Here is a 144,179-nt window from a genome sequence, read left to right as displayed (position 1 = left end):
TCCATTCGACGCATCTTACGATATCTTCAAGGCGCCCTCTCCTACGGGCTGCACCTTTACGCCTCACCTACAACCGGCCTTATTTCTTACTCGGACGCGGACTGGGGTGGATGCCAGATACGCGCCGATCGACCTTCGGTTATTGCGTCTATCTCGGGGAAAATTTAATCTCATGGTCTGACAAATGGCAGCCCACTCTCTCCAAGTCAAGTGCGGAAGCCGAATACCGTGGTGTTGCTAATGTCGTTGCCGAATCTTGTTGGCTTCGCAATCTCCTTCTCGAGCTTCATTGTCCCATTAAGAAAGCCACGATTGTTTATTGTGACAATGTTAGTGCCGTTTATCTCTCATGCAACTCGGTTCAACATCAACGAACCAAGCACATCGAGATGGACATCCACTTTGTGCGTGAAAAGGTTGCTCTTGGTCAAGTTCGTGTTCTTCATGTTCCCTCTCGATATCAAATTGCGGACATCTTCACCAAAGGTCTTCCGCAACTCCTCTTTGAAGACTTTTGAAACAGTCTTAGCGTTCGTGAATCTCCCGCTTCGACTGCGGGGGTATATTAGACTATGTAAATACTTGTGTAATTTCTAGATGTATATTCTCTAGGTTCATTCCCCTTTAACCCTTTGTATTTATTATGTTTATGTTCACACCCCTTATTAATCATAGCTTAGTGCTTTGTGTAATCTTTGTATTTATACACTTTCTAATAATGGAATACGGAAGGGATTATTTCCTATAGAATCGCTCAACACTTCCCCCAATAATCCCCATGCCTATCACAATTCCTGCTGCTGGTTGAGATTACTGAATAACTAATCTTTAGATATATTACTTGCATCACATTTAAATAACTCCTAGTCCAAGTAGGGAATTTACTTACTTTAATCATTTTTAATAAAAACCATGTAAAAACAATTTTTTATTTTTTATTTTTTTAAAAAAAGCATGTAAATTTATTCATCATAATGTCTTCATTACTAAAAAAAACTAACAAAAAAATACAGCTCAATTATCAAAAATCCAAACAAAAACCCAATAATGATCACTACAAACCAAAGCTTCAAAATTCCCAACCTCTCCAATAATTTAATTTTCTAAAAATTTAATAACAAGACAATACAGAAGAAAATAAATTAACCAAGATAATCCTAATAATAGGCGAAAATCATCAAATTTAATGGTTGTACTAATTAATCAGCCATAATTAGGGTTTAAGCTACTTGTAAAACATCATAGATGACGAGAGCACCATGATTCCGCCGACTGCAACAGCTCCCTTTAATATCGCAAGATAATTGTAAGAGAACCAATTTGAGAGACTGGGAGTAAATTAAGGAAAAAGAAAAAAAAAAAAAGAGTGAAAATATATGGGCAATTTGGTAATTCCAATCTCCATAAGGAATGGTGTTTGGTAATTTTTTATTTTTTTTTAATAGTTATATACAAGTATATATAATTGTACTAGTTTTGTGCCCGTGCGATGCCCAGGTTGTTTATTGAATTTTAAGATATATTGTGAAGTATATTATTTTACTTGATTAGAATGTATTATAAACAATGGATGTAGTACATTTTGAACTAATTTCTTCGCTCATGAAAAATATTATGATACAAAATTAAATTTATACGAAGTATGATAATTTATGAGAGTTATATATAATCTAATTATTTTTTGAATAAATTATAATTCAATTTGCACATATTAAATAGAGGTACTTTAACAAAAATAAAACTCTAAATTAACAATTTTATTCTAAAATTCTATCCAAATTTGATTGAAAATAAAATTATAAACTAACTTTTTTATCCTACAAATTGAAATCTATATAACTCTATTCTACGTGGCACGACACTTGGCGAAAAGTTAGAACGCCAAGTGTCGCTGCCTCGTCGCCTGACTAAAAGTTTAACTTTATATATTAGTTACTAGTTTTGTGCCCTGTGCAATACCCGGGTTACTTATTGTATTTTAAGATAAATTTTTAATCTATATGTCAAAATTTAAAATATATCATTGATACAGAATTAGTTAGGAATTGATGTGTTTTTGTAAAAGGCATTTAATGACTAATAATAATGTTAGTGGAAATGTTTGAATTAATACATTAAAAAAAAATTGGGTTTTTCTAAGCTATACCCTTAAGGTATTCGAGTTTCTAAGGTGTACCCATGCTTTTTCAAGTTTCTAAGTAGTGTCCTTCAACTCCTTATCAATACTAAAATGTACTCTTATTAGTTATTTAAAAGTTAATTGAGAGTGTGATTTCGTGGCTTCAGTTTTCATTATTAAGGTTGCGGTGGCTAAGATTTCTTTCTCCTACCATTTCCTTACCTTTTATCATCTTTCTATTAAATTTATAGTTAACTTTAAGTGACGTGGAAGTCCCAAGGAGGGTACCATTCATTAATGGTAGTGAGTTGAGGGGCACAACTTAGAAACTTGAAACAGCATGGGTACACCTTAGAAACTCGAATACCTTAGGGGTATAGCTTAGAAAAACCCATTTAAAAAATTAGCAAAAAAAAATCTAAATAAAATAAATGTTCAAAACCCGTTGGGTTGACCCAAATCCAAAACTTTGGGAAATGGTTGAACATATTTTGACTCGTAACCTAAAGTGACCCAATCTGAGATGACTCATGACCCGACCCTAATTGACAGGTCTACACAGTTATAAAACTCTATTAGATTGTGAAGTATATTATTTTAATCGAGTAATATATATTATAAATTGATGATTTACGCTTTGAACTAAATCCTTCGCTCTAAAAAAAATTATGATATAAAAAATAAATTTATATGATAATTTTTTTAGAATTATAATCTAATATTTAAAAAAAAAAAAAAATTATAATTCAATTTGTACATCTGAAATATTGATATTTTATTGAAAATAAAACTTTAAACTAACAATTTTATCTTAAAATTTTATCCAAATATAATTCTAAAATAATTTCTTTTTTTTTTTTATCTTATGAATTCTATTTAAATCTATCTAGCGCGACACTTGGCAAAAAGTTGTAACGCCAAGTGTTGTTGTCTCGTAACCTGGATAAAAGTTTAGCTTTATATATTAGTTATAGCTTTATATATTAGTTATATGATATGATATGTATTCGTATTGTATGTATGTTATTGATTACTGTTTCCCAAATCCCTGAACCTTTTTCCTCTCTCTTCAAACTTTATCTGTCCGTCATCCGCGTTGATCCCGCAATCTCACCGTCCGTTTCTACTGACGGAGTCTCGCCGTTTCAGGTAATCTATAACTTGTTTGATGATCTTTGTTGAATTATTGATTCGTTGTTCAAATTTAGGATAGTTTGATTTGTAGTTTATTTATTTTGATTAGAAGCCTTTTCATTTAAAAATTGAAATTGATTTATAAATTGTTTCCGTGTTTAATTGTACGTTTGATTTGTATAATTGTTCCGAATACAAATTATTTGGAGATGGATTTGATAATTTGATGTTTAATAGTGAAATAAAAGATTGATGATTCTAGAAAACAAAGGTGAAGATGATTCAGCAGTTGGTTACCCATTGAAATGGTATTGGGACCACTACAACCATGACCACGAGAAGGGTAGCCGTAGCAACAACAGCGATGATAACAATAACTACTGCAACATCAACAACAATGACTACTGCAACAACGAGGACAACGATTACAACAACAGTGACCAAAATTATTGCAGCATACAAAATTGGTTATGTACAATATTATTGGGATTTTCCTTGTGTTTTTATGTGTATCTGTAGACACCCATTTGTGTCTCCCCAAAACCAAACCCAGTGATGAGTACCTTTCACGTTGAATCATAATCGAATGAAACGAAGTGTGGAAAGGTCTAGCGTTGCGGAAAGTTTTATTTCTTTTCTCTTCTCCCTGATTTTGAAAACTTTATTTTAAGAAAACAGCCAATCCAGTTTGGTTAGTCCATGATATGGGTCCAATAGTGGTGTAGTTGGATGGGGCTTGCAAAGACCTTTCCAACGATATATTATAAGCCCAATTCCGATAAATGTTGAGGAATTTATGGCCAATTTACTAAACTGGGCCCGGTTTGAGCTTTAAGTACGGCCCTATGATCTAGGGGAGGGCCTAATATAGTTTATCATTCCTAATGTAATTAGGAATGATTTTAGTATTCTAGAACATTCTAGAAGGTCTTATCATTCCTAATTCAATTAGGACTCTTCAGAGTTTTAATCAAGATCAAATAGCATTTTCGATGGAAATTATATTATTTTATCTTCCAGTACGGTAAACTGATCAGATTTTCGAAAACGCGTTGAAATCCAATTTGGCGTCCAACCCCAGGCCTTGGCGCCTGGAACCAGGTTTGGCGCCAGACGCCAGCCATTGGCGTCTGGCGCTAGCCACTGGTCCTGGCGCCAATTAGCCAGGGCTGGCGCCAAGATGGTTTTGTGATCTTCAGACTCTGTTTTGATAAATTATCTTTTTTGGATGATTTTCTCTATAAATATCGTATCAAAAACTCCGTTTTCATACACCAAGAATCTTCAATTCTCTTCTTCATTCATTCACAAATCATTCACAAATATTCATCTACAATCGAATTGTCCATCCATTCTTTTCATTCAATTTCTTTCATTCTTCTCTTTCATTCTTTATTTTTTAAAACTTTGCTTTTTAATACAAAATTCCGCATTCACAAGATCTTGATACACCTAGCCATATTCGAAGTTGCCTTCGCCCTATACGTGAAAGGTTTTAATTTCTAAGGGTTTGGTCCCAAATCTCTATTTCAATTATTTAATTTAATTGTTTGATTATTATTTTCCTTGAAGTTACTAATGTGTGTATTTTGTTATTAGAAAGAGGTACGAGGCATCCAAGTAAGTACTTTAATGGTTTAATTGATATTATGATGTAGAAATCATGCTTAGATTGTTATTTTGATTCCTAGTATTATGTTAGGATGTTTTCCTTAATTTGATGTTTAGGGTGACAACAATAAATTCCTAGTATCATGTCTAGGGTAACTTTAATATTAAGTATGATTAAAAGTACAATACTTCCTATATTCTTCCTAATATTTATTCATGTTAGTATCATGTTAGGGCTAAAGCTTTGATTTTTATTGTTTAGTGACATGCTAGGGTTTGTTATTAATCTTGTTAGTATCATGCCTAGGATCTTGCTATTATTATGCTTTAATATTAACATGAACATGATTATGATTATAATTGTTATAATTTATTATTATTTTGATGATTATTTTATTTATGATGATTATGATTATTATTATGATATGATTATTATTATGATCATTATTGATTATGTTGCTTGATACATTATTTATTCTTTATTGCTTGATCACACCTTTCATGCATGTTTAAAGGGAATTTGTACTTGCAATCACACTTAATAAGATAATTAATAATATTGTTAGGGTTAATTGTGATTATAATTCAAGTGATCGCCAATAATAGTTTATTTGTGCATTAAATTCAACCAACATAGATTAAACAGGTTTAGGGTTAATCCTATTGATTGCATGTTAGTCAGAAAGCGCACATGAATACGAGCAGAATAAAGTAGAGGCCTATTATTAGGGCAGGTTCAATCTCTTTTAGGTTGGATTTGTACCATCATCCCCGAACCCTTATTTGGTTCATGACCTTATGGAGTTGACGATCTCTTGGATCGTTAAGGGGTGTAACCTTCACCTCGTGAACGGTTTACAAGTTCCTTAAAAACTTGTTGGCGACTCTTTTGCTCTATCTTCTTCCCTTTTGGACGCCACCGTACTTTAGTGTATGATCACAGTGGGGTTCAAGCTAGTGGGATTTTTAAAGGCTTGAAACTATTCCCTACAGTTTTTGGCGACTCCACTGGGGAGGATTTCTATTTTAATTCCTGAATTTGTTTCGGCAATGATTTATAATGAGTGGATGAGACTCGAAAAGTTCTAAGTATTTCATGTGCGTAATTTTGATTAACATTATTGTCATATGCATAAAAAAAGGTTCTCATTGGAAAGACCATCCGTAATGAGTCAAAAACATAGGATTTTACACGTAGGAAATTTGAGAAATGTCTTTCACAACTAGGACTGAAATAACACCGCGCGAAACTTGATGATTTTATTGAGCACAGAAAGTTGCTGAGGCATGTGGGAAGTAGCGTCAGGGGCCAGAGCTTGGCGCCAAACTTTTAGCCGTAGCGCCAGACGCCAGTATTGGCGCCAGGCGCTACAGTTAAAAGTTGGCGCCAGTCTCTGTTTGCTGGCGCCAATTTCCCCCAATACCGAGCCAGAAATATGCGTTCTAATTTCGACCGGTTTTTCGTATTGTTTGCTCGATCCTACTTCCTGATTGAATTTTTTCTCACTTTTCTGAAACCCATATGTGTTCTACATATGGACATAACCCTCTGGGAATTCATGTTCTATCTACCCGATTGAACGCTCCTGGCAACAAAGGGTACATCTGAGAGGTTGAATTCACCAAACCATGGAAGTGAGTTTTTTTTCTAAAGACTCGCGGTGTCCTATCCACACGCGTTAACCCTTCACGGTTAGGCTTCTACGCGGTGCATCTGGACAATTAACCATGGACCCTATTTGACTAAACCATATCCCGAACTTTAGAGAACTAGAGCCATGGTTAGGTTGCGAACTCATTGCATCATATCGTGCCTATTTGACTAATTGTGCATTATTTGTTGTGCATATATATTCTATGCTCCTCTTAACCGTTTGTTGATTTGTGCTGAGATTATAAGTGATGACTTAAAAGAACTTTGCCTAATTAATTAATTAATTAATTAATTAATTTGAGTCAATAAAGTTTTTTCTTCTTTTAATCGGAATCGACCTAGTACGACTTTAGGCATGCCCCAATTGACTAATAATACCGAAAACAGTCCCAGACCGAGGCTCCAATGTTGGTGCCAAAATATGTGTTGTAGCGCCACTGTATGGTGTGTAGCGCCAGACATTTAATAAAAAGTCTGGCGCTAATCACCATATTGTGACGCCAGTCCTGTCGCTTGGCCGACAGTTCGGATTATTTGTCGAGTCATCACCTAATGTCTATTTAGTCAGTTTTATGTTTAACTCGATTTATAATGCTTAATTAAATTAATGTTCGAGTTTCGGCACTAAGTCCCATGGTCTTACACAAGAGTCCAAACATGTCACTTACACTCAATACACACACCAATACACATGTTTTGATCATGATTAAGAAAGTCTTGTGTGCGCGCGTCGTTTTCGTCATTTTTTTTTAGGGGGGTAATTCGGATATTAATCCTCCAATAAATAATAATACTTAAGTTCCCTAAACACATATACATTATTGCTCCCTAAGAACATGCATTCTTTTTACTTTTTTTTTTAAAAAAAACCATAAAGTCAAATTGATTCGAGTCAAGTAATTAAAACGCAAATTGGCTTTACAGCGCGTGGTCAAGAAAGGAAGGACGATTAATCAAAGATAACCTCTTCGTACAAGTCCAACTTTTCGACAAACCTATAGCCCGCAAGAGGAAAGCAAGAGTCATAATGGCAACTCAGGAAGAAGTTAACGATCTCAAGAACCAACTGGCTACTGTAACTGAGACACTGAAGCTTCTCGCACTTAAGATCGAGGATCCCGTGAAGCAACAACAAATGGACCTCATGCAAGAGAGCCTAAGCAAGTTGTCCAGCGACTACAAGTTTCAAGAACTCACATCCCAAGGAGTCTCGGTGGATAAAGATCTTCTTCCGCAGAAGTTCAGTGCCAACGACATCCCAAAGTTCAGGGCAATCGACAACCCATACTTCCATCTAAGAGCGTTTGAAACAATAATGAGTATCAAGGGTATCGATAAGAAAGTCTTCCCTTCTCTGTTCTTGCTATCTCTCGAGACCGTTTGCCAACAATGGTTCTTCTCTTGAAAAAGAAAAGACTTCTACCTGGGAATCCATAGCAAACGCTTTCGTTGATAGGTACAAGTGCAACATTCAAGTCGAAACTGACCATAGAGAACTTGAAATCCTCAAACAGAAGGAAAATGAAGGCTTCACATCTTTCTTTAACAAGTGGAGAGAAACCTCAGCTAAAATGATTGAGGTACCAAGTGAGAAAGAGTCCGTGAGACTGTTCATTAAAAATCTCCAAGAGAAATATTCAAAACATCTTAAATATCAAAATAACCTTCATACCTTTAAGGCTGTTTATGATATTGGGATTAATATTGAAGATGACTTGGCTAAATCCAAAGCTGCCAACAATAACTCCAACAGTGGCTGGAAAGGAAAGAAGAACGACAATCCTTCTTCTTCCAAAACCGCCCACTCAAATAATGTTAGCGCCTTTAACCTAGGAGAAGTCCTCGCCATGAAAAATCAAGGACAAAAGAAACCGTTTAGGAGAAACTTCACTCCTATTGGCATGAGTTATGACACCGCGTTTGATCGACTAAATGCAAAAGGTCTTATAACTCCCATTGGACCGTTTGGAGATCCACCAGTCGAGAAGAGGTCGCCTAATTGGAACCCCAATGCACATTGCAAATATCATCAAGGTAGGGGCCATTCTACTGAAAGCTGTTGGAAGCTTAAGGAAGCTATCCAAGACCTAATTGACAATAACAAGCTGTCGTTGCCCCCTGCCAGTAAGAAGCCAAGTATTGACAATGCACCTCTAGCTCATACTTTGGCTATCTCTGATGAAGAAAGCGAAGTTGACCCCTCATCTCTCATTAAGCCTGTCAAAGCAACCAATGTCGAAGAGGAAGAAGAAGAGATCTTCTTTGATGTCAAAGATAATCTTCCAGAACCAGCAAATGAGGTAGACACACGAGTGCTCACACTGTTTATGAGGGAGACATCGCAGCTGTTACGTGAAACTCTCAAAATTATGAATGAACTTCACAAGAAATATGATGAAGAATCTAAGAGAGAATTCACACCAGTAAAAACGACTCATGAGGCAAAATATTTTCCCTTACAAGTCACCGAAAGACCCAAGAAGAGCAATAAACTTTATACTCCAATTGGGATCCCGTATGCACAAATGTTTGAAATGCTCTCCGGGAGTGGCAAGGTCAAACCTCTCGAACCGAGACCATTTGAATCATTAAAGAGGACAGATAGATATTACTGTCAATACCATCAGTCAGGAGGACACACCCTAGAAAACTGCTTCAAGTTCAAGGATTTGGTGCAGAAAATGATTGATAGAAAAGAATTAGTCCAAGTCCAACAAGAAGAGGACATAAATGTTAATGGAGTATGGGACAGTGATGAAGAAGATGTCTATCTAAAAGACATAGTAGGACCTTCACCTTCTGTATCATACACCACGGACGACATTTGGGCTGAAGAAGATTCATCAATAGACGTCCTCACAAGATCTGGGAGAATGCAACCTCCCGTTTCAACACAACCTATGCCTACTGTACAACAAATTCCCATACCTATCATCGAAGACAATGACATCGTTAAAAAATTCAAGAAGACAAAAGTTGAGATGAACGTATGGAAGCTTCTAGCAACATCTCGAGAACATAGGTTGGCTGTGATGAATGCTTTGGATAAAATCGGGATAGATTCTGACACCACTCCTGAGGGACTAACTAACTTCCTCACGAGTGACCTTCCTAGTCCGATTAATCTAATCACCTTCTCTGATAAAGATTTACCCCCGGAAGGTGACAAACACTACAAGGCATTAAACCTCACGGTAGTCTGCAAAAGGATGAATGTTCCCATGACTCTTGTAGACAATGGATCGGCTATTAATGTCTGTCCACTTAGGACTGCAAGGATGCTTGGCATAAGGGATGAGGATTTAACTCCGTCCACACAAGGAATAAGAGCTTACGATAATACTCGACGTCAAGCTCTTGGCAAAATAACCCTAAATGTGACGGCAGGAGCAATAGAACATGCTACTACCTTTCAAGTGGTGGACATCAAAGCCTCATTCAATCTGTTGTTAGGACTCCCTTGGCTCCATGATCTAAAGGCCGTCCCTTCATCTCTCCACCAACAAGTGAAAGCCATAGTTGGAGGAATCCCCATCACCATTGATGCTTCGCCAATGAGGATCAAATCAATAGAGAATCCAATCATTAACGTAGAGCACGACGAAGATGATGAAGACCTATGGGGCTTTAACGAAGAAGTCTCCTTAATCCAAGAGGATGAAAGGACATCTCTTTGCCACGACCCCCATTCCAACATGATTATCAACACTATGCTGAAGAAACAAGGACACTTCCCTGGGATGACCTTAGGAAAGAAGAAGGGGCTAGCAAAATCGATAGAGTCACCTGGCCTCCCTAAACTAGATACTTTCGGACTTGGTTTCGAACCGACTCGGAAAGATCTCAAGCGAGCCCAGGACAAATTGAAAGCACGTAGGGACGCTCGCGTTCAAAAGAAAGCAATTCCAATGGATCAGTACCCTCTTACGCTTAATGGTCAGTTTATAAAAGAAGGAGAAGACTATCCATGCCACGAATTTCCCGAACCATTTGTTGTAAATGGCATACGACAACCAGGATTCGAGATTTTCTTGGATTGCTACTTCACTGACGAAATCCCAACTCCCGTCCATAAGGAGAAAGCACCCCCATGCTTTGACTTTAACGTCATGGGATCACTGTTTGGACGAGAAAAGAATGAGTCAACTTATGAGGAAGACAACTCCTCACTCATTCAAACGGTCCTACAAAGTGAAAACTTCGACCCCTCAAAGCTAATTACTCCAACTGAAGGATCACTGCAAGGGTGGCGCAAGACTATCAAGGTGACCACTCCGAGTGGGAGGAAGATATCAATCACGACAGGACAAGGGCCAATGTTTGAAGAATCGTCAGAGTCAGAGTCTTTCCCTGTAGAGTCTTCTAGGTCTTTAGCTATAATGCCTCCCCTTCCTATTTCTTCTCCTAGGATAGTTAGTGATCCAGTCCCTGAGGACATATCACTCTTTGATGTAATGATCTCAGAGTATAATAATATCGCTCATTCTTCTTACTTCTCGTGTTCTTCCCTAACCCAAGATGACGAACATCGCTTAGCTAACGATGAAAGAGATAAAGAATTTATTAAAGCAATGGAAACACTTGAAAAGAAAACACCGATAATTGAAGAGACCGAAACAGTTGACATCTCAAATGATTCAACTCATAAAAGAGAACTTAAAATCGGACTAACGTTGAATAAACAAGAAAGAACCGATTTAATTAACTTGCTTAAAGAATTTATCAATGTATTTGCTTGGTCATATGAAGATATGCCAGGAATTAACAGAGAAATAGCTCAACACACTATACCACTAATTCCAGGAATGAAATCTGTAAAACAAAAGTTGCGTCAAATGAAACCCGACGTAGCACTTAAAATAAAAGAAGAAGTTCAAAAACAAATAACTGCAGGTTTCATCAAGGTATCTAAATATCCCGAATGGGTCGCCAACGTCGTCCCAGTTCCAAAAAAAGACGGAAGGGTAAGGATGTGTGTCGACTATCGAGATCTAAACAAGGCAAGTCCAAAGGACAACTTCCCTTTGCCACACATCGACATTCTGGTAGACAATACAGCAAACCACGCGCTTCTCTCATTCATGGACGGATACGCAGGGTACAATCAGATTCTCATGGCGGAAGAAGACATGGAGAAGACAACTTTCATCACACCATGGGGCACTTACTGTTACACGGTAATGCCATTTAGGTTGAAAAACGCAGGTGCTACTTACCAACGTGCAGCAACTGCCTTACTCCATGACATGATGCACAAAGAAGTTGAAGTATATGTCGACAACATGATTGTGAAATCCAAGGATCGTCCAGGCCATCAAGTAGCCTTAAGGAAATTTTTCGAAAGGTTAAGAAAATACAGTATGAGGTTGAATCCATCAAAATGTGCTTTCGGAGTCACCTCAGGAAAGCTCTTGGGGTACGTCATAAACTCTAGAGGAATAGAGGTAGATCCAACCAAGATTAAAGCAATCATGTCGATGCCACCGCCCAAGACCGAGAAACAGATTCGAGGATTCATTGGCCAGTTGCAATACATAAGTAGGTTCATATCAAAACTGACAACGATATGTGAACCAATCTTCAAAAAGCTCAAGAAGAACGTACCAGTAATATGGGATGATGAGTGTCAAAAAGCCTTTGACCGGATCAAAGCCTATCTCGCAAATCCTCCCGTATTAGCGCCAGCACTTCCCGGAATACCCCTTAGGTTATATTTGACGGTTACCAAAGAGACAATGGGAGCCATGCTAGCACAAGAGGTAGAAAACAAAGAGAATGCAATCTATTACTTAAGTAAGAAGATGCTCGAATACGAAACACGCTATACACCACTCGAGAAATTGTGCCTCGCTTTGGTGTGGGCCACAACTAAGTTGAGACATTACATGTTGGTGCATACCGTTTTCGTGGTATCTCGATTGGATCCACTCAAATACTTGTTCGAGAAATCAACGCTCAATGGACGTATTTCAAGATGGATAGTCAACTTAGCCCAGTTCGATGTGCGGTTTATGCCACAAAAAGCTATTAAAGGATCTGTGGTGTCAGACTTTCTGGCAGATTTTCCAATAGAAGACTCGACACCAATACAGGGCAGTGAATTTCCAGATGAAGATTTGATGGTCACCGAAGATGATACTTGGACCTTGTATTTCGACGGAGCCTCAAACCAAAAGGGATGTGGTGTCGGAGTGCTATTAGTATCACCTAAAGAAGAACACGTCCCAATCTCAATAAAGCTTGATTTTGACGTTACCAACAATGCTGCTGAATATGAAGCATGTGTGGTAGGCCTTGAAACAGCTCTGGCATTGGGAGTAAAGAAATTAAGGATATTCGGAGATTCTTCTCTAATCATCAATCAAATATCTAAAAGATGGAAAGTAAGGAGCGAAAGCCTAGCCCCTTACCAAACTTATCTGGAAACTCTTACCGATCAGTTAGAGAAGGTGGAATACACATATCTACCTAGAGAAGAAAACCAATTTGCTGATGCCTTGGCAAGATTAGCCTCAATGGTTAGGATTCCCACGGATATCGAGCAAATGCCTCTAACTATTGAAAAAAGGCACAAACCAGCATATATACAGGCTATAGAAGACGACGACCCAGTCCGAGACGAAGATGAAGAACAAGAAGAAGAACCATGGTACAAAGACATTCTCAACTATGTCACCAATGGAGAATACCCTCCTCATGCTGACAAAAGAGCGAAACGAGCCTTGAGGCTTTTGGCTTCTCAATATGTACTCATAGACAACGAGCTACATAAAAGGGTACCTAAAGGTCGAGCTCTCCTATGTGTAGGGAAAGTGGATGCACAAAGAATAATGAGAATGGTCCACGAAGGAGTCTGTGGAACTCATGTAAATGGCAAAATGTTAGTCCAGAAAATAATGCGAGAAGGGTATTATTGGACTACCATGAATAGGGACTGCCATCAATATGTGAAAAGATGCCCTAAGTGTCAATTTACGCCAATTTACAACACGTTCCTCCATCTTTGCTCTACACCTACACATCACCTTGGCCATTCTCTACATGGGGAATTGACATAATTGGCAAGATCACTCCTCTAGGGACAGGAGGCCATGAATTTATTCTAGTAGCAATTGATTACTTTACAAAGTGGGTTGAAGCGCAATCATATGCTAAACTTACCGCAAAACATGTAGCACTCTTTATCGAGAGAAATATCATTTGTCGATATGGAGTCCCACATGAAATGATAAGTGACAATGGAACTCACTTTCAAGCCGAATGTGAAGAATTGCTACATAAATATGGTATCCAACATCATCATTCGTCCCCCTATAGACCTCAAGCAAACGGAGCAGTCGAGGCAGCTAATAAGAATTTAAAGACTATCATCGAGAAAATGACAGAAAATTATAAGGATTGGCCTGACAAGCTTCACTTTGCATTGTGGAGTTATCGCACGTCAATCCGTACGTCAACAGGAAATACACCATTTTCTTTGGTATATGGAATGGATGCCGTACAACCTGTCGAACTAGAAATACCATCTCTACGTATTGCGCTAGAGAGTAAACTCGATGAAGTCGAATGGACTAGGGCACGATATGAAGAATTGATCCTACTCGACGAAAAACGACTAGAAGCTCTACATCACACTCAGTGCTATCAAAATCGTATGGCTAGACATTTTAATAAGAAGGTCAAGACAAGAAATATCAAAATAGGAGATTTGGTATTAAAAGCGTTAAGGAAAAATGTTTTAGATCCAAGGGGAAAGTTTAGACCTAATTGGTCTGGCCCCTACATTGTCAAAACAATCCTGTCAGGTGGTGCAGCAAAATTAACTGATATGGATGGCAATGAATTCTCAAACATGACCAATCTTGACCAACTTAAAAAATACTACCCATAATTACTTGAGTAGGACACTCAAAAGAGCTACGTTCGGCCTGATTCCTTACGAAAGGATACGTAGGCAACCCATTACGGGTGCGGCCACTTTATTATTTCAACATCTCCGCTTCCAAAATTAACTAGAAGTCAACAAAAGTGGGAAAAGCAACTGGCGTCACAGAGCAGAACCTGGCGCCAACAATAGGCCGTTAGCGCCAGCCGATGGTATTGGCGCCTGGCGCTAGACCTTAATAGCTGGCGCCAATCTACAATTACTGGCGCCAGCTCGATAATAAATCTGGGCGAATTTCGGTGTTTTTCGGAAAATTTTCGACTTCCGTACTCGAAGAATTTCTGGAAAATTAATTTTTTCAGTTTTTCATTGCTTTAATAAAATAAATTTAAAGTAACAGTTTAATTGAAAGCTGAAATTTAATTAATAAAATAAAATTACATTGTTAATGGAATTCAAATAAGGCTGAAATAAATTAACTTTAAATAAAAATTAATAATCTAATGAATCTAAAGCTAAGCAATGTTCTAGTCTTTCTTTTCCTTCTTTGCCCTTTTCCAATTCTTTTCCGTTTCCTCCTCTTCATCCATTACTTTAGCTAGTAGGCATCCTTTAGAGGACCTACATTCAATTTTAGAATAGATTGTTTCTCCCTCAGCTAGCACCCCATGCTTCTTTTCCACCCAAACCTTCTTGTCTGTAGCTTTCCTTTTCCCCTTGTCTTTAGTAGTATTCTTTTTCTTAGGCATTGTAGGTGTTTTGAACTCAATTCTTGCACCTAAGCGTTCCTTGGCCGGTGTCACCCTGTCACCTAGACGATTCTTCACATCGGTTCTACCCTGATCAATTGAAGACTTCTTCAGCAACCACTTCTTTACATCATTAGGTAAAGAAGGGGGAACCTTTTGGGTAATCACTTCCCATAAAGGTCTAGCGCTCCAGTAAGTGTCAAATTTATCTACTTCTTGAGATATGGGATACTCATAGGGAGGACGAAGATCCCCGGAAGGAATATGTTGGAGCAAGCCATATTGTCTCTTTACCCTGCAGGGATAATAATATGTCACGCGAGACAAGCTTGGGAGACGGCAGAAAGGTTGCTTGTTAACACCAACCATCCTTTTTATTTTCCACCATGGGATGACCCACTTGATAGCAAAATCACGTGATTCAAAGACTTTTCTCCACCCATGGCGCCCAATTTTGGGAATGCGTTTCTTCCTTCTCACAAAGCAAGTGGGCGTATAATTTTCAATGTCGTCCGGAGGGCTAATTAATCCTAGCCTCTCCATTAACCACATCTGTAAAAAATTGCAATGCAAATAAATTAATATTACAATACAAAAATATATTTTTTGATTTCTGTAATTAAAAATATTATTTTTCTACCTGTAATAAAATTGGAGAGTCACGAAGAGGTGCTTTTGGGTCCCTTTTCAATTCATCTAGACTAAGCATAGTCTCTCCAACTATCAATGGCATTGGATTTCTCCCTGATTCAATTTGTTCTAGTACAGTGGTTATAATTGATTGTCCCTCATTAATTTTACCGCTACTAAGACAATATTGATTAAGCATACAGAATAAGAACGCCCTTCTTCTATATATGTGAAAAGATTCAGAAAGAGGTTTATCAAAGTAGCAGTGTGCGAATTCTTTAAAGTTCACTACATTGCCATCTACTATCTTTGATAAATCCCTTTCCTTCAAATTAAAAAAGCGCTCGAAATCCTTATAGTAATATGCATCTACTCTAGGGATTACTACCAGGTCTATTGCAGGGAAGCCTAAAATAGCACCAAATTCCTCTGGCAAAGGGCTAATTTCATCATACCCTATTCTAAAACAATGTGTATCAATGTTCCAATATTCTAAAGCGGTATGTATGAAGTCTATGTCTAGATCTACCCCTTTAATGCCATAAATTCCCCCCAAGTGAAATAAATCCAATTATTTTCTTTCTCTAGCATTAAGAGATCGACACCATTCATGAGAATATTGGGTGAAGGTTTTCGTGGCTAAGGACATGATAATTATTTTTTCTAAAAGAGAAGAATAATTTTTTCGCTGGAATTTTGTGAATACTCGGCTGAGCAGGGGGCTATTTATGCACAAATTACGAGGAATTTCAACCTGACTGGAATACGAAGTCAACGTCAATTGGCGTCACACACCCGAAATTGGCGTCACCCATCAGCTGTTGGCGCCACACGCTAGGTGTAGCGCCTGGCGCCACGCGCCACAGGCTGGCGCCACGCGCCACAGGCTGGCGCCAGCTGGCGCCACATTAGCAGAAAAGCCACGCGTGCTCAGTTGCGTTTTGATATTAAACTGGAGTCGGTTTAATGACTTTATGGCCCCGTTTTTATTTTTTCTAAATATTTTTCTATCTTTTTATTAATTAATTAAATATAGCAATTATTTTTAGTTAATTTTTATTTTTATTTCTTTTTTTTTGAATTTTATATTAATTTTCAAATATCAGCTTTTTTCTCCGTTTTATTTTTATTTTTATTTTTCTTTTTGGGGGAGAGAGTCGGATAATACCCTCCATCAATAATAAAAATGACGGAATTTTTGCGCAAAATGGTTATCACACTTGCACACACTAACATACACTAACATAATAATAGATAATAGATAAATTTAAATAACATAACATAAAGTACAAAGTGTCTAAGTAATAAGTCAAAGACAAAGTTCTATAAAAAGTCAAAATAAAAAAACATATACAGAAGCAAACTACGGCGCTGGAGGACGTAGGCCCATCATGCCATAAAATTGCGCCGTTAGAGGAGTCACCTCAGCACCAGCTCCGGCCTCAGCACCAGCTCCAGCCTCCGTAGGAGGAGGGAAACTCAAAACAAGACCGCTCCAGCCAAAGTCAACCTGAGGCTGAGACCGCGGAGGCTGCTGCGATGACGAGCCAACCTCGTACATCCCACCACCTCTGAAAGCCGAGGTAGCCTCTCCCACCGGTGCAGCAGGAGCACCCTCAGAAGAAGACCCTGAGCCCTCAGCAACGTCGGCTCGAGCAGCCTCAGAACGACCACCTCTACCTCCTGACGAAGTGCGACGACGTCTCGAGCTAGACCTCGCCGGATCTCTCCGCCCCTCAAGCCTCGTACGGGTATGAGAAGCAATCGGCTGACCCTGCAAAAAGAATTAAATCAGAAACAAGGTAAAAAACTGAAGCATAATGCAGAAATAAAGAAAAGTTACCTCTCGGACAGCGTCGTCTCAACGACAGGTAGCCGCGTTCCTCATCCGAACGAGTTGGCTCCGGAAGGCATCTATGCATCGTGCCATAGCCGAAACCACCTCGCGTGAGGACTGTCAAGGAAAATAAGTCAGTAAAAATGCATGATAACTGAATACAAGATTCTGAATTAGAACTAGACTTACCCTGGTCTGGTGGCGAGGAATCGACCGCTCCACGAAGCGCTCGCCCTCAGGAGCCGGAGAAATCATCTCCTCGATCGGCCCGTACGTCCCCTGGTAGTGGATGGACATACGGGGCGGCACAAACTCAGTAGGACCATCCTGATAAGACGAAAAGAAATCAGTAAGGTATTACTTGGGGGCTACTCAGCGAAAAACAAAAAGTTAAGGATCTTACCCTCACATCCTCGGTCGGTACAGGGGCTGGAGCCAACAAAGGAAGTAACTCCTCAGCATAACTCCGCTCGAAGATCACATGCGACCGCCAGAGGGAACTAGACTCCTCAGCCATGCTCGACAACTCTCTCTCGTCGAACATATGACGTGGAGGAGGAGCAGGAACAACGAAAGCATCGGAGGAGTGCTGTCTAGCAACTCTCTCTCCTAAGTATACAACCGCTCCATAGGTCCCCAGAAAGTAGCGGCGCTCAGCAGAGTACTGTGCGGCTAATCCAGGGACTGTCCAACCACCCCATGGTCGGTATACTACCTCAGGTCCCTATAAAAATACCAATCGGTTAAGAACATGTCTAAAACATTGCAGAAGAGCAAGATAAACACTAAAAGTCGTACCGAGATGATCCGACTCCGGACACGTGCAGTAGACAGGTCCACATGGCGGCCGCCCCAAGAGGCGCTCACCGGATACCCCCTCGGCGATGGTCTCGCCGGCGCAATGGAAGGAAAGTACTCGTAGAACCAAATCTACAAGAAGTTAAACGAGTGAGTAAATGCTAACTAACGTGTAGGGCTAAACTTTATAGGGAATAATATTTACCTCTACGACTTTCCAGAAAGCAGACAGAGCAACATTCGTCCTAAAGGACCGATGGCGACACGAGTCCCTCAACGCGCGAACGAAGTCAGTATAGGCCAAGCTGGCCCAGTCATAAGTCCCGATCCGCTGGAGATCGCGAACAACAGGGAGGTAGTAAAGCAATGCCCTACTACCCCTGTCAGGGGAGAGTGTCCCTGACAACAACATTAGCACAAATATGCGCACCCGCTGCTCTCGGGTGGTCGCATCGTCATCAAGAGCCGCTACCAGCGCCGAGCGGCGAATTCCCCTAGAACTGAACTGAGTCGTCTCGACCTCAGCTCGGGCCCGAACAGCAATCGGCCCCAACAACTCCTCGACCTCTGGAGAAAAGACATCGATACCGCCGTCGAATGGCAGCGGCACAGAAGTGAACTCCAGTCCTGTGATGAGACTGAAGTCTGTAGGAGTGACCATCATCTCACCCCATGGAAAATGAAAGGTGTTGGTGGTGTCCCAGAAGAACTCCACCAAAGCGCGTACTACGTGGTGACCCCCGCTGGAGGCGACCATAGCCTCGGAGGTCTCGAACAAGGCAACCAGTCCGCAGGACTCCCATAGGAGTCTCGTCTCTCGGTCTTTGGCGATATGCATCCTATACAAATCGCCTAGACCGTCACAGCCAGAGCCGTGATGCCGTGTCCTCCCAGGTTTGGTTCCCCGTCTCACTCTCTCGGAAATGTGGTAGACAGGGGCAAAGAACAAGGTCTGCTCATCCCACTCCGGGAACCGACCAAGCGAAGTGGACGGTGTGGTGTCGTCCTCCACGGGCTCATGCTCCCGTCTAGTGTTTCGGGACCGTGAACCTGAGCCTCTTTATCTAGCCATGCTACATTGTGTAAAATCATCATAAATTAAGGTTCTATAGTATCTAAGGGTTCGCCTAGCCGCATGATACTATGTTCGCAAAAAACAGAGTACGTAGTACTAAAACAGAGCACAAATTCAGATTGAGCATGACAACATTTTTTAAAGCAATCAAGCAATTTCTTGCAACACTATAGTGATTATTGTGACAAATTGAACAAGAATTGCTAGCAAAAATGTCAAGAACAAGCCACAATGTTCTTCACGACCTTAAGAGGTCCAACAATGGCGGATTGCTCATTTCTTCACCAAATTGAGTCAAACAAGTCTCAAATTACTCCCAAGGCAATATACAAACATAAACAAGCAATTTCATGGCATAAAACTTGATAAACAAAGCAAATTGAGCATTATAAGTTTCGAATTTTCATGAAATTCGTGAATAAACAAGCTAAGAATTCATAAAAACCGGTGTGAGTTTGAAGGAAACTTACATAGATCGGGAATATGGATGAGAAGAGCTTTGATTTGCAACAAATTTGAGCGAATTCGGTTGAGAAACGAGCAAGCAATGAGCAATTGAAGTTTCGGACTTCTTTGGAGCAATTTCGCGACGAACAGAGCAAGAAATAAAACGGAGAATTGAATTTAAAGAAGAGTCCGTGCTGGCGCCAGTCCCTAGGCATTGGCGTCACGTTCTGTGCTTGGCGCCAGACGCCAATGCCAGCGCATGGCGCCAATGCCTTTAGGCTGGCGCTGATTGTTTTTCAGCGACGCCAAAGCATCTAGCCACCTGTTGGGGTTGTGCTAGCCTTCTGCAACATATTTTGGGTTCCTTGGTACGCCAGTTAGCCCCTCTAAGCAATTTGACATGATTAGGTAATTGACTTGATTACGTAAAGTGATCGACCTGATAAAAAGATCGTCTCACTAAGCTTAAAGCGCCTAAGCATTGGCTCAAAAGCAAAGGGCACCGACATACAGGTTCAGAGCAAAAGAGCGCCGACGTACAGGCATAGCAAAAGCAAAGTTCAAGCAAACTTTTAAAGATCGACAGGCGTGGATCTTCGGTAATTTCCTTTGGGAAATTGTCGCATCAAATGAGGATGACTTCAAGAGAAGATGTCTTCGGCATCATTCCCTGGCTTGCGGAAGGTTGTCACAAACAACTGAAGGTAATTTCGGGCGAAGTTGTCTTCGATCATAGTTCCTGAGGCATGGAAGATGATCATAATGCAGATGAGAATTATTTCAAGAGAAATAATTTTCGATGATATTCCCTTGGACGTGGAATATTATCACAGCGGAGAAGGTAGTTTCAGGCGAAGCAATCTTCTAATTTGGAAGCAGTTACAAGGCGTAGCGGTTTTCAAGCGGGATGGCATTCTCTAGCTTGCAGGAGGTCGTCAAAAAAACAACAACAACAGCAACAGCAACATATGGTTACTTTCAGAGACGTGTGCTCGACGGTGCAAGATACGCGTTTCTTAACTCTTTTATCTGTTTAACTAATGCTAGTTTTGCAGGTATCGGTGTTACAAGAGTGATTTGGAATCGCATAACGTTCTGAATCATTCTCCGTCCCTATCGTTACTTTGACTTTCGTTTTCGAAACTTGCGTTTCTCCAAACTCAGTCAAAGTGGGGGCTTCTATAGACACCCATTTGTGTCTCCCCAAAACCAAACCCAGTGATGAGTACCTTTCACGTTGAATCATAATCGAATGAAACGAAGTGTGGAAAGGTCTAGCGTTGCGGAAAGTTTTATTTCTTTTCTCTTCTCCCTGATTTTGAAAACTTTATTTTAAGAAAACAGCCAATCCAGTTTGGTTGGTCCATGATATGGGTCCAATAGTGGTGTAGTTGGATGGGGCTTGCAAAGACCTTTCCAACGATATATTATAAGCCCAATTCCGATAAATGTTGAGGAATTTATGGCCAATTTACTAAACTGGGCCCGGTTTGAGCTTTAAGTACGGCCCTATGATCTAGGGGAGGGCCTAATATAGTTTATCATTCCTAATGTAATTAGGAATGGTTTTAGTCTTCTAGAACATTCTAGAAGGTCTTATCATTCCTAATTCAATTAGGACTCTTCAGAGTTTTAATCAAGATCAAATAGCATTTTCGATGGAAATTATATTATTTTATCTTCCAGTACGGTAAACTGATCAGATTTTCGAAAACGCGTTGAAATCCAATTTGGCGTCCAACCCCAGGCCTTGGCGCCTGGAACCAGGTTTGGCGCCAGACGCCAGCCATTGGCGCCTGGCGCTAGCCACTGGTCCTGGCGCCAATTAGCCAGGGCTGGCGCCAAGATGGTTTTGTGATCTTCAGACTCTGTTTTGATAAATTATCTTTTTTGGATGATTTTCTCTATAAATATCGTATCAAAAACTCCGTTTTCATACACCAAGAATCTTCAATTCTCTTCTTCATTCATTCACAAATATTCATCTACAATCGAATTGTCCATCCATTCTTTTCATTCAATTTCTTTCATTCTTCTCTTTCATTCTTTATTTTTTAAAACTTTGCTTTTTAATACAAAATTCCGCATTCACAAGATCTTGATACACCTAGCCATATTCGAAGTTGCCTTCGCCCTAGACGTGAAAGGTTTTAATTTATGAGGGTTTGGTCCCAAATCTCTATTTCAATTATTTAATTTAATTGTTTGATTATTATTTTCCTTGAAGTTACTAATGTGTGTATTTTGTTATTAGAAAGAGGTACGAGGCATCCAAGTAAGTACTTTAATGGTTTAATTGATATTATGATGTAGAAATCATGCTTAGATTGTTATTTTGATTCCTAGTATTATGTTAGGATGTTTTCCTTAATTTGATGTTTAGGGTGACAACAATAAATTCCTAGTATCATGTCTAGGGTAACTTTAATATTAAGTATGATTAAAAGTACGATGCTTCCTATATTCTTCCTAATATTTATTCATGTTAGTATCATGTTAGGGCTAAAGCTTTGATTTTTATTGTTTAGTGACATGCTAGGGTTTGTTATTAATCTTGTTAGTATCATGCCTAGGATCTTGCTATTATTATGCTTTAATATTAACATGAACATGATTATGATTATAATTGTTATAATGTATTATTATTTTGATGATTATTTTATTTATGATGATTATCATTATTATTGTGATATGATTATTATTATGATTATTATTGATTATGTTGCTTGATACATTATTTATTCTTTATTGCTTGATCACACCTTTCATGCATGTTTAAAGGGAATTTGTACTTGCAATCACGCTTAATAAGATAATTAATAATCTTGTTAGGGTTAATTGTGATTATAATTCAAGTGATCGCCAATAATAGTTTATTTGTGCATTAAATTCAACCAACATAGATTAAACAGGTTTAGGGTTAATCCTATTGATTGCATGTTAGTCAGAAAGCGCACATGAATACGAGCAGAATAAAGTAGAAGCCTATTATTAGGGCAGGTTCAATCTCTTTTAGGTTGGATTTGTACCATCATCCCCGAACCCTTATTTGGTTCATGACCTTATGGAGTTGACGATCTCTTGGATCGTTAAGGGGTGTAACCTTCACCTCGTGAACGGTTTACAAGTTCCTTAAAAACTTGTTGGCGACTCTTTTGCTCTATCTTCTTCCCTTTTGGACGCCACCGTACTTTAGTGTATGATCACAGTGGGGTTCAAGCTAGTGGGATTTTTAAAGGCTTGAAACTATTCCCTACAGTATCTCTTAGTCTTTTCCCCATATAATTTCGATCCAAAGTTGCGGGTGGATTCTTTAGAGGTGACTTCTATGAAATTAAGTAATCTCAGTGTTGGACTTGGAGGTGATAAACACATAACAGCCGACTTGGATGTTACCCTTAAATTGAATAACAATGTTGGAGCCTTAGTATATTTTAACATAATGCTAGTGTCACTGGAGTATCACCACGACCACGACGGGTTCCTCCCCTCAATGACACTCGAACCGTTTCTTTTAGATCAAGGCCAAGGACAATTGAAATTTCTTATGCAGATTAAAGAGGATGATTCTCGACTTTTAAACAAAACTGTGGATTCAATCTATCATGATCTATGGGGTCAAAATGTTATACACTTTGCCCTAAAGGCTCGGGGTCGCTATAATTTTATCAAGACTGTTACTGAAAGCTGCGACTTCAAAGTCATGTGTGACGACATTAGTGTTATGTTTTCACCTGCTAATAATTTCACCTCTGGGAGTATGATTGATGCTCCACTCTCATGCAAATGCAACTCTAAGTGTTTACATGTTAAGAATAATCAGCATGCATCTGTATAAGGTGTGTAGAGTCTGTAGACTAGTACTATGTATTTCAGCTTATTTATTTTGAATTAGAATTGCTATTTTAGTTTCTTTTAAAAGAAAAAAAAATGCTATAGTGGTAATTAATCATACTGTAGTTAATCATACACCCACAGACATTTCTCCTTTCTCTCTCCTCCTTTCTCTCACCAAAACCCTAGCCTCCATTGTTGAATTTTGAAGGGGCTTCCATCGATTTTAATCGGTGGAAAGCCCCAATCCTTGTTTCTTTATTGTTTTTATAGGTTTATAATAATGCTTCCTCCTTTTGGGAGGAACTTTTCTCCCTCGAAAGAAAGGGTTTCCGATCTCCTTCGAAAGACAAGGGTTTTTCGACCTCCTTCGAAAGACAAGGTTTATCTCCTCTTTTCGAGGGAGAAATTTCTTAGTTTTGAATCCATGGTAGCAAATCTAATGGATTGTCGTGAAATTATTTCGTTGGTGAAAAAGTTATCAAGTTTTCGAATACGAACAGATGAATCAGAAGGAAAACATCCTCACGGCTACAAAGGATCGTTAGATTGTCTCTCCAACAAGGCTGTAATTTTCAGCGATATAAGCGGGAGATGCTCCGCAGTGCAAGATCTACTCGACGATCGTAGTTTTTATGAAGGAAAATTCTATTTGATTCAATATCTTATGTATTTGTTAACGTCGAATCTCTATTGTAGATGTCGTATGACTTTTAATTAATGAAATATTTTTGCTATTCAAAAAAAAAAAATCATACTGTAGTTTTCAACTTAATTTCATACCAAGTAAATTACCATTATTACGAGTATTTAATTTTTCTTGTTTTACAATTTGAGTTCTTAGGCCCTATTCTCTTCCGTTTAATTTCACTTCAATTGAGTTCCTAATTTCCTTCTCTCATAACAACAAGCCCTTAGTTTTATTAATATTGATAATACTAGAGCAGCTAACGCGCGCGCGCACCATATATAGCTAGTCATATCCGAAATCTCTTTTAATTTGGCTTTACATCACATATTTACTTATTAGCAGCATAGTGAGATAAAATATATAAACAAATATATTTAGGGGTATAAATGTCCACGTACTATTGTTAAAAATTCCAAAAAAAAAAAAAAAACGTTATTATAATTAATAAGGGCAAATAAGTAAAAACATTTTGGATCTAATAATTGTTCACACACTATTCATTAAAAAACACTTGTACACATTCATGGAGGTATGTATGCTACTCATAAGAGTAATCTTGTACTTTTTATAAGGTAGGGATTTTCCTCACTTTCCTCTTTCTAGTTTATGGCAGTGTAATTTTTTTGTGCGGTCTCGTAATAGCTCACTGGTCTAGGCGTCTAGCTCCATTGTACCAAAATGTATCAGGCCCGAACCGTTCGGAAGATTCCCACGTGTTACGCATACGTTCGCCAGATGCTCGAGAATTGTAACCACAGGCGAAACTAATGTAGGACCTCACCCGGGAACAGGTTGTATCCTTTAAAACATTTTGACTACTTCCTTTCCTGGACTCTTCCTTTTCAGAGACCTTATTGTTCACCTCCGCTCGGTCAACCGTTTTTAGAATTGCTACCTTTTTCTGACTGATTATCCCTAAACCCAATGTGAGTTTTTCGAGGAATTGACTCTTGCAAGTTGACCTTCGACAACCTTTCTAGATGGAGGAGCCCTAATCCTTAGGCTGGGGTAAGGGGGACATCTCCATAGTTGTGACTAGGGGTGAGCAAAAATTCCGGGTATCCCAAATTGGAACCGGAACCGGTTAGAAACCGGCGGGTCCGAAGCCGGAATTAGACCCGGTGGTTCCAATTCCGGATAATAAATTAAGGGCCCGGTTATAACCAATTCCAATTTCAATTCTCAACCTTTTAGAACCGGAACCGGTTGGGTACTCGGTATATGCTAAACTAAATAAGTTTTAAATAATAAAAATAAGTTTTAGAACCGGAACCGGTTGGGTACCTCAACCACAAACCACTAAACACCCTTCAAAAAAATCTGCACCTAAAGACACTGCTGGACTTTCCTTATAAAGTACAGAATGCGAATTTTTTTTAAAAAAAAATAATTACAAAATACATAAATCTCAAAAAAAGTTCATAAATAATGTATCACTTGTTCAAAATTATAATTAAGATGTTCATAAATCCAAAAATATATGTTTGTAAAAATATATATTTATAGGAAACGTGTATTACGTTCATATTTTTAACAAAAAATGTTCAAAATACCAAAATATAACCAAAAACAGAATTGTTCATAATAGAATACACAAATTCACTAAAAAATCAAAATAATATGAAAACTACATATTTCGAAACTCAAACCTAGCCATAGTGATTTAGATAAAGGAATCTCATCGGAAAATAATCATCTCCGTCGTCTTAACCACCTCTTCCTCGTCAAATCCGCCATTTTTAACTTCTCTTCATTGGAAAAACTCCATTAGCAAAGCTTCAAATTGAAGGTTGAAGAAAACGAACTTTTTAATTAATGTATAGTGATTAACAATGGTGATGAAGGAGTTAAATCAAAAACAAAATACTGAATGAATTTAGGAAAAAAGAAAAATTGAGGAGAGAGAAATCAGAAATTAGGAATTGTCAGAGGAAAAGATGAAGGATCTCAATCTATGGTAAACAATAATGATGATGAAGAAATTAAATCAAAAACAAAATTATGAATGAATTTAAGAGAGAGAAAATTAGTTTAAAGAGAAGAAAGAGGAGAGAGAAATCAGAAATGTAGAAAGTGTGAGAGGAGAGGAAGAAAAGAGAGAGAGAAAATGATGGGGATAGAAAATAATGTTGGTATTGTGCTGACAAATTGTAAAACACGTGACCTCTTATTAATGGTGGTATGCATATTAAAATTTGTCAAAGATATTGGTAGTCAAAATAAATCACTCATGGGTTAATTATATAGGTGATCAAGTTGAGCCCGACCCGATTTTGGGCGGGCTTTGGACTACTTTTCACTAGGGGTGAGCATGGGACGGGTACCCGTACCGTTAGTACTAACGGTTCGGGTACCCGATAACCAAAATCACTAAAAGTGATACCCATAACCAGAATCGATAAGTTCGGGTACGCGAATTTTCGGATCGGTATCGGGCACCCAATAAGATATCCAATAATGATAATTAAACTTAATTATGTAGTTATTATGATATAATTTACAACTAATTAACAAAAATACCATATGATCTTGGCCAAATTATTAATAATATTACTAATCATTGATATTATAAAGTGATTATGAAGTAAAGTAAAAGTTTAGATTTATATTAATACTTGTAGATTTAAGTAGGGAAAAAAGCAAAAAAAAAATGCTTATCGGATCGGATTGGGTAACCGTTAATTTTAAAATTATACCCATAACCATACCCGATAACAAATTATCGGAACGGATACCCGAACCGTTATGATTATCGGATCGGGTACCCTAATTTTCGGAACGGTTACGGATCGGTTTTTCGGTTAGTTTTGCTCAGCCCTACTTTTCACGGCCCGAAATCGGGTCGGGCCCAACCCGACTCAATTTTTTAAAAATTTTGGGCGGGCTTGGAAAATCAATTTTATGCAATTTTAGTTGATTTTTTGACCCGGCCTAAGAAGCCCGTATGGCCCGCCTTATTTGGACGGATTTGGGCAGACATTTTTCGACCTGAAATTTGGCCCAGTCCGATCCGATAAATGGGCAAATTTTAGCCTGATCCGTCCATTGATCACCTTTAGTTAAATAAAAAATCCATGTTGTTAAACAAGGCCCTCAATTCTATAACAGTATAATAAAAATTATTTTTTGAACACCCTTATATAAACATCAATATTTTTTACCACCCTCTCCCCTAAACTACTACCACCACCACCACCTCCACCTCATCCTCCTCCTCCTCCCTTTTACATACAAACCACCACCATCCATACTACACAAACCACCACAGCAATTCTACCTGATTTCGTGTATCCGGCGACCGGCTAGGCTTCTCAAGGCTTCAATAATGGAGCGGCGACAAGGTTAGTTCTTCTCTTTGATTTCAGAAATTGTTTCAGTAAATTTGTGCGAATTTTGGTCTGGATTTCTAGGGTTAATTGTAGATGAAAGGTTCTTTGTGTTTGGTTTGCGAATTTCTGGTTTAGGGTTGTTAAATTGTTGCGGATTTAGGGATTTAGGGTTTTCAGTCGTTTCGATTATATTGCATGCAAGCTAATGGAGTTGCATTTGAATTAACTGAATTATACTTTAAATTAGTCGAATTAAGTTTATATAATTTGAGTATACTCGAATTTTGGTATTGTTGAAGTTTTCTTGAATTTTTGATGTATCAAAGGTTGAGGTTCGGGCAAAAGGAGGAGTTTAGGTTTGGGTGGCTGGCGTTTGGGAAGTCCGAAAATGATGATGCTCTGATTTTGATGGTGCGTAGGGACTGATTGGTGAGTGGAGAAGGAAGAAGAGGGAGATGCGGTGTATGATAATGAATTGTGGGGTGAAGGTTAAGGGGCTAGCATAGGTAATGCCATTTAGGTGTTGATATGAACTTCCCTCAACAATTTTTTTTAAGCAAGCCACTAAATCTTCAAAATTTGGCACTCATTTGCAGTTGGTTTTTGGCTGATTTACTGAGCTTGAAGCTCTTTTGTTTCGAATGAACTCATATGCAAACGCTAAGAGTTGAATTGGAATGTTGTTAGTGCTTCTCCTAGCTTGTTTACTGAGATATTTTTGTCCTAGTTATTTCATAATATGATCAGCTTTTATCATTTTAGGCTGAAAGAAAAAGCTGCTCTAAGCCTTTTTAAGTTTAGTAGCCATAAATTAGGTAAAAGGCAACGCAATGAACTCCAAATAGACGATAAACAATCTAATTAGATTAGACTAGATCTGATAAGTGAACTAAACAAGCTCTAAGTCATATAAGTAAAAGACTCTTGACATAGTTTGATTAAGTTAAGGTCATTTTTACATGTCCAAATTTTTTTTGTGTATATCAAGGGAAGAGAAGATTATTTGAATAAACCACTTTGGGATCATTAAAATACTATAGAATCATCCTTTATTTTGGAATAAAGTATACGTAAATGTAATAAACTTTTTTAATCAATCATAGGACTTTATCTCACTGGTAAATTTAAGGTCATGTAGTCATAATTTTTACAATATAGTCCAAAACTGACTAATTAGTCTCATTAATCTTAGCAAGCTTAGTTATACACGTATATAACTCAAGTTCAATTATTTTGAAGAATGTAGGTCCAACTTAGCATTAGTCAACCTGAATCATTTAATATTGTCTCATTAAGCTCACTAACCTTAGCCATACATGCGAAATTAAATGTTAATAGATATCTGATGTTAAGTCATCTTAATGTAGGTCTTCTAAATGTTAACCTTTTGTAGTTTTTAATAATATATAAATTTAAAATATTGAGCGTCAAAAGTATGCATTTGCTTTGACTAGAGTGTATGTTTAAAATGTTGTAAGATAGTGTTTTTTTTTTTTTTTTTTTTGTTAAAATGTTGCAAGATAGTATTATTAAAATACTCTTATGGTTTTTTTTATTAACTCTTTTTATTTTACATGTTGTAGATTTTTTTTCCCAAGGTCCCTCATATATTCTTTGTCAATCAGAACGGGCCCTAAGATTGATTGCCACACTTGGCCAACTCTTCAACAAAGAGTTTTTGAGCATGATCCGGGACAATGACATGGGTTGTATGCCCGTCATGTCAATGCCCAAAGAAGCAATCTTGTGTTTAGGCCTAGTTATTGGATTTGTTGGGTCATGATTGGTTCGCTTCGATTGTGGGTTGGTTAAAGAGTACAAATTTTTCACTACACTCTACAGTAGGTAGCTTCCCCTACACCCCCTCCCCACTAACTACGTCTAAATGCCATCTTTTTTTTTCTTTTCTTTTTTTTTTTTTAACTTTCCATTCAAGAAAACCAAATATATATTTTATAGATCTAATTTTTAATTTTCTCTCTCCTATTTTTCACTGATTTTATTTTCTCTCTCTTCTTCCATGGAGATCTCAAACTCAATTGCATTTGATCATGATTGTGAGTCAATTTTCCCTATTGGAGTTAGATTACTTGTTTCGTTTAAACATCAATGTAAGTAATTCGTATTTTAAATGATAATCAATAATCGATTTTGATAATGCTATGTTTTTCGATTGTAATTGTACGATTATAATGTTTTGATTTCATAGTTTTTGTTCTACTGATTTTAATTTTGATAATAATGCTCTGGTTTTGGTATTGTTATTGTTATTAGTAGGGTTTTTTTTTTTTTTTTTTTTTTTTTTTTTTTTTTTTTTTTTTTTTTTTGAAGACTATTGTTATTAGTAGTTAATCCATAGTTTTGGTTGTATTATTCTTCTAATTTGAATCTTATTTGTGTAATTGTTTTTATTTTGTAATTTTGATTATAATCTTATTATTTGATTGTTGCCTTTCCAATTTTGTGCGTCTAATATGAACATCTATAGTTGTTATAATTTTGCTAAACCGATTATTTTTATCACCTTGATGTGTCGTTTAAAAATAATCTTAGTTAAAAAAAATGATCACTTGTGTAATAGTAAATGTTCAATTATGTTTAATGAATGTTTCTGTAGTAAACTATAGGTTTATTGTAGTCGTATACGAAAATATATGTTGTACATGTGAATTTCAATGGTTTTCATTCTTTTAAAGACGCTCATATAAATTTTAACTAGTGAACATATATTAATATTTGTTCCCTCAAAAAAAAAAATAGTTTAACATTTGTTATTCTGTTTTGTTGTAATAATGTTCAATTATGCAATTATAAATGTTCATTTATATATACACTTGTGTTTATGGAATTATAAGTTTTACATGTAACTTTTAATGATTATCATTGTTTTGTAGTTTTATTAATAATGTTCAGTTATGTAACTATAGATGATCATTTAAATTTTTATATATGATAATTTTACTGTAATTGATCAAATGCATTATTGTAATTGACCATTATTGCTACTGTATTTGTTCATTTATTACATGTTTAATTATTGCAGTGGGACAAAGGATGTTGTTATTTTTAAAGAAGCAAGTCACTTTGATTTTAAGGGAAACAATTTCCTTCTGAAGATGATGCTTATGAAATATATAATGAGTATGCTTTTATGAAAGGTTTTGGGATCAGAGTTGGGAGGAGTAAGAGGCGAAGGGATGACTCATTTTTTATGAAAGGATTTATTTGTTCTAATAAGGGTTATAAAGATAATAAATGTAGAAATATTAGGTCCTATGAGAGACTTGATACAAGAACCGAATGTTTAACTTTTGTACAGTATGTGTTTATGAACATATAGTGCCAAATATTCTAATGTAGTTAGTGAATGATGGTTCAAAGTCGTCAAAAAATATTAGGATTATATATATATATATATATATATATATATATATATATATATATATATATATATATATATATATATATATATATATATATATATATATATACTATTTAAATGTTTGCTTTTGAAGGATGTGATTTGTAATAATACTTTGGGAAACAAAAAAGTTTATTTCCTTCTTATTAAAATCATGTATATCACCAAAAATTAAAATATTGAATATTAAATATACAACTCAATTCTACACATATTATTATACACAATGAATTCTCAATCCAAAATCGAAAAATTCAAGCTAGTGTTATTGGTTGATGTTGCGTGAATCCATGCATTCTTGATTTCCTTATTTTTGTCGTCTTCCTTTTTTTTTCCTTGCTATCGTATGGTGTATCTCACTATATCCATGATTCTTTGTTTAACTAATACACAAAAACAAGAATTTTTAGTTATATTTGAGCAAGAATAAGTGTTGAAATGAACCAATTTTCATATGAATATGAAAATATAACAATTGAAATGATCGATATGGAAATGAACATATATTAATATATAAATGAACATATATATGTGTAGAAATGATCATCTATTAATATGGAATGAACAACTATTAATACAATAATGAACATATTTACATAATTGAATATGAAAATGTACATCTATTAATATATAAATGAACATGCATTAGTTTAAAAATGCCTATGAAAGATATCAATCAATAAACATGAAATATATACGTGAATGATTCTTAAAGCTATCAATATGTGATTTATCATACATGCATCTGAAAAAAAGACATATATTGAAACTCAAAATTTAACCGAGCATGAAATATTTGAAGAAGATGACCAAAATATAAATATTTATTAAAATTCTAGTAATCGTATATTAATATGTGAAAACCATATACTTTTATACGATTAAACATCTACCAAAATACAAATGAATATTCATCCAAAATAACTTTCCACTCCAAAATATGAAAAAGAATGAACATTTATATATACAATGACTATGTAGTAATAATTTCCCACTCCAAACTATGAAAAAGAATGAACATTAATACAATGACTATGTAGTATTATATAAAATGTAGTAATATATTTATATTAATCGTCTATTAAAATATGAATGATTGTATACTAATATATAAATGAACATTTATTAAAAAGGAAATGAACATTCAATAAAAAAGAAACACTACGAACTAATTTAATTAATGCTTACTTTTCTCCAGATTCTTTGATGTTCTTCTTTGAAACTATTTCCTTCAACTGCAAAAAAAAAAAAAAAAAAAAAAAAAAGGAATATTACATAGTTCATACCCAAAAATCAATAGGTACTTGTTCAAATTACTAGTTTTTAAACGAAAATTAGTAAAAATTACTAAAATGCTATAGTTCATACTCTTTTTCTATGTTTTATACTTCAATGATGATCCTGTAACACAATTGCAACAAAAAATTACTAAAATTAGGGTTTATACTCTTTATCGAACTGAATATGAACAAAATCATCACTTACTCCTTTGAATTTCGACCTTGATTAGTTGTAATAACTGAACAATTTTTTTGATAATTTGTCATAAATTCATAGAAATTTTCAGATTTGAAAATACAAAAAATAGATTTAGAAAGAGAAAATGTAGAAAATGGGTGAGGAGAGAGAAAGTGAAATGATAATGGCTGTTTTTTTTTTATATATTATAAATATATGGGGTGGGGGAAACAGTACAATTATTACTATGTAGTTACTATAAGTATTTGGGGAAAGGGGTGTTAAACGATGAGTTTAGGGAGGGGTGTAAGGTAAGATGCCTAGACTAGAGTCTAGTCATATATAATTAGTTAAAGAGGGTTAAAATTTATAGGGTTAATAGCGGGTTGGGCTAATGCAGGTTGCAAGTCTATAACGAGTCGATAGTGGACATGCCAATAAACTGTCACTTAAAATAAATATTGGACAAAATTATTATTATTATATATATTAAACAAAAATATATATGTAATCTTTTTTACATCATTTATTTTTGTTATGTATTATTGTACTCCCTTCGTCTCTTTATTAGAGTTTTCTTTTTGACATTTATTACTCATATAATAAAGAGAAAGAGGATTCTACTAAAAGATGGTGGGAGTATTAAATTGGACAACATTTTGGCCTTATATGACTATATTGACCCTATTTAATAAGGGATTGTTTATTAAAGACTATGTTAATTAATAACCTTTTAAGCTTGTTCTGTTTTTATTATTATTGGTTGGCCTATCCTATAAACGGATCTATGTGTTGTAAATTCACTCTAACTGTGTCAGACATGATTTTTAGTCCTTGTCTCTATTTTTTGCCCCAGTTAACTTTTCACGGTCTTCATGTTGCGCTTAAAACGCATATATCACTAATAAAATATACAATGAAAGTTTAAAAAATAATGGTAATTTACAATCTAAGTTTATAAAATATAACCCAAAAAATGACAATGGCACAAAAATAGAAGGATAGAGGGAGTAAAAGACAAGGCCATTGATTCCACCTAGATAGTAGATATCCTTGATTTGTAGTTCTTTAGCCACTGTCATAACTTCTCTAACCGCAAGCAACTTATGTTTATCTTTTTTTGAGGAAAATAATAAACACTAGAGATTCGAGTATGATCTTAACTTTACCAAAAGAGACGGTCTATTGGTGTTTTTCTTAACTACTACTATTTTTGTAATGTTTTTTTTTTTTTTTTTTTTTTTTTTTGATGCAAACTATTTTTGTAATGTTTTAATTGGACGCCATGATAATACTTAATGATTCAAAGTCTTTTATCTTAAATTGTTTTTTTAATTATACTTTCTTTGTTTTTTTTACTTAACCTGTTTCTTTTATCACGCTTGCCAATGCAAAACTTTAACGATCAATAACTTTAATTTTTCATAAGTAAAAATTATAAAGTTATATATTATGATAATACTTATTGAGACGAATTTAGAAAGATCTCATATGAATATATTTTTCCTTACATATCATTCACAAAAGACGGTCAAAGGAAAGGTGGTGAATAGTGTAAAAGTCAAAGCGGGTCAAGTAAAAAAGAACGGAGGTCGTATTTGTTTTTCAGATGTTCAAGTTATCACCATACAATTAGTTAAGTTTCATATTGGTAAATAAATCAAACAAGAGGGGTCACTAAGGGTTCGATTGATGTTGCTGTGCTTTTCTATTTTTGTTTTTCAAGATCATATAATATATGTCATACTACATATAATCAATTTCAAATTAGTCAAATTTATTAAAATCATCATAATTTTGAAATTTGATAATTGATAAGTGGAAACTTTTTTTTTTTTTTTTTTTTAAGTGATAAACAAACCCTAATATAATGGTTGCGATTAAAAGACATATTTTCACTCCTATCCTTGCTTAGGCTTTTAACATTGAACTCATTTCATTACAAAAAGACTATTAGAGTAACAGAGCATTGATTATTTAAATGCATAAGAATCAGATTGGGCCATGCAATCATTATAAAATAGCACCTAATAATATATATATTCTCTCCGTTTTTAAATACTTGCTTCATTTCTATTGAGATATACGATGCTAATTTTTTTTTTATCAATAATACCTTTAATTATCAATAAGTATAAGTTCTAACAATTAAAAATTAACAATCTATTCATTAGGACGATCCCAACAAGTACCCACAAGACTATATTTTTTCTTATGTATATTTACAAACATTAGTTTAAGTAGGACAAATGAATATTTGCAAAAAAATAGAAATGTAGCAAGTATTTTAAAATAAGGGAGTATAATACAGTTTGTCAAAAAAAAAAAAGAAGGGAAATTCTCACTGGTAAACTCCAATTACTTAATTTTACAAGTGGTAAACATTCTTAAAATTTATTATCAATGGTAAACCTAAATTATTGGTTACCATTGATAAGTGTTATTTTACTAAAAATTCTAAATATAGTTAGTTTTTAATTTATGAATTTTATTAATTAAAAAAAAAAAAACCAAACCCCTCCCCCCCACCCAACCTAGCCACCCCAGCAACCCCTCCCCCCTGCCGGCGACAAGGCCACTGACGGCAACACAAGACCTCCCCCGGCCCACCACTGGCCACGACGTCAAGCCTTCCCCATCCCATCTTCTCTTTTTACCCCATCTCAACACCTCTCATTTCCCCACCTAACGCCTCACCGCCATTCGATCCCCTTTTCCGACGACTCCTATTTCCCCCATCTCGACCTCTTCCCCGACGACTCCCCTCCCCTCCCTCCCCTTTTTGCGCGGCCCTTAAACCCCACCCAAAATCACTTGAAAACCCAAACCCGTTTTCTGGGTTTGGTTTCAAAACCCGCAACTGGTTTGGGTGTTTTTGGTGTTTCGATTCAGCGGGAGATTCAACATGGGTAGGGCGTCGGCGGCAGGGGTGGAGTGTTGGGCGCCGGTCGGTCAGGGGGAAGGGGTCAGGTGGCTAGGTAGGTGTAGAAAAGGGGTTGATTTTTTTAAAAAAAACTAATTAATTCTAGCCGCTGGTAGCGTCGGTGCTGGCGTGGGGTCATGTGGCTAGGCAGGTGGTTCTGGTGGCTAGGTGGGTGGTGGGTGGCCAAGTGGCTAGGCGAGTGGGTCAGGTGGCTAGGCGGTTGGATGAGGTGGTTAGGTGGGTGGGTCAGGTGGCTAGTTGGGTGGGTCAGGTGGCTAGGTGGGTGGGGAAATAAATTAGGGCAAAATAGGAATTTCAGTTTTTTTTTTTTAAACAATTTTAAATGTTAACCATAGTTAAATAATTAAATTAAATCATTATTAAGGTTACTAATTGATTAGTCATTCTATTTGGGGTTTATCATTGAAAATAAATTTTAAGAATGTTTACCACTTGTAAAATTAAGTAATTGGAGTTCACCGGTGAGAATTTCCCAAAAAAAAAAAGGAGTATAATACAGCAGCTCCCTTTTTACTTTTGCATACGTTAGTTGTAAGTAGAATTGGTAAAAGCAGACATGAAATAAAATAGACACAAACAGAAAGGTTAATATCAAGAGTTTTAACACATTAATAAAACAAGTCAACACGAAGCAACACATTTTATATAACAAGACGGGTTAATACAAGGATTCCCAACACATCAATGTTAATATGACCCAACACACCCATTTTTTTTTTGGATTTTATATAAATACATTGAATGAGAAAAATATTTTTCCATATAGCACCATACGAACCAGACAGGGAAAAAACGGGTTAGTACTAAAGATTTCCAACATATTTAATTCAACGGGTTAACCCTACAAGACATGTTTATTAAATGGGTTAAACCTATTTATTTTCGGACTCAAACACGATACGATTGTCAGCTATAGTTGTAAGGTTTCCTTTTTATTTTATCCGGACAATGCTCTTTCTATCTCTCTTTTCATCATAGGTTCTCATCAAAGGTCACTAATTTTTATTTTATTTTTGCAAATTTATCTCATAAAATATCATACAAGTTCCTTATGATGCAATTAAAAAAGATATACCGAGAAAGTATTTAATTTCTTCCTTTAAATATCATCTTGTTTAAATCGTTTCAATGTATATTTTATTAATATCCACTTTTATAATTTACAATGTTGATGATTAGAGATATTAATTGTTAAAAATTTCTAGTAATATATAATTTTTGCTCAATTAAAATTATTTATTGATTGTAGATTTTATTTTAAAATTATTTTCTCTAAAACAATTTGGCTTTTTTCTTGGTAGTTAGTTCCAATTCTTTTGTTATTAAAATAAAAAGTTTTTAAAAAAATATAAAAGGTAATTAGTCATTTATTGGATGGTTGTTGGTTCTTATATATGGGTTGGTGGGGGTGGTTTTTGAGAGGGTCAGGCGTGATCTAGGGGAGTGTTGTGGCTGGTCGTAGGTGGTGGGGTTGACGGGTGGTGAGTATGGCTTTGTGGTGTCGTAGGGGGTGGCTTAAGAAAGGGTGGTAGGAATGAGTGAAGTGGGAAACAAGAGGGGAAAGGGAATGGAAAAAAGACCATTAACTAAGGGAATTATAAAGGCCCAAGTACTAACGACTTACGCAAATTATAATATGCACCATGGTGCACCTTAAATTGTGTGCACCACCAATGAGTTGATGCCACGTAATTAGTAGTTGCCAGCTGTAGCTTTCTTCTTTCAAATTCTCAACGTTCTTCCCTTTTCTATTTCATGTGTTCTTTCCTTTTTCAATTATTTTCTAATTTCTCAATTCCTTTTCTTCAATTTTCTTCTTAAACTTACCTGATTTTAAATCATCATACATAATTTCTCTCTCCTCTATCTTTCTCTCTTCGTATATTGAATGCGGTTATCACCATTGTTTATTCCTCTGTTTTGATTGAATTTGGCTGGAATTCTCCTGGAATTACCTTCATTATAAAAGTAAATTCGACTAATGAGATAGGATCGAGAGGAAAAACCTTGCATTTAATTTAATATTTGACTGGTTTTGTCCCGGAGAAGATGATGATGGTTCGACGGAGTAGTTGAGGCGAAATAGGTGGCGGTGGATTTTAGCTATATGAGGAGATTGATTTAGGAAGAAATTAATTAGGAAAAGTATATCTAACTTGCAGAGTATGTGGAGCTTCATTCATGGTGAATGTTGCCTAACTTGGAGAGAGAAAGTAATAAAGTTGTTAATGTATATCCTCATATAGTCATATCTGACTTACTTTGGTTAATTTGATCAGAAAAAAAAAAAAAAATCAACTTAGCTTGGTATCAATTAAACAATCCTCGGTGAAATATTCTTTCAAGTTTAATGGTCAAATCACTGGCTGCATTACTCCTTCCCGTGGGTTAAGGCAAGGCGATCCGATCTCGCCTTACCTCTTCCTCCTTTGCGCCGAAGCCTTCTCTTCCTTACTTGTGAAAGCTGCTAACGATAAGCTCATCCATGGGGATTTGGTGTGTAGGGGTGCGCCGAGGATTTCTCATTTATTTTTTGCCGACGATAGTATTCTTTTCTCTCGGGCTACTCTTGAAGAATGTTCCACAATTGCTAATATCATTAGTGTTTATGAAGGTGCTTCGGGACAAAAGATCAATTTTGATAAATCGAAAGTGTCTTTTAGCAAAAATGTGGATGCTAGCCGAAGAAGGGATATTATTGAGATCCTTGGGGTAAAACAAGTTGCTAGACATGAGAAATATTTGGGGCTCCCGACCATCATTGGAAGATCGAAGAAAGCGGCTTTTTCTTGTATTAAGGAGCGTGTGTGGAAAAAATTGCAAGGGTGGAAAGAAAAGTTTCTCTCTCAAGCCGGAAAGGAGGTGCTTATCAAAGCGGTTGTGCAAGCTATTCCAACTTAAATGATGGGGTTATTTCGTATCCCGGAGGGTATTATTGATGATATTAATAGGATGGTTGCTCGCTTTTGGTGGGGGGCGTCGGGGGAGGAGCGAAAATTACATTGGGTTAGTTGGGAGAAGTTGTGCCTTCCGAAGTCTCTTGGTGGTATGGGCTTTCGTGACTTGAGTACCTTTAATCAAGCTCTTTTAGCGAAGCAAGGGTGGCGGTTGCTTTGTAATTCTGACACATTGGTTCATCAGATTTTTAAGGCAAAATATTTTAAGCATGGGGATTTTTTGTCGGCTAACCGGGGTCATGATCCTAGCTATGTGTGGAGGAGTATTTGGGGTTCGAAGGCAATCTTGCTTGACGGTTTAAAGTGGAGGGTGGGGAATGGTAAGGACATTAATGTGTGGGATGATGCTTGGCTTCCGGGTGAGGGCGTTTGCCATGTTCCAACCCCAAATGTGGAGAGCCCCGCTGATTTATGTGTTGCTGATCTTATTGATGATGAGAGGGGCTCCTGGAATATCGATGGTTTGCACCATCACCTTACTCCGGAGGATGCTGCTCTTGTTCAAGGGCTGCCCCTGAGCATGCGTGTTACTAATGACATCAGATTTTGGGGAGCTGCAGACGATGGAATTTACACCACTAAATCGGGTTATTTAGTTGGAAGATTGAGTCATATTCGTAGTTGGGAGCTGCAGTTTGGTCAATCTGTCGTTGTGGCTTGGAAGAAAATTTGGAATATTAAGGGGCCTCCAAAATTAAGAAATTTTCTGTGGCGTGCTTGTCCGGGGTCTCTGGCTACTCTTGGGAGACTTCATCAGAGACATATTAGAGAAAGTGGGCTATGTGGTTGCTGTAATGGTGGGGATGAGAGTATTTTACATGCTCTTTTCCGCTGCTCCAATGTCAAGAGCATGTGGGATATGTCTCCTTTTGCGGTTTTGCTGGTGGATGCTCCTGTCTCTTCGTTTATGGATCTCTTGCTTTGGGTCATGTGTAAGGTTAGTGATGTGGAGCTTATGCTTTTTGTTTCAATGGTGTGGGCTGCCTGGGCTTATAGAAATTCTGTCGTTTTTGGTGAGCCATGGAAAAATAGAGATATAGGGGTGCTGGGTTTTATCAAACTTGTTGGAGATTACTCGAAATATATGGGCGCTGTGACGCCTTCTGTTAGGTCGGCTGCTGCTATGTCTAGGAGTGGCTGGAGTCCCCCTGCTGCTGGTTGGATACGCATCAATGTTGATGCTGCTGTGCGTGAGGGGTGGGGTGTGGGTCTTGGTGCTGTTATTAGAGACGACCATGGTGTCATTGTTGCTGTTATGGTGCGCAAAATGTCTTCCCTTGTTAGTGTGAAAATGGCTGAAGTATTGGCTGCCAGAATGGGGGTTTGGTTGGCAAGAGAGCTGGCCTACTGCAGGTGGATTTGGAGAGTGATTCGACCTTTGTAGTGGCTGCTATCAACAAGCATAGAGATGGTCGTGCTCCTGTGGATTTAATTCTTGATGACATTGCTCTGTTGCGTGAGTCTTTTCATGAGTTTTCTTGCAATCACATTAGAAGGGGAGGGAATTGTATTGCCCATATGGCTGCTAGAATTAGGCCTAATAATGATGTTGAACAATTGTTTGTTTCTGATTTTCCGCAAGGCCTTGCTGCCTTGGTTGCTGTTGATTTCATCTGATTATTTCTAATTGTGCTCGCTGAGCACTTCCCTTTCAAAAAAAAATTAAACAATCACGCATCCCGTCAAAAAAAAAAATTAAACAATCACGCACATTCATATAATTTTCAATACATGAACCCCTTTTATTTAGTTCATGTGTATAGAATCGATCATTTTCTCATTTTATTATGAACATTCCTGTATTCGTTTATATTTTGGTAATTTTGAACATTTTTGTTAAAAATTTGAACATATGATACGTATCCTATGTAAATAAATTTTTACCGGTATATATTTTGGAATTTTGAACATCTTAATTATAATTCTGAACATGCTATACATTTCTTATGAACATTTCTTTAGATTTATGAACATTATGAACTGTACATCTTAATTATAATTCTGAACATATATTTAGGAATTATGAACATCTTAATTATACAGATTGGTTATTAACATATATTTTTAATTATTTTTTTCAGTGAATAAAGAATAAATCTATTCTAACTCAATAAAGAAACAAGTCAGAACTGATAAAGAAGCCTTTTGAGCTATAATGGTTATGCTTTTTGATTTGAACTTCTAATGTAATTTCATGAACATATGTTATTTATGAACATACATATATATTTTGCATTTGCTTAAAAAAAATTTGTTTTTTTTAAATAAGTGGTTAAGAATTTGTTATATATTTTGTTATTAATTAGATATATGAACCTATATGTTACATTGGTTTTGAACATATATTCATTCTATAGAGTGCTAAGTAATTTTATACAAGTGGATACGAAGTATGGAGTATTAAGTTTGAAAATTCTACTTTCATAAATTGAACACTAATTTTTTTTTAAATGAACATAATAGACGTATTTTCTTATTAGTTGTTATTAAGAGAATATGATCAATGGACATAGTACTATACCTGTATTATAGCTTTTTTCTCACCAAGATAGTAATAACTCCTTGTATAATAGGCTAATAGCTTCAAATAAAGAACGAAAGTGGTAATACATTACTATATATGTTGATAGCTGGTTTGTATGAGGTGAAAGATTTATAAGCAAACTCATACGTTAAAATATGTAAAATAATAACATAGAATCTAGCATACAACATGTAAATGACAAATAAATATTAAGTACAAAATAATAAAAATCAACTAATAATAAGAAATTTAAAATGAATGAAGAACCATGATAATAAACCTATATTATAGGTATGTATTTATTATATTGAAAATGAATATGATAAATGAACAATTAGAGTACAATTAATGAACATATTTTGTCACATGCATATATAGTACATGAATGAACAATTAGAGTACAACTTATGAACATATTTTGTCACAATTCAACGCCCTTATTATGTTCTTATGTTATTTGGATTTGGATTTTTAGCTAGCAACACAGCTCATATTTCGTAACCTTGCCTCCTCTTTTCTCCAATTCATTTTATTCATTCATGTACCAATTTCTTCGCCCATACAAAAATGATAGGGTGAGTCTTTTTGGATGCAGAATATTTCTCTTTTGAGCACGAACTCATCAAAACAACTGTATAACATAAGCAACGAGCATAAGAATATGAACAATAAGTATTTAGAATGAACATATTAAACAATATTAATTAATATGAACAATAAGCATAAAAATATGAACAATAAGCATTAGAATATGAGCAATGTGCATTAGCATAAGAACAAACGACTTTGGTGGCTTTTCACTTGATTCTGATGCCTTATCAGAAGTTTCATAGGGCTAGTCTGTTTCTTCTAGTGGCATATCAGAAGTTTTAGGGGGGCTTTTTTGTTTCTTCTAGTGGCTTATCAGAAGTTTTGCTTCTCAGAAGTTTCAAAGGCTTTTTTAATTTCTTTTGGGGGCTTTTCTATGGCTTCTGGTTGCTATTAAGATGTTTTCGAGGGCTGAGCAGATGTTTGTTGTGGCAGTTCAAATGTTTGTGGTGGTAGTTCAGATGTTTGTGGGGGTAGTTCAGATGTCTTTGGACTGTTAATAAAAAATAAACAACATAATGAAAAACAATGAACACCCAAACAAATTTGAACTTCATTAAGCATAAGCTATATGACCATAAATAATAATTAATATGAACATGAAACATAAAATATATGAACACAAATATTGAAGTGGGGGTTGTTTAATGTTCTTTAGGGGGATGTTCAGTGGTTATATTGTGTTGTTTAAAAGTTTTTTGAGGGTGTGCAGTAGTTGGTCTGCTTATTATTAAATATTAAACAACAAAATAAGGAAACACACAACATCCAAATAAATTATTATTTCATCATACCAAAATACTTAATATAATTTATACACAAATTATTACTTCATAAATTAAAGTATATATATATATATATATATATATATATATATATATATATATATATATATATATATATATATATATATATATAGACAACGTATATGAACATCAAACATGAATTATATGGGCACAATTGCATTGTTAGCATTGCCTCCACTAAGTTCAGAAGTTTTTGAAGGTGGTATAGAACTTTATGGTGCTTGTACAGAACTTTATGGTGCTTGTACAAAAGTTTTTGGAGGTGGAACAGAAGTTTCTGGAGTGGGTGGTATAGAAGTTTGTGAAGGTTGTTCAGAATTTTCTAAAGGTAGTACAGAAGTTTCCGGTGGCTTCTCTTTCTTATGGGTTTTTTCTGTTTCAATGGGCATCTTTGGTTCAGAAGTTTTTGGATGTTGTTCAGAAGGTTTTGAAGTGGGTTCAGTGTTTTCTTGTTGTTTTTCTCTCGCAGGGGGTTCTTCTGTTTCAGGGAGAATCTTTTGTTCAGAAGTTTTTGGAGGTTGTGCAGAAGGTTTTGAAGAGGGTTTAGAAATTTGTGATTGTTCAGAAGTTTTTTGGTGGTTCAGAATTTTTAGGGGATTGTGAGGGTTGATCAGATTTTTCAGGGTGCTGTTTAGATGTAAGTGGGGGCATTTCAAATGTAAGTGGGTGCATTCCAGTAGTTGGACTATTAATAAAAAAAATAATAACAATATCATTAACATTTGAAACAAATATATGAATGTAAAGCAAATTGAATATCATAGTAAACAAAACATATATGAACATAAATTGAAGTGGAGGCTGTTTAATGTTTTTTGTTCAAAAGTTTCTTAAGGGTGTTCAACACAATATTAAATAGAACATATACCAATGTAAACTGAAGTGGGGGATGTTTAGTGGTTTTTTCTTGTTGTTCACAAGTTACTTAATGGTTGTTCAAACAAAAATAAAAACATAATTAAAATCAATGAACATGCAAACAAATATACAAACATAAACATGGAATTGTGGGTTGTTCAGTTGTTTATAAGCGATGTTCAGTGGTTTATTTTGTGTTGTACAAACATAAATTATATTTCAAACCAAACAACGTATATGAACATTAATCAAGAAATATATAAACCAAAATATACATGTTTGTTGGACTTTCTGAAATTTATTTGTCTAATTCTTCCAATATTTTTTGATCAAAAATTTGACTTGACTTAGATATATCTTCTAATTTCTTCTTTTTTGGTGTTTTGACTTTGAACATTTTGCTTAATGTCCTGTTCAAAAAGTTATGGTTCAAATTAGTATTCAATTTTAAAATTTTCAAATTGTGAATTTAAATAATAAATTACTTACATATCATCTTCATCCTCTTCAATAGGAGTAGATACTTCTGATTTTCTAGCCAAAAAAAAAAAAAAAAAAAAAAAAAAAAAAAAAAAAAAAAAAATTGAAAGAAAAAAATCAATACGACAATTATTTTAACAAATTTAACAAAATCGTATCAAAATTAAAGTAATTTAAGTGATGTTCACCTTTTTGAAGTTGTTTTTAGTTGTTCTTCATCGTTCGCCATGGAAGACTATCAGTTTTTAGAGAGAGAAAATTGAAGAGATGAGTGAGAAAATTGAAAAGAGGAGAGAGAAATGCAAATGAATTAATTGAAGTAAGTTTATAATTTATGAGAGGAGAGAGAATATTTTAAAATGATTAAAAAAATAAAATGGCTATTTAAAATTCAAAACAATTATTTTTTTTAAAAAAAAAAAAAAACGAATCACGTGTGTTGGGTGTGGTCAGCGTGTGGGTTTCAATAGTTGGGCGTGGATTGTTTGTCTGGGCTCCGTTTGTTGGACGCGTATTGGGCCTGGTGCACCTAATTCTAGCAATTGGTCTTGGCTGCACTCTAGTGCAGCTAAGATAGCTACAACAAGTGAAGCCCAAAACGCGCGGCCCAAATAAAAAATGAACATTTAGTTGAAAAATATGAACATGAAAAAAAATGAACATATAAAAACAAAAAATGAACACGTAAAAAAAATGAACATTTAATACTAAAAAGTGAACATGTTACAAGGAAATGATAATTTATTAAAAATGAATCTAATTATCATATAATCATAAATTTGCTAGACCACGACCTTAAAAATGAACATTTTGTTAGAAAAATGAACGCGTAAAAAAAAAAAAAGAGAATATTCAGTAATAAAAATGAACATTCAGTAATAAAAAGTGAACACGTCAAAAAAAAAATGAACATTTAGTATATTAGAAATGAACCTTTATCATACAACCATAAAATTGGGATCATATACATTGGAAATTCTCCAACTTAAAGACAAATTCATTGTACATATCATATACTTCTTCATCACTTCTTCGTTGTTTCTTCACTAATTCAGAGTCTTTGTCTTCTACAAATACAATTAATCTGTACTCACTAAAATATAACAAATAATCAGAATTTTCATAATCATCACAAAATATCTTCATAATAATTATTTAGAATGTTTATAATATATAATCATCAATACAAAACTTAAAAATATAAATAATATTCACTCTATATGTCATATGTGTTCATAATCAATAACAGATATGTTCGTAAAGAATAACGAAACATATATATTCATAATAAATTGTTCAGATTTTCAACATAAATGTTCAGATAATTTAACTTTCAACGTATTATATTTTACTTTCAACCTAATAAAAATGAACATTTAGTATTAAAAAATGAACACTTATAAAATGAATATGTAACAAAAAGTTATGAACATTTAGGATATTAAAATGAACATAATTTTCATAAAGGTTCAAATTCATTGTACATAATTATTAATGAAAAATAAAGATAAAATAAATTTTCGAAATATGTTCATTTTTTATGTATTTAATATTCATTTTCGGTGTACTAAATGCTCATTTTGTAAAAGATGTTCATTTTAAATTCCTACGTATTCAGTTTTTTTTACAGAAATTATATTCAAGATCGATTGTAATTATTGAAACTCTAAAAAATTGATTATAAACCTTAAATCTAATTTTGATTCATCATAGAGAAAATAATTATTGATTTGTAACATGATTAGAAATCAAAAGAAAAAAAAATCAAAAGAGAGAGAGAAAGATAGGGGAGAGAGAAAATAACTACAAATTAAGCAATACAATTGATATTCATTAACAATTAAGCAATTTAATTGATATTCATCATAAACTCATAATAATTTCAAATAATCAAACAATAAATCATCATGCATGATCAACGGAATCATACAAAATACAATTACAATTTGATAAAATCTAACCTCCATTGTTTTCTTTGACCTCAACTTTCTCTCTCCTCCATTTTTTTTCTTTCCTCTTTGATAAAGCCAAATGATTGAATCTGAAACTCATAGATTTAGAAAGAAAGGAGTATACCCATCAAAACACGAATTACTAACTCAAAATTTTATATAAAGAAGAAGAAAACTTTAAAGATTGAAGGGAAGTGAGGTAAAGAGGAAAGAGAAAATTTTAAATTGAGAAGAAAACTGAAGAGAGAGAAAAATAATAGAGCTAAAGAAGAAGAAGAAAGAAAATTAAGATATAGGGAAGAAAAAAAAACGTATGTTCATTTTAACGTACTATATGTTCATATTTATTGCTGTTGCAGCTAGCTTGGCTGCACTAGAATGCAACCAAGAATTTGTATAATTCTAGGTGCACCATGGTGTATATAATACCAATTGAACGACTTGTTCAAAAAGTTGTCATAAAATGAACAGTTTAAGATGTTTTGCTCTCATTATTCAAAATGTTTTGCAGATGACCTGACTGAGTTATTACTCTTATTAGTCAACCCTCGAGTCCGCAGGCCATTTCCGGCAACTGATTATGAGTTGGAGCTTTGAAGGTATTATTATTATTATTAAATCTCTTTTATTTAGGATTGCAGCAATTGCGACTATACTCCTTTTGAGTATGGCTTTGATAAGCTTTCTGTTACAGCTTTTCTCCTTTGAAACCCCAGAAGGATGTTTTCATTTTTGTTATTCAACGTTTTATTTACTGAGAAAAGAGCGTAACTGTGGATAATTGGATCTCTTTGTTACTTTTGCACAATAATTAAACCCTTGTGTATTTAGTGGTTTTAATGTTTTATAAAGCCCTGTTGTGCGTCCCTAAGCTTTAAGGGTATCTCACATTCACATACACTGTATAGTTCATCTGGCTTCTTTTCTAGTATTTACTTGTATAGTTCTAGAGAGTGGTAGAGGCTCTATACTCTGACTAAATGCAGTCTGAGTCTCTGAGAGACTGCTTGGACTTGAAACTAGAAATGAAAAGAAGTTTTTTACAGATACAGGTAATAAAAATCTGTCTCTCATTTTTACTTCTGAGATTCTAGTCTAGCTCAAGTGATCCTAGTGTCATTTTTATACTCAGTGGAGAGAACTTAGAATAAGAGATAGTCTACTGTGGTCTGTGGAATAAAGAGTCTAACCTAAGCTAAACTGCTGTTTTTATATTGATTAATTCAAACAAGCCTTGCCTTTAATGTCTCAACTTCACCCGATGAACATTTGGGATGCGATTCTATGGATTTGTTTCCAACTTTCAAATACATCTGTGTTTGCTGTGAGATGATCGATGTTCATGACATGGTTGCTGTGAGATTGTTGTCATATCTTGATTAAGAAAGTAAATTCTGATGAGGATATGGATGAACGAACACTTTAGAACATAGAGATATTTCATGTCATCATTACTTTTGGCTTTATTTTTTCTTCTTCTATGTCATATCTATATTTTTTGCATTTGTACAATTGAATCTTAGGCAAATACATACGAGTCTATATCTTAACTCTAAAGTATAAAAACAGGTTTTGAATTTTATTATTTTGTTAATTGATGTGTGTGTTAGGGTTGGACTTACAGAGTAGCCGTGTTTAGTCCCTGTTTCCTACTCGCAGCAGTCTGTTTCTTCCTTGCGAAGGTACACCTTGTTCACCTGTTGAGACCTCGGACAGGTAGATTTTGTATATATTAATTATCAAATTAATTAAGTAATAATCTCCTATTTTTATTATAATTAATCAACTTCTTTTTTTTTTTAGGATTAATGCTTTTTCACTGGTTGGTTTATGCATTATTGGCGTGGGACAATTACTTATTCAGATTTTGACCTTTGAAATCCTGGTAATTTTTTTTTTTTTTTAGAATTACTATTATTATTTTTATTATTAATAATATTGTTATTTGGTATTGTTCGACAACTGATACATTTTTTTGTGTGTGTGATAGGATTGGTATTATCGAGTTGGGGTATTGATTGTTTGCATGGCGCTTATGTTATACGGCGTCATGAAAATATACCAGTGTTTTTGAGGCTGATGATTAGTTTAGGATACTATTTTTTGTTACGGTTACACCATACTTTAGTGTTATGTGATAACAATATTACCGCGTACTCTTCATGAATCCATGTAGGGCATGTACACCTTTTCCATGCTCAGTCACGTATGTATCATGGCTTTTCTATTCTGAAATGCCAGAGGGACAAAATGCAAATGATGACAAAAGCTATAGTTCGAGTAGGCAAATGTGGTCTGTTCATTGAGTTGATACAGAGGCGTCTTCATTCTGATATGTTGTTTCAAAGAGTTAGGAGTGGTCCTGGTTCAACCTTAGGTTCGATCACAATAGCTGCTGATCTATAGGCTATAGCCAATACAGACATAAACAAGATGAAAAAGAAGAGTAGGAGACTACTATGTAAAGAAAGCAGTACACATGATTTTTTATTATATATGTTCAAAGGAGGAAGCATCGGTTACAAAAGTAAGCACACTTATATTTCATAAAACCATGTATACAAAAAAATACTATATTTTAATTTAAGAAAAAAAAAAACACCCTCCATTCCTATCTAATTGACGTATTAAAATGGGCACGGAGTTTAAAACTTGTTTGAGTGGCGGTGAGAATTATTATAATATAACACTTAAAATCGGTGGGTTTTTTTTTTTTTTTTTTTTTTTTTTTTTTTTTTTTTTTTTTATATAGTGTGTCAATTATTCAGCACAGACAAAAAAAAATATTTCAATAATTTGAGAACAGAGGGAGTAATAGAATGGCCAAATTCACACTCGGGCACGGACTCACATCCAACACAATAACTTGAGTTAGAATACAACAAATTCATAGAATGGCCAAATTCACACTCCCGGCCACGGACTCATGTCCAACACAAGCACTTGACTTAGAGTAACATATTACTGAACTTATTGATTGATCAATGCTCACAAATTTAATAAAATCAACAGTCTCAATACCATAGAGGGGATACCAAGGCAGGTGTATCAAACTGCCAAAGAGCAGCTTGAACAACTAAAGGTCAGAACAGCTAAACTGCATCAACAATTGCAAACACAATTTACAATTTTACATGCAAAATTGGCCAAATTGCATGATGAACTTCCAATCTAATGCTACTTGGAATGGATTATAGAGACAAATTAGATGAAATATTTCATGTCTCCAGTCCTACCAATGTTTAAAATGTCGGTACAAAGAATATACCTGTACACAATTTTACAGAATTATTCAAAAATAAAGTAAATCCTATGTACAAAAGATGAAGAAAAACCTAGTTTCTGTTGTGTGATAAACTGCTAACAGCTGAAAAGAGGGTATAAAAAAAATCCTCACCAAACTGCATCAGTGAATTTACAAGCTAGTCTATCACTCTATCCTACAAAGAAAAATGAGAAACTACAATTAATACGCATAAGACCAGCTCCAAGCGCAGGAAAGGCAGGTCAGACTAAAAGCCAAGAACCAGATTTCTTTACATGGGTAATGAAAAAATTAACCCATGCAAGCTACACTGCCTCTGGAGTATGCTGCTATCTCGAATTTGGTCATCAATGTGTACTGGTGTCACCCAAGTTTACAGAATTAAGAAGCACCAGTATACATCAGAAGGGTGGTTCATGAAAAACAGCCACCCTTGTTTACAGAAACAAGTTGCTAAGCCTTACAGGAATCATTTACAGCAAAAAGCTATGACTCTCCTAAGTTATATCTACAGATACAAAGTGACATGCACTAATAGCAGCCATACAAGAGTACATTAAAAGTTACAAGAAAATGATTACACTTCACAAATTTGATTGCAAATCTGTTGCATTTTAGTTATAAACAGTTAATAATATTTTCTCTTAAAAACACATTCTTCAAGCACTATCATAAAAGCTCCTCTGAAAACATGGAAGGCCATTATAGAGGAATTTACTGCAGGCAGCCATAAAACATCTTTCTCTGGATTATCAACATAGGCTGATTCAATCACGAAGCAAAGAGTGCTCCCTGAATAATATGACCAAAATTTTTAAGTCAAAACATGTCAAAGAAACACAGCATACTGTAATCTACCACCAACATTCAGCATGCTTAAGCATTGACCATTGCACCAAATAACTTTTAAGAAGAATTAGAATCATATCCATAAACCAACACTGAACTTGATACAGATCCATACAATAGGAATTATAAAGACCACACATAATTTCATCCACAACCACAAAATGGCAGAAGCACAAAAAAGTGGTATGCACAGATGTTGGACACATGTAGTGGAATTCAGACAACAGCTGAAACTGATGACAAGTTAGCCCACTCATAAGTCATCACAACACGTGATGACTCCCAGACAGTCATGAAGGATTCTGCAGTCTCGCTAAAAGATGTGATATCTTGAGCAAACTGAATGAGACAAAATCATAATAATTTGGCTGGTGAGTTTAGAGACCAACCAGCAAATAAGATTCACACTGCTACACTAATCAAGCTAAATGTTCAAATTCAAAAGTATATTAGACACAGGCATACGGCATCTAGTGATGTCCATTAGTGAGCAAAATGGGAAGGAATAATTTCTTTTCCCTTAATCTGCTTAAGTTAATACCATACTTACTTTTGGTAGTGAAAATCCAGAACCGCTGCAACAAGCAGGAACCTAGAAAGCTTGGCCAAAATCAGGAAACTGCAGTAAAGAGGAGACCATGTGATAGCAAACATGAAGATTGATGACGGCCACATTTGACAGTACATACATGTGAAGCTAACCAATTACTCTGATGGAGCACGTCTCCTCTTCCCATAATCAACATCCCTTGACCTGGACCTGTGACCATCTTCTGGAATAGCCCGGGACCTGCTCCTAGATCTTGAAGAAGACTGTCCCCTGTCCCAATCATCCTCATAACCCGAATCACGTTCCTTTCGACGATGATCTCTATAGCCATCCTTGTCTTCTCTATGTCTGCGTTCTCTATCAGATCTATCATAATCTTGCTCTCTCTCATCACGATATCTCCTCTCAGAGTTTCCAGACCAGTCACGCTCAGAAGCTCTTTCCTTTTCTCGAGGGGCAGCATTTGTCCTAGAACTCTTTTCAGGGTTTTCCTCCCCATATCTATAGTCAGAAGCACCATCATCACCACCATAACTTGACTCTCTTGTCTTCTGTCCATGTTCTTCCCCAGCCCATCCACCCATACCAGGATCAGCCCACATACCCCCGGGATGTCCTTCCATTCCAGTGCTACCCATCATCCCCATTCCATTTGGTGTCATACCACGGCCAAAAAAGGCAGGGTTAACATGAGGAGCCACACCAGACATACCCATAGGATTAACAGATGGAAAGGGAGGCATCATTCCAGGAAATGCAGGGCCAGAAAAACCTCCATACCCAGCTCCTCGGCCCAGATATGATGGATCAAATCCAGGACCCATCATGGCTTGAGGATGCATCATTCCTCCACCTGGACCCCCAAATCCAGGGTTTCCAAGACCTTGCCCAAAATTGCCCATAGCAGCACCACCCATTCCACCAACATTCCCAAGGCCATTCTTGGGGCCCATTGGTCCTCTTCCCCTTGGCCCTGAACCACCAGGACCCCTAGCAGAAGCACCCTGTCCTCCTCTTCCCCATCCACCTCTTCCAAAACCTCTTCCTCCCTCACCAGCTGATAAGTTCATCCCACCACCTCTTCCAGCGCCCTCAGTTACATTTCTTCTTCCCTGAGGCTGAGACTGAGGCTGCTGTGGGTTCTTGCTTGCATAGGCAGCTCCCATCTGCTTCAAAGTTTGGGGTGAAGCAAAAGCCACTACACATGCCCGTCCATTGAAATTGTGTCCATTCATCCCCTCTTTGCATGCAGCAGCAGCAGAAGCATCATAAAACTCAACTTGGCAGTAACCTTTTGATTTTCCACTTGCTCTTTCGTCAAAAAATTTTATGTCCTTGACCTTTCCATAATGAGACAGTACACTTTCAAGCTCTGCATCAGTAGTCCACCAATGTAACTCACCCACAAACAACATGGTTGGACCGTTATCCATTTGTGGCCGGATGATATTGTCATTGACCATCATATGGTCCATATTCATGTTTGCATTTGCCGACATCTGATTATATACAATCCCTTGGGAAGCACTTGGACCCCCACTTACATGATTATTAGCTTTACTAATGTCTGGAACACTACCTGTAGTATTTTGAGCAATAGGGGCCGAACCTTGGAACTCCATATTCCCAGAAGCAGTATCATGAATTCTCTTTTCTGGCCCTAGAGCCCCACTAATGTGATTAGAAGATCCCATTTCTAGTTCTTTAACACCAAGACTTGCATTTTGGAGTCTCCCATCAGAAGCAACCCCAGAGTTTCCCAGATTATGAGATACACCAGCTTCTTGTCTAGGTTGAGGGGTATTAAAGGTTTGAGTTTGGATACCACCATTTCCTACATTATTATTAGGAGGGTCTTGTGCCTCAGACCGATGAAATTGCAAGAAACCCTCTCCAACATTGACCCCATCATAAAGATCCTCATAATCATCATCTTCGCCTATCATCTCCTCGTCTGCTAGAGCTGGAATAGCTCCACTACCCTGATATTGTAGCTTTTGAGCACCTCCATATTCCTCATCACCATAATCTATCTGTTCTTCAGCAGCTGGATCCATCTAAGTCTATTTTATAGTGACAATGCTAAGATGGTATCCTCCCACCTAAATTTTCAAATAAAAATACAGTGAAGATTTAATTAACTATCACAATATTAACTTACTATCCACATAGAAAAGCAATATGTTCTCTCATACGTTCAACGTGACTGAAATCACACATGCGATGCTCTATCTATACCAAACCCATGAAGAACACAAATCACTTGCACTCGTTATACATTAAGGTGAGCTTAAATAAAAAACAAAAGCCACAAATCACTGCTTCACAAGATAAAGAACTAAAAGTCTGATATAGGGAAATGAGGCTCCATGTCAGCAAACTCCACTAGTATCAGCACAAGGTAAATCAGAAAAGTAAGTCATGCATTTCAATTCGGCATATATTCCTTTTCTAGCAATCATATGCTTTAAAGCAAATCAGAAAACCAATCGACCATTCATGGCCAGTTGAGTAATTCAATCCCACATATCATACAAACAAACAAGCATGTGTGATTGTGTGAAAATATCTTAATAAAGGAGCAAAATCAAGCAAATCCAACTCTTAAATCATCAACTAAACAGAAAATCATCGAGATCTAACTCAAATCCTCAACCAAAAAAAAAAAAATCAAAACTCATGAAACAAGTAGAAATAAAAACATCGATATAGCAAGACAAGCAAATTTCTTCATCTAAACCAAAACCCTCAAAGCAATAGCCAAAATCTGATCGACCCACCATAACATATAGCATCACAAACAAATCTAACAACTACCCACTTCTTCAGATCACAAATCATAAGTAACAACATCATACCCAGGTCACATAATCATCAAAATAACCTACCGCTCAACAAATCAAGTCATAATTTCAACCAATTTAAACACAGATCCAAAGAAATACACAAAACCCAATGATTAAAAATAAAAATAAAGAACAGGAAGCAACTTTATACATAATAGGAAAAACAAAATCGAAACTTTAATTAAAAATTAAGATGATTACTAACCAATTATGGTAAAGGATTATCAATATAAGAAATCAACAGAAAAGATTATACCTTTTGATTATTCAATTTATGTTCTCGTTTTCTGTATGTTATTGGGTGTCTCCGGTAGCCAGGCTCTGAGCAACACCCTGAGTCAGACAAATTAATTGGTGGGCTTTCTCTTTCGCTAGTTCCTTCCTAATTTTTACGGGTCTTTTTTATTTTTTCATTTTTTCTGGAAAATATCTACAGTCAAATCTCTTTTCAATTTGTCATTGTCTTTCTACGGGGCCTATTAAGATAAGATTAATCCGTACAAGGATACATAGATTCATACTTAGACCCTGTTTGATTCACCTTAATTTTGCTGAACTGAAATTATTTTTATTGAACTTAAATTATTTTTACTGAACTGAACTTAATTTTACGGAACTTAAATTATTTTTACTGAATTTAAATTATTTTTACTGATTTTCTATTATATTTTTTCTTTAATAAAACTAAATTTTACTGAGCTGAAATTATTTTTACTGAACTGAAATTAATTTTACTGAACTGAACTTATTTTTACTGAACTGAAATTATTTTTACTTAATATTATTTTTTTTAAGGTGAATCAAACAGGGCCTTACTCTGTAAATATACTTTTTCACTGGATATTTGGTACTCCCTCCGTTTTAAAATATTTGCTCTACTTGCCCTATTTCCTTATTTGAAAAGTTTTTACAATATTTAATTTATTTCTCTTAACTAATGGATCCAACAAAAAATCATATTTTATTAATTTCATATTCTCTCTCCTCTAAATCGCTCAACTACTTTTATTTTTTACAATTTTTTACTCTTCCATCAACCCTATTATCTCCATATTCTATTACTTTCTTCAATTTCTCCTAAAACTCTGCAAATAGAGAAATAAAACAAGTATTTAAAAATAGATTAAGTATAAAGATTATTCTCTCTGTCTCTTACAAAAATTTCATGTTTCTATTTTAATTCTATTAAGTTATGAATAAAGACATAAAATTATATTCATATGTATAGGTTGATGAAGTTATGCACATGAGGAGATAGAAAGAGACTAAGGGTCTGTTCTCATACGTTTATTTTCAGTTCAGTTCAATTCAACTCTAATAAGTTTAGTTCAACTCCTAATTTCCTTCTCTTATAAAATATTCATTTCAATTCAGTTCAGCTCTAATAAGTTTAGTGCCCATGCAATGCTCGGATTTTTTTATTGAATTTTAAGATAAATTTTTAATCTATATGTCAAATTTTAAAACATATCATTGATACAAAATTAGTTAGTAATTGATGTGTTTTTGTGATGATTTAAACTATATAGTAGGCATATAATGACTAATAATAATAACATTGGTAAAAAAACATTTCTTGACCCGTAACCTGAAATAATGACCCTGTCCGAAATGACTCGTGACCCGACCCGATTGACAGGTCTACACATAGTAATAAAATTATATTAGATTGTAAAGTATATTGTTTTAATTGATTACAATATATTATAAATAATGGATGTGGTGCATTTTGAGCTAATTCCTTCGCTCCAAAAATATACTACGATACAAAAAATAAATTTATATGATAATTTATGAGAGTTACAATTTTTTTTTAATAAAATTATAATTTAATTTGTACATATGAAATATTGGTGCTTTATCGAAAACAAAACTCTAAATTAACAATTTTATCCTAAAATTCTATCCAAATTTGATTGAAAATAGAATTCTAAATTAACTTTTTTAATCCTACAAATTGATTTCTATATAAATCTATCCTACGTGGCGCGACACTTGGCGAAAAGTTGGAACGCCAAGTGTCGATATCTCGTCGCCTGGCTAAAAGTTTAGCTTTATATATTGTTTATTGAATTTTAAGATAAATTGTTTTATCTATATGTCAAATTTTAAAACATATCATTGATACAAAATTAATAGGAATTGATGTGTTTTTGTACCGATTTAAACTATGTACTCCGTAGTAGATATGTAATTAATGACTAATAATAGTAATATTGGTGGAAAACCTTTCTTGACCCGTAACCTGAGATAATGATCTTGTCCGAAAGGACTCGTGACCTGACCCGATTGACAGGTCTACACAATAATAAAATTATATTAGATTGTGAAGTATATTATTTTAATTGATTAAATTATATTATAAATAATGGATGTGCTACATTTTGAACTAATTCCTTCTCTTCAAAAAAATATTATGATACAAAAAATAAATTTATATGATAATTTATGAGAGTTATAATCTAGTTACTTTTTGAATAAAATTATAATTCAATTTGTACATATGAAATATTGGTACTTTATCGAAAATAAAACTCTAAATTAACAATTGTATCCTAAAATTCTATCTAAATTTGATTGAAAATAGAATTCTAAACTAACTTTTTATCTTAAAAATTGAATTCTATATAATTCTATCCTATGTGGCGCGACACTTGGCGAAAAGTTGAAACGCCAAGTGTCGTTATCTCGTTGCCTGGCTAAAAGTTTAGCTTTATATATTAGTTACTAGTTTTGTGCCCGTGCGATGCCCGGGTTGTTTATTGTATTTTAAGATAAATTTTTAATCTATATGTCAAATTTTAAAACATATCATTGATACAAAATTAGTTAGGAATTGATGTGTTTTTGTGATGATTTAAACTATATATTAGGCATGTAATGACTAATAATAATATCATTGGTGAAAAACATTTCTTGACCCGTAACCTGAAATAATGACCCTGTCCGAAATGACTCGTGACCCGACCCGATTGACAGTAGTGTAGGGAATTATAGGTACTACGCAGTGGAAAAAAACATGAATCATATTCATACAGTACCTAATCCCAAGATATAATGCATAACACATAAAGAACATATAATCGTACCTTTGAAGCGTGATTCCACGTGCGATCGAGCAAGAACATTGGGAGATAAAGAACCTCAAGCGTGATTCCTCTACTTGGTCCACGGGCACAGATTAAGACCTCCACTAATGCTAGTTAGTTGCAATTGAACCCTTCAATTGACCTTCTATGGAGAAGTGCGAGCAACGAACCACCATAAACCATCACGAACCACCACACGCGCCACCAAGGGTGGCCGACCGTGAGTCCAAAGGGGAAGGAGAGGGAGCCGTGAATTAGAGAGGGAATAAGGGTTTTGGGATTGGTTGCCTTGATGTCAAAATTCACTCTGTGTGAATTATGACTACTTGCTTGCAACCCTAGGCATGGATCTTATTTATAGATCTCATCTCTAAATAAGAGCCCATGTCAAAAGCCCAAAACTTATTTCCAATCTAACTATGCTATCCCAATCCATTTCATGATTAGTTAATTGCTCATGAGGCTCATTAATGGGCCTCTAACTTGCTTAACCCAATACCCTTGTGTGTGACCTCATATGATCCATTCTAGCGGGCTTTGGACCATTCGACTAGCCCAAAGATCATCTCTCATAGTCTAGCAACAGATGATGACGCCCCAAGAGAACGAACTTATTATCTCCATAATAGTGATCCTTGATATATCTAGTAATTCCACTTATCGAAGACACGACTCCTTCAAGTAGGTCTATACACAGTAATAAAATTATATTAGATTTTAAAGTATATTGTTTAAATTGATTAGAATATATTATAAATAATGGATGTGGTGCATTTTGAGCTAATTCCTTCGCTCCAAAAAAATACTATGATACAAAAAATAAATTTATATGATAATTCATGTGTGTTATAATTTTTTTTAATAAAATTATAATTTAATTTGTACATATGAAAATATTGGTAATTTATCAAAAATAAAACTCTAAATTAACAATTTTATCCTAAATTTCTATCCAAATTTGATTGAAAATAGAATTCTAAATTAACTTTTTTTATACTACAAATTGAATTCTATATAACTCTACCCTACGTGGCGCGACACTTGGCGAAAAGTTAGAACGCCAAGTGTCGTTATCTCGTCGCTTGGCTAAAAGTTTATCTTTATATATTAGTTATATGATACGATTGATATATTCCCTCCGTCTTAAAATACTTGTTTCATTTCTCCATGCGTGGAGTTTTAGGAGAAATTGAAGAAATTAATAAAATATAGAGATAGTGGGGTTAGTGGAAAGTAAGTTAGAGGAGAGAGAATTTGAAAGTAATAAAATTGGGTCCCACTAGTTAAGAGAATTGAATTAAAGATTATAAAAACTTTCTAAATAAGGAAATAAAGCAAGTATTTAAAAATGGCCGCAAAAGATAAACGGAGCAAGTATTTAAAAACGGAGGGAGTATCTAGTTTATACTTCATTCGTTCTAATAATATTGAAATAACATACGCATTCCAAATCACATAGTGAAGGAGGGAATCTTAACAATATCAACTATTTATGATTTTATATTAATTGATAACTAAAGACAATACTCCGTATGAAGTATTCAAAATTGTGCAATATTAAGTGTAAAAGTCAAAATTCTTTCAAAAAAAAGTGTAAAAGTCAAAACATTGCAATATTGTAATTATTGAAAAAATAATACTAGTCGCAATGATAAATGGGAAGTCCGAGTGATGCACATCTACATGGAAGGAAACCGAGCGGCGGATTGGTTGGCCAACCGCGGTGTCTCTCAAGACTCACAATTAGAAATCATTAATTTTGTTCCGGAAGAGCTTGGGAGGATTTTACAGGGGGATGTTTGAGGGGCAGCTCTACCTCATCTAGTTCCCCCTAAGTTTGTTAGTGGTAGTAGTTTAGTTTAGTTTAGTTTAGTTTGTTTTTTTGCGTATTCTGGGTGTGTTTTTTTGGCTTTGTTTGTCTTTGTTTTTCCTTCTGGTTGTTTGCTTCTTCTTTTTGGAATTTCATTTCCTCAATTGAATAAATCTCTTTTTTTTTAAAAAAAAAGAGATTTCAAAAGTTCCAATTATTGGATCCTAGAAATTTCTTACTACCTCCGGATCGTATTATATGCAACTTTGGGGTATTATTTGTGAGATATAAAAAATTCCAAAGTTGCATATAATACGATCCGGAGGTAGTATTTAGATTTTACTGTCATTATAGATTAGACATACCAAAAAGTAGAGCCATATTGGGGAAAAAAAAAATCTAACAGTAGGAGATCGAAAAGCAATTTATTGCCACCAAAACGCATAGGTATAACCAATTGACAATCAATGGTAGCAAAAATTCTATAAAAAGCATCCAATGGCAGTGTAGATTATAGAGTTGCAATGTACAGCTTCCTAACAAAGAATTACTACAGGAGAATTCAAGCTTTCTTACTAAATAAATTTCTAATTTACACCACTTCCCAGTTGCTCTAAAACACATAAACCACCTAGATGAGTCATGAGCATGCATAAACTGGAGTCCTAATGTTGGAAGTGGAAATCCCTAAGCCAAAATTGCCATTTGATACAATGCAACTGAAGTATTTCGCTGCAGTGCTCATTGCATCAGTACATCCCCTTGAAAACGGGATTTGTGCGACAAATACTTGCCCCATATTCTTCGTACTCAGCTTTGGTATGGCAAGCCTGCACATCACAGAGTTTGCTTATACAGTTATTCATTTTGGTGAGTAAACAAGTAGACGACCATCTTGAGAGCATGAAATTAATCCAGAAACACTAATGGATAGCAATAGCAACATAGATCAATTTGTGTATGGATCTTTCAATATCTAGTACAGTTTAATTTGGGAGGTCAAAATCTATACAGTTTAATTTAAGAGGAAGCTGTTCTCCAAGCCCCAAGGACAAGCATTTATTTCTTGAAATGGAGTCATGAAGGACAAAGTAGCAGTAGAGTTACGCAAAAATTATTGTATGTAACATGATAACATTGGCAAATAGCAATAGGATCTGGCAGTCACATGATAATTAAGCTAAAAGCAACATCAAGTTGAATAGCAACTTCAAATTAAAAGGGAAGCAACATACTCCAAAAAACTCAGGAGTTGAAGCAAGTACGGATCCCCCAAACCATACTGCATATCTCTGGATAGGATGGCTCACTACGTTGACTTCCACCGGTTGTGACTGCCAACAAATTGAGAGATCAGGCACATAATGCTGAAGTTGCTAAGTACTGACATATATTATTGGTTTTCTTACCTTCATTCCTCCAGTAAGCCGTGCCTCAGATGCAAGAACTCGAGCATCAACAATCTTCTTTATATCCCTTTGCAACCTACGGTGAAAGTCCTTGAACATGGTTGAGCCACCAGACAACACTATATTCTGGCACATTCCACATAATTAGTTAGGCCCAAAAGTAGAATTCCAAGCTACAACAGTACAGCCTAATACACCTAAAGCAGAGTGACACATAAATATAGCCAAAAAGTGTTTTCTTTGAAGGAATGAATTAAAATCTTAAATACTTCATATCAACCTTTCAACCAGAGCATATAACACTCTACCTTGTACAGTGCTCGTCTGGTGTCAATTGGGGCAGACTGGATACACTTGTCAATCACAGCTGGTAAAGGAGTGGTATAATCACTGTTGTAGATCTCTGGGTTGAAAAAAACCTGTGAACCATACAGCCAATGATAAGCACATTGTAGCTTCAAAAGGCGTGAGGGTAAAAAGGCACACATGCATATTAGACACAATAATAAACAGAATCTCTGAGGCCATTAATCTTAAAACACATACTTGGATTTATTGTTTGCTTGCATGACTGATGCTATACATCAAGACCCAAAAAATAAAAATTTACAATGTTTCTTCTCAATGATACCAGGCAATCTTTGTCCACAGGATTTGGGGTTTCAACTACAGCCACTGATCCATCTCATATAACACTAAACATTAAATCAGCCTTAAGAAACTACATCAAACCAGATTGCTACCTTAAATCAAACTCCCTCTTTTCCCTAAATTGATTATCACCCGTCAGATAAGAAAATATAAAGGTAAGCACCTAAAAGGTCGCATAAATAAAGGGTATAAATTTAATAAATTGCAGAAGTCAAGTTTTCTGATCAAGGATAAGTCGATAACGAACTTGAAGGAACACAATTAGCAATATATGGCATAATCAGATCTAGTCCTATTTAAACTCAGTCTGTAGATCTAGTCCTATTTAAACTCAGTCTGTTTGAAGGAAAATATTTTCCTGCCTTTTGTTGTTTGGTTTGTGAAGGGTGGGAAAAAAATTCCCAAAGGTGGAAAATAGTTCTTCCAAGAAATTGAAAACCTTTTCCTTTCAAAAAGAAGGTATGTCACATTTTCCTCCCTACTCCTAACATTCTTTTCCTCTCCTCCCTTACACTCCCAATTTTCCTTTTCCTATTTCCCCATTATCTTTCTTGCAAGGAAACAAACAAAGGAAAACTGTTTTTACAATTATGTTATCCCTTTAAAATTGTTTTCTTTGAGAAATTATTTTTTCGAATAATATTTTCCATTGAATAAACAGAACCTTAAAGTTTAAAAAAGTCACCTTAGCAATAAATACAATTGAAGCCAATAAAGAAACAATTATAACACTGTGATGCGGACAAAGAAGACATGTATAAGCAAATTGAGATTTGAAATTTTGAGGCCATTGACAATCAAGAAAAGTCATAGATAAAACTGTTTCTCCAATCATTCTATATGCATCAGAAAGCCAACCAAACCAAACAGAAAGAAATTCAGTTGAAAAGTCCTTTGGACTAAAAAATTCCAGCTTCCAAGAATAAATATAGTAATTTTTTCACAGAACATTTGCTAGGAAGTAATGATGGTGGATTTGTGTGTAACTTTGTAATGTAAGGAAAGCATCACGATCACCAAATAGTTCCTCTGTTTGAGCAGCACCATTGTCTTTTCATAGTCAAACTTTATGAACTTTGAGAATATTTTTTTTCTACTACTATATACGAAGAGGATACAACCACGTTAGGTTTAGATGAGACACAATGTATATATTCAAAATATTAGCCTGTTGTGATTATTTACATTGCAAAACCAAAGTTATGCGCAGTCAAAGGTGTGTATTTCTTTTTACCTTACCTAATGAGTTATTCAAAAATCAACCGTTACATACCATTATAACTTTGACAGAGCAAAACTATATTAAAATCCAAAAAATCAATCCTTTATATCCGATTTTCTAGATAATCGATCCGAAAAATGAATTTGACTCAGATATCAGAGAATTCGGATAATGAATTCCAATTCAGATATGTAATTTAGCATTTTCGGGTATCCGATATCCGATATATAGGGCTCTTTTGTAAAACATGAAAAGATCAAGCTTGATTCCTAGTTGGATCACAATCCTTCCTCAATTTTCTCAAATCCTTTTCCCCACTTTCCAGCCATCTTCATTCCTCGTCAGTCATTACCCTTTCTCACTCTCCAAATTCCTAAAACCTACTTATATTCCTCCTAAAGTCCTCATCTATGCTATCATTTCTCATGTCATCTGCCTCCTTCCTGTCTTCTCATCATCCTCCTCTAATCCAAGCCAAGATTTACAAAGCCAAAGCAAAATTTCTAGTGAAGCAAAAAACCTAACCAATTCCAGAGTGATTAGATGTCAAACTAGGTAAGGTCATGCGCTCATGTCCGCCACAAGGCCAAAAACTTCAGTAAAACCATAATACCAAGAACTAGTGCCTTACATAGATTCATTGATCTAATGATTCATGCATGGTAATCTAATTGATAGATCAATTGTTTTTATTGTAAGGTAATAAATCAATTATTCACTCAATCGCTCTTATGTGTGTTTTTATTAGTTCTTCTTCTAATACTTTGTGTTTTATTGTCCCTAAAATCATCTTTAGCTTGTTCATGGTAAATTGATAATACAACAGTAGTATTCAGCACAGAAATTTTGTTGTGAATTTAATATATGTAAGTATGTAACAATGAAGACTAGGCAAGGCACTGAAAACAACAAAATTTGGGTATCAAATACCTATCCAATATTCAAAGTTTTGGATCAGATACAGAAATCATTTATATTGATTATCAGATTTGTGCTCAACCCTAATTATAACAAGATAACTCCAGTACTCCGCCATACACAAGGTCAATTTATAAAAGTAAATCGTTACTGTGAAATGACAAGGCATAAGAAAGAACCTCAGGACCAAGGAACCGCTCATAGCCAATGTCACAACTGTATGGAGCTCCAGTCTTTGGTTTTATTCCTCTCCATTGCTTGATATATTTAGAGGGCTCCTTATCATGTTTGTTGTACTCCTGACACACCAAAGTTAGGTGACAAGTATATCAACTCAGCAACTATGTACAATTAAACTGTACTAGATTCAGATCATTGAAGTAGTACCTTGACAATATCTGAAGAAGTGTAGCAATACATCTCCTTCACTTGTCGAGCAACTTCAAAGGAGTCTTCTGGGGGTACATTCTCTCCTCTTTCCTACAATAAATAACCAATAAAAAAAATAAAAAGAAAGAACACGGTTGAACTACTGCAGAAATTTAAACGGAAAGGGAAAAGCCCATATATAGCAAAGTGAGAGGAATTGGACATCCAAGCCATATATAAACACATTCCAACATCCATGATAATGAAGGGAGGTAAATTTCATTTTAAAGAAACGACAAGTTAAAGATAAGGAAACATAATCCTGCATGTACACAAGAGCAAAAAACACAAAGTACGCATTTGAGACCAAAACCAAGGATAAATAATGGCCACACCGCCACACATGATTAGAAATTGATCAAAGGTGGAAACATAAATGGTAGCTAGCATCATCTTTATAATCCATTCTAAGCTAAAAGCATCCAGGACAGATTATATGAGCATCAGACCATTGATGAATCCACATCGAGTGATTAGGAAGGAATTGTGTACCTTCTTTAAAAACAATTCATCACGTATGGGAAGCAAAAGTAAGGCTCTAACTTTGTAGGAATATACTTTGTATCAAATGCTTTGACATATTCCGCTGGTTCCCGGTTCAAAATGAATTCCTCTGCCTTATAAAATTCTTTTTAAAAAATAAAAATAAAAAATCATGGGTTCTAGGCTCTAGCTTGTTCAAACATTGTATTATGATTTTTTTTTTCTTTTTTCCATTCCACTAGTTTTATTTCTTCGACATAGTAATTCATCCATTTTCTCCTTAGTATTTTTTTTTTCCCTTTAATATTGCTTTCATATTATACCCAAGAATTAAGAATTGAAATTTGACTAAATAAATGTATTTCCTTCACTATTTATATATCACAACAATAGAAGTTTCATGCATCCCAATGCTTGACTTCAACCATAAATATCCTCAATTATCTACACGTAATATACTTTCTCCCTTATATATATATATATATATATATATATATATTGCACCACTTGCCCTTTAAGGAAGTTTCACAAATATTGCACCATATCCATTTAGGAAAAGAAATATTTATGTTCACAACTTCACACTACAAATACCCTATCTACCCTTACTTTTTAATACTTTACTCTTTAGTTTATATTTACAATCACAAGGGCAATTTTGTACATTTACCTTTCTCTCCCTTCCTTTTTCCCACTAACAAAAAATTTGTGCAAAACCCTTATGGTGCAACATTAAAAGAATGGAGGAAGATATACTAGTATTAAAAAAATAGTTTATATTCTGAAAGTTTACAGCAAGACAAACCTAATAAGACTCCACATAGCTATATTTTTCCTAGTGTAAAAATCAAGGTAGATGGTCAAGGGGTAGTGAGTGAATAGTGTGGAAACTCAAATTTCCAAAAAAAGGAATGAAAAAGCGGTCTTAAGGATGTGTATGAACTTACTGAAACATAATTGAATAATAATTTTTTTTATAGTTGTGCATACAAAATCTGAAATTTCTGGCAGATGGTGCTTTTAATCATTATAATTTATAAGTACATTTAAAAAAAAAAATGGGAAAAATTAATGGAAAATTACCCGCATAAGCTGTTGGACGAAAAGGGTAACATCTTTTCCAGAAATGGGAATTGACTTGATACTGCTCCCAATAACATAGCCTTCTGCAACAGGTACAACATGCGTACCCCCATCTCCAACATCTACTACAACCCCTGTCATCTCACACTAATGAAAAATATCATCAATAAAATCAACTTTATGCACTAAACACAAATCAAATGACGTGAAAGAAAGAAGACTTTGGAAATCCATATATATAACATGGCCACATGCATAAGTAACACTGAATCTTCTCTTCATATTAAACTTCCAAGTTTAATAGCAACTCTATATGAGTATTCTGCCTATGCACATCTTAAAATAACAGACAGAGCAGGAGCGAATAGGTGTCTTCCATGAGATGATACATGTGACTTCGAGAATCCCAAATTCTTAAAAGCAAATTTTCAGGAAAATTATAGTTGCTGATTTACATTCTTCTAAAATAAAATCTATTTGAACTAGCTTTTTCATGGATGAGCCCTCACATACTGGCCAAAATAAATGGACATATGAATTGGTGGTTCCTTTCAGTTAAGAGAATAGCCTAGTTTCAGTAATGAAGGAACTAACTATAGGAAAAATAAAGACCAAGCTTCCTGGAGCCAGAAGCATGTTTTGCTGGAAAGGCAGCAAATTAACAGAGAATTCAGACAGTTTTTTTACAATAGGTGGATGTCACTTACATATTTTTACAGAAATTACAAAAATCCTCAACACCATTACATCTACGGATCTACCACTCTCTGCAAATTCAACACTGTACTGATACATCCAACTGTCATCACCAATTCCCCAAACCTGGGGAGGCCATGAAAGGAAAATAAAAAGGACAGCCTCACCACTACATTTATCAAATTACAAAAATGTGGATGACCCAATCCCTAACATATGTCCCAGCACCACTGATAAATCAGATAAGGCTAATAGTTACATTATCATAGAAGCGAAGCCATCTAAATTTCTAAATAAATGAAGTAAATAGGGTATGTTATGTTATTTAAGTATAGAGTAAGGTTGCTTTTATAATTTATGATAAGGAAAACTGAATGTGGATAAAGATATCACCATGAAATAATTCTATTTAGTGCCAAACAAGTACAGCAGTAGCTAGTGTTTAAGTTCATAATGCATTGAACTGATTTGAAACACCATAAATAGTCCAAAGTCATATTAGGCTATTAAATGTGCTACAAATCCATTTTGATGGAATCCAAACATCAAAATCATAAAGCTAAACTGCAACAATCATTCAGTCACCCCATAACTGACTGGACTCAGGGTAAGCAGGTGTAAAGTTCATAATTCAATATACAAATGCAGAAAATATCACTCAATAGTCAATACTAAATTGAAACTCGTTGATGAAGAAATAACCAACCTTAGATGTAGTGTAACCAGCAGCTAAAGCTAGCACAGGCTGCACTGCTATGTAAAGCCCCGGAACATTGAAAGTCTCAAACATGATTTCACCTGTATATTCCCGGCTTTCAGGAGGTGTCAGAGGACTTTCTGTCAGCAGGAAGTGATGATCCTCAGGATCACAGCGTAGATAGTTAAAAATACAGTGTTGCCAAAACCTTTCCATAGCATCCCAGTTCTCTACCTGTCCATTCTTAATGGGATAGTTCAAACTATACGTACTACTAGACTTAGATCTCGCTAAAGCCTCGTCCCCGATGAAAAAATCCAAATCAGCCATAACACCAGCATTATATTGAGTCAACCAATTACTACTCTTATTCGATGTTCTCGGTTGGTTTACAAAAGAATCATTCACAGCAACAGTTGTTGGGACAATGAAGCAAGGCTCCACATTCCCAGAAAAACCCATTTTAGTATACCTGCAGTGATTGGCGGACAAGGTATTAAATTAAAAAACACATTGTTGCCGGGAAATCTCATTTACTCAAGATGTGAAGCTAGAATTCAATGACTTTTACATTCTGAAGCAGAACAAAAGAATTCAAAATTTACACGCATTTAAGCAGACCTCAGTCACCATACTCACACTATTATAGAAGTATTTCCATAGAGCACCTTGTGCACATTACTACTGAAACTAGAAGTTGTCAAAATGTCAAATTACCAACACCTCGTGTAACCAGAATGGCAGAACTACCTAGTGGCAATCCGCATTCAACACCTTCCTAACTTCTAATAAGCATTTACACTCAGTTTTAACACACACTCAAGAACTTAGACCACATTCATAATTAGCACAATTCATCAACTATTAGTTGCACTAGCTGAAATCCAATGTTCCCCAAAATCCCCATAGTACATAAAAACTTGTGATCAACCCAATTCCAAAACAACATTCAAGATGATGGCAAATGCCTGTTTGACCATTGACGCAATTCATCAATCACTTGGTCCTTAAAAAAATCATTTTTTTTTCATACAGCTACCCAATGCAAATAAACAACACCAGCTTTCTTTTATTAACACATTTCATCAAAACATTTGGTAGGATCGTCAACTTTCAAGATTTCCCACAGTCAAACGCAACGCACCATCAAACCCAATCCAAATCAAATATCAAATAACAATAAAAGGTCCATCTCATTATAATATTTCATCAAACAATTGGTGTGCAAGCTATGTTTCGACAGTTCCCAAACACCAACAAATCGTATGAAAAATCTACCATCGACCCAATTCATCATAGAGCTCAAATAACAATAAATCCCAGTTTTACACAACACCCAATCACATATATCAATATATACAGACTTATAGAAAGAGAAAAGGTGAGAGAGAGAGAGGGAGAGAGAAATACCCGGTGCCATTGTCGATCACGACAGCAGGGCGATAAGAAGAGGCATCCATGAGAGAGAAAGAAAGCAAAAGCAGAGAGAAAACGATGTTTTTGAAGAAGGACCTGCAACTGAGATCCGAGAGAAGGTTGATTGAAGGGAAATGATCATGGTCATTGAAAGCGCCACAAAAGGGGCACCAATGAATTCGATTCCACTGCTACTGTTATTGTATGATGATGATTAACACCTTCTCTTCTTGATGATGGGTTGACACCAGTATAGTAATCTCCAAACATTTCAATTGAATTATGATTTTCCCCCAATTTGGCTAATAAGGGTTTGAATTCAACATGATTTGGGAAAATTGATTGATTGATTGTTGAATGAGTGAATTTGTATTTGAAGGTTGGATGATTATTCTTACCTTAGCAGCTAAACAAAAACAGCAACAACTCAACGACTCTCTCTTTCTTCTCTTCTCTCTCTTCTTTGTCTGTTTCTTTCTTGTGTAATTAATTGAACAAACACAGTGAGATTCATAGTAACTTTATGGAATTATGGGCCTCTTCTTTATTTTCTTAGTGTTTTTAATTTAAAGATTTAAGGCTTTTAAGCCCAATTCTACCTCATCAAACATGAAGAAAAGGTGGGAAAAAATTGTGTCAACAAAGTGCAAATAAACACAAGTTTTTGTTGTTTCAAAAAAAAAAAAACACAAGTTTTTTTTTTTTTTGAATAATTTTTTATTACCACCATCTCGAGGTATGGAAATGTTTTTAAACGTAAGATTTCATACGAGTATAAGTAATGGGCATGTCAGTTAAGAATAAGTAGTGTTTTGAATCGACGTACGCTCGTTGAATAGGTATTATTTCATCCTAATTTGACGGAATTGAGCAACTATTACGACAAATATTACAGTCAATATGCACTTAACATTTAACAAGAGCCTCAAGCTAAGGAGATTTTTTTTTTTTTTTGGTGCTCTCATATTATATACAAAATATGAGAGCACCATTTAAAAAAAAAAGGAAAAAAAAAAGTACATGGTTTACAATTGAGTGAATGAAAGAGCAGTTACTTAAGTCCTTTTCATTAGGGGTTGTAATGTTAAATCGAGGGTCAAGTGATAAGGGTCTCCTCACTTCAGCTTAATTTCAGTTCAGTTCAACTTCAATCAATTCAATTTAGTTCAGTTTAGCTCCTAATTTTCTTCTCTCATAAAATATCCATTTCAAATTTATTTAGTTCAATTCAGCTCAGCTTATTTCAGTAAATGTGAATAGACCCTAAGTAGATGATATAGAAAGACATGTCCTCTAATCTATACTAATAATTTAATAACAGGAAAATTTAAAGGCCATATAGAGTGCCACGTAGATTTTTTTTTTCTTTTTTTTTACTTCCAATAATGCTTTCATATCATTTAATTTCCCAAACGACACTAACAATGTTTTTTATCATTATCATTTCCCAAATGACACTATTCCCCTAAAGTTTCTCTATTTAATGTTTACAAATAAATTAATTTTCAATTATACAATGTTACTTGATCAATCATCTTTATTTCTCCTATCTATAATCTCTATGCATTTTTAAAGGTTACTTACAAGTGTTCTTCACCTTATATTAATTTCATATTTTAAGTCAATTTTTACATTTTAATTTCTCTAAACTTTTTTTTATTCCTTTATGTGTTTTTTAAGTTTTAAATGATGATGGGGTTGATAGATGAGTCGATTTTCGTTTTTATGTAATAGTCTATTCAATATATTAGTTTTGTAGTGTTTGTGATAGCTTTCATGATTTTATCAAATAATTTTTTTTGACATACATTACCATTTAAATTACATAGAAACATCTGTAAAAAAAATTTTAAAAAAAAATACAGAGAAATATATCTTTAATTTCATGAATCTATCACAAAAATGGCAAAATTAATACTTTGTAAATTTATTTTTGATGAATATATTAATTAATTTTTTTGTTTAAATTATGTTGTAATTACCTAATGCAATTTGTGATGATATGTACACCTATTAATGCAAATAATAGTTTTTTTATAATGTGGTAGATTTCATGAAATTAAATGTATTTTTTTTTTAAAAAAAATGAAATTAAATGTAAGTTTTGTCTATATAAAAATAAAATAATAAAATAAAATAAAATAAAACATTTCACCAACAAATTTAAATCGTACGGGCTAAATACTAGTACTATTGATAATAGGCGAATATACTAGAGAAGCAAATGGCTCACTATCTCGACTCTTTAGATAAAATAGAGCACCAATATCTTTAGCTTGAGATTCTTGTTTAGTGCTTGTTGACTGTGAAATAATATGTCATATTCATTGCTTGCCTCCGTCACCGGTTTCCACACAAATATGTATGACTATAATAGAAAATAGTAACATAATTTGCGACATATGTTAAATTACCTCAAGAAATTTAATTCATAGTTTTCTCCTAAAAAAATGTTTTTATTTATTTATTTTATTATTGATTATAATTATAATTCACGTCAAAGTAGTGTGTATGTTTATTGACTTTGTTGAGATTTTTTTCAATTTTTGAAAAATAACTCATTATATTGAAATGTTGATATTAGTTTTTAAAAATTACTGTGCATGGCATGGTACTTAAACTAGTATACAGTAATTGATAAGTCTATAGCCACAAGCCATTATTAAACTTTCTTGATTTAATGGATAAATCTATAGCCACAAGCCATTATTCGGCAACTATTTCAAAATTTCCTTAAGAATAAAATGTTATTTGATTATAATTGATAATATATAGTATAACTAGTTAGGATGTAATGCACATTACAATTCCAATCAACAAAAGGAAAAAAAAAAAAAAAAGAACTTTCTTGATTCGGTAACTATTCTAAAGTCTCTTTAAAACAAAGCTTTTAATAACAATGCATATAGTATAACTAGTTAGATAGCATAATACACAACACACAAACTATATATTGAGTGGGTCTATTCACCATTAGTCTACCCACCAAATACATATAATTCCAAAAATTGATACGTCCAATAACTTATATGGAATTTTCAAAAACTTATACCTAAATCTCAAAAGTCAAGATGTTCAAAAACTAATATAAAGTGTTCACTAACTTATACAGTGACTAATTTAACTATGAGTCCAAACCCATACAATGCTTTTCATATGCAAAATAAATTACCAATAAAATAAAAAAATTAAAAAGGGGTATGAATGCTTGATTTATATATTCATGTAATGTATAATGGAAAAAACATTTTAATATGAGATGATATCAAAATAACTTATATGGTATAATACTACTGCATCGACTTTGACTACTTAGTAGTTAGTACTTCCTTTGTTTTATAATTTTAGTATCTATGCATTGTCAAGTATCAATGCACTGGTTTGCCATAGATACAAGTATAGACTTGAGTTATTTATGTTAGTTGAGGGAAATGACTCTTATATCCTAAATTTAATCAATTTTACTACATTGATACAACATGTAAAAACTAACCTCTCATTGTTGGATAGGGTCGATTATTATTATATTACACTTAGTAAAAACTACTCCATACCTTGTAGTTCAAAACAATAAGATTCCACGTTACTATATAAACTCGTGTATATAAATTAAAAATGAGACTGATAGTAAAATGGACTCAATAAATAACATAATAGTTTGGGTGATGACAAGGCCAGTCATCGCTGTTAATCAATATGTTGAAGGAGGCTACTCATCTTTGATGTCTGGGTTAAGCAAAATCCTCCATTTTCTTGCATTCTCTGTTAGTAGAGTTGCAAGAAGAGAACCTGCATTTTGATGCACGATTTCTCATAGAGTCGTTAACGAAAATGACTATAGGTTGTGTTCCCAGATTCCTAGGATACAGATGTGCTTTTCAACTCCTAGGAGTGGAATGGTGTTATAGGTCCGTTCTTTAGCAACGTGATGCATATTTCGGGTTCTTTCGTCTCCCATCTATTTCCACTATGAGTTTCCTTCGCTGTCACTACCAGTTCGGGTTCTCTTCAATGTCTATGATCTGCGTTTTTGGTCCATCTTAACTGTTTACGTTAATTTGGCTTCTCTTGGTCCATGGTAGGGATGTGGTTCGATTTTCTTGGTTGTCCGGGCTTAGCAGCTATTGGCTTGCTGCAAGACTCTTTCATTGTTTTGTTCTCTTCATTCTTCCTGTAATGGGTATGGTTATTAGGGCCTGTTCTCTTCCGTTGAAATTCAGTTCAGTTCAATTCAGTTCAGTTCAGTTCAGTTCAGTTCAGCTCAGCTCGGCTCAGCTCAGTTCAGTTCAGTTCAGTTCAGTTCAACTCTTAATTTACGTCTAATGATATTGCTAATGATATAAAGCCAAATTTCATTCTTTTAAGCTCTTATTACAACGACGACGATGACAACAACAACAACGACAACAACAACAACAACAACAACAACAACAACAACAACAACAATAATAATAATAATAATAATATTAACAACAACAACAATAATAATAATAATAATAATAACAACAGTTCGGATTAGGGTAGGTTTCCACGTTCTTTTCCGACAGATTTTCCGGCGCTTTCCGGCGATCAGGTTAGTGTTCTGGTCAGGAGTGGGTTCTCGGTTTTTTTGTTACAAATTCATCGTCATTTAGGTGCGATTTTGGAGCAGTTGCGGGTTGGTTTGGTGCAATTTCAGGCTGTTTGGGTGCAGTTCCGAGTCCTTTTTCCGACATCATATCTGGTGTAAGGTGTGATCAGGTGGGCGGTTTTCAGTCAGGGGTATTTCAGGCGGCTTTTGGGTGGATTTCAGGTGGTTTCCCGGGTGGTTTTCAGGCGGCTTTTGGGCGGATTTCAGGCGGCTTTTGTGGGTGGTTTCTTGATCGATTTTCTGGCGAATTCTCACGTTGTTTTCCTCGGGTTTTCGGGCTGTTTCAAGCGTCTTTAGGGTGCTTTTTTTTGGTATTTTTTGGGCTGTTTTGGTCAGTTTTCAGGCTGCGATTTTGGGTGCAATTCTGTTGTGTTTTCAAGCGTGGTTTTGCTCTTTTTTTTTGTTCGTTTTGGGTGCAATTTCAAGCTGTTATTGGGTCATTTTGAGGGTAGCTTTTCTCGCGAATATTGGTGTTGTTTTTGGGGCTGTTTTGGAGCAGTTTTGGGTGCTGTTTTTGCAGCAGTTTCTGGTGCAGTTTCTGGTCCAGTTTCGGCAGCTCTTGGGTGCAATTTTGGGTGCTGTTTTGCGACAGTTTCTGGTGCTCTTTCGGGCATATTTCAGTTTTGGGTGGTGCAAGTCAGCTATGTCGGCTGCCGTTGTGAAGTTTCATTGTCCCTTTGTGGGTCTTAGTGGTTGTCAAGATGGGAGTGGAAATGGCCTTACTCGACGTTCTCTAATCAAACATCTTAGTGATCGTCATTGTTGTATCGGTGCGCGAGATATCACCCGACATTCTCTTACTTCTAATTTGGCTGTTTATAATGAGGCAGAAGTTACTTTTAGGCGTATGGGGATTTGGTTATGTGGAGTTTGCTATAAAACGCACACAGTACGTATTAAGTGTCGTCATGGTTGGGATGAGGATGTGTCACCCCCTGATGAAGGAGATGGTGTTGTTCATTTTGTGCTTCATAATTTCACCAAGCCGCAATCTCCTTCTTCTCCTGCTCGAGTTGATCGTATGGATGGATTGGTGCGAGATCATAACGGTGGTTTTGATGTGGCCCTCCTTGATTGTTTATTCTCTAAGGGGTTTCGCTCTGTTAAGTCTATCCCTCCCAAGTGTCGTTTGGGGTTTTCTCGGGTTCTCAAAGGTGCTCTTGATAAGGTGATCTCTAAGCCTAATGACATTTCTAATTGGGTCTCTTTGTTGGTTTTACCTCTTTGCATCCTTAAAATCTTTCGCCCGCGGAGTAGTCGTGATTCTCGGTCTTCGGTAAGACGTCGGCATCAAGAAGAGAGTATTTCCCGTGCTATTTGTTCTTGGAGTGTAGCGGGTGGTAATTTGCAGCTTGTGAGGGAAATTTTGGCAGAGGATTCTCCTACTTTGTCGATGGTTGATGATGAGGACATTGATTTGGAAGAGCGTAATATTAAGCAGTGTCGTAGGAAGATTTGCGATGGCCATTACACTGCTGCAGTTCGGGTTCTTTCTTCTTCAGGCGTTACACCTTATAATGACGCCACTCTTGCAGATTTACAGTCAAAGCACCCTTCATCTCCAGCTCCTTCCTTGCCTGATATACCTATTGATCACCTTCATCTCGTTACAACTTCTGCTGTTGTTTTGGATCGGATTAGGAGTTTCCCTCGTGGCACATCATATGGTAGGGATGGTTTGCGTGCTCAACATCTTATGGATTGCTTGAGTGGTGCAGCTGTGGCAGTCTCAGATGAGTTGGTTGACTCTATTACTGGGGCGGTGGTTAATCTCTTTCTAGCTGGGAGATGTCCTATGGAATTAGGAGAGTACATTGCTAGTGCTCCTCTTACGCCACTTGTCAAGCCCGGTGGTGGTATCCGTCCTATTACTGTGGGTACGGTTTGGCGGCGTCTCGTTTCGAAGGTGGGTGCTATTATGGTTGGTCAGTCTTTAGGGAGTTACTTTGATGGCCTTCAATTTGGTGTTGGGGTTTCTTTAGGTGGTGAGGCAATTCTTCATGCGGTGAATCGGTTGATTGAGGACCGTGGTTCTGATGTTGGTCTATCTATGTTGTTGGTGGATTTTCAAAATGCCTTCAATCTGGTTGATCGTTCGGTCATGTTACGTGAGGTACGTCGTCGTTGTCCGGGCATTTCGCGATGGGTAGAATTATGCTATTCTAATCTAGCCAGGTTATAATATGGGGACCAAACCTTATGGTCATCTCAAGGGGTCAAGTAGGGTGATCCCCTTGGTCCTTTGCTTTTTTCTTTGGTTTTACAACCCCTGGTGTGTAAAATCAGAGAGACTTTTGATGTATGTCTTCAGGCTTGGTATTTAGATGACGGCACAATTATTGGTGACACTTTGGTGGTGGGGCAAGTTTTGCAGTTGATTATGGAGGAAGGACCTCGTTCTGGGTTATGTCTTAATGTGGAAAAAACTAAAGTTTTTTGGCCTACAGAAGACCCTCGAAGCAGGCTGGTGGGTGTCTTTCCACCTAATATTGCTCGACCTTTGCGTGGTGTTAGGTTGCTTGGAGGTCCCGCTAGTTCCGATTCTGGTTTTAGTGGTGAGCTTGTGATGCAGAGGGTGACCAAGACCATTGCCCTTATGGATAAGGTCGCTTGCTCGATGATCCTCAATGTGAGCTGTTGTTACTTAGGGCATGTACCGGAGTTTCAAAACTCTACTTTGCATTGCGTACTTGTCCTTCTAGTACTTTTGAGGTGGCTCAGCGCACTTTTGATGCAGCTCTTCGATCTTCCATGGAGCGTATTGTTACTGCTTCGGGGCCTAGGTTTGGTGATTGGCAGTGGCGACTTGCCACCTTACCATTTGCGTTTGGAGGGCTTGGTGTTTATTCTGCAGGTGATGTTCGTCACTATGCTTTTCTTGCTTCTCGGTTACAGTCTGCTGGGTTGCAGACACAACTTCTTCGGCATGCTGGCATTGTTGGTCTTGGACGAGCCTTTGAGGATGCGTTGAGTCTGTTTAATGGAACAGTGGAGTCTGACATTTTGAGTAATCCTAGTGAGGTCGCTTCCCCTAAACTCATGAAGAAATTGGCAGATATATATTTCACAAAGGTTACCGCTTCTGCAGAATCTGCTTATTCTTTAACTCCTCGACAATCAGCATTATGGAAATCATAGTAGGGTGATCACACCTCTGCTTGGCTTCGGGCGGTTCCTATTTCAGGGTTGGGTCAGACGATGAACGCCAAGACTTATCGCTGTGTGTTGTCCTATCGGTTGGGTGTTCCATTGTTCTCTATCTCGACGTTGTGCTCTGCTTGTTCGAGGATTTTTGCTGGAGATATTTTCGGTGATCACGCAGTGTCTTGTGCTGGTATTGTGGGTATTAAACATCGGCATAATGTTGTTCGGGATACCCTTGTTGATGTTTGCTATCGTTTTGGGATTTCAGCGAGAAAAGAGGTTGACATTGGGTTGGCCAGAGGGAACGACGAGGCCCTCAGACCCGCGGATGTGTTACTTTATTCATGGGATCGTGGTCGTGATGTCTGTGTTGATTTGACAGGGTCTTCTCCTTTGACACAGTCAGGGCTATCTGACTTCATTCCTGGGCGGGTTGTGGCTGATGCAGCTCATCGGAAGTGGGCTAAGTATGAAGCTCGATGTCAGGCGATTGTATATGGTTTCATTCCCTTCTCCTTTTCTTCGCTTGGGGAATTAGAGAAAGAGGCTGTTGCGTTACTGAAGCGGATTCAGAGGTTCTCGACGACGCAAGACATTGGGGCTCGTGTTGCAGCTCATATCTTCACTAGGGTAGGATTTGCAATAGCTAGAGGAGTGGGGGCCCAGATTGTATCTCGGCTTCCCACTAATTTATTGTAGGTTGTATGACTTTTGTTTTTGAGATAATAATAATAATAATAATAATAATAATAATAATAATAATAATAATAATAATCAATAAGTAATAAATAATAATAATAATAATCATCAATAAATAATAATAATAATAATAATAATAACAATAATAATAATTGAAATAATAATACTAATAATAATAATCAATAAATAATAATAATAATCATCAATAAATAATAATAATAATAATAATAATACTAATAATAATAATCAATAAATAATAATAATAATAATAATTAATAATAATAATAATAATATTAATAATAATATGTACATTTGTATATACACATATGTATAGTAATAAATAATCAATAAATAATCAAAGATCACTAATCCGTAGTTAAAAATCACTAATTAATAAGTTCAGTTCAGCTCAGTTCAGTTCAGTTCAGTTCAGTCAATCGGAACAGGCCCTTAGTGTATATCTTTTGTAAAAATAAATAAAAAAAAAAAAAAAAAGTTTAGTTGGTTGAAAAAATTAAGAATAGGCAAAGGTAGAGCCCACAAAAATGACTAATCACAAAAATGTAATGGGTTTAAGTTGAGGCCAAGATAGAAATGCCCAATTTATGCTCATGTTACCTGTCTCCCTCTCACAATCATTACCTGCCCCCTTTCTCTTTCTTTCTCACTCTCTACTTTCTTTCTTCTTCTTCTTCAACCCCAACAAATTTCAATTCAATTTCATACCCCTTTTCTTTTTCTGATTCTGATTCCCATTCATTTTCAATTTTCACCAAATTTCATTTATTATTCTTAATAATCTCTCTCCTTAATTTGATTTCATCTTCATTATTTTATTAATTAAAATTCTGATGCTCTGCTGCACTTCATCAGTGTCAATTTAATGGATCTGCAACCCACTATTTTCTCTCTCCTCAACCCACCATTTTCTCTCTCCTTCAATGTAGAACTAGCAGCACCATAAAATTACCCATTTTCTCTCTCCTCCAAAACCCCCCATGAATCCTCTCTGCTGCATTGCTCCTGTTTCCGTCGATCGTGAAAAACCACCCACCGGAAATGTCATCGGAAAACCGCCGGAAATCGGGTTTGAATCCCTTAAAAACCAGAATCAAACTCAAATCACCGGCAACAATGGCGGAATCAATCTGGGGTTTTCCCGGCATAGTTACTCTGCGCAAGTATCGTCGGTGAGTAGCAGTACTGCAGCGTTGGATCAGGTGCATCATCACGAAGCAGAAGATGTGATGGTGATGAGTGGTAGAGATTCGAGGGTGTATGGTAGTAATGGTGGGGGTGCGATTGCTGGGATTCTTTACAAATGGGTGAATTATGGAAAAGGGTGGAGGTCAAGGTGGTTTGTGTTGGAAGATGGGGTTTTATCATACTATAAATTGCATGGTCCGGATAAGATTGTGGTTTCGAGTTCGGGTTCGGGTTCGAGTCCAAGGAGGGAGAAGGTAGGGGTGAGAGTGATTGGGGAAGAATCTGTGAAGTATATGAAGAAGAATAATAGTTGGGGGAAGAATGGTACTAATAATGGTAGTGGAATTAGTACTAATAATAGTAATGGTTTTAGGATTAGTAATAGTTTTAGTAATTTGTCAACTTATAATAAGCAATGGAAGCCTTATGGGGAAGTACATTTGAAGGTGTGATTTTGATTTTGACTTTGTCTTTGCCTTTACATTTGTGGTAAAATTTTAGCTTTTCTTGTTGCTGTTGTTGTGTTGTTTTTGTTTGTATTTATGTGTTTGGTGTATTGAGAGTGATTGGTAATGTGTTTGGTTGTTTGATATCTTGTGTGTTTTTAAGGCCGGTTTCGGGTTAGGATGTAAGATTGCGTACATCTGGACCTTTCTGGACTAATTATGGAATCTTAGCTTTGTGGGGGGGGGGGGGGGGGGGGGGGATTGTAGTGTGATTGGATCTACTGGTTCAGCTGCTAAAACTTTGCATTGGATAAGAGTATAAAGAAGAAAACTATAAGAAATCGGGTGTGACCGATGTTGTGGATCCTAACAGACTGATTCCTTTGGTTAGAATTAGGCACTTTGGCTAGGGAAAAAAAATTAGTGTTTAGAATGAAATCACATTTGAATTTAAGTTAGTTTCAGAAATTTAGATTGGTTCAGTGTAAGATTAAGGTAGTTCTTTGTCTGGTTGGTTGAATCAAAACGTGTGGTGAGTGGTGACTTGTCTGTGCAAGTATTGTTGAAGCATTTCAATGCATGCAGGTTGGAGGGGAAGAGTTGGTTGCCTTTTGTGGTTGAAGTGAAAATTCAATATTTTGACATCACATTTTGGTGGGACGTTGTTGCATTGCAATTGCAGGAACTTTTTTTTTGTATGTTTTTGAATCCTTTTTAGCCCATCGATTTAGGAAGATTCTTCTATTGAGAGGTGTAGTGGATAATCTTGAGTATTTTTGCAATGCTCAAGATTATTCCTCTTTTTGATAAGTTTCCTGGGACCATTTGTTGGTCAAGAACTAAAGACTGTATTGTATAAAGAATGTTTGAGGGAAGGTCTGAACAAAACAATGTATATATGATTTTACGAGACTGTGTTATGTCTGAATTTTTTTTTTTTTTTTTTTCCCTTTCCTGAGGTCTACCTTATCTTTGATACTGCGGTAGTCCCTTTAATTACATTTTTCCTTTGGTAGAACTCTGATTTGCAGTGCCGCTGTTTAGTCTGAAGTTTAAGCATTCATTATCCTTCCACTCACATACTATGTGCTTTTCCAATTTTGATGAGACGTGCTTATTTATCATTATTAATTATTCCATATTGAGGGAAGGGTTCTGATGCTTGTATTATAGTTGACATCTGTCTGTTATTCGTTCTGTATTGGAACTGGCAGTTACAGAAATGAAGTTGCCATGACCTTCCTGTGTAGAAGCTTTAGTTTCCTGCAAATATGCTATTAGCTCGTGATAGTTGATTAGCTGTTATTCTCCCCAGAAATGGCTTGTTTATTGGTGTTGGTGCATTACAGGTTTCTTCCATTCGCGCAAGCAAGTCAGATGATAAAAGACTGAGTATATATACGGGTACCAAAACTCTTCACCTACGATGTGTCTCCAAAGAAGACAGAGCAGCATGGATTGAGGCACTCTTAGCTGCAAAAGATCTTTTCCCCCGGGTGTTGACAAGCAATGAATTTGCCACTGAAGACATTGTTGTGTCAACAGATAAGCTTCGACGTAGGATGTTGCAGGAAGGCATTGCTGAGCCAGTGATTGATGATTGTGAGTCTATTGTGCTCATAGAAGTCTCTGAGCTGAAAAATCAGTTTAAAGCTCTTCAACAAAAACATGTCTCATTGCTGGAGACTTTGAGACGGTTAGAGGTATCACCCAATTTTACGTGAATTCACACATTCTTTGACTATTATAAAGCAGTCTGACTGTCTGAGCATTGAAGTAGTAGAGTTAATTTTTTGCAATTCTATTGAAATAAATGGTGGTGCCTGGGTGCTATGACATGACCTGATAACTTATAATGTGGTACAAGTAAACTATAAGATTTATACTTTTCTTTGCTGCCTTTTGTTCTTTGCTATATTCTTGTAACAACTGCTACTATCTTCATATATACATTTTTTTTCTTCTTTTGTGGATCAACCTACCGAATATACTTTCCTTTGAGGTCCTCGTTTGACACTTAATTCACATATATATACTGGTTACATTAGTCGTTTGCATGATATCTTATTTTTGAGTTGTAGAGAGTTTAATTTGCGACTTCTGTTTCCTTGCTTGCCTTTAAAACGACGTGGATTCCATTTAGTGGGGTTTAATCTCCAAATTCATTTCTATAGCACATTGGACATCTAGGGTAAACGGGCAATTAAACTTATATTGTTGTTACTTTCTCAGTCATCACTAATCACCAATCCCTGAATATGATATTTGTGTTTCCTGTCAAAGATCATGGATCACCCAGGCATATAGGATATGTTTGTACTGATTGATGGATTCATATGGAATAGAAAATGCTCAGATTTGAACATAATCTTAATTTGTCTCCATTTTGATACAGTTAATCCATGTTAAAATTTGAAATATTTTGTTATATGGCATCTTATGGTGAGATCATTTGTGATTTCCCTGGATTTCAGAGTGAGAAGATAGAATTGGAGACTACTGTGGTAGATGAAACAAAGAGGAGAGATTCTTGTTGTGGGCAAGGAAATAGAAGATTCAGCGGTTAGTGGTGCATTTGTCTCATTACTTTATTCTACCCCCTTTGCCTTCATTATTCTTTTCCTTCAGTTTCATCTATGACACCTGCTGATGAGAGTTGGAACAGCCAGCAGTAATTGTATTGAAATTCTTATTAACCCTGTAACCATTGCTGTTATCTCTCGTTCTTGTGAAATATCTTACCAAACCATCTATTTTTGGAACTGTTGTCTGTTACACCTACAGTTTTATGCTCTGTACTTCACGCCTTTTTATGTTCTTATACTTCATCTCTTTCTAAACTTGTTTTTAATATTGCATAGACTTTCAAGTTCACTACATATTCTTATATATCTTCTAGAACTTGTTAATATTGTTGCATAGACTTTCAAGTTTCACTGCCTATTTAATAAAGGTTTTCTTTAAGAGGACCAGGAGTCTCCTCTTTCTTGAAATTTTGATGTAAAAAAAAATGACCTATTGAGACTTATTATTTGTACTTGTAAAAATATACAGAGTATTAATTTGACTCCCTTCCTCAAAACCCAAATTATTGAGCTATGCGTGCTTGAGTGTTTCTTACTCTGTTTTGTTGATGAAGTGTGATTACTATTCCAAATAATTCGAGCTCTTTCAAACCTTGCAGATTTTTATTCTGTCATGTCTGAGGGTAGTGGATCTGACTCTGATGTTGAGAATGAGAGTCAAGATGGGGGGGATGCTGAATCAGATGAAGAAGATGGTGCTTATTTTGATACAAATGATTACTTGGCTTCGGAGTTTTTAAGAAGTGCATCTTGTCGTGGAAGGGAATCCTTTGCAGATGCTTGCAGTTCACTGGGGCAGGATTGTTCACAGGAGCTTCAAATGGGCATTAGACCTGTGGAGTACCCTTACGTAAAGAGAAGGGATAGTTTTCCAGAGCCGAAGGAAAAGGAAAAACCCATGGGCTTGTGGTCAATTATCAAGGACAATATTGGGAAGGATCTTTCTGGAGTTTGTCTTCCTGTTTACTTCAATGAACCCTTATCTTCACTGCAGAAATGCTTTGAAGACTTGGAGTATTCAAACCTGGTGGATCGAGCTCTTGAATGGGGGAAGCTGGTAAGATTATCTACCAGTTTCTTGGTCTTCCTTAAAAGTTCCTTATGGTGATTATTATGTGATTAGATTTATTTTTTTCTTAAAACTAATGTAGCTATTCTGCTGTTTAAATTTTTTTCTCCTCCTCTTTCCCAACCTAGAGAATAATATGATTCATGTATAAATGTTTTAAAATGGTACCTTAATATTTTAAACTATTGAGTTTCGTATGGTTAGTGTTTTATACCTATATATCTGCATTCTTGTAAGAAGTGTGTATGCTCTTTATAATTTTCTAGATATAAGAATAATGGGGTAATAGGTACTCTCTTTTAATTTTTCTTAAAATTGTTGACTGTGGGATGGTCTTGTACATTAATTCTCTTCATTGACTTTGCTTTCACTTTCAGTCGTTCTTGATTTATTTATGATGCTCTCAAGTCCTCTACTTCTATAATTAAGTTCTAACTAAGAGAATGATTGCATTATTGTAGGGAAATGACTTGATGAGAATCTTGCATGTAGCTGCGTTTGCAGTATCTGGCTATGCTTCAACTGAAGGTCGCCAATGCAAACCTTTTAATCCCCTTCTTGGAGAGACTTATGAGGCTGACTACCCAGACAAAGGCCTTCGTTTCTTCTCTGAAAAGGTAACTGCTTTCTTATATGCTGAAACTTTATAGTTAGTGTGATTTAGAACCTGTTTCAAGTCCAGAATTTATAGTATTTGGATTGAATTTTTTTTTCTTTGTAAAGTTTTTCGCAAATGGTTATAGTGTTTTGCCTTTTTGGATTGGGATATAATTAGCTGCTACCGCCAAAAGCTGGTATAATTGGATCAGTTATTGTATCACTACCAGATGCTAACTGGAACTTGTGGAAGCTGCAGGTAAGCCACCATCCTATGGTTGTCGCTTGTCATTGTGAGGGCAAAGGCTGGAGATTCTGGGCTGACTCTAATCTCAAGGGTAAATTCTGGGGGCGCTCCATCCAACTGGATCCTGTTGGTGCCCTTACTCTTCAGTTTGAGGATGGTGAGACATTTCAGTGGAGCAAGGTGACAACTTCCATTTACAACATCATAATTGGTAAAATTTACTGTGATCATTATGGAACCATGCGCATCAAAGGCAGTGGAAATTATTCCTGCAAGCTGAAATTCAAAGAGCAATCTATTATAGAACGAAATCCACATCAGGTAACCCTTTTGAACCAGCTATGTAACTTGAATATGGATGTCAAGAAGCAGATTGATGTTCCTGTCAAAAAAAAAAAAAAAAAAAAAAAAGAGTATTGTATCAACGTTTCTGCACTTAGATAATTTGTTATGGCGCCCTTCTCTGTTGCTAGAATGTCATAATTTTTTAGGAACTTAAGCTATCGTTCTCTAAATCTCCTTACACAAAATTTAATTTAATGTGAATAAGAGATTAGTTACAAATTTATTTGTAATGACTTGTATCAATGTTAAGATTTAGCAAATCAATCCATGCCATGGGATGAGACCTGAGTTTTTTTTTTCCTCCCAAGAATAAACCTTTTTTGGTTTCAAATATCAGGAAAAAGGTTGGAAATATGAATCTCAATCATGCTTTTTTTTTTTTTTTTTTTTTTTTTTGGGTCTAGTCGGATACACTAAAAGTCTAAAACCCCAAAGTATCATGTTGTGAAACACTAGCTCCCCATTTTGTTCAAGTTTATTACATTAAAGGGGTTCAGTGATATTTCGCTTTACTTTGTTCCTCCATTTACTGGGGTTTGAGAGGGACCAAAAACCAATTTATTGGCTCAAACTGCCACGGTTGCCAATGTTCAATTTTTGTTGCTGGTTATCTTCTTGTTGCTTCAAGTTATGCATTTATGCTAGAGGAAGTATAGCATGAATTTGTTAATGCATAGTCTGAAGGAAAATAATGATCTTGTACCCCCAAATTTTTTGCTTTCATTTTCTAGATCTTTTCTTCAAATTATGCCAGCGAGTCATGTGTAATTCTACGAGCTTTGTTCATTTATTTTTATACTTGCTGATTTGTTTTACGTTTTCCTATACAGAATTATGTTATTTTTAGGCTTTGCTTTTGCTATGGAGTAACTTGAGTTGGATTTCAATCTGTAATGATTTTCTATTCTGAACGGTTTTGTTTATTTATGTTTACTTATTTTCCAATCCAAGAAATTTTATTTGGAAAGGGATGAATAATCTTTTTAACCTATTCATTCTTTATCTATACACGCAACTTGTGGAAATTGGAACCCATTTCTCAAATGAAGCTACAACTGCTTGATAACTGAACCCCAAACCCCTTTAACTTATAACTGATTTATTTTCATACCTCTTCTTGAACCAAATTGGATTTGAGTTGTTTCCCGGAGCTATTGTTAGGGCGGTCACAAATTGTCTTGCTTTAGTATCAAGCTATGTTGCTTATATACATGATCTTATGTCACCTGTTATTTTCTATGGCTTGCAGGTTCATGGTTTTGTCCAAGACAACAGAACTGGTGAGAAGGTTGCGATGTTGGTAGGAAAATGGGATGAGGCGATGTACTATGTGTTAGGGGATCCGACCACAAAGCCAAAGGGCTATGATCCGATGACGGAGGCTGTCTTGCTCTGGGAGAGAGAAAAAACTGCTACAAAGACTAGATACAACCTCACGCCTTTTGCAATATCTTTGAATGAGTTGACTCCTGGTTTGCAAGAGAAGCTACCACCAACTGACTCAAGGCTTAGGCCAGATCAGAGACACTTGGAAAATGGTGAATATGAGCTGGCAAATGCAGAGAAACTCAGACTTGAACAGTTGCAAAGACAGGTATGTGTTTGCCTGAGTAAAGCTCATTAATTAATACTCATTACCAAAGGATGTTCTACAGATTAAAAGCTAGTTATTCTAGTCCAGAGATGAATGAATGTCTCTTGGGTAATAATAATTGTACGAGTAATAGTAATAATTGTGCTAGAATTTATATATAGCGTTATTGTTCAAATAACATGAGGTCAATATGGTAATGTCTTGCCTCCTGGTTAAGCTCCCTGTATGCAGCACAAGTATTATGTGTTGCCTCTGAAATCATGTCCTCTTAGATTAAAGCTGGCTTTTTATTGAAATTTCTTTCTGCTGTCACTAGTCAGCAGTCACTTTTGCTCACATAAATTTGTCAGTTTAAAGGGTTTTGCACATGCCCTTACCTATGTCAGAAGTTATCTAAATAGACTTAGATTTCTGCTTCATTGGTATCAGTTTTGAGCATAATCTTCTTAGTTTGTCTGTCAACAAGGCACAAAGCAGATACAGATTCTTGAAAATTTGTGTTGACTTTTTAAAACCTGCTGCAGGCAAGGAGGATCCAAGAAAGTGGATGGCAACCAAGATGGTTCCAGAGAGATGAGGATGGATGTTATCGTTACGTTGGTGGTTACTGGGAAACAAGGGGAAAAGGTAGTTGGGAAGGAATTTCTGATATATTTGGACAGAGGAGCGATATACTCCAATCCTGTAATAGTATACCAGAAGAAGAATGAGTGATCTGAACTAAACCGAACTATCATTTTCTTCTCCAGAAAGTCTTTTTTTTTCTTCCTGTTCCACAGTTTCTTTATGTGGAATGGGATATCTTGGAATTCCTCAAGTAATTGTACCACCATGGTTGTTAGGTGTAGGTGTAGCTACTAGTTAGTGTAAGTTGCATTAGATCATTTGTTGTAGGTCCTCGGTTTCTTACCCCGCCTTAACTGAGTTCTACATGTTGGTGCTTCTGGCCTTCTCGCTGCTAGCCAATGCAGCAGATTGTATGGCCAATATTGAGGCTGGTATTCTATACTCGTATGAATATTTATCCCAAGAAAAAATTCAGAAAGAAAAAACATATAAAGTTGCAGCTGTAGTCATTTGTACACAAGTCTGAACAGTACTACCTGGCATTTATGTTTTCCTTCAGAGTTGAATGCAGATTTTGTATGATATGATAATAGAAGTGCTACATAAGATCCAGGTTCCATTCTTTGCTGGTCAAATACATGCTGAAAAAAAAAATACAGTGCTATTACTTCTATATTGTATGCAGTCTATGACTGTGGTTTGATTATCGACTGTTGCAAATACATGTTGAAAAAAAGAATTTAGCAGTGCTACATTGTTGTGGAATCTATTGCCCATTTACCCTGATTCGATTCTCAGCTGGTGCGTATGAAAAGATAAATGTAGTGCCATATTATGTATTTGTAAGCAGCCTATGTACTCCGAAAAAAAAAAAAAAAAAACGATCTGGAGAAAATTTCGAGTTCAAGTTTACTTGGTAGTGTTTGACTCAAACAAATCATACTTGTAATTAGTACTTTGTAATACCCTATTCATATAATTGTACAAGAAATTTATAATTAGGTAAAAGATATATTCAAAGATATGTATTACAATTGTCATATATACTCGTAATATCAAAGATATGTATGAGCTCACGAGTTCAACTCAAATCATAATTTAAGTTCAAACTCAAGTTGTTATGTACATAAACTAGTCGAGTCAAGTTTAGCCAAGCCCAAAATATTCAAAAGCTAGTGTACTATATGCACGACTCACGAGCTCCCCTAAGACTCCAGGTGCGTTAGAATCAAATTTCAAAACCCAGCTTGCCAAGACTCATCTTTGTGAACAGAACAGACAAGAGGGCTCTATCGGTCTATCCTTGAAATCCATCTGAAACTGAGTATATACTTCTTCATTCCATCAAGGTGATTAATCCTATCTTACATCTGTTGCTATAAACTCCTCATCTTTAACATTGATTTCAATTAGTTTTTTTTTTTTTTTTTTTCCAGTTTTTGACATTCATGATGTATAACTGTATAATAGTTTGCTGAATTATTACCCAGTTTATCGAATTTTGTTGGGTTTTTTTCCAGAATTTTGAATCTGGGTTTTGTTTATCTTTTGTCAATATTATAAGTTTTGATTGTTGTGTTTGAATTAATTTTGTTGCAGCCCCAAAATTATCAATTATAGAATGTTATTCATTTGCCGCATAATATGAAGCTGCATCATTGGCCAAAAAATTCAGTTATTGCAGCTAAAAGAAATGGGTTTCTCTCCCGTAATTTTGTAAACAGTTACCAGGTTTCTTCTTCATCTCTCTTAGTGTATGTTTTTTTTTTAGTTTTGTCATGTTGATACTATGTTTAATTTTCCTTGTGAATTTTTAAAATTTAGGGCCCATTTAGAACTAATTATAGACTTATAGTAGTTGTAAATTCAACTTGGATAACCCTTATTACAATTTATCGGAACTTGTTTTATTCAACTTGTCTCCAAGATGAGTAGAAATAAAGTGAACAGAACAAGGTCTTAATTACACTTCGATGAAAAATAAGGTAGTGCTCTAATGTATTGGCAATACCAATATGGGCAATGTAGTATTTCATTGACCAATAAAGTTAATACTACATCCATTTCATATTGTTATGTGCAACATTTACTAAAAACGGCTTCTACATATTACATGCAACAAATGTTTTCTTTTCTTTGTAAGTTGTCATTTCACTCTATCTCTCTCATCATCACATGTATCTCAATCTTTTCCCTCTGCATTTAACACTCACTTACAAATTTTGCGTAGGAGTCCATGCAAAATCATTTGTTGCAAATAATTTGAAACAAAGGTAGTAACTTTTTTTGGGGGGTGTTGTTTATGTGTTTATTGGCAAGTGAAACCATGAAATGTGATATTCTATGTCCTTTGAACCTTTAGAATGCTCCTCAACTGAAGCTATGTCCCGAGGAATCTGTGTCAAAATTGCTAGACAGAAGATGGGCATTAGAAAATCCAGATACCAAACTTCACCTGATCACAATTTCAATGAAGGAAACACCAGCAAAGGGTGGGGTTTTTTGGAATGTGAACTTTTCAATGGATGCAAATCCTAAATTGGGTGATGCTTTGATGGATGAAAGATGCAAAGATCCTTCGTTTTACGTCATAAGAGATGACCTTTTACACCCGTTTGTCAATGGAAACAAAGCAAGGAAACTAGATGCGTTACTTCCTATGATTGAAGATTGCTCAGGCACTGATGTGGTGAGTTGCTGTTTTTGCTCCCTGTATCCATCATAGCATTTTAGTAACTTGATACTATAAAAGCTATTCTAAACTGTCTTAATAGTCATTTGTTGCTGTACTCGCGAACAAGAATCAGTTTACGCTAAGATGATGCTACTGAATCTCTGTTAGGTTAGAAGAATGAATACCTCTATGCTTTGTGTTTATCTTTGCTCTATCCACAATTTAGATGTATGGCTATTACTGTCAAGCTCAACAATTCAACATTTGACTGCTTTCTTTATATTGTGTGTTTCATTCACTCTGTACGTTCTTTATCATATCTTTTCTTGTTGCATCATTGCTTTAGCATTAATGATCATTACAACATACTAGCTGTAGGTGCCATCTCTGCGTTTCAATGTTTGTGACCATGTAATACTCAACTGGTGTGCTTTCTAGGTTACCTGTGGAGGTTGTCAAAGTGCACATGCAGCTGCTGTGGGTAGGTCATGTGCATTGGTGCTCTCTCCCACATATTAAGATTCTGTTTATAATTAGGAATTGCTGATTTATGTAAGGGAATGAGATGCAATGATTGGCTTCATTTTTTGATTTATTCTCTGCAGCTGTATCATGTGCAGAAAGAGGTCTAAGGTCACATTTGCTTCTTCGAGGAGAAGAGCCAGAGATTTTGACTGGATTCAACATAATATCATCTATATACGGAAATGTAATATATGTGCCGAGATCCCTGTATGCCAAGAGAGAAGAAATGCTTCTTAGGCATGCAAATGTTATTGCAGGTCCCAGTGGTTCTGTGGTGTGGCTCACTGATATTCTTGATTATTTCACTGAATTAGCAAGTGGAAAGTACTGCACGCAAACAAAGGCAAATAGAAATACTGAGGATGGCATGAGGAAAGTTGTAATTGTTAAGGAGGGTGCAGGGGATGCTGTGGCATTGCTAGGTGAGAACAGGCATCTGTTAAGCATTGATTGGGTTCCCACATCATTGATAATCTGGTATATCATATTGTCCTGTTTCTTTAAATACATAAAGTTGCTGAATTTGATTTCTGAGATACTTTTTATATCTTCATGTAATGCATAATATTCTACACTAAGGACATGCTTCGATTGAAGGTAATGTATTAAGGAAATAAAAAAGGTCAAACCAAGAAAAATTAATGTAAATTAAAAGATGATGCTAAAGAGGATGGGGTATTGATAAATGAAAGATGTTAGTGCTGTGAGGAAAAGAGAGAGACGGGAAGATTATTACCCTCCTGATAAGGTTAATAGTTACCACTATGGCACTATCACAGTAGGATAACAAATACCCTCAAAATGAGGGTAATAAGTTCCCCTCCCTCTCTAATCATTACACCACCACTATATCTTGATCCTTGCAATCACACCATCACTACCTCATTTTTCCTTACAACTACCTAAATCCATGTTCAATTTCTTTACCTTTGACCTTTTTACTCCCTTAATATATTATCCTCATTCCAAGCATTCCTTAACTGTATAATTATTGTGCACAGCCTGAATGATCATATCCTTATTTGGCCTATTATAGTTGTTGCAGTTGATTAATACTATGTAATGAGTATGTTTGTATCTTCTCAATGCTTGAGATAATATGCTTCCAAGTGACCATGAACTTGTGATATATACGTCAGAGTATTTTTATTAGAACTATGTTGGAGTAATTAGGACTGAACCACAAGTGCTAGACAAACATCAAGCACTGTTTAGGAACCTTTACGCCACTCGTGTTTCTTAGTGTCAAACCCCGTTAATTGATGAAAAATATCCATACTCTTGGTCCAAAAATAAAGTGCTAAGTGTCCATATTCATGTCATAGGGCGATGATCCAACATGGGTAATTGAGGTTCAGTGAAAAATCTGGGTAATATAGATATTTTTTTAAAAAAAAAAAATTGTATAGTTGTAGCATGCACTCATTCGGGATGATTTATATTAATGTCATTTCAATGTTTCTTACCCCTCTAATTGAACCTTAATCTGTTTAAATTAAAATGTCAATTGTACTTTTTTTTTTCCCCGTTCTGATAATAGTGATATAGGGATTGCTTATATCTGTTTAACTTTTAATTCTTGCAGGGATCATTCGCCTACTGAGGTACTTGTCCCAAAGCCATATACTAGGGAAAAAGAGGCCATATAACTTTGTGATTGATGCGGGTACTGGGACAACAGCAATTGGTTTTGCCCTTGGAGCCTTAATTCTTGGGTATGGTTCAAATTTCTGTTTTAAAATACTGCGTTGTTTCTTGTAGAAACATGTGAATCATGCTGTTGATAATAATCAGGCTGCCGTGGAAGGTAACTGCTGTAATGCTGGCTGATTCCTATGATGGATACAAGAATCAGGAGAATCGTCTGATTTCAGATTTTAAAAGATATGCACCAGCCGATCTTAGGAATTATGAGTTGAAGGATGACCTTGTTCAGTGGGTCAATCGTGAAACTCCGAGAAAGTGAGTTACTCTAAATCTCTTATTGAGTAGTTGTTTCTTCACTATTTGATTTTTGCTTCTCTTTTTCTCTGTTCAGTAGTGTGTAAGCCATATCATTCTCATAATTCCCTCCATACTTTTGTCCCCTCTTTTTTACTTTCTCTTTCTTGTTGCGACTATCAACATTTGTTAGCTTGCTAAGCCAAGAGGCTCAATCATCGCAGATTTGGCAATGTCCTGGAGGGAGAAATAAAGGCATGTCAACAAGTAGCTAATCAAACAGGGGTACCTATTGATCCAATATACACATTGGCAGCATGGGAGCTAGCTGTTCAGTTAAGCCAGAAGCAACCAGACAAAGAAGAAAAGGTGGTGATGCTGCATACAGGGGGCACCCTTGGCATGTTTGGACTAGCACAAAGATACAAATCCTACTTTAGTACGCTGAAAGATGGGCCGCCCCAATAATTCTCTCGTCATGATACTTGCTAGATGCTCGTAGAATGACACGACAGTGCGACACTCTACTCTACCTGTGTTTGTTCATCTATGTGCTGCCTGTATGTACATTGTTTTATGCATATATATATCAAACACTCAGAAAAAAGGATCTTCATTGACAATTTGACAGTCATTCACTTTAAGAATGACACTTCAATTATGACCTGAATTGATTTCAAATTTTGCCAAGCAAAATACAGGTTTTTCTGTACAATGTAGTCCCCAGGTTGAAGTTTGAATGGTCAGAGATCTGCATGACAAATTTTTTTTTTAGAGGGGGAATCTATTTCACATTTTCAGCACCTCTATCTTGTTCCCGTTTCAACACCTCTACCTTGTTCTGAGGGAATGCATTTTACTATTTCAGCACCTCTATATTGAAATCGTTAGAGCTCGGTATAAGCGACTAAACGTGTAACCAAGGTGTTATTTCACTCATTTTTGAATGAGCGAAACTGATAAAATGAGTAGTACGTAAAAAAAAAAAAAAAAAAAAAAAAAACACTCATGGATACACAGTACACCTAGTTCCGGGGACAGTTAAAAATTTGTAGGCCAATTCAGTTCTCTTTTGTATTGAAGCTGTAGTTGATGGTGGATGACCACTGCTCAGTAATTTGGCAATACTAAAAAAAGAAAGGATTTTCAGTAAATAAGATGGGCCAGTTTCTTTTTACAGAAGATGTCAGGGGTGAGTGAGCTAATTAGTGAATTTGAATGAATAGTGGAAGCCAATCCTTTGAACCACTAAACCGACACTTGGACAAGACTTATGCCTGACGGCATTCAAAGGGCTTAACTGGGGTCTATGTCTATTGCTATTGCTATTGCATTGCTTAGCTACTCTTACTAGTTACTACTACTACTCTCTAGTCTCTACTTGTACTCCTGCATTTTCTTTCCACCACCAATCTTTTGCAGGTTGTTTTTAACAAAATTTATCATGCAAACTGCCACTAGGAATGTGGATCAAAATTTTTAGATTAATAAAATTGATTCCCTTTGTAGACGGTTTGCTGTAACTTAGGGCATGTTCTCTTCGGATAATTTTCAATTCAGTTCCAATAAGTTCAATTCATTTTAGTTCAGTTCTTAATTTCCTTCTCTCATAAAATATTCAGTTCAGCTACAATAAGTTCAGTTCAGTTCAATTCACATCAGCTCAGCTCAGTCAATCAGAACAGGCTCTTAGTGCTTGTTTGGTTAGGTGTAAGAAGTATTTATTCTAAGGAAATTTCAATGCCCTTGAAGTTTATTTCTAGGATTCGTCAAAAAATGTTTAATTGGATGTAGGAATTTCTAATTCATGGGAAGTTTTATAAGTAAATTTTATACTTCGTATTTTGTAGGAAATAGATATTACTAAAAAGTTTTTCTTCTCAAGTTAGTATCATGCAAATAAGATTTCATATCGTATATTCATGTAATGAGGAGAGAGACATAGAGAAATTATTTATCCAAAGGGATTCATTTTTAATTTGGCATTGACTAAATAAAAGTTAATGTCAAAGGGAGAAAAATTAAAAAAAGGGACAAAAATAACACGCTCGGTGGGACTCGAACCCACAATCCTTTGATTAGAAGTCAAATGCCTTATCCATTAGGCCACGAGCGCTTCTTATCCTTATGTTTCACTTTTTTTGTATATATCGGTATTTTGTGATTTGTTTATCCCCATTTTTAATGAGGTAGTTTTTCCTTGCAAGTCGTAAAGAGTAAAGACATATGACATGGGGCCTCTATTGTTATAATCATTATCATTTTTAATAACACATCTTCATCCTCAATCATTATTGCTTTATTGCACCCCTAATAATAAGCTTGTGAATGCTACTATGGATTATTATGAATCAGTCTGATCTGAGGTGATTATGTTTGAGGCTCATAATAAACAAGCTAGAAATTATTTAATTTCACCGTTTCTTTACACATTTTATAATATTTAGCTTGTATTTCTTGCACAATAATGATCACAAATATGACAAAAAAAATGTAAATAAATAAGAATGTTTCAAATTGTTCGATCTATAATTAAAGCGTTTTTGTTTACTATACAAGTTAAATCCACTTTTAAAATTCCAATGGATAGTAAAAACCTCAAAATGATGTAGAAAAGTTGTACACACAAATCCTAGTGAAAGAGAAGCAAAGTGGACGTGCACCAAGCTAGAAGTGGAGATGGAATATATAGGAAGTACAAAAGTGAAACAATAATCACTACATTGGGCTTAATAACCGCAACTAATTTTATAACATCAATTTTAAACATAATTCTTGGTCATAGAGTAGTTCTCGTACTTTTCTAACTGTCAAAACTAAACAAAAACCACAATTATTGCCATCCTTTTTAACATTATACTACCTTATTATATTTTATAATATATGCTACTATATCATAGTACTAAATATTTTTTAATATCTTTATAAATAATGAATATAATTTTATCAGAATTGAGGCAGTTCCCCAGTCCCAACACACAGTATAATGCAAGTAGAAGATGAAAAACGATTCGCCACAATGCTGGGAACATAGTATGGACCATATCAAATAATATATGATCACTTCATATTATTATAATTTTTATTACATAAAAACAATATTTAAAAAAAAAAAAAAAAAGAATATTACGTTTTGAAAAAAGAAAAAAAAAAAAAAAAAAAAAAAAAAAAAAAAAAAAAAAAAAAAAGGTAGGCAGATTTTATAACTTTTAAACAACAAATAAAAACGAAGAACAAAGAGTTGGCAATTAGCAACATTCCTGATAACAAGGGTGAGGCAATAAAGGATGGTCCCCCATTTATATTTTGTCCATGCTTGTATACATATTATGTTTGTATTATTGCTTTCTCCACCATCACCTTTTTATGCATGTATTAGCTTGCTAATCTAGTAGTTATCATATGTAAATAACTCTTAATCAAAGGTGACAAATAGCCAGACAAGTCGATTAGTCAATGATATCGGATAACCTTAGCTCACGTCATGTTTGGATATATAATAAAACTATACAGTCTGATTTAGGTCATATTTGAGTGATGAGTCATTCGATTTGGTTCATGTAGTATTTTCTGATTTGTGTTGATTATGAGTTATCAATTTGGTCGGGTGTTAAGATTTTGATAGAACACTTATGACAAACAATCAACTATTTCATACTCGATCACTTTCCAATTCAATGTGGTTCATGTTGATGTCAATTGATAAAAAAAAACTAGGACCATAGAATTATCTTTTGTTGACTTGTAGATAATGTAATAACTAATGTAAATTAGGTTAGAAAACAGCCAAATAAATTTTATTTATTTAAATAATAAATCAAAATCAATAATAAATCCCTAACCTCCAAACAATAGTGTAAAGTTTCACCTCAAAAAAAGAGAAAATCACTCCTTTCTAATTTCTATCATCACCAAAATATATAAGGGGTCGGATTCATGTAAGTTGTCCACCATAATTCCATAAAGCTAACCTAACCTTATGCCTCCCAAAAAGTAATCCACTGATCATATATTATATAAATTACAGAGAATTCATATATTACGTATATGAATTAAACAGTATACCCTAATTCCCCATTTTGAGAAATAATAACTTCCCATTAGTGGGGACAAAGTTTAATGCAAATTCGTCTTTTTGCTCAATTTAATCGATCAGGTTTAGACGTTTAGTATATATATACGAAGTACTATATAATTTTGTGCTCTTCAAAAAAAAAAAAAAAAAAAAAAAAAAAAAAAAAAAAAAAAAAAAGAAAACACTACTCATAATTTTGTAATGAATATGACATGATTAATACATTTATCATATCATATCAAACACTCTAGATTTATTTAATTATATATATAGTCCACCAATCCTTATGCTTGAAGCTTTTCATGCATGCATCTATTCCTAGCTTTAGTAAAACATTTCGTTTTAAGGCAATAATATCATACCTTTAATTTGATTAAATAGAGGTACGTGGCTAGTAGATTACGTAATTGTATTTGATAGAGGATATACACATAATATTTTGGCCCTGTTCTTTTCACCTTAAAAAAATAATATTAAGTAAAAATAATTTCAGTTCAGTAAAATTAATTTCAGTTCAGTAAAAATAATTTTAGTTCAGTAAAAATAAGTTCAGTTCAGTAAAATTCAGTTTTCTTAAAGAAGAATTATAATAGAAAATCAGTAAAAATAATTTCAGTTTAGTAAAAATAATTTAAGTTCAGTAAAAATAATTTCAGTTCAGTAAAATTAAGTTCAGTTCAGTAAAAATAAGTTCAGTTCAGCAAAATTAAGGTGAATCAAACCGGGCCTTTGTGTAAAAATAAATATATACGGAGTTTATCTAAATTAAACCCAGGAAAGAATATTTTCTATCAGTATTCCCTTTATGCCCAAAATTTTGTGTCACGACTTATCTCTTTCGATCTAAACGAGAGGCTCTAGGAGTATTTGTATGATTATTTTTGTGACATCAACATAAATTATTTGTTCAACCTATAAGAGTTATATACATGGATACATTATGACCATTCGAAGTCCATGTTATTAATGAAGATAGCAAATTTAATTTGATGTAACTGTTCAATGATTGTCGTCGTTACAACTCATACTAATTTAAATTCAATAGAGTAGAAACTGAAGAACAATAAATTAGGTCTTTAAGAAAATAGGCTAGCTAAATTTCAGTGATTTCCGTAAGGAATGCCTGTCGATCTTCAAAGGCTATACTACTACGGAGTACATTATAAAAAAATGAAAGAATTTCCCTTATAAAATTAAGGAGCAATAAAAAAAATACAGTACTTTGTACTACGATATAAATATACTAAGTATGTACATAAATTTTATGACTTTTTTTAATCTATTTTTGAATAAGAAAATTTTGCTAGAATTCTTTCTAAGCTTAGTGACTCGTATAAGACGGAATGTGCATCAATGTACAAAGGATTGATTGATTAGTCAATACTCCGTAAATTATACTCCTTATTACGAGTAATATACTTCGTACAACATATTACTCGTATCAATAATAGAACTTTACTCATAGAACTAGGCATTATTTACCATAAATGTTTGTCATAAGAGGTACAACAGTTTGAAGAAGTCATGAGATGAATGTGTTTTTAATGTTACTTACTGAAGCAGTGGAGCATATATATTTATGCTACCTAGTAATTAAGTGAACGGTGGAGTATAGTAATTACAAACCTACAAAGTATTGGCTGTTCTTAAAAAAAAGTTGATTTGTTTCCTGCAACTGCTTACTAGAAATCTATAAAGATGAAGATTATAAAACATTAAAAAGGTTACTATGACGTCTCAAAATTTATGGTCACGCACGTATTCTACGTAAACTTATTTCAAACTTTATGCATCTCATATGGAGTAGTATAATTAGCGAATATATAGAAAGCCATGGATAAAGGGTTTGTTCTTTTCATCTTATTTTCACTTATTTCAGGTTAAATTAATATTAGATTAGTTTATAAAAACCGTTTAAAAAAAGTAAGCTCTGACAATTATCATCTAAGTTCAAATTACAATTAAAATAAATTTTAATAAGTTCAAATAAGTGAAATCATATAAATAATACTTCAGAATACACCCAAACTCTTTTCCTCCCTTTTTTCTCAATTGGGTTTTCATTTTTAGATTAATTAGCCTAAGTTAGTGAAAATTCTAAATTTGACTAATAATTTATGACCTGTGAAGCTAGCTATGACTCTGTGTAGTCTTAAGTGTCCCTACGAAATTATGTTAGTTGAGTTTATATATATATATATATATATATATATATATATATATATATATATATATATATATATATATATATATATATATATTACAAATTTTTGTATGTGGCTGGCCACATGGTGCGGCAAGGGTTACTTGTAGGGTGTTACTGGTTTTGTCAGGGGTTACTTGTAGATGTTACTTGTATTCTGGGGTTACTTGTATGAGTGTTACTGGTTTTGGTCAGGGTTACTTATAGGGTGTTACTGGTTTTGTCAGGGGTTACTTGTAGGTGTTACTTGTATTTTGGGGTTACTTGTATGGGTGTTACTGATTTTGGTCGGGGTTACTTATAGAGTGTTATTGGTTTTGTCAGGGGTTACTTGTAGGTGTTACTTGTATTCTGGGGTTACTTGTATGGGTGTTACTGGTTATGGTCGGGGTTACTTGTAGGGTGTTACTGGTTTTGTCAGGTGTTACTTGTATTCTAGGGTTACTTAGCTTGTATGGCTGTTATTGGTTTTGATCAGGGGTCACTTGTAGGGTGTTACCGGTTTGGTATGAGATTATATAAAAAAAAATGTTAATGGAGATTTATGTAGTGTCGAAACATATACAAGTATTAGGGCTTTTTTTCCAGCTTAATTTCAGTTCAGTTCAACTCTAATTAGTTGTTTTCAGGTAATCAGAACAGGCCCTACCTTTTGTTTTATGATGATGATGACGATGATAGAATAAACCAGATCGAAATCAATTTTTTTGCTCCTACTATTATGCATAGAGCCCTCATGAATGTTGTACTAACAACAATGTATATATAATAAAGGAAAAAAGAAGAATTAGAGAGATAATTGCTTGCCTTTCATTGATTTACCTTGGAAAATATATAGAGATACAAAATCAATCCTAGTCCTAATATCATAAGATATCTTAGGATCTTAGGAAAATAACTAATATAGAAAAGATAAATATAGAAATTGATTATTCCTTTTATAATTTAACAACTATTCTTTTTTCATATACAACGCCACATTGTAAGGTTTATATTAATAAAACCTCTTACAATCTTGGTTTGCGTTGCTACAATATTTGAGTAGAACTCGGAAAAACGGAGAAAGTACAACGTAACTATTGTTGGTTACTAGGCAAATTATTTTTGATTAAGTTTAACATGTATTAGTAAGATTCAAATACACATATGACTTTCAACAAATTAATTATTTTTGGTTTCATAACATCAAAATTTATCTATATGGTAGCCAATAATTTTTTGCCTCAACTCCCGAAAGTAGACAAAAGAGACAAAATTATATTCCATTGCAAAATTTGATTTTTTTTATTGTTTACAAAAATGCAAGTACTTAAATTACTTGTACTTGTATTTTATTACCACTCACCCGAATTTGAGAATGTGTTCTCCAAAAAGTCCAAATATGATTGATTATGAGAAGAAGCACATAGTCCTAAGCACATTTTTGCTTTCTTCCTTGCAATTTGGTTCTCTATACTAGCATGTTCCAATAATCTTCAACATTAATAATCGTATAATTGTTAAAAAAAAATTATAATATATGATCACTTATATTGAGCACCTAAAGAATCCTATGGATGGAACCTTTGATTCAATTTGTGCTCGAAAAATTCTGATTTCAATACATTTATTCGATTAGCAAGAACCTATACATGTTGTTTTTCATTGGTTTTCCTACCATTTTATTGGACTATTGCAAGTTAAGTTGTCCATTATTCCATTTCATTGTGCTTTAGGGCTTCTTGAGACAAGTTGTTTATCATGCATGTAATATATATAACTATATATATATAGGCTTATCTAGATAATTTAAGCCTTACAATTTACTTCTCTAATCCAAAATAACTATCACATATTTCTTTTTTGTGATTTAATGCTTCTTGAGATCAATGAGGAAATAGAAAAAAAAAATAGTAGAGAATACAACATGAACCAACAAGAAATGGCCTATAGACATGAGGCAGAGATGAAGAAACACTAGATTAATTTCAGCAATTGGGTTGGACTAGGGAGCCCCAATTTTAAATCCTTGATAAACATAATTCTTTTATTAAGAGGCAAATCTATAATATCAAGTAGCGATATTGAGGTAAACTACAGATTTTAACCGTGTATATGTTACGTTTTTTTTTTCAACTTTATTATAAATGCCAATTGTTTATCAAGGAAATAAACATGAATCTTTCTCCTCAAAAAAAAAAAAAAAAAAAAAAAAAAACATGAATCTTTTCCTATATGAAATCATATATAGTAAGACTTTGTGTAACTGTGTATACTATATACGATATTATAAGTTGAACCATACATATTATATTCATATACTAGTATACAATTTTTAACTAAAAAATTAATGATATAATATGGTAATGTACTACTTCGTATGTCTCTTGGATATGTAACCTTAGTGGCATAAAATATGTACCAAATTAAAAAAATAATGCAATTATCCTGATCATTTTTTTTTTGTTACTCATTAACTAATTGGAACACACGTGTGTTCTTAGAAAGGACCACCCATCCCGCACCCCTAATGATACGCCAAAACACAGATGGAAATTGGAAAGTTATCACTCTATTATTATTATTATTATTATGCGTGCTCTTTTTCCTTTTTTTTCTTCATTTTTTTAATTTTTAATTTTTATGTAAAAAGAGCTACTACTGGTCCATTTCCATAGCTTAAGTAAGCTTTATTAGTTTCTAAGTTTTTTTTTTTACTACTAGTATACGGTATACCGAGTAATTATATAGGCAGTTCAATATGTAATCTTTAGTTTGTGCTAGCTACCATATACCAAATTACCAATATTTTAAACACTTAATTAAGATACTCAATCTGTTCATTTTGAAATATATGAAGTTGAGCTGTTGAGGTATTGATTTGTAAATTATGCACATATACCTTGATTATAATAACCCCTATTGGCAAAAGTTGAGAAATGACATGATTTACACCCTTAATCTAAAATTAATAATCATATTGATATTTGATGTTGTAATTAGCTTGTGATTTGGGTAATATTTCGGATCATTTTTTGTACACATTGGTAATTCTAGAAACCTATATATATAAGTTTGTTACTTTGCGTGTTAGCATAATGTACATTAAAACTAAATTGCTTTGGTACGGAGTATTTATCATAACAGTGCAAAGGCCAAAAAGAAATTAAACTTTTGATAAAAATGAGTAAATGTTATTATTGTTCTTCCGTTTCTTCACCTTATTTTTGTTAAATGGATTACATTTTTACGAAATTACTAAACTTAAATTAATTTTTTTTTAATAAAATATTGTTTTACTACTATATTGAATTGATTCTGATGAATTTTATTTACTTTTTATTTTATTTTTATTTGAAGTGATGAATTTTATTTACTTCTTTTTACTAAATTTAACTTTTTTTTAATTATTACTGATATTAGTTGAACAGAATGAAAATATCATGGCTTAACATTATTTTTTGTATGATTAAGGATAACATCTAGTACGTAGAAGGTCGATATCAGTCGTGTAATATAAAATACTAATACATAAAATACTTAAAACAAGGTACTCCCTTTGCCATTATATATTTTCAAATATTTAAGGGTAAGTTTATTGCAAGTCTGGAGCAAAGTCTCAACATGAGTCTTAGGGCATGTTCTCTTACGTTGAAATTCAATTCAGTTCAGTTCAGTTTACCTCCTAATTTCCTTCTCTTATAAAATATTCATTTCAGTTCAGCTCCTAATTTCCTTCTCTTATAAAATATTCATTTCAGTTCAGTTCAGCTCAGTTCAGTTCATTTCAGCTCAATTCAGTTCAGTTCAGTTCAGTCAATGAGAACAGGCCCTTACTCAAGATTCTTGCAATAAACTCATCTAAGATTCATGTGAGTCTTACATGGAGTTTGGAAAATCCAAACCCATGTCAAGACTTTGCAAGGCCAATGAAAATTAGTCACCTCACCAACCAAAAGTTTACAATAATTTTTTTTTTTTTTTAAAAAAGATATTTTACAAAAAAATAAAAATATTTGAAAAGGATTAAATGAGTTTAGAGTGAGTCTTGAGATAATGTGTAAATTTGGAGAAAGTCTTGTATGAATCTGACTAATATAAAAGTATTTTAAAGTTAGTGGAAAGCTGATGTGGTAGAGTCTGAAGTCTGGGTCCGGATCTGGGGATAAACTCACCCTAATGGTCAAGTTAGGCCTTGTTCTTTTGAATTGCTCTGCTCCGTCAAAATCTACTATATTAGCTCAATTTGCTCGACTCTAGTGATCAAATCTGCTCTGCTTGTCCAGTAGTTCAAAAAAAAAAAAAAAAAACAGGGCCTTATGTGTACCTAAATGGACAATGGTGCTTAAAAGTTGGAAGAGAAGAAATGGTGGTAGCCGGTACTAGGTAGTATGAATAAATAGGAAGCTAATCAAAAGGAATGAAAAACGTAAGTATGTAACAGCAATAGTAAATAGAGCATGTAAAGCAACAAAGAAAAGATACGGTGAGATTAATAAAAATTAACTACGCCAGAAGGCAGTACTTGTACCTTGGTTATGGTGGTTTTTTGTGACGTTGGAAACTTCATGTTGGACTTGACCATTGAACCCTGCGCTCTTTTCTTAATTAATTAAACTATTTTTCTTAATTTTACATCTTGTTATCCACACTCACCACACCTAGTCTTACCTTGTTATACTATTACTTGGGTTGTTATTTTCCAGATATTACCAGGTTCTTCACTTGTTCTTGTTAAAATTACAAATGTAAGTCCTTTCAAAACAAGTATTACAAATGTAAAGTAGTAATACATGCACTACGTTACCAACATTAATATTCCATACTTGTACTCTATGTATTTTAGCAAATGTAAATAAATCAGGTATAATGAGTATAAGGATTTTTTTTTTAATTACGAGTAGCTTTTTAAAGAGTATTTAGTGTTTGCTCAATATATACGAATTGCGAAGTACAATTTTAATGATTATATACACTATATTCCAGCTATTAAAAAAAAAACACTATATTCCATTTTAGGAACTGAATTGAATTGAAATTACGCTGAACAAAATACATATTACGAGCGCTCCAGGGCGTTAGATAAAGAATAATTATATTGGTTGAAATAGTATTAAGTTAGGAATGTATGACAAAATTACGTGTCGTTCGGTGTAATTAATATTAGTTTTACTCTAAGATTTCCACTTTTAATTATCTTATCTAACGCCCCGGGGCGCTCATTAACTTTTGTCTTATTACAAACCCAATAAATACCCCACTTAATTGGTTTTTTAATTTTTTTTATTAGTTTAGCGTTTACATAAGGTCAAAGTTTGATTAAATCATACAATCAAATCAGATAAAAAATTATAGTTTATATTAGATCAGATCAGATAAAATAAGTTAAATTCAGATTAGATTAAAACAAAAAATAAAGTGAACTAGTGAGAGCCTTAGGACCTGTTCTCATACGATTATTTTCAGTTCAGTTCGCCACTTAATTTCCTTCTCTTATAAAATATTCAGTTCAATTCAATTCAGTTCAGCTTTAATAAGTTCAGTTTAGTTCTAATAAGTTCAGTTCAGCTGAGTTCAGTCAATGAGAACATATCCTTGGTTTTCTCCACTCCAACCTTTTTTATTTTCGAGAAGATTTTTTTCATGTGAAGATGATAATATGTGCAACCTTATTCCTACAACTTCTTCGTCTTCAGTTCGTCATTTCTAATCTTGATCTCGTCGTTTTTTATGTGAGGATGCTCTATTGTCATTGGTGTTCTTGTTGATCTCGTTGCTAGTGTTATCCCTTGTGCTGCTTCATGCCTTCATCTAGTCTACCGTTTCTTTGAGAAACTTTGTTTGTCTTCATTGACTTTCTTGCGAATCCTTTTTTTTTTTTTTTTTTTTTTCTCAAAAGAATAAAATGACACCAAAAAAAAAAAAAAAAAAAAAAAATCAAATTGTAGAAAATTTATTTCACCATATACAACTATACAGAGCGTATATATATCCCTCATTGTCTAGTTACCATCTCATGTCAATGGTCAAAGTCAAGTGAGGATATTTACAGAAGTGCTTTTGCTAAGAATGCTAATCTTGTTACTCTTTGATTCAATCCCACTATAAGTTACAACTTGCAAGAGTAGGTTTGGATTTAGAAGTCCTTATCTTAATTTTCCTTAATTAGGCTTATACGGAGTAAGGGTCGGTTCTCTTATGTTGAAGTTCAGCTCAATTCAGTTCAGTTCAGCTCAGCTCAGCTCAGCTCAGCTCCTAATTTCCTTCTCTTATAAAATATTCAGTTCAGTTCAGTTCAGTTTAGCTCAGTTCAGTTCAGTTCAGCTGAGTTCAGTCAATGAGAACAGGCCCTAACTCAGTAACTTACAACATCGACTTTTACGGAGTACAAGATTTTATTTTCCTCACATTGTTAAAATAAAAATTCACAAAGTATATTATGATTTTTAATAAGTTTTATTATTCTCATTTTTTTATTTTCCTAAAATTCACTAATTCCTATCAAAAAAAGTCGAGTAGAACACATCCTTAATTATGTACTCCGTAACTTGTTAAGATAGGGCATACCGGCATAAGATAATTCGAAGTAGTACAATAGTACTAGTAATGCAGTAAATTTAACATGAGCATCACCCTTTAAATAAGGAAAACCAAACCAAACCAAAGGACCAACATTCGCCCCAATGCCACGTGTACGGCTATTAACCCCCTTTTCTCCTCTCAAGGGGTAATTCTGTAAAATCACAGCTCCAAAAAAGTTACCTAAAGATTAGATAGGATTTTGCATTTTTGGTAATGTTTTGGACTTCAAAAAGAGGTGTAAAACACTAAAAACAACACCCCCTTCCATTCCCTCTCTCACTCACTTTCTCTCTCCTCTTTTCTTCCTCTCCGTCGTACATGGCTGCATAAACCCCCCCTTCTCTCGCCGGAAACCACCGTCTTAAACCCCTCAATTAACAATTTCCGGCAATAATAATACACCCCCAAAAATGGCAGAGAACGACGTCGTTCGATTCCCCGGTAATTTAGACCCTTCTGCTCAAGAGTTCCGCCCCACTTTTATACCCCACCATCACAACTTCCCCTTCTCCCCTCCGCCGCAACAACCACCGTTCTTCCCGGAGTTTCTCTACTCACCTCCTCCGCCGCCGCAGCATCCGCCGCTATCATTCATGACACCGGCGTTACTCCCTCCGTCAATCCCACCGCCGGCGTCATCTCCGACGAGAGCGCTTCTCCTTACCGCCGTCCCCCCTGACGTCAGCGAATCGATCGTACGACGTGAGCTTGAGATATTCGGCGACGTAAGAGCCGTTCAGATGGGGCGAGTCTCGGAAGGAATTGTGACCGTCCATTTTTATGATCTGAGGGCTGCGCATGCAGCGCTTGACGCCGTACGTGAGCAGCACATGCAGCATCAGAATCGGCTCCGACTCCATTACTCGTCTATTTTGGCGCGAACCAACTCCGGTCCCTTTGTGGGCCCTCCTCCGACCCCACCTCCCTCTCCTGGGCTCGTATCGGGCCGGGCCGTCTGGGCCCAGTTCACTATCCCTGCTACCAACGCCTTCCCTGATGGTCAAAATCAGGGCACTCTCGTCGTTTTCAATCTCAACCCCACTGTTTCCGCTCTCACTCTCAAAAACATCTTCCAATCTTTTGGTATGTTTATTTTTTTTTTCTTTTTTTTTTTGGTGAAATTGGATTTAATTGAATTATGAATTGAGAAAAATAAATAAATGATGGTGTGTAAATGTAATAAATGCAGGGGCAGTGAAGGAATTAAGGGAGACGCCAATGAAGAGGCAGCAGAGATTCGTGGAGTTCTACGACGTTCGAGATGCATCTAGAGCGTTGGTTGAGATGAATGGCAAAGAAATCAACGGTCGTAGTGTCATGATTGAATTCAGTCGACCTGGTGGACATTCAAACAAGAAATTCAATAATCACTTTAATCACCATTTTAATCAATCCCCTAATCTCAATTACCACCATCAACAACAACAACAACATATTATCAAACAACCAATTCCTTCTCCGTCACCACCTTCGTCTGTTTTCCCCTTCCGTAACCGCCGAACATCCCCGAAGCAGAATGTTCGACGGCGGAGAAGCTCCCCAATGAGCAGCGAGGAATCACTCGATGTTGCAATGACCGGCCTCACATTGCGAGGCAATGGGGGTAATACTAAACCCAACGGTAGTGGTAGTAATTGTGGTGCTACAAGAAAAGGAGGCAAGAGTGGGAATTCGAATGGGAATTGTTCGAGTTCGGGTTCGAGTTCTACTACTAGCATTAAGCAACAACCCCAACAAGGGCAATCGTCCACGGGTGGTTCGAAGGCGAAGCCGTGGAAAGGTAGACAAAAGAACTTTGATCCGAGGTTTCTGATTAAAGAAGAAGCAATTGTTGACGATGAAAGTGGATGTAAAGATACTAGGACCACCATAATGATCAAGAACATTCCCAACAAGTATAGGTAGGTAATACAATATTATTATTATTATTACTAATCAAATTATTTCCGATAATTAAATTATAAAATTAACATAATATTGATGAATGAGTATATATTTATGGATTGGTGGCAGTCAGAAGCTGGTGTTGAATATGTTAGACAACCACTGTATACACTGCAATGAGCAGATTGCAGTTGCTGGAGATAATCAGCCCTTGTCTTCCTACGACTTCGTCTATCTTCCAATCGATTTCAAGTATTATTTTTTTTTTTTTCTTCTTCTTTTTCTCTCTGATTTATAATTATTTATTGTCAGTTTTTAATTAATAAAAAGGAATTGAAATAAAATAAGAAAATTGAAATGCAGCAACAAATGCAATGTTGGATATGGGTTTGTCAACATGACTTCCCCAGAAGCAACTTTGAGGTTATACAAGTCATTTCATCATCAACATTGGGAAGTTTTCAATTCTCGCAAGATTTGTGAAGTCACCTATGCTCGAGTTCAGGTACTAATCTCGTGAAGGAGGGAGTATTATTAATCAATAATCATATTTTCTCTCTTTTATTTTTGTTCTTTTCCTAGTTTTTTTGCTTTTTTTCTGCGTACAAACAATTTCTGCTCACGTATTGGTGAATAATTGCAATATTTGACTACAACCCATTGGGTGCATAAAAAAAGATAAAGCCGTAGTTTTTATTCACATTTTTGGTTAATTCATGGTTGGAGTGGGGGGTAGTACCATTATAAAATTACTTTTCAAAATCTAACAAATGTACAAAAACACAAGCGTCTTATTATTATTATGAAACAGAGGGAATATATCGAACTTAATTATAGTTCATTTCATGTGAGAGTATCTTCTTTTTGCTAGCTAATTTTGCCTAATGTGGAATGGTGATAGATTGTTACTAGTATCAATTGGTCAATTAGCTAGCTAATGTTGCTTAATGAATAATAGTATTGCTCAAGTACATAAAGACTTTAAGTTGAATTCTTTTGTTGTACTTGTTAGTTCATTTAAAACTATTTATTTATTTATTTTTTCCTTAGGTATGCACAATTTACTACTCTTTCCAACATCTCAACTCCCCTAGTGTTTCGTGAAAAAATTCACATAAAAAGGAAAAAAAAATTAAGAAAAAAGCCAGCATAAAAACATCTTTTTCTACTGTCTTTTTGAAGACAGCGAAATATAGTACATATATTAAATTAATTGAATTTCCACACTAACACTATTATTATTATTTTTCTAATGTTTTGAAAATGTAAAAATTAAAATTTAAACAAAACAAGGGTTTGGAAGCATTGAAGGAGCATTTCAAGAACTCAAAATTCGCGTGCGAGAACGACGAGTATCTTCCCGTGGTATTCACCCCACCTCGAGACGGGCGGAACTTGACCGATCCGCTCCCCATCGTCTTCACCAACACCGCCGCAACATCCACCCATCAACACCTCAGCACCGACATCGACGCCTCGGATTTCACCTCCACAACAACCACATCAACATGTACTACTACAACAACCTCCCCAACCACACTCACACACCCTGACGAGCTATATGATCACATCGACGGTGTAGAGCACATCATACTGAACTCCACCATCGCGGAGTGTGACAACGACAACGACATTGATGACGACGAATGTAGTACGTCGTCATCAAACGGCGGCGGAGGAGGGAGTAGCAATAGTAGCATGATGATGATGATGGGGTGTAGTACAGGAGATTAAAACTGAACCCTGGAAAATAGGTGTAGTTGTCTAATCCAAAAAACTTAGTCTCACCATATCTTGAGTGAGTTGACTGGATAGAGAAATGGTTGCATGTTTTGCAGTGCACCGCCGCCTCCTATATACGCATGCACGCCACCTCCTATACTTTTACTCAACTCTCTAATTTTTTGTTTTCATTTTGGGTTTTTAATAATTTATTATTAATGTTTTTTTTAATGTTAATTTTCTGTTGTTGTCTTAATAATTAAGTAAAATCTTGTCTTGTAGTAGTGTTATTGTGTTGTAATTGTGTTAAATTAGGGTAGTTTTTTTTTTAGTTATGATGATTTGTCCTAGGAAAAGAAATTAATTTAATTGTAACTTTTGATCAAGGTTTAAAGGGTTTATTTATTTTTTAACAAAGTATATGATCGATCACTGTTGTTACTTATAGTCTGATCAGTCGTGCTATTTATGATATTTTTATTTCGATTGCCCTCCTTAAATTGTTTGTAATAAGTTGGTTCTATTACCCTAATTAGTGTTTGCCAAATTGGACGTCTAACGATGGAGACGGTCCAAATTAGATTATACGCGCCTTGGTCATTATTTGTGAGCAACTACATATCTATTACATCGATCGCCCTCCTTAATAAGTTTGTAATAAGTTTATTCTTAGTTTGGCCGATTTTGTACATTAAGTTAGCGTTTGCCAAATTGGACGCTAATGATAGAGACGGTCCAAATAAAATTATACGCGCTCTAGCCATTATTTCTGAACAACTATGTATCTATTAGTGTTTCTAGTGGTTAATTAGGGTTGATGAAGATGCATGTGTTTGATAGACTAGGTTTCCATATATAACACGTAAGAATTAAGTATGCTATAGCTGTAAATTGATGAAATAGAAAGTCAAATAAGGAAGTTGGATATTAATGGAAGTAATTTAGTATGGAAGTAAAAGTATATTGAATGTTATATTTATTTTAAGTACATTAAATCTAACAGTATGGCCGACCCCTAGCTAGCAAGTGAAGTGGAGGAGAGTAGGAAATAGGGAAATGTTGATCACTATTTGGAAACTATGAAATTTAAGTCGGGCTTTGAATTTATGAGTGAAAAGGAATGGGGAAAAAATGATGTTAAATTCCCAAAGTCAAAAAATCAGTTTTTCTTTAGATATATAGATCCAATATGTATTTTAACTTACGAGTAGAATTTAGGACATTTTGGTGATATTTATGGCTTGCTTGGTTAGAAGAAAGGAGAAACCATTCATTTATGGTATAATCAAAGTTTGTTTATTTTACCTTATTTTTGCTCATCTAATTTGATTTTATTTGGACCATTTGGTCTAGTCTGATCTAATTTAATCTGATTTTGTATGACCTGATCTAATCTGATCTAATTTAATTGATTGTTATGTGTATGATAATTTTTAAAGAAAAATTATATCCAATGGGGTCTTGTCAGATTCATTAAAATGTGTATTTTATTACTCCGTCCGTGTTTTAATAAGTGTTGCAGTTTGACCAAATACATATGCCGAGACACGATTTTGATCATTTATTTATCTAATTATACGTTAGTATAATTATAGTAAATTGATATTATGAAAGTATATATGTAGTGTAACAAATCCAATAATGTATTTTTCAATAACATTTATTTTTTATACATTAGTAAATTAATCAAGTCAAAACCATTATGTAAATAGTGAAAAAGTCAAACGGTAACACTTATCAAAACACGGAGGGAGTAATATGTATTTTTCATAATTTTTAACATTACAAAATTAAAGATATTTAACAATAAATAATTGCACATAAAACGATGATATAATTTGAACTTATATTTTCTGAAACTAATGAAAATAAGGTGAACTTAACATGGCCTTAGGGCCTGTTCACATTTGCTTAATTTCAGTTTAGTTCAACTCCAATCAGTTCAACTCCTAATTTCCCTCTCTCATAAAATATTCAGTTCAGTTCAGTTCAGTTTAGTTAGTTCAGCTCAGTTCAATAAATGTGAACAATCCCTTATACTTTCTACTTTTTTCGTGTTTTAATAAGTGTTAAACTTTGATTGGCACATAATTTCAGGCAATTTTATTGACTTAAACAAGTAAATGGAGTATTAAAAAAGGTTAATGTTATATGCAACCCTAAATACTGCATATAAGCATTTAATATACTTCTTTTTTTGGTATTAAGCTGAAAATTTATCGAAGATTTATAAGTAAATCGATGTAATAAATGTTTACTTTTTGTCTATTCTTTCCATTTTTTAGCTAAGGGTTGTATACATCTTTTTCCTTAAAAAAATTGTAAATAATAATAAGCTTGATGGGAGTGTACCCCTATACAGCTTGGTGTATATGCTCATGCTTGCACCTCTGAACTTTTGTGTTTCATCAATTCCTTAATCCCTTATTCACGAAACACAAAAAAATACTTGTATGGTGCAACTATGAAAATGATACTCCGTAAAAAATACTTGATTAACTTTCTACTGCGTATGTTATTTTTATGTGACATGTTTATTTTCCACTACACATTGTCCATTTTGATAGCTATTGGTGATTCTAAAGCATAATTCACTCGTGCAAGATCTAATTTAATTTGTCTGAATGGTTATATCCCTTAATTTTAAATTAATAATCTGACAAATTATTTAATACGGAGTATTCCATACCTTCATTTTATTATGTGATATATAGTACACCAACAAATAATTGCAACATTCACATTATGTGCAATAAATATATATATATATATATATATATATATATATATATATATATATATATATATATATATATATATATATATATATATATATATATATATATATATATATATATATATATATATATATATATATATATATATATATATATATATATATATATATATATATATATATATATATATATTTTCTTTTAAAGTTGTCATTTTTCTTTTTATTTATTTTTTTAAAGGATATCATTTTATTAATGTCATTTTTCTTTTTATAATTACACATAATCCATTTTTTTCCTTGTTTCAAAAAATAAAAGTTGTCATTTTTCTACATCTCTCCTAATTACAAGCATTTTATCTTGTTCTTTTCGTTTCATTTGACACTCGTAAACACAAAGTTTGTTTAAAAGTCTATTTTAGATTATTTATTGTACTCCCTCTGTCCTTAAATTACATTCATACTTCTCTTTATTATGTGTGGAATAAATGCTATAAGTATAAATGTAATTTAGGGACGAAAGAAGTATATAATACAAGTATAAAACAAAGGTATTATTAATAATTATAAAAATATTTGTCAAGTGTCTTGAAATAAAATAGGGTCATAGTAAAAAGGGTTTTATATTTTGAGAGAGTATAGAAAAGTGACGGTAGCAATAGATCGAAATCCAAAGCATAAAAACCGCAAAGAGGGTAAAATCTAAAATGTGCGTTGGAAACAGTTGAAGAATCTAGAATGAATAGTGAAAAGGATTTTATATAGAATACTGAATACTCTATTTATTTGAGAGGAGAGTAGTTTCTAATCATTTAATTTGGATAAATAGATTAATAAAAACAGAAGTTGAAACATTCGAAAAGACAGAAAGACAGTTGATAGTAGTAGGCTAGGTAAAGAGGTTAAAGGGGGTGTTACAGAAAAACAAAGAAGCTAAGTCTTAGCCAACCTAAAGTGACCTTTCTTTGGCGCACAAATGGCTTGCCTATCCATATTTCAAGCGCACTGCCTCCTCCTTATTTCTCTCCTTCCACCGCTTCGCTTTCACCTTTTTCTTCTTCTTCTTGGTTTTTGTCTAGGTTTTTCTTCACAACTTGTATTGATCTCCTTTTATTGTCCTTATTTTATTGTTAATTCCCACTTGCATTATTGTCATCGTTGTCTTTATTTTCTGTTAACTAGTTTAGTTGGTTAAATATTATTACTCGCCTACTTGGGTTGAATGATTCCACACGAAATTAATAAACATATACGGAGTATATATAGTGATGACATAGTGTATCTAAGGGTCTGTTTTCTTCAGCTTAATTTTAGTTCAGTTCAGTTCAATTTCGAATTTCCTTCTCTCATAAACAATTTATTTTAGCTCAATATAATTCGATTCAGCTCAGCTCAGCTCAGCTCATTTCATTTCAATAAATGAGAATATATCCTAATTGAGTTTAAAACAAGAACAAGCGCCAGCAAGATTACTCTTGTCCAAGCAACACCAACATGCATTTGTTGGATAAAAAACAAAAAAGAAAAGGTAAACAAAATTATTGTTGAAATACTTTCTAAACAATATACTTCATATGTAAATGTCCGACATTAAGAAAAGAAAAAAACAATAAATTTATAAGGCTAAGGACCTGTTTTTATACGTTTATTTTTAGTTCAAATCAGCTCAGTTTAATTCAGTTCAGTTTAATTTCTAATTTTCTTCTCTTATAAAATATTTATTTCAATTCAGTTCAGTTCAGCTTAATTCAGTCAATGAGAACATGCCCTAAGTGACTTTCTATTGTAATGTAGTTTTGGGTTTAAACTATCTTTGGTTTTATGAACTGAATTTTCTCTCTAGTTAAGAGATGCGACCTATATATAATAAACTGTGACCCAATGGTTATACACTTATACACTCGTACTATAACCTTTTTTGCTTTGCAATATTTATTTTGGACATTTGAAGACGAATTATGTATTTCTACCTCCGTTATAGGTTATATGCAACGATTAGACATTTTCTTTCTCTGTTTTATGTCAAATTGTTGCACATAATTTGTAACGGAGGTTATACTAAAAATTTAGGATGGATGACACAATCTTTTTTTAGTTTTCTTTTGGGTGGGGGTTTGTAATTTGTCAGCTTTTATTTTACTTTTTTTTTTTACTATAGTGTATTTGTATAGGATTTTTATAATATGTAATTTATTACTTACTCCATTTTTCTTTTATTGCACCTTAAGGACTTTTACATTATTCACTTAAATTTATTTGACCATCTTTTGTGATTTATCTATTATGAAAAACATAGTCATGTAGGATCTAGTTACATTCGTCTCGAAATCTACTTTTCAAATATTAACTTTTTATAATTTCTACAAAAGTATAATTAAATATATTAATAGCCAAAGTAATGCATTAGTAAGCGTAAAACCCCTTATAGTGCAATTAAAAAAAAAGACGGAGGAAGTATATAATAAGGGGAAAAACCATAAATAAACTTCAATCCACAAGGTTTTTGGTCAAAAATATTTGCAAGTCAAAATTGAGTGGGAAGGGTAATGAATTCCTAATTTTCTACCTTATGGGGTGTTTGGTAAATGGGAATTGGGGGTGGGAATGAGAATAATAATCCCTAATCTTTGTAAACCCATATTTGGTTGGTGGGAATTAAAAAATAAAAAAAAAATAAAAAATAAAAAACATGGGAATGGGCTTGGGAATATTTAGGTTGTATTCCCTACATTTTATTACTTGGGGGGAGGAGGTAATATTTTGGGGGGAATTCACTAAATTGTTAAAAAGACAATACTATCTCTGTTCTGTGGCATATGTTTTAATATGCAATATGATAATAAGGTCAATCTTGTAAATTTTTCTTTTAATCCCTCTATTGTTCACATATACCAAACATAGGATTTAAAATTTCTCAATCTTATTTCCAAAATAAGCCAAACAAGGGATTGGGATTATTTCATGAATTCCCACCTATTAATTCCCATTCCCACCCTATATTCCCCAAATTCCCAATCCCATTTGCCAAACGCCCCGTTAGGCCTCAAGGGTGTTTGATATGTGAGAATGGGAATTGGGAATAAACATATGGAAATTTAAAGTCTCGTGTTTGTTTTGTGGGAATAGGAATATAAATAGAGAAATGGGAATGGTTTATTCCAAGATTTTATTACCTAAGGGGTAGGTAATGGAGATGGGAATTGAGAAATGGAGTGAAAAGACCAAATTGCCATTAACTATAACATAGAGAAAAATATTTGACAAGGGTATTTAAGTAAAATTTGTATATATTACTCAAGTTATGCCCAACGCATACCAAATAACTTATTGAACGTAACTATTTTATGAATTCCCTATCCCTTTCCCACTCTATAACCTCCAAATTCTCATTCTCACATGCCAAATGTCCAGTTAAAGTATTTATACTGAAAGTTAAATCTCTAATTTCAAGATTGAAAGGGACAATTTTCCAATTGCTTCAATTAATTAATTAACCCATTTTAGATATTACCAATTTTATATATTTCACAAATAATACTCCAAAATTACAAAATAATTAGCGAATTTAGTACTCTGTGTATTATTTCTTCAACATATTTATCTATTTAGGTTAATAAATAATAATATATTATACCCCCTCAGTCCCATATATAGTTCCTGTTGTCCTATTTAGGGATGTTCACGATGCGGTTTGGATCATAAACCGCACCAAACCGCAAAAGTGCGGTTTGTAATTTTTTCAAACCGCACTTTTAAAAAAACCGCCCCAAACCGCACCGCACCGCAAGATGCGGTTTGGTGCGGTGCGGTTTGCGGTTTAACCGTATTTTATTAAAATTGTAATTATTCTTTTTAAGACAAAACTTTTATTTTATATTATTATTAATTGATAATTTAAATATTAAACTCTTTTTATTAACCTTTATTAAACTAATATTAAAAAAATAGCTCATATATTTTAGTTCTTTTATATAATTTTAATGAAAATATAGTATAAAAATCGCAAACCACATTAAAGTGCGATTTGCGGTGCGGTTTGGTCTCAATAATTTTGAAAACCGCACCAAACCGCAAACCGCGATTTGGTCATTTTAAAACACCGCACCGCAATTTTCAAACCGCAAACTGCACCAAACCGCAAAATTGCGATTTGGTTTGCGGTTTGGTGCGGTCTAAACCGCACTCTGTACAACCCTAGTCCTATTATGGAGTGCTAAAATATTGTTCCAGTTTTCATTTTTGGATAATATATAAAGAGTAAAGACCATTATACATTTACTTTTTTTAGCTTTATTTATTCATTATACTTCCTATATTACCATTAAATTTTGCACATATCTTGTACTTTTTTCATTTTTTCTATCCAACTTTTGTTTATAATTGTACTTTTCACCTTTATCAATATAATTCATTAACTTTCGCCTCATATTATATTTTTTATATACCGTGAAAAAATACAAACAGAAACTATGTTATGGGACGGAGAGAGTATATAATACTCCCTCCGTTTTTAAATACTTGCTCCATTTCTCCATGCGCGGAGTTTTAGGAGAAATTGGAGAAAATAATAATATACTTCCTCCGTTCTGTTAATATTGCAACAATGAGGAAATTACGCATCCCAAAACACATTATATATGCTAAATATCTATAATTGTGTAAGAGTAAAAATTGTAAAAAGTTGATATTGTAAAAGTATTAAATGAGACGAATCCAACAAGATCCCACTTGAATATATTTTGCTTAACGTATAACTCATATTATATGGTCAAACAAGAGTGATGAATAGTGCAAAAAGTCCATTGTTGCAATATTAATAAAACGGAGGAAGTATGAAGGTAGTGGGGTAAGTGGAAGAATAAAAAATTGTAAAAAGCAAAAGTAGTGGAGAGGATTGGAGGAAGAAAATATGTGGTGGGTCCACTAGGGGAGAGAAATTAGTTAAATATTATAAAAACGTTCCAAATAAGAAAATTGAGCAACTATTTAAAAACGGCCGGGAAAAAAAAAATGGAACATGTATTTTAAAACGGAAGGAGTACTTCTTAGTAGCTTGATAAGGGCTCTAGGCTGTTCGTTGTTTTTTGGTATCTTGTTTTACGTTGTATTGAAAAAAAAAAACTATTTACACGTACGTTGGTTGATTCATTTCTTTAGTTGCTTTTATGTTTCCCCTCCTTTAATACTGAGCTTTCTTTATCTCAAAAAAAAAAAAAAAAATTCTTTATTTGGAATAGCATAGTAGCATACATCCTAGGTTTTTTTTTTTTTTGAAAGAAAGCATACATCCTAGGTTAGTTTTACCTTGATAGATGAATAATTTATAAAAAAAAATTAACACATGCACTAATTTAGTTTCCTTATAGTCGGATATGACATGGATTGATGGATGAGCTTGGGCCATGAGAAAATCAATCGTAGGCATATTTGATTCACATTAGAGGTACATTATTACAAATATATATTACTCCGTATGATGTTGTTGCTCAAAAGCCATTAGACGTACCATATAGTCATATACTACTGTATCGTCATCGATCATCGTAAATCAAGTTTTAGCTGGTGGTAATGAGTTAGGGTTCTTTGACGATGAAGATATATTCATCTTTTCTGTTCATCTTTAAAGATTCTAACATGCATTATAACGTAATAATTTAGTTTAGGGTCTGTTCTCATTGACTAAATTGAACTGAATTGAACTAAACTGAATTGAGCTGAACTGAACTGAACTGAGCTGAACTGAATATTTTATAAGAGAAGGAAATTAGAAGTTGAACTGAACTGAACTAAACTGAACTGATCTAAGCTGAACTGAACCGAACTGAACTGAATTTCAACGTAAGAAAACAGAACCTTAGTTGTAAAGGTGTGGACAACTTATTATTTTTAGGAATTACTTTCTCTATTTTTATTCATTTGTATAATATTGTACTCATACGCCTTGTTTAATACTTTGGTCATAGATGATACAATAATAATGAAAATGCGTTTGTAAGTAAATTTGTAAGGAAAAATAAAGGTTTTTTCCATTAATGTTAGTTCACCATATATATATATATATATATATATATATATATATATATATATATATATATATATATATATATATATATATATTTTGGTGAAAGAGATGGGAGGAACCCACGCGGTAGTTCACCCTAAATTGTCTATTTCCCTTTATAAATTTTCATTGCCACCTAATACCTCTTATTTCACATGGTAATGAATGATAATGAAAAAAACTTGAAGAAAATACATGCTTGAGAATGAATTTGCATAAGGGGGATTAGTAATAATACAATCCTAATTTTTTACTTAATTTACACATAAAATTCAGTCTCATTAAATTACCATCATTTATAAATTATAACCATGGTCAAATGAACCGATAATGTAATAAAATGTACGTATCCATAGAGTAGTAGGGGTTTGATTTGCACGTTAAGGTTAGTTTGCTTAGCCTTAGACAAGATTCTACCACAAAAGTTGATCGTGACATGTTATTCACCGACAATTTAGTGTATGTGTGGTTACCTAAAATAAAAAGAGAAAAAAAAAACACAATACAAAGTAAAGGAAATCGTAATTATCTATGTACTAGTTGTAGACATAAAATTAATCTTTGAATGAAATATATAGGAGCTGAGGTACATAGGATCATCAAGCAACTAATTAAAATCATTATAGCAAGGAAAAGCTTAAAAGCCTTTGATTACTTTATCTGAAGTAATTAAGATTACCACCAAATATATGAATATGGACACAAACATTACAATTACCACTAATAGCAAATTACATATCTTGATACTTGTAAATTGTCTTCAAAACTCAATCATTCTCTAGGGTCTGTTCACATTTACTAAACTGAGATGAGCTAAACTGAACTGAATTGATTGGAGCTGAACAGAATATTTTATGAGAGAAGGAAATTAGGAGCTGAACTGAACTGAATTGAACTGCAATTAATTTGAAGTGAACAGGCCCTTAGGGTCTGTTCTCATTGACTGAACTAAACTGAACTAAACTGAAATGAATATTTTATAAGAGAAGAAAATTAGGAGCTGAACTGAACAGAAAATAAACGTATGAGAACAGATCCTTAATCATGTAAACTAAGGTATTATTTATAGTTATCAAAATACTCCATGAAATTTACCGATTAATACTCCATACCTCATATTATATACAGGTCATAATATATAATAAATAAATAACCGTTATATATTACTCGTATAAATAAATGGGAAAATACAAGTTAATCTGCAAGATAAACGAATTTTTGTTAATCTGATGGCATTTTTGTAAATATATTGAAAAAGCAAGGTCATTTATTCAGTATTTTTGGTGAGCTGTCCAATTACTGTTTGCTTTTTGCTTTTACTGTTTGGTGAGGAAATTATACATGTACCCCTCAACTAGTACATGAAAAGACATATATACCCCTCCACTAGTACTTGAAAAGACAAATGTGGGGAATTGACTGGGTATTGCTCTAAATAAATCGGGCTTAATGGTTTATGCTATATTATTGTGGCAATCAAATGTCAAAAACAAACTTAATACAAATAAAAAGTTGTCCTATATCCAACTTTAATTTAAATAAAGCATGCACACAATTTTCCAGGAGTGATATATTTGGTAATTCTTGGAATTTGATACATTTAAAACTTGAACCAAATTCACCAAACATAAATTAGGAGTACAAATCACTGATAAAAAAAAAAGTCCACACAACACCTATGTGATGCAGCAAAAGCAGCAGTAAAAGTAATTAAAAAAAAAAAAAGTAAAGTAAAAAAAAAAAAAAATTGAAAGGATAATTTTAGGCAAAAATATAGGTCAAAAAAAGGAAAACCTAAAAAACAATGCAGAAGTATAGCTAATATGTCAAATATGGTTACATACTTCATAGGCATCCTCTTTTTATAGGAATTTTTCTTTTTTAGTTGCTACTGCCACTGCCACCATATTTGCATGCAATTACAATAATATTAATATCAATAATTATTAATAAATGGGCAATAAATAATTGTTCATCCCTTTCATAAATTGCAACGTTTAAATTTTATTATGAAGTACGGAGTATAAAATATTACATTTATAATAACGTTCCTCTATATTTGTACATATGTTCTCTTTGCATCAATTATTATTTTAAATCCGTGCATACTCTTATGTACATATTGCAATATTTGTGGAACGAAAAGGTGTATATGTGGGAGAAGTGAGCTGTGTTCATAAGTGAGGAGGAGCTGCTAATGTTCACATGTCTCCCTCTTTCTAAATTAACGTCAAAAAAGGACTATTTGGTGGTTTGTTATTATTTGATTCACCAGCTGCAGTTTTTTGCAATTTGATTCAGCTCTTTTTAACTTACTCTTTTTTAATTGTAGTCGTACATACATACTAGTACAAGTATTACATGATCTGATCTACTCGTGTAGTTTTTTGAATCAAAATGTTTAGACAACAATTTTGTCTCATTGGAAAAGTCTAACTGACAAATTAGGGAGAAGATAGAATGAATGGCTTTATACAAAACCTAAGCTCATAAGATAGGAAACAATCTTCCTAAAACATATACGTCTAACCATAAATCCTAAAGATATATTCTCAAAATAATATCTTAACATAAATATACTAATTAAATATATTATTCTCTTAAATGATATCTACGGAAAATATATCACACGTATATTTTCCGATATCTCTAACAACCAAGTACTCGTACTAGCTAGCATTAATCAAAATAGGAACTTATGCTAGTTTCATTGTTGGTTTGAAGAAGAGTTTCATGAAGTATTCTAACATTCAGTTTGTTGGTAATTTGGCGTGTTGGTTCTTTTTTTTTCCCCTCTTTTTTCACGTCTAAACTAACATAAACTAACATGGGTTCAGATAAGAGCCATTTAAGGCCCCGTTCTTTAGAGCTGCTTTGCTCTGCTGAAATCTGCTTTGCTCTGCTCTGCTCTGCTTCAATCTGCTCTGCTCTGCCCTGCTCTGCTCTACTTAAAATTAATACTTAATATTAAATTATTATAATAATAATTAATATTTAATAATAATAAATATTTAATAATAATAAATATTTAATATTTAATATTTAATAATAATAATAATTAATATTTTATAATAATAATAATAATAATAATAATAAATAAATAATATTTAATAATAATAATAATTAATATTTTATAATAATAATAATAATAATAATAAATAAATAATATTTAATAATAATAAATAATTAATATTTAATTATAATAATAATTAATACTTAATAATAATAATAAAAATAATTAATTATTGATATTTAATAAAAAAAATAAAAAAAATAATAAATAATTATTAATATTTAATAATAATAATAATAAATTATTAATAATTATTAATAAAAATAATAATAATAATAATTAATATTTAATAATAATAATAATAGTAATTATACTAACAGTAATAATAATATTTGTAACTAATAATATTAATTATAATAACAATAATTGATTTTTATAATAACAATTAATATTAAGATAATGACTAATATTTAAAGATAATACTAATTATTAATCTTTAATAATAATAATAATTAAATAATATTTAATAATAATTATAATTAATATAATAATAATTAATATTTAACTTTAAAAATTTAATGATTATAATAATAATGCGATAATATTAGTAGTAGTAGTAGTAGTAGTACTAATAATAATAATAATAATAATAATAATAATAATAATAATAATAATAATAATAATAATAATAATAATAATAATAATAATAATAATAATAATAATAATAATAATAATAATAATAAAATCTGCTCTGCTCTGCTCTGCTCTGCTCGGCTCGGCTGAAATCTGCTCTGCTCTGCTCTGCTCTGCTCTGCTTTGCTTTGCTCTGCTGAAATCTGCTCTGCTCTGCCCAGAAGCTCAAAAGAACATGGCCTAACTCGAGTAATATGGGGAGAGATCGAACAATTTTAGGATTTTTAGGTTTGAAGTATTAATTCACAATTATTGGTCACTAGCTAGGTTAAGTACCAAGATTGTAATTGTCTCAATCTCCATGGTCAATGATGTAAGAGTACTAATTAATTAGCTTGTACATGTAGGCTAAGATTTTTATTAGCATCAAATGACTTGAAGTTGTTATATAACATATCAGCATTGGTACTATTTGTTGTCATCTTAACTTTTTAAAATCTTATTACGACTTAACCTTACTTTTTTTTTTTTTTTTAATCAAGTGAATATAATATGAAGAGAAGAAAGACTACTTAATAGCGCATATAAAAAGAATACGTACAGAGTGTACGTATTTTTCACCCTTAATAATTAAGTGGCTTAACAAGCTACTCGCGCGTAGCAAGAAGGTGGCTAACAAGCTCACAAGCGAACAACATATTTTGATGAAACGAAATTTGACTTCCATTTGCATTACGATTCAGGAGTCTTTATACTTTATAGTATAGACAACTAGGTAGACATAAAGAAGCATGCATGCCATAACAATGTTAAAGACGATCATCAACAAACAATACATAAAAACATAAACATAATCGTACATAAATCTCCAGCAAAACACACAGAGATTGACAGAACTAACCAAACCCCAAAAACACCAAAACAAAAAGCCAAAAGAAATTTGATCCAAAAATATTACCAGTACAGTAGTGAAGTGGCAACAGCATAAATGAGTGGTCCTCATAAATTTTGACTTTTATCCGTACATCATACACTATCTAATTATCTGACCCCATCTTTTTTTTTTTTTAGATTATTTTTTGCATATATAATGTACTGTACAAAATTATACTTTCGTCTAAAGATGCTTCTTCCTATCTCTTCTTCTCTTTGTCTTTTTCATCACATTTTGAGTTTACACCCCCAATGAATTTGTAGAATCAATGACCTCTCTCGTTTTTTTTTTTTCCCCTATTTTTTTTTTAATATATAAAAATAGTTATTAAAATTACTGACTTCTGAAAATAGGTCCAACATTACTGGCAAAAATTGCTGGTATGAGTTTTTATTTGCATTTTATCACATGAAAGTATGTATTTAGAAAAGATATTTAACAAGGTTAAAATGAATTTGATAAATTATACTCCTTCCGTAATGGGGTTATTTGATAAAAATATATACTCTCTCCGTTTTTAAATACTTGCTCCATTTCTCCATGCGTGAAGTTTTAGGAAAAATGAGATAAAATAATAATATATGGAGGTAGTGGGGTTAATGAAAGAATAAAAAATTTTAAAAAGAAAAAGTAGTGGAGAGGATTGGAGGAGAGAAAATATATGGTGGGTCCACTTGATGAGAGAAATTAGTTAAATATTTTAAAAGCTTTCCAAATAAGGAAATGGAACAAGTATTTAAAAACGGTCGAAAAAAGAAAAGTAGAGCAAATATTTAAAAACGAAGGGAGTATAACTTTATTGGGAAAAAAATATTAATTTTATAGGATTTTTTTCATGTTCAAGTAAGGTTAAAGGACCCCACTTAGGACCTGTTTTCATACGTTTATTTTCAGTTCAGTTCAGTTTAGTTCAGCTCCTAATTTCCTTCTCTTATAAAATATTCATTTCAGTTCAATTCAGTTCAGTTCAGTCTATGAGAACAGGCCCTTAATGACCATGCATCCGTGACCATGTATATTGTAGTACTTTTATACTCGTATATAATATGATACTAAATGTATGTTAATAATAACTAAGCAATTAGCAAAAACTATAAGAAAATTTAAAAGTGAAAATATATATTATGTATAACCCAATAGTACATTATTTAATTTTTGTTTTTATCTATTTCTTATTGTAAAAATATATAACAGTGTCGAGTCAAATTATGTCAATAATTAAATAAAAAAGTTTACTAAAACACTTACCTACAAATATAAAGGAAGTACTTTGTATATTTTATTTTAAGAATGCATTTAATATTTATATAGCCATATGAGTAGAGGTGGTTATTTAGATGGTTAAGTATTGGTGCATAGCTGCTATTTACATGCCAAGTAAATAGCAGCTATACGATAAAAGAGTGGTGAATATTTTTTTTAGTGGTACAATATTTGTACCACTGTTACCTAAAATAGCTATAAATAGTACTACTAAAATAGTTTATACTCTAGTAGTATATTAAAAATTCTACTATAAGTATAATGGTACATTAAAAATATCACTACTGTAGTATTAAAAAATATCAAAACAAAGTGAATTTACCAATTAAACCTCCTATATACATTCTAAACATATAGAAGCTATGCGCCTAGTTGCACTCATTTAGATTGGTTTCAATCAAGTCAATTCAAGCTAAGTCATTTCACAAAAGACTCATGCAAATAAATTTCAAATTCGAATTGGTTCGTTTGGATCAGATAATTTTTATTACCAAAAAGTTATTTGTGTTAATACCGTAAAATAATCATTATTAGAAACATAGATTATTGAATCGAGTCAAGTCAAGCCGTAGTATAAATTAAGGAGGAAACAATATTTTTGAGTAGAGTTTAAATCTAGAGTCCAGTAATTGCATTAAGTCAATTCAACTGAATCTACCTAAAAGCTACACATGTACGTTAAGGTACATATATTATTCAGTATTTTTGTAAAAAAAATGTACTCTGCGATAGAGGTATTAAAACTACTAACTGGCCCGAATTAATTCAAAATCAACTTAATAAATTTTTGATTTAAATATCAATTCGCATGAATACAATAATTTAACATGACTCAATTTTAAAAATTAATCCAACCCAATTTCACCAAACTCGATCTAAATAAATTCCTTTACTCCATAATATCACTAATTCACTATGTCATTGAACTTAATTGAATCACGAATTCACGAGTGTATATGAAGATACAATACTCATATGGGCTAATTGACCAGATTGGTAAATAAAAAAGACTCTTAGCGACAATTTGGTAAAAAAACTTACTCCGGCGACAATTTGGTAAAAAAAAAACTAACCTTAAGCGACAATTTGGTAAATAAAATAATCTCAGGCGACAATTAACCCAAAAAATACAAAAATTTCCGATAAATTACTTGCGAATGCTTAATATAGTTCGTTTTTCTTGTTATATTACCAACCCTTTTTTACGGAAATAACAATTTGAAGAAAAAAACGTTAAGTATCAATTTTCACTTAAGTTTCATACCCCTTATTAGCGAAATTTTTTTAAAAAGGGGTTGGAAATAAAAAGGGATGACATGTAAATTCAAAATTCTAAATGGAATAAATAAATTTATGAACACAAAAACAAATTAAAATATGATTTTTAAAGAGTTTGTCGGGAAAAAATAGATTTTTTGGTCTAAATGTCGTTGGAGTTTATTATTTTTACCAAATTGTTGCATATTGTTAACTTTTTTTACCAAACTGTCGCCGGAGTAAATTTTTTTACCAAATTATCACTAGAGATCTTTTTTATTTACCAATCTGGTCAATTGGCCTACTCATATGATAAAAATGAAAAAAAGTAAAAATGATGTTCATTTATTGCAAAATTTGGCTTTTTTCTCTCACACCCTTTTTGTCAGCTCAGTAATCCATTTTAGGGACCCACTGAGACATTTGATCTCTGATCAATGAAGGTGGGGGAGGGGGGTGTTGCCACGTGGATGAATTTACAGCCGTTGATATTGTATTTGATCAAGATCTCTAGGAAAGAAGGGTGTAGTAGAGTAACTCTGATTTTAGGGTATCCTTTAAATCCTCGTATTGTTAGTTTTCAAATTGCTTGGTTGGCATTTATACTTTGTCTTTGACCAAATATATTTGTAATGTCAAGACAAAAAACAAAAATTATTTGGTGTCCCTACTTTTCTTTCGTGTTGCTATAACTAGTTACTATCCAATTGAAGCTCATCAATGAGGTTGGGTACTTTGGTGTGTCGTGTATAGTGTGAATTTTCCTTGCCCTAATTTACTTTGAAAATTTACTTTGTATTATTATTATTATTATTATTATTATTATTTATTTTTGGAAGAAAATTTACAATAGTTTGGTAAGTTTTCTTTTAAGGGCTCATTTGGCTGAATGTAGGAATTGCAAATTCCTTGGAAGGAAAATTGAACTTCCCATATAAAATTAAACTTCCAAGAAAATTCTAAAAATTGTTTGGTTAACTAAGGGAAGTGGAAATTCCCATGACCTAGATTCCCCTAGGTTATTAACGTGTTGAGATCCTCTAGAGTTTGAAAATTATAGAGTTGTAGAGTTGTGAGAGTGAGAGTTTTTAATTATTTTTATTGAACTTTTATTTTTTATTTTGAAATGCATGCAAGATGAATATTAGTCATTGATGTTTTGTGGAGGATCCAAACCCGTTATTAACTTCCCTAATTTTGTGGGAAATGGAAATTCATGGGAATTTCTAATTCCCATAAATTTGTTTACCAAACAACTTCAAAAAATTTCAATTCGTAGGATTTTCAAATTCCCATGTTTTTCTTTGGCAACCAAATAACCCCTAAGAATGTACTTTAACTTATCTTTATAGAAATAAAATAAGAAAAGTTAGCATTTACATTAAGATTAATGTTTACATAGTCTGTAAAGTAATAGCATATAGCTGCAAAATAATCTGCTGCACGGTTAGCTTTTTGATACACATAGCACGGAAAAACAACCTCAAAGTGGGCCTCCTCCATGTCATTCATTAGCAATTGAATTTTTCAAAGACAACGTATTTTATCCTACAAAATATTTATAATTAAAAGTTTAATTTGAGACCATTACAAATTTTTATATACTATATAGAGAATAATTAGTCTTTTTTAACTGGAAGGTTAATGTTATGACGAACATCCTGAAAAAAGTAAGGACATTTGGGGCATTAACATGAGCTCCCATCCAATGGGTAACGATTTATTTACCCATGATAAATAATGCTCGTAACAGTGGTTCTACTTTATAACGATATATTTAGCCACAATATATGTTGAAACCCATTGTAGCCCCACTTATGAGTGTCCCACATTGGAGAAAGATTAAAAAGGGTTTCACTTTATAAGATAGAGGAGTACCTCCTACTATTGTCAATTGGTTTTAGCATGGAAGCTCCAAAACCTTGTTTGTGGACCAAACTTTCCTCCTCCTTATTCGGGTTGCCCAGACCCATTTCATATTGTTTCCAAATTCAACAATATTCCTTAAATATTATCTTTACATAATTACAATATTATCTCAACAATATATTATTGTTGAAACTTATTGTAAAAAGTGAAGATATCAATATTTTTTTTTGAAATAAGTGAAGATAATCAAGATATCAATAATTGTTCTACTTTATAAGGTAGAAGAGTTTTGCCTTCTATCACAAATTAGTTTTGGTTTTAGTATGAAATCTTTTTGGAGCTTTATTTGTGGATTGAACTCTTCCCCGCCAAGTTTGGGTTGCCCAAACCCATTTTATATTATTTCAATTTTTTTTAAACATTTACACATAAATACATAATTTTAAGGATGTTTTCTTAAAATATATAAAAATCCAATGTCATTATTTGAGTATTTTCATATTATGTTTTTTTCTTATACCCCGTAATTGTTATCTATACAAAAATACATACATACATGCCTTTCGCGGTCAATTTTATGTATTGATATTTGATAGGTGTGTCGGTCAAATTTTTGCTACTAGTATTCTTATATTGCTGTTGTATACTCATTTTTTTTAATTACTCCAATTAAAGGGTTCACAGCAAACACTTATTAATATTTAATACACATACAATTTATGTCGGAAGAAAAATTATACTCCGTATATACGATGATATTGCCAAATAAGTACAGTCCAGAGTACATGTAATGATCTTTTTCAATTTTGTTTCAAAACAAGCATGTTTTAAGTTCATCCATTATGGAGTATTGCACTCTATCTATCTACTTCTTACCAATTGGTTGTTGGTGTAGTGGTGATTGGGACTACACTTGGTAGGGAGGACTCGTGTTCGATCCCCCGCAACAACAATCGGGAGGGGACTGGAACCTAACCACCCAGAACTGATCCCCGAATCCGGAGTAGCCCAAAGGGTGAACCGGGTAGAACACCAAAAAAAAAAAAAAATCTACTTCTTGGTTTTTTTTACTTGACCCTTTTTTATTTTCACACTATTTACTACTACTTTTTTAACCGTCTTTTATTAATAATATATAAGGAAAAATAATTATATTCATGTGAGATCTTTTAGAAGTCGTCCAAATAAGAACTATCATAAAATATCTTTTATAATTTGTACTTATGGATAATTAAAGTTATTGATCGATAAATTTTTATATTGGCAAACGCGATAAAAGAAATCAGTCAAGTAAAAAAGAACAGAGGAAGGGTTTATTCTCTTCAGCTTAATTTCAGTACAGTTCCTAATTAATTTTCTTCTCTAGTTCAGTTCAGTTTAGCTCAGTAAATTAGAAGAGGCCCGAAGTATGTCCCTAAATCATAACAGAAATTAAATAAAGTTGTGTTACTATTGTATTGACTAAACATGAGATTATTCATTCAATTATACACTCCATCTATATATATTATATTAATATATATCTCCCTAGATAGTTTTACAAAAAAAATTTAAGTCTAAATTTGTATTGACATGATATGAAATAATTCATCCTTTATTACACTCTCTGTATGTCCCTATATGACAAGTGAAGTTGCATATGTTAAAAGAAAAAAAAAAAAAAAAAGAAGATAAATGTAATTTATTTATTTTAAGGAAATTGTACATTTTATCATCTAAATTATCTGGAATATAATTGTCATTTATATGATCAAATCAATCTATGTATTAAAAAAATAATAAAAAAGCTTTCGAGTTATTGAAAAATAAAAAAGTTCAAAGTTTCCTCTGGTTGCCAAATCTTTGATGACGAATCAACTATGCAAGTATATACAGTATGCAAATGTATGATGGATTTTGAACTATATTTGGTATTAGCTAGTTCAAATAATTCATCATATAATAGGAAAAAAACAAGACAGATTATCCTTAGGTATTAGACCTCAGCAAATCACAATGTCATATACTCAATTTGACATCTTTCAAAAGCAGCTTATGACATAACTAGCTTGTAAGGTAAACACTACACATCACACATGCGCTACAAACTTCACTTGAATATCATATATATGATCTCATCAAATCATTAACATATTCAATTACAAGCCGATGTATGTGCCTATGTGGTAAACTTTACGCACTAAATTCTTTTAATAACTCCCAATTTTGTACACCGTATCAGAATTATTTTTGTGTCGTTTATCTTACTTTAACTTTATCTCTCATGTAATTTTATTGACCGGCATTAACCCTAGCTTGTTCCTTAAATTCTCTCTAAATACAAATGTAAGAATACATAAAGAGATAGAAATCATGTACCCGGCCCAAATTTAATGTACTTTTCTAGCCCATATTTAGTCTTATTGTTATACTCCGTAGTATCAAATGAAGAGCAAGTTGGATAAAAATAATGAGAACAAAATTAGTATTAACAGAAAAAAAAATACTAATGTTAATTACTGTAGTTTACGAGTTCCAGTGAAAAAGTAGATAAAATACTTAAAAAGGTGGTCAAAGATTTTGGGGTGAAGGGAGGGACCACGACTCATGGTCTCCATTCTCCAGAATCCAGATAGTGTGTGCGTGCCCAACTACGAGCTCTTCTATACCGCACGGTTGGCCACTCTTTCGCACCTTCTCTTTCTCGCATCTTTTTTCCATCAATTCTCACGTTTCTTTGTTTTTTTAATTTTTTTTTTTTATTCACAATTACATACGTTATCATACTTAGGCTATGTTATTGTTATCTTTTCATATCAGATAAAAATAAATAAATAAATAAATAAATACATTTCAAGTCAAATAAAATTAGAAAGATGAGTTTTCATCATAATTTATTATATTATTATTATGTACGGTTTTTTTGTCGTTATATATCTTTATTTTTCATAATGAAAAATTATAAAAATTGCATATAATAAAAGTTATTTTGAATATTAAAACCCCACTTGATATAAGTTCATATACAAAAAAAAAGGTGTGGAAAAGTAGTAAAATGGGTAAATAAAACAAGCAAAACTATACAAAAATACAATTTTTTGTACACAGATGGTCACATGGTGTGGCAAGGGTTACTTGTAGGGTGTTACTGGTTTTGGTCAAGAGTTACTTATAAGGTGTTATTGGTTTGGTATGGGGGTTTGGTATGGTGTTACTTGTAGGGGTTACTCATAATACAAGTATCACCTACAAGTAACCTCAGAATACAAGTAATACCTGCCACATGGAGTGGCCTGCCGCACTGAAAATCCCTGTTACATAAAAAGACGGAGTTCAATGTATACCAATCTAAAGAAGAGAATTCGGACTTGAGATCTTGAACCAATATCTCAAATTTTTACTCTAGCCCATTGGGCCGGCCCAGATAAATTTAATTTTCTCTGTAACTAAAACTCAATAATCCGAAATAAGGCAAGAAAAATAACATGCTTCCACTTTAATGATTGATATCTGAAAATGATCAAATTTTGAAGTATTTATTTCTTGCCAAACATTTAGTATTATTCAACTGATATGTAAAAATACGAAGTAAAAAAAAAAAAGTATGCCTAATTTTGCAATTAAAAGAAACTAAATGAGGCTAATTTCACTTCAACAAATTGATATCCTGGTAATACTGAAGTCTTATGATGCTTCAGAGTTCATCCTTAGCAGGCTGCGGATTGTCAGAAGACGACTTGATAGGGTAGCATGCATCCATTGCAATGCCACACAGTCCTTCTTTGGCACTAACACCGCGTTGCATCCGAATGTAGCCCTTCTCACCCCATCCAGGGCCCCATGAGTTCTTCACTATCCAATACTTGGTTCCGTCTTGTGTTATTCCGTACCCTACTGCTGTTACTGCATGGTCCAAGTCTGTTCCACATTTTCCACTAAACACACCCTGCATTCATCAAAATAATCTTTTAATGTGATCTTCGTAGGGTGACTGAGGTCTTCATATTTTTATGTTATGAACCGATTTTGTGAATAATGTATTGAAACGTTTGACATGACTGCCATTTTCATCAACATATAATAACTGACTAGGATGTTACAAGAAGATTATAAGGGTTAGTATATTAGCCGTGTTCTCTTCACTTGATTTCCACGAAATAAATTCACTAGTGTTTTTGTTAATTCCACTACTGAATTTTGCTAATTCACTCAAAATTGTACTGAATTTATTTCACCCTGAAGTTGAAAAGAATAGGACTATGATTTAGTTGACTACTATACCTCAGAGTAAAGCTGCATATCAGAACCGCTAGCATCAATAGCCACGGAAACAGGTTGGTTTGCGACGGCTTTCGTCAAAGCGTCCTCATTATTTTCAGGCACCACCTCATAGCCATCAATCTTCACCACAGGTGTGTTGGTCTGTAAATTGGATCAAATGAATCAATTACATGAGAAAGCTTATTACAAAATTAATTCAAGGAAATTGATGTGATTTCAACCTTAGCTGAGTTGCATGTTTCATCCTTAGCTGCATATGGGTAGGTGGTTTCTGCGACCACTCCACCAGCTTTCTTGATGTAACCCAAAGCATGCTCAACAAGTCCTCCGTTGCAGCCTTCGTTGTCATGGTCACAATCCACCAGTTCCTGCTCAGAGAGCGACACTAATTGTTTGGTTTTGATCTGGTTGATTCCTTCTACTGCAGCTACAGTTGAGAATGCCCAACAGCTACCTGCAGTTGATGGATGATGATACAATGATACATGTCAGCACATCAGACTCTCACATTTACAGATCATATTGTTTAAATTTAGAATATCAACAGTTGTGCAATTCGTCTGAAAACTTCACAAGCACAAAATATTTAAACTGAGATTTATCGTTGCATTTATGATCTGAGAGAGGTCACAATATACCTATATGATACTGAATGTCAAGAAAAAGGATTGATTATATACATTAAAGTTTCAACGAAATAGTCATTTGCAGGGATAACTTGTGACGTTATGTATGTTACATCTATGTTTCTATTTATCTTTAATTATCTATGTTGAACTCTTGAGACTCCTACAAGGTCATGGAATACTGATCAGACATGGAGATGACTTGATTTTTACTCGTTCGTTGAAATATCCTGATCTACATGTTGGTTGGTAAAAAAAAAAAATGCAGATGATCTTAACAAATAAGAACAACAGTCAAACAGTACTTTGTTAAATACAGAAGAATTAATGTACCACAAAGCAGAAAAAAATTTGCAATCTATATTATCTAATACTCTAAGAGTAATTGTATGAGAAACTAACCGCAATTCCCCTGATTCTTAACAGGGGTAACAGCTCCTTTAGCTCTCCAATCAACAGAAGCAGGAACATCTTCTAGTTTACCATGCATGAACTCTGTCACTGGACGTGGGTGGAACATTCTGTGATGCGCGATTTTAGACCCATAAGAGGTTCTAAACTCGTGGTTAGTCATGTCAGCATACATGTTCAGCTTTAGCTTATAAGGCTTATCCATCTTGTTCGTTTGGTGAACATGACGGGCATTAGCCTTGAACACGTTAAACCGCCTCTGCTTCTCCTGGAGGTCCCGGGAGACAGTATGGTGTGCCCTCCATCTTTCGTATAGATCCCAAAGGCTCTCTTCTGAGGCGAGATCTTTCTCATGGAAGTCGAAGCTCTCTGCAAGCCCCAACACTAGGGCCGCAGAGAGAAGCACCAAGAAAAACTTAGCAGTATGCATTAAGAATTGGAAATTATTAAATATGGAAAGATTGATGATAGCTGGTTTTGGTATATCTTCTTGCAAGCAAGCATTAGAAATATATATAGCACAACATCAAGCAACATCGGCAATCATCTCTATGGTGATACGTTAGTTCTTTACCTGAAAATATGGAAGAAAAGTGACTTTTTTCATGGTTGAAATGTGTGTCGACTCAGAGGACCTGCCAATCTTATTGTTCAATTTTCGGCTTTTCCTCAGAAGCTGACGAATGAAGGCATCTTATGGAAAGCTTCTGTTATAATATAAGCAGTTTTTAGGGGAGGTGCACTGAGAAGCAACCGCTCTTAGATGCAGAGTTCTTAACAGAAATTGCTGCTCTGAAGCAGTGCCGTAAATCACCACTGATCATTTTCACATTGCTCTGAATATTATGGTTTCAAAGATACCTCACAATTCTCATTGCTACAAACACATTTTGACACCAGTATTAATCGTGAAGCAAGAAAACCTAGCTGAGCCAATTATTTCCAGCTTGATCTAGGCTAGGACATTAGAGTTATGCTCAATCAGCGCTCACTTGATCAAGTTCGCCTCCGCCTGATTTGACAAGTCTTGGGCTCACTTGTATTTGTGACTCCAAGCATGGTATAAGCTCCAGATAACCTCAACTGCAAGATCTCTGCCTACATTGGACTTCATGGTCATTGATAGTTTTATCATTAAGCCTAAAATGTCTGTTTAAACGTTAATATCTTTGCTACTAAGTACGATTATCCACAAAGATGTAGAGGATTCTTATGTCTCGTTTGAAGAAGTCTAATCTTTCTTTAAGTAAAGATGTTGAGGATTCTTAAGTCACATTTGAAACAATCTAATTTCTCCTTTAAGTATCAGACATTCATGAATTAGTAAAGAAACCCATTTTTAAGGAAATACCACTAAAATTCAAGAAAACTCGTTTTCTGAAAATTTGTGTGAAGAATGAGCCTAAGATGAGAGACCGGAAGAACAGGAGAAAAAAAAAAAAAGATCTTGTCAACATGAAAAAATAAAAAATAAAAATAAAAATAAAAATCATCAACATGAAACTATCTTCAGTGTTGCCGATCTTCATTCAAAATTAGAATATAGCACACAAGTTATAAAATTTGTATTCAAGCCAGGCGGGTGAATGGATAGGCAGTCAGCTTTGTTTCGGAGACAGTAAACCAAGGGTAAAATTGGAAGGGGAATCACAGATGTAGACTATTACAGATATATAATTGAACATTAACAAATCAGAAGAGGCGTAGATCAAGAGAATCAAGAAACAAGAAGCAAATCAGAAATTTTGCCAATAATCCACGATTAAATATACCAGTGTACTTGCCATTGAATATTTTATAAGCTCAACACAGTATTTTGTTTACGACAGTAATCTTCCATCGATTTATCAGAATGCAATTTATGAAAAGTTGATCAAAAGTCAGAATAAAAACACTCAAGGATAACAGCAAAATACAGATAGCTCCAAGCTATAAACACAATATTATGCAACAGAATCCCTTTGCTTCGCTTGTTGCATGAGCTCTTCTCTCACTCTCCTGATCTCCATTTCCTTCTCCTCTCGTTCTCTCTGCAAAAACAAACCAGAAGCTTGCTTTATTTTACATACAAGATCAAAGCCTCAAAATCTCTCAGCTACAAAAAAACTGATTGGTAGAAAACTTAGAACTTTTAATGAACAAAAGGGGGGCAAGTGGTTGTAGTACTTGTAGATCAGCTAAAAGCCTTATTGAGCATCTTCCATTGACCTATAAGTCATCAATAAGAGAGATTTTATGCTGTGTGCTGATGTGCTCTCACTCACTCTCTCTCTCTACAGGGTAATGAAGTACAGAGCCTTCCATCCAGCCTAACTATTATCTAATTCGATTATAAAAACTAGAAAATAATATATTTTTTCTTACATTCTTCCCAAAATCACTCCACCTAAACTAAAGCAAAACTTGGCCGATTTATTACTTTCTGGCTTTGCTACACTCATCACAGGGTTTACCTTCAGCAGCTCATGCATTTAGGTTTTGCTCTAATCAAGAGATTCAAATCTCAATACCAAACAGAGCAACATTTTCGAGATCTAAGGTAACAGAGAAGTAAAATATGCTACAGAAGCAGGAAAAATCAGAGCAGGACAGTATATGATTAATATCAAACCAAGATCCAAATATACTGGATCACATATCAATCTCTAGTACTTACAAGAAACACAGAACCCGACTGCTACATTCATACAAGTATCTAACTGCCCACCTAGTCCCTAGAGGTAGTTATAAGAGATTATGGGAAAAGGCAAGGAAACTAATTACCATTGACCAAGACTAGAATATAGTCTACTACTAGAAATTCACTGAAGCAATCCGCCAACATCATAGAATGAAATTGGTAAGTAAAATGCACAGAAGTGAAATGAGTTCTAATTACTTAACCAGCAACATATCATACTTAACCAGCCAACATATTTTTTTTTTGAAACCACCAGCCAACATATCATACAAGTATAAAGAATGAATACTAGATTCTTATTCCTTAACCTTAAAACATCATTTTCCAAAATCTAAGTCACTTCTCCAAGCAACATTTCTATCTTCATTTTGAAAGAAAGGGGTCTGGTTTCAGTTTTGCCATCAACAGTTCTATCTTTTCAACTCTTCAATCACGAGGATACAACATCCAACTAAACTCAAACACAACGACATAACATCCATTCATACATATTTCCACTAGGGTAAAATAACCTAATTTAACACTAAACATCCTCCCTAAACAACATGAGATAAACAATATTGCTTATAATTCCCCAACAATTTACATCCTCCATCCTAAACTAATAATCATGTTGACATTGAATTTAAATTAGTAATGCGACAACTAAATCCGGAAGAAGAATGTAACTAATGACAAACGAACACAGAAAAATCCTTAATTAAGTAATAAAAAGAACAGAATCAAACTGATTGATATCGGTATAATGGGCAAACATCGTCTATCTGATTACCCTAAATAATTAATAATTTTCACATCAAAACAGGATTCTAATTTCAATTCTTCTAGCAAGATTTCCATGTATTTTCCCCTCATCAATTGAATTCCTACTACATTCCCAGCTAAATCACCAGACACAAATTAAAAATTAAACTTCCAATTTCCATTATAAAAACTAATTCGATAAAAATTGAAGTTGGACAGACAATGATAGAGCTAATAATCAGCAGTAAGTATAAATTTAGGGTTTCGAGAAAAACAAGATCAAAATTTGACAAGCAGAAAAAGGGTATACCTTTTCATCTTGATGAAGAGCGATCCAAACATGAACTTTGTCCATAGATTGCCAGAAGGCGAAAGCACCCAATGACATCGCGAAGAAAGTTCCCATTTTCACCATTTTCTCTCTCCTCTAATTTCTCTCTATGAATTTCGAGATTAATTGTTCTTGTTTGGGAGAATTGAGAAGAAGGCACAGATTAATGGGTCTAAGGTTGGTTTTGGATGGGGGCCCTTTGATCTAGGCCTTATTTCTTTGAAGTTGAGGTTGGCAAACAATTAGTCTAAGGTACACTGCACCTTAAATAGGTGTAACAACACAGCCTAAAAACCCAATTACACACAACCCAATTAAGAAAAACCCTAAAACTAAAAAACATGAAAACTGCCATACATCCACCCACACTCAATAAATGTTACGTCACTTCCAAACTCAAAACTCTTCTTCTATATGATTTTCTCTCTCCTCTTTTTCACTTTCTCTCTCCTCTATTTCATTTTATCTCGCTAAAAAACTGCAAAAACATCAATGGACATTAGAGAAGAGATGCAAAATCAAAATGATCCTCCCTAAAAAAAAGACAATTTTATGTAAATTTCACTTAATTTTGTTTGAATTTATATGATTATCACTTAATTTTGTTTGAATATTGTTCGATACTCTATTGTTCGAAATTTTTTATTGGAATTGTAAAAAAAAAAAATTAGTGAAATCAAACGGATACCTTATGTTCACATTTTGAAATGCTTATGTTCATATTTTGAATTCTTATGTTCATATACCGAATCCTTTTGTAAACTTTCTGAAATGCATATATTCACTTTCTAAATCCATATGTTCATATTTCTTATGTATATGTTCACCTTCTGAAATGCTTAATTATGTTCATACGCATTAAAAAATGAACCAATGCATATGTTCATATGTTGAATGCATATGGTCATATTTTGAATGCATATGTTCATATTTTGAATACTTATGATGCATATGCATGTTTCATAATCATATTTATTTTTTATTTCTTCAATTTTTTTTATGTTCATAGTTAAATGCCTTATATTCATAATAATATTTTATATGTTCATAATATAAATATTCATATTAAATATTTATTGTTCATAAATATTCTCATTAAGTCTGTTTATGCATATGTTCTCTTTCTTAATAGCATATGTTCATAATTTTTACGCATATTTGAATAACCTATGCATATGTTCATATTTTGCACGATTATGTTCATTGATAAAAAAAAATGCAGAAAATCAGATGAAACACATATGAAATTAATCAAAGCTAAAAAAAATCAGATAAACAACCAATTCCATATTGTAAGGAACATATTCAATCGTTAAATCAAAACAAAACGAGAAAAATAGGAAAAAAAACAGAGGAAAAGGGAATTAAAGAAGGAAGGAGAAAAAACAGAGTATAATTTGTGAATTCAAAGATTCATATAAACCTTAATCAATCGAAATTAAAGCACAAAATCGAAATTCACAAAAAAAAAAAATCATACTTAATAACTACTTTCATGTTGTAAGAAACAAATTCAATAAAAAAAGTGTAAAAAAGGGGGGAAAAAAAATAGAGGAGGGAGAAAATAAAAAACGAAGGAGAAAAATAGAGGAGAAGAAAGCTAATGTTCACTTTCTCAAAAGCTAATGTTCATATTGTGTTGTTGTTACACCTATTTCTAGGTGTATGAGTGTGCACCTAAGAATATGTGCGTGTCCAATGCCCTGTATTGTGGCCAAATCGGATATCCGATCTGAAATACGAAGTATTAACTCATTTAATTTTAAGTTGTAATTTTGGAATATTTTATATTATCTCATACATAATACCTAAAGTTGCAAAAAAAAGTTAACGGAGGTAGTATCAAATATCAAATACTCCGTACTCCTTTGTCTCCTTATATAAAAAACAGTGTGCCCAATCTATATGGTGCGCCATCCAGCCGTGGTTGCCGACCGATTTAACCTCTCTTTTTTTCAATGTTTTAATTTAATTAAAACATCTTTTGTAAAATTAAATTAAATCATTCTAATTATTATAATTAAATCCCAATTCAATTTTAAAATAGAGTTCATCATAAAATTAATTCCAATTTAATTCTAACTCTTAAAATTAAATTGTTGATCATACACAAAACATTTTTATGTATAAGTCAACCTAATTAGTATTATGAAACCTGAGTCAAATCGAATTAAACCTAAACTCAAGCACAAAATCAAAATTTAGGCCTAGGGTTTTTCGAAAATTTGAAAATTAGGGTTTAGGGTTTGAATTTTTTGAAAACTGTAGGGCAAAATTTATGTCCTCCCATTGAGTATTTTAAACAAAATAAATCACATTTAATCAATTCTAAGAGTTAAATCACATTTAATATAATAATTAAAGCATAATTAAATTAATTCTCCCTCTTAATTGATTATAAAATTATAAACTTGGATTTCAAATAATCGTGTTATTATAATCAAGCGTGTTCATGCAAGAGGCTAACTAATACCACTATAGGGGTTTAGGTACTCTAAGTAAAATTTCATAAATCTCTATTCATACGAACCTAAAACAAAATCGCATGCATAACACACAAGAATCGTATAATTATACTTTTGAAGCATGATTTCCACGTAGCAAGTTGATTGACAATTAGGGAGAGAATAGAGCCCCAAGCGTTGCTTCTCGATCTACTTAGTCCACAGGATTCGAATAAGCCACCCCCCAATGTTATATTGGTCGGATGAAGGGGAAACACCACGATCACCACCTTTACGCACAACCGGACACCACCACTGTGCACACACCACAAGCACACACTAAGAGGGACGGACACATAAGAGAGAGAGAGAGAGAGTTTGAGAGGGGGTTGGCTTGTGTTTGCTAGTTAGGGTGATTACTGAATTAATTGTTCAACCTTAGTTAGACACGTAGTCTATTTATAATCATATTATAATTAGACTAGGAAGCAAAGCCCAAAACCTCTAAACCTACCCAAATGGCCAGCCACCTCAAAGGATGAGGGCATGAGGCCCAACATGAGATTCTTCCTCTTATGCTCAATCTAGGCCCTTTATGTAACCTTATAGGATTTGTTCAATTATTAGGTTTTGGACTATTTTACTAGCCCAAAGGTCGTAAGTACCTCTACCTATGATAAAACGACAACTTAAAAGAACGAGCTTAATTATCTCCATAATTTGATCCATTATTTATATCCAGTAATTGAACTTTTTGAAGACATAAAACCTTCACGTACCACACACCACAAACCATCACGCCTCACCACATGGTCAGCGCACACAACACACACAAGTAGCAGCACAATCCACGCCACACAGCAAGCAACAACACCTCGTAAGCAGCACATGCACACTACTCGTAAGCAGCACATGCACACTACTCGCACACACCACACACTGCATTGCGGCACCAACTAACCAGACACACCAGCACGCACACAAGATGCACATACGTACACAATAGCAAACTGAGCACTACAACACGCAGCACCCAAGCAACCAAACACGCAAAAATAGGGTATGAAAAACCTAATTTTGACTAAACCAGAAAATTTTGGGGGAAATAAAAAATAAAATTGAAGCCATAATCTCAAAACAAATTGCGGGAAAAAAAATTAATTTGATGAACAAACCAGGACAAAAAAATCTCTAGAAATGAGAGAGGTTGTGATACCATGTTAAAATCAAAGAAAACTGGAGAAAACGGCTTAGCCTTTGTATTAATATTAAGGACATATATATACACAATAGACACAAGATCTAACTTACCTAAAACTCCTAACAAGATAAACATTACAAATATACAATATTACTGTAAATGACCAACCGACTTCAAATATAGTTACTTGTTAATCTATTTAATCATACAAAATAATAGATGATAAAAAAAAAAAAATACCCATATATGCCATAGGTCCCTCTTCCTACACTTTAGGTAGTAAACACAACAACTTTTTTGTGCGACTGGCCAATCTCTGTGGTCTGTTGACACACATCAAGTAATCCATAACCGACGAGTAATCTCTAATTGATCGAATAACCCTTGACCAGCGCGAGTAACCCTTGAACGACTTAGTAACCTAAGATCCATTGAGTAACCCTTATAACACTAACAAAATAACCCCCCATAATGGTTGACCACACCAGGCCACAGCCACATGAAAGTTTGTGGAAAACAAAAGGTCATTTATTAGAAAATTTTGAATTTTAACACCATAATAAAAGACGAAAATGGGTTTTAACACTACAAAAAAAGAAAAAAAAAAAAATTATGTTAACACAATATGCTTTTACCACCACTTAACTGATTCATGGATGGAATCCATTAGTGGGGCCCACAATGCCTATGTGTCAACATATTATTGGTCCAAAATAAACCCTAAAACTAACTCAAACTCACTCCACCACTGCTTGCAGAACGTCGCAACCACTACCCCACCCTAACACGCACCGTCATTCTGAGCCCCAGCTACCAGATTCTCCACCCCCACTCTATTCCCTCCCTAAAGCTGGAAACCCAACCACAACAATCACCAAAAACGGGTGGTCGCTTTTCACACCCCTTAGAAACAACCACCATAAAACGACTTTTAAGGGTTGAAAACAATCGATTTATGGACGATAAGGGTTGTTTTTGACCACTTAGGGCCTAAAATGGTTTTTTTGACAATTTGCGGCCGTTATTGGTGGTCGATGTTGGGTGGTTTTAAAAACGACCACTCATTTTTAGCAGCCGTTGGGGAGCTATTGTCGATTTTAGGGAAGGGGTGGGAAAGGGAGGGGGCGGAAATTGCGGTGGCTAGGGTTGGGATTTGGGGTTGTTGGGTGGGACAATGGGTGGCGTTGCTGCCAGCGGTGGGGAATTGGGGTTGGGGTGGCTTGGTTAATTACTTAATTTAGGGTTTTTGTTTTTTGTAACTAATTATTTGGCGACATGTGGCATAATAGCCCCTACTTAATGGATTTTTGGACGGCAACCGTTAAATAGGGGTAAAATAAAAAATTTTAAACTTTTGATGGTGTTATAATTTTATTTTTTTCGTGTTAAAAACTAACCTTTTTTTCATTTATTTACTATGTATTTATTTTTTTATACGAGAAAACTAAAATTCAAATTAAAACTTATTAAGACTACCTAGTCAATATAAATGAATAAAATTCAAATTTATCAAACACGAATGGATGACCAACTTTATTTTGTCCTCAGGGACCTCGGCTCCCACGAAGCTTTAATAGTAGGACTATCAAAGTGTGAATTGGCAATTAAGAAAATGGGCCTCATTTGGACCAAATACAGTAGAAAGTGTTCCCCTTTTGTTATCCAATTGGCCCACTCCATTATTCTTCAAAACCACTTTTAGACAAGTCATATTTTCTTTTTTTTATCTATCAAAAATGTGACATGTTCATATTTTTACTTGTTTTGATATATACTTCGTATTTTTTTTACTTGTGCCTAAAAATTCTAGGTTATATATATATATGCTTTGTTTGTGTGACATTTTGCTACACTAATGCTTCGTATTTTTTAAGTAAAAAAGTCATCATTATTTTTTTTTTTTGGAAAAGAATTAACTTTAACTGTAAATTATTTTAGTGTATTGATAAGTGAATATCATTACCTAGCAAATAAAAGAAGGGAGGAAAGGTCATTAGCTCATGTCTAATCTTCCTACTTAGGTGCTATATATATTTAACCTACCAAAGAAGAAGGGACATATAGGTCTAATCAATGGGTTGATACACAGTCTAATCTAGTCATTAATGTATAAATTAGAGGTAATTGAAATTCATATATAAGTTGCCTTATAGCTAGAGCCTAGAGGATAAAATAAGTAACAACTCCTTTTGCATGCCCCCGGTTTACAGTAATTTTATTGTACATCGAACATTTTTACGAAAAAGTGACCCTTTTTCTTTATAAAAGTGACCCTTTTTCTTTACAAAAGTGACCCTTTTTATTATAAAAGTGATTCATATTTTCACAAAAGTTACCCCTTTTTTACAAAAATGACCCTTTTTTTCCACAAAAGTGACCCTTTTTCTTCACAAAAGTGACCCTTTTTTTCACAAAAACAGAGTATTAAAATAAAAAAAATAAACACAAAATACAAAGGTTACCCCAATGGCTCTACTTTCATCCCGTATCTTTATCTCTCCTCAAAACTAAACATTTCCACCATTAACAAACCTTCAAATTCTCTCTCCTCCATCAAAACCTCAACCCCCTTCTCCCTCTCCGTTACCAACTGCAAGCCCTCATATTTTTCCCTTCATAGTTGTCGTCATCGTCACCTCTGCCGCCATAGTCATCACCACCTCCGCCGCTGCCATGTTTGCCACCATCAAAGTAGATGAGGCGAAATGATAAAAACCCACAATAAGGTATATATGCAATTGGGGTCGAGGTATTCGGAGTTGTTGTAATTCCGGACTTCAAACTCGACAAATCGGGGGATGGGGGGAGGTCAGAAGCGCAGGAATCAGGGGATTGGGATGGTTAGCAAGGTCGAAATCGGAGGGGGACGCCGGATTCTTAGGAGAAGCTAAGGGAGTGGCGACAGGAGTGGTGGTTTGGCAGTTGTTGGTTGTCCCAACTTCCGCCATTCACTAATTTACTGAACACCGGCTTTTTTTAAAAATTTGTGAATAAGTAAAGATGATTGCGATATTTCTATTAATTTGTTAGGCTTATCCACACCTACACCCATTGAAAATTCAAGATAATTAAATTTTATTTGTATAGTTATATTTATGTTAGATAAAGATAGATTCATCTTCAGTCCCCCAAGAAATTGTATCAATTTTCATTATTCAAATAGATAGTTTAAATTTTAATATTATGGGATCATTATTAAAGTTTCCTTATAGTATTTCAATTTTAACAATAGAGCGATGTTATAATAATTTGCTCAAAACTTTCTAAAATTTGATAAGAAAATAAACAACATAATCTTAAAAGCGCATATGTCGTACAATATATAAGTATACTATTATAAAATCATAATTTGCTCAATTTCATATATTTATGATTTTGGCTGATAATTTTGTTTTCTTATGTTTTTCCTCGCCTTAATAACTTTGTTGAATATGTATAATATTATTTAAAATAACTTTAGAATATTGGATGATTCAATTGCACTTAATGATTTTGTGTCTCTTTCAAACAGCTACGGAATACTTTAAATTGAATAAATGAACTTTCAAAGTCATACAAGTATTAGTATCTCTCAGGTTAATTGGTTTAAAAAAAAAAAATGCATAGTAGTTTGTAATAGAACAATTCAAGTAAACATCTTCTTATATAAAATTCAAAGAACAATTTAATTAAATAAGTTTATTGGTGCATGTGACTTTTATAAATATAGTAAATGTATTTTTGTAATATTTCAACTTAAATTAGTGTACGGATTACCTTTTTTGTTTATAAAATCATATCTCTTACCTTTTCTTTTCTTTTCTTTTATTTAATTAACACACAAATTTATTAGGAGACAAAAAGAGGTGGATAGATATACAAATTATTAATTGGAAAATTAGTTGCACTTGTAACTAAATAAAGCTTATAGAAATGGACCCTTATGCGACAATACTAGAAGAGCTTAAATAACATGAAAAATATGCTAATCAATTTGATTAGCTAAGTTGATACTAATAATACATTGATCAAACTAAATGGGCTAGACATATCACGTTTACATGGATTAAACTCATTCGTGGTGGATCTTCATTAATTAAATGTTGGTTAACTTGATTTTATAACTATTGTCGTAACAAATTTTAGGATGCTTCCTAAACATGTAAACAAGATCTCATGCATATAATCAATATGAATCACATAATAGGAGTAGGTAAATCTTTGATGCGTGTACTGTACAATCTTTTAGCCTTTGATAGGCCTCCTTCGGTCCTTTTGGCCTGGAGATCAAGAACCTCGATTGTGATTCCTCTATGTTAGAGTATATGATAATATTCTCTAGTATATATTCTGTTAAGATATTTGTGTATTTATGTATATCTTATATTCTCGTAATCTAGGTTGTAATCCCTATATATATTGATTAATGAGAATATGATACTCAAGGAGATTTACACAATCCTACATAGTATCAGAGCCTAATAGGAATTTTCTTCAGCCTCTGCTCTCCCTTCTCACCCATGGCCGTTGATGATGGTTCCTCCTCCAACAATGATACTCCTCCTCCGCCCCCCCTCCTCCCTCTTCTTTTCATCCTGCTTATGCGGTGACCAATATCCGCAACCTCATGTCCATCACTTTGGATCAAGAGGACAGCCAGTATGCAACTTGGGCTGAATTGTTCCAAATACAAGCTTGTGCCTTTAATGTCCTCGATCACATTGACAACATTGTCACTCGTCCTTCCAACGTTGATCAACATACCTAGACTCATCTCGATGCTATTGTCAAAAATTGGATATATGGAACAATATCCAAGGATTTGGTTCACACCATTATGAAGCCTGGTGCTACGGCTTTGCAGTTATGGACTCGATTGGAGGAGATCTTCCATGATAATAAGCACACTCGTGCTGTATATCTCGAGGAACAATTCACTAACACAAGGTTGGAGAATTATGCAAATATGGGCGAATATTGCAAGCAATTGAAATTACTTGCAGATCAACTGGCCAATGTCGACCGACCGGTTGACGACAATTCCATGGTGCTGCAGCTCATCAAAGGGCTTCCTAAAGGTGAATATGACAAGCTTGTTGTCATGGTACAACAGGCCGACCCAATGCCCTCGTTCAATAAAGCCCGATCTCAATTCTTGTTGGAGGAAACTCGCAAGGCGAAACAAGAAGAGCATAGTCAGCAAGCACTAGTGGCTCAGTCCTCCGCCGCAAAACAGACCACCACGCCGCCTCAGCAACAGTAGCCCGACCAGCAGCAGCGTGGTGGTGGCCGTGGAGCAGGCCGCGGCAAAGGGAAGCCAAAAGGCCGTGGCAGGGGGCGGTCCAACTCCAGCAACAATGCAGGCCAGCAACAACAAGCTCTACAAAGCCCGCCTATTGGACAACCCCAAACCCAGCAACAATGGGCATGGCAGCAATACCCAGGTCAGCCTCAATGGGCTTCCCCCCCTTGTCCTTACCCCATAGGCCCAGCACCTCAATAGTACGGCCGCCCTCCTTCTCAAGGTCTCCTAGGCCCACGTCCGCCCCAACAGCAGCAGGCTTACTTCTCATCTCAACAACAGCAGCACGACCCACCTATGTCACCAACCGATTTGGGTCACGCTTATAGTTCCATGTCCCTTAATCCACCTGACAATGGATGGTACATGGATACCGGTGCATCGTCTCATCTCACTTATAATTCCGGTAATCTCTCGAAACTATATACTCTTAATACTCCTCAATTTATTTTGGTTGGTGATGGCAAACGTATTCCAATTCAAGGCTATGGCTCTACCACTACTCCCCCCTCCCCTAACACTCCCTTCACCCTTAAACATGTCCTCTTTACTCCTAATATCATTAAAAACTTAATCTCTGTTAGGAAGTTTACTAGTGACAATTCTGTTTCTGTCGAGTTTGACCCTTTCGGTTTTTCTGTGAAGGATCTCAATACGGGGAAACCTCTAGCGAGGTGCAATAGTGTAGGGGACCTCTATCCTTTCACACCTTCCGCCGCTCAAGTTCATCAACAACTCTCTCTTGCAGCCCTCTCTCCTTCAATCTGGCATGGTCGCCTTGGTCATCCCGGGACATCTGTTTTCAATCAGTTAAAAAGTAGGAATTTAATTCAATGTAATAAAGGGGATAAAACCCAGTTTTGTTATTCTTGCCCTCTTGGGAAGCATGTTAAATTACCATTTAATAATTCTCTTAGTGTCACTTTTTCTCCTTTTGACATTATTCATGCGGATTTATGGACTTCCCCTATCCCTAGCAAATTGGGTCACAAATATTATTTGGTGCTTCTTGATGATTATTCCCATTTTTTTATGGATTTATCCAATAAAATATAAGTCACAAGTGTTTGATATATTCCTAAAATTTAGAGCTTATGTCCTTACTCAATTTGAAAAACAAATCAAATCCTTTCAAAGTGCTAACGGGCGCGAATTTGATAACTCTCCCTTCCGTCAATTTTGCACACCCTTCATGGTCTTGTTTTTCGTTTCTCTTGCCCAAACACATCCTCTCAAAATGGTAAGGCCGAACGCATCATTCGGACCACCAACAACATGGTTCACACTCTTCTCTTCCATGCCTCACTTCCTCCTTCTTTTTGGGTATATGCTTTAGGGGTTGTAACACACATACTCAATGTTCTGCCAACTATGCAAAACAAGTGTCCAACTGAGATTCTGTTTCGTCGCACACCCACCTATGAGCACCTCCGTACCTTCGGTTGTCTTTGCTACCCCAACTTATCCTCAACAGCTCCTCACAAACTCGCCCCAAGGTCTATACCTTGCGTTTTTTTGGGGTATCCCGCAAATCATAGGGGGTACATTTGCTATGATTTATCCACAAATAAGACCATCATCTCAGGCCATGTCACATTTGTGGAAAATATTTTTCCCTTTTCCAATCTCACACAATTTCGAAATGAGGATTATGATTTCGAAAATATCTATTACCCACATCCTCACGGACCACTCCAGGCCCACCCCCACTCAGCCCACACCAACCGGCCCAAACACACCCAGCTGGGCAGTCTAATACCTCACCTGCGGCCCACCCACCAAGCCCCACATCACATTCTCCTTCTATCCAATTCGGATCCCTGCCACCTACACCCATACCCGACTCTCCTCAGATGCAAACACGTGCAAAGCACGGTATATTCAAGCCGAAAATCCCTTTCAACCTGAATGTCCAAGCCATATCTCCAATCCCTAAGAGCCCTAAATTAGCCTTACTTGATAAAAATTGGAATACGGCCATGCACGAGGAGTTTGATGCTCTCACTAAGCAACACACTTGGGACCTTGTTCCAAGACCTGATGGGGTTAATGTTATTCGGTGTATGTGGTTGTACAAGCACAAGTACAAAGAGAATGGTGATTTGGAACGATATAAAGCTCGTCTTGTAGTTAATGGAAAATCACATCAGGTGGGCGTGGACTGTGATGAAACTTTTAGCCCGGTGGTCAAACCGGCTACCATTCGGAACGTGTTGAGTATTGCAATGGGGAAAAATTGGCCAATTCATCAATTGGACGTTAAGAACGCTTTTCTTCATGGCAATCTTCAAGAAACTGTGTACATGCATCAACCACCGGGGTTTGTCAACAAACATAATCCCAAATATGTGTGCCGTCTTCGAAAATCATTATATGGGTTGAAACAAGCCCCAAGGGCGTGGTATTAACGGTTTGCGAATTATTTGCTACATATTGGCTTCACGTGTAGCACAAGTGACAACTCCCTTTTAATATTTCATCGAGGTATTGAAAAAACCTATTTATTACTCTATGTGGACGACATAGTAC

The 144,179-nt window shown here is 34.2% G+C and overlaps 6 protein-coding genes, 2 long non-coding RNA genes and 1 other non-coding gene across 13 annotated transcripts; 3 read left to right on the top strand and 6 right to left on the bottom strand.

Annotated features, from left to right (window-relative positions):
* Positions 1-41,389: 41,389 nt before the first annotated feature.
* On the bottom strand, positions 41,390-44,140 carry LOC145637534 (uncharacterized). Its single transcript, XR_014114356.1, has 4 exons — positions 44,018-44,140; positions 43,839-43,883; positions 43,625-43,759; positions 41,390-41,728 (listed from the first exon to the last, which is right to left on the bottom strand). It is a non-coding gene; the product is annotated as an uncharacterized LOC145637534 (long non-coding RNA).
* A 4,845-nt stretch (positions 44,141-48,985) lies between these two features.
* On the bottom strand, positions 48,986-53,724 carry LOC145640702 (uncharacterized). 3 transcript variants are annotated; one of them, XR_014114963.1, is made up of 3 exons: positions 53,548-53,724; positions 50,446-52,547; positions 48,986-49,838 (listed from the first exon to the last, which is right to left on the bottom strand). XR_014114963.1 is itself a non-coding variant. In XM_081691939.1 (2 exons), the coding sequence occupies exon 2, from the start codon at positions 52,500-52,502 to the stop codon at positions 50,601-50,603; it is 1,902 nt and encodes a 633-aa protein (XP_081548065.1). In that variant the 5' UTR covers positions 52,503-52,547; positions 53,548-53,724; the 3' UTR covers positions 50,194-50,600. The 3 variants fall into 3 exon arrangements, 1 of the variants encoding a protein (XP_081548065.1); XR_014114964.1 differs by lacking the exon at positions 53,548-53,724 and adding an exon at positions 53,497-53,540; XM_081691939.1 differs by lacking the exon at positions 48,986-49,838 and having other exon boundaries at positions 50,194-52,547.
* A 4,916-nt stretch (positions 53,725-58,640) lies between these two features.
* LOC145637373 (actin-related protein 3) lies at positions 58,641-67,682 on the bottom strand. The gene is made up of 9 exons (XM_081688826.1): positions 67,189-67,682; positions 65,788-66,250; positions 64,386-64,532; positions 62,778-62,870; positions 62,570-62,689; positions 59,908-60,018; positions 59,600-59,725; positions 59,426-59,524; positions 58,641-59,020 (listed from the first exon to the last, which is right to left on the bottom strand). The coding sequence occupies exons 1-9, from the start codon at positions 67,236-67,238 to the stop codon at positions 58,940-58,942; spliced, it is 1,290 nt and encodes a 429-aa protein (XP_081544952.1). The 5' UTR covers positions 67,239-67,682; the 3' UTR covers positions 58,641-58,939.
* Positions 67,683-76,446: 8,764 nt separating this feature from the next.
* On the top strand, positions 76,447-85,170 carry LOC145640691 (oxysterol-binding protein-related protein 1D-like). The gene is made up of 8 exons (XM_081691928.1): positions 76,447-77,319; positions 78,669-79,022; positions 79,794-79,881; positions 80,504-80,961; positions 81,435-81,590; positions 81,830-82,138; positions 83,412-83,756; positions 84,281-85,170. The coding sequence occupies exons 1-8, from the start codon at positions 76,666-76,668 to the stop codon at positions 84,464-84,466; spliced, it is 2,550 nt and encodes an 849-aa protein (XP_081548054.1). The 5' UTR covers positions 76,447-76,665; the 3' UTR covers positions 84,467-85,170.
* Positions 85,171-85,526: 356 nt separating this feature from the next.
* Positions 85,527-90,237, top strand: LOC145637191 (D-cysteine desulfhydrase 2, mitochondrial-like). 3 transcript variants are annotated; one of them, XM_081688726.1, is made up of 8 exons: positions 85,527-85,672; positions 85,923-86,054; positions 86,686-87,012; positions 87,436-87,478; positions 87,618-87,944; positions 89,108-89,237; positions 89,317-89,484; positions 89,688-90,237. In XM_081688726.1, exons 2-8 carry the CDS (start codon positions 85,968-85,970, stop codon positions 89,929-89,931), a joined length of 1,326 nt encoding a protein of 441 aa, XP_081544852.1. In that variant the 5' UTR covers positions 85,527-85,672; positions 85,923-85,967; the 3' UTR covers positions 89,932-90,237. The 3 variants fall into 3 exon arrangements, with proteins under 3 accessions (XP_081544852.1, XP_081544810.1, XP_081544903.1); XM_081688684.1 differs by having other exon boundaries at positions 87,603-87,944; XM_081688777.1 differs by lacking the exon at positions 85,527-85,672 and adding an exon at positions 86,554-86,596 and having other exon boundaries at positions 85,932-86,054; positions 87,603-87,944.
* A 1,269-nt stretch (positions 90,238-91,506) lies between these two features.
* TRNAR-UCU (transfer RNA arginine (anticodon UCU)) lies at positions 91,507-91,579 on the bottom strand. The gene has a single exon. It is a non-coding gene; the product is annotated as a tRNA-Arg (tRNA).
* Positions 91,580-102,712: 11,133 nt separating this feature from the next.
* On the top strand, positions 102,713-106,461 carry LOC145637118 (protein terminal ear1 homolog). The gene is made up of 5 exons (XM_081688637.1): positions 102,713-103,385; positions 103,492-104,203; positions 104,316-104,438; positions 104,550-104,691; positions 105,480-106,461. Exons 1-5 carry the CDS (start codon positions 102,713-102,715, stop codon positions 105,918-105,920), a joined length of 2,091 nt encoding a protein of 696 aa, XP_081544763.1. The 3' UTR covers positions 105,921-106,461.
* Positions 106,462-127,168: 20,707 nt separating this feature from the next.
* Positions 127,169-129,469, bottom strand: LOC145637055 (vignain-like). Its single transcript, XM_081688589.1, has 4 exons — positions 128,961-129,469; positions 128,154-128,386; positions 127,933-128,073; positions 127,169-127,597 (listed from the first exon to the last, which is right to left on the bottom strand). Exons 1-4 carry the CDS (start codon positions 129,397-129,399, stop codon positions 127,346-127,348), a joined length of 1,065 nt encoding a protein of 354 aa, XP_081544715.1. The 5' UTR covers positions 129,400-129,469; the 3' UTR covers positions 127,169-127,345.
* Positions 129,470-130,712: 1,243 nt separating this feature from the next.
* Positions 130,713-132,976, bottom strand: LOC145637018 (uncharacterized). Its single transcript, XR_014114154.1, has 2 exons — positions 132,704-132,976; positions 130,713-130,999 (listed from the first exon to the last, which is right to left on the bottom strand). It is a non-coding gene; the product is annotated as an uncharacterized LOC145637018 (long non-coding RNA).
* Between the last annotated feature and the right edge of the window lie 11,203 nt (positions 132,977-144,179).

The sequence above is a fragment of the Chenopodium album genome, chromosome 1 (assembly GCF_948465745.1).
Source record: "Chenopodium album chromosome 1, dcCheAlbu1.1, whole genome shotgun sequence".
Taxonomy (NCBI): domain Eukaryota; kingdom Viridiplantae; phylum Streptophyta; class Magnoliopsida; order Caryophyllales; family Amaranthaceae; genus Chenopodium; species Chenopodium album.
Note: the sequence above shows the minus strand (reverse complement) of the source record. Positions and strands in the feature narration are given on the sequence as shown.

Bases quoted from the DNA above. Each gene is read 5' to 3' on its own strand.
- LOC145640691 (XM_081691928.1), top strand. From the start codon at position 76,666: ATGAATCCTCTCTGCTGCATTGCTCCTGTTTCCGTCGATCGTGAAAAA. The intron at 79,882-80,503 runs GTTAGTGGTGCA...CAAACCTTGCAG, and splicing joins AGGAAATAGAAGATTCAGCG to ATTTTTATTCTGTCATGTCT. The intron at 80,962-81,434 runs GTAAGATTATCT...GCATTATTGTAG, and splicing joins CTCTTGAATGGGGGAAGCTG to GGAAATGACTTGATGAGAAT.
- LOC145637055 (XM_081688589.1), bottom strand. From the start codon at position 129,399: ATGCATACTGCTAAGTTTTTCTTGGTGCTTCTCTCTGCGGCCCTAGTG. The intron at 128,074-128,153 runs GTTGAAATCACA...TCCAATTTACAG, and splicing joins AAACATGCAACTCAGCTAAG to ACCAACACACCTGTGGTGAA. The intron at 127,598-127,932 runs GTATAGTAGTCA...TGATGAATGCAG, and splicing joins ATATGCAGCTTTACTCTGAG to GGTGTGTTTAGTGGAAAATG.
- LOC145640702 (XM_081691939.1), bottom strand. From the start codon at position 52,502: ATGGATCCAGCTGCTGAAGAACAGATAGATTATGGTGATGAGGAATAT.
- LOC145637191 (XM_081688684.1), top strand. From the start codon at position 85,968: ATGAAGCTGCATCATTGGCCAAAAAATTCAGTTATTGCAGCTAAAAGA. The intron at 87,945-89,107 runs GTGAGAACAGGC...TAATTCTTGCAG, and splicing joins GGATGCTGTGGCATTGCTAG to GGATCATTCGCCTACTGAGG. The intron at 89,238-89,316 runs GTATGGTTCAAA...GATAATAATCAG, and splicing joins CTTGGAGCCTTAATTCTTGG to GCTGCCGTGGAAGGTAACTG.
- LOC145637118 (XM_081688637.1), top strand. From the start codon at position 102,713: ATGGCAGAGAACGACGTCGTTCGATTCCCCGGTAATTTAGACCCTTCT. The intron at 104,439-104,549 runs GTATTATTTTTT...ATTGAAATGCAG, and splicing joins TATCTTCCAATCGATTTCAA to CAACAAATGCAATGTTGGAT. The intron at 104,692-105,479 runs GTACTAATCTCG...AAACAAAACAAG, and splicing joins TCACCTATGCTCGAGTTCAG to GGTTTGGAAGCATTGAAGGA.
- LOC145637373 (XM_081688826.1), bottom strand. From the start codon at position 67,238: ATGGATGCCTCTTCTTATCGCCCTGCTGTCGTGATCGACAATGGCACC. The intron at 62,690-62,777 runs GTACTACTTCAA...TTGGTGTGTCAG, and splicing joins CTTCTTCAGATATTGTCAAG to GAGTACAACAAACATGATAA. The intron at 60,019-62,569 runs GTTCTTTCTTAT...TATGGTTCACAG, and splicing joins AGCGGTTCCTTGGTCCTGAG to GTTTTTTTCAACCCAGAGAT.